The 144,179-nt window shown below is 42.7% G+C and overlaps 3 protein-coding genes and 2 long non-coding RNA genes across 5 annotated transcripts; 1 reads left to right on the plus strand and 4 right to left on the minus strand.

The window, feature by feature from the left end:
• Positions 1-12,724: 12,724 nt before the first annotated feature.
• LOC138961238 (microtubule-associated protein futsch-like) lies at positions 12,725-25,511 on the minus strand. Its single transcript, XM_070332839.1, has 2 exons — positions 25,368-25,511; positions 12,725-16,709 (listed from the first exon to the last, which is right to left on the minus strand). The coding sequence occupies exons 1-2, from the start codon at positions 25,509-25,511 to the stop codon at positions 14,133-14,135; spliced, it is 2,721 nt and encodes a 906-aa protein (XP_070188940.1). The 3' UTR covers positions 12,725-14,132.
• A 5,549-nt stretch (positions 25,512-31,060) lies between these two features.
• Positions 31,061-35,411, plus strand: LOC138962691 (uncharacterized). Its single transcript, XR_011454577.1, has 3 exons — positions 31,061-31,844; positions 32,636-32,726; positions 33,732-35,411. It is a non-coding gene; the product is annotated as an uncharacterized lncRNA (long non-coding RNA).
• A 16,378-nt stretch (positions 35,412-51,789) lies between these two features.
• Positions 51,790-108,256, minus strand: LOC138962694 (uncharacterized). Its single transcript, XR_011454578.1, has 2 exons — positions 107,639-108,256; positions 51,790-53,778 (listed from the first exon to the last, which is right to left on the minus strand). It is a non-coding gene; the product is annotated as an uncharacterized lncRNA (long non-coding RNA).
• On the minus strand, positions 57,527-69,004 carry LOC138962693 (serine/threonine-protein phosphatase 6 regulatory ankyrin repeat subunit B-like). Its single transcript, XM_070334618.1, has 3 exons — positions 68,712-69,004; positions 60,410-61,570; positions 57,527-59,801 (listed from the first exon to the last, which is right to left on the minus strand). The coding sequence occupies exons 2-3, from the start codon at positions 61,559-61,561 to the stop codon at positions 58,653-58,655; spliced, it is 2,301 nt and encodes a 766-aa protein (XP_070190719.1). The 5' UTR covers positions 61,562-61,570; positions 68,712-69,004; the 3' UTR covers positions 57,527-58,652.
• LOC138962692 (glutathione S-transferase P 1-like) lies at positions 75,519-83,600 on the minus strand. Its single transcript, XM_070334617.1, has 7 exons — positions 83,474-83,600; positions 82,272-82,307; positions 80,445-80,639; positions 78,802-78,905; positions 77,823-77,879; positions 77,530-77,583; positions 75,519-76,907 (listed from the first exon to the last, which is right to left on the minus strand). Coding segments are annotated over exons 1-7 (636 nt in total). The 5' UTR covers positions 83,475-83,600; the 3' UTR covers positions 75,519-76,718.
• Positions 108,257-144,179: the final 35,923 nt, after the last annotated feature.

Raw genomic sequence — 144,179 nt, forward strand, 5'->3', positions numbered from 1 at the left:
ATTACAAAATCAGTTTTACCTGAGGCTGTTGACCACTGAGCAGTTGTGAACACAGATAGAGGGATTATGGGTGCAAGGGCCACCGTGGCCGTGCAATTTGGCCGGCCAACAGTTTACTCTGCAAAGTGTCCAGCAATGGTCAGAGGCGTTCACGCTCCGGTGAATATTGCACAGTGAAACCCTGCTTTCAAGACCTTTAAAAAGCCGAGTGAAAATAAGACCTTGAAAAGGAGAGAGTCTAACAAGTCGCGTAAGGCGAAATTACTACATTTAGTCAAGCTGTGGAACTCACAGAATGAAACTGAACGCACTGCATTTTTTCACAATGACCGTAGTCCGCCGCTTGTGCATAACGGAGTGAAACTGAACGCACTGCATTTTTTCACAATGACCGTAGTCCGCCGCTTGTGCAAAACGGAGTGAAACTGACGAGCCTGTTCAGCGCGGTAGTGGTTTCGCTGTGCTGCATAGCACGCTTTTCTGTACCTCTCTTCGTTTTAACTTTCTGAGCGTGTTTTTAATCCAAACATATTATATCTATATGTTTTTGGAATCAGGAACGGACAAGGAATAAGATGAAATTGTCTTTAAATCGATTTCGGAAATTTAATTTTGATCATAATTTTTATATTTTTAATTTTCAGAGCTTGTTTTTAATCCAAATATAAGAATAAGATGAACGTAAATTTGGATCGTTTTATATAAAAAAAATTATTACAATTTTCAGATTTTTAATGACCAAAGTCAGTAATTAACTTTTAAGCCACCAAGCTGAAATGCAATTCCGAAGTCCGGCCTTCGTCGAAGATTTCTTTACAAAAATTTCAATCAATTTAATTGAAAAATGAGGGTGTGACAGTGCCGCCTCAAGTTTTAGAAAAAGCCGGATATGACGTCATCCAAAGTATTTATCTAAAATATCATTCCCATGAACTCTCATGTCAAATTTCATAAAGATCGGTCCAGTAGTTTGGTCTGAATCGCTCTACACACACACACGCACAGACACACACAGACACACAGACACACAGACACACAGACACACACACAGACACACACAGACACACACACACACACACACACACACACACACACACACACACCACGACCCTCGTCTCGATTCCCCCTCTATGTTTAAACATTTTGTCAAAACTTGACTAAATGTAAAAATGGAGGTAATGTTACAAGCTACTGAGGTTAAGAATAAAAAATCTAGAAAACCAAGGTCTTGAAAGGGGGAAGTGTTAAACCGGGGGTCTTAATAATTAAGGGGGTTTCTCTGTATCTGTAGTCAGTCACACGTCTTGGTAATTGTTGTTACCTGGGTTTGGCGGAGAAACATTTCAACCTCAGGCGACAATTAACATAGGTTTGGTTACAAATCAAGCATGCGGAAAAGGTGTATTTTTTGTGTGTGATGTGTGCTTGCTTTAGGATTCATTTAGCCGATTATATTTTTATCTTAATGTTTTCACTTTATGTACATATCACCATACTCTTGTCTATTTTGTGTGTATGTTTAAATGATATTTGGATTTGTCACATTCTTTTTACACAACATCTTGCAAGATTATACACAATCTCTATAAAATGTCCCAATCTGTCACTGTTTAATGGATGCTAGATGTCCAGCATAATAGCAGCTGTGAGTTAAGTATTTTTCGCTGAAAACACACTAGTAAACCCACACACAAAAGTGTGATATTTAATTAGACCATGAATTTATATCAATTTTGTTTATTATTGTTAAGTTGCTAGGAGACTTGTTCTACATAACCACTGCTCACTGTTGTCCTGATTGTGTGTTTGTGTTTGACCAACCCTTGTGCTGAATAATAAATTGTGATTTTCTGATTAATTGGACCCTTTTAATTCAATTTGACAAGCTGTGCTTAGCCAACAAATCTGCGCATCTGATCCATCGATTAATTTTCTTCGACCATTATGTGCAGGTCTGAATCGAGACTGGAACAGAAGGTTTAAGACTCAAAAGCCTATCATGAAATACGGTTTAAAGGCAAAGACCTTTCCGTGAAAACAGTATACTGCACACCATCTCAGGTCTTGCCAGACTTGTACCAAAGTGCTTGTACATTAAATAAGACCATCCCTCTACTTGGACATATAGGGGTTTTCGCACAGAAAGCCGTCAAACGTTATAGAACGACACAGTTCCTAGCATTGTGAAGCACTTGACACCTGTAACCTTGAACCGCACCTGTAAAACAATCCCACTGTCGCGTGTCTCCAAGCGCGCGTTTGCATACATGTATATGTTTATGTACCGCGAAGCGCTTGACACCTGTAACCTTGAACCTTTTTTTATTTGGTGTTTAACGTCGTTTTCAACTATTCAAGGTTATATCGCGACGGAGGGAAGGGGGAAGATGGGATAGAGCCACTTGTTCACAAAAGCACTAATCAAAAAATTGCTCCAGGAGCTTGCAACGTATAGTAGGCCCTACAATATATTACCTTACTGGGAGAATGCAAGTTTCCAGTACAAAGGACTTAACATTTCTTACATACTGCTTGACTAAAATCTTTACAAACATTGACTATATTTTATACAAGAAACACTTAACAAGGGTAAAAGGAGAAACAGAATCCGTTATATTAGTCGCCTCTTACGACATGCTGGGGAGCATCGGGTAAATTCTTCCCCCTAACCCGCGGGGGGTTGTAACCTTGAACCGTTGCTTTGCTTTGTATGTATAATATGTATGTTTTTTTTTCATTGTAAAGCGCTTAGAGAACGTAAAGCGCTCTATAAATCTCCCATATTATTATCATTATTAAACTCATTATTTTTGGGATGTAGCCAAGTGGAAGGATGGCAAAGTAAATGCCTGGCCAGATCTGAGACTGCCGTGAGCAGAATCGTTTACACGGGAAGGACTAGCTGTGCCTTTAAATCAGTTTCCACGTTCTGTGAAGAAACTTGGACAGGGCTGAAAGCTTTCGCGGTACATAAATATATACCTGTATATATACATGTATGCAAACACGCGCTTGGAGACACGCGACAGTGGGATTGTTTTACAGGTGCGGTTCAAGGTTACAGGTGTCAAGTGCTTCACAATGCTAGGAACTGTGTCGTTCTACAAAGCTGTGTACAAGTCAAAACCATGTAACCTGAGCAACACCTTGATTATTTTAACTAGAAACTTGTAATCATATTCGCTCATTTCAGTAATAAATGCCGTTTTGATATATTTACCAAACCCGGAGGGAAAAAATACTGTGAAATACCTATACAATTAAACAAAATTTACATTCGTTACATAGCAATCAATCAATCAAAAGAACATTACTGGCGTAGCATAGAAACCAGAGGATGCGACGTAGAATTAAATACCAATACATGATTTGAAAAGACAGCATACTGTGTATCAAAACTTTTTTTCTGTTGTTCGCATCATTAATTAAATAAAGTATCAACGACAGAAATTCTTACAATTCTTTCTATTCACTATTTATCGTAACTTACATTTCACAAGCATTAAATTAATGATTAAAAACACACGTCTCAACTGGGTACATAGCTTTGTAGAATTACCTCTCTGTAATTTAATACATGCACAATATGTCAATGCAGAAATTCTTAAAATTCGTTCCATTAACTAGTGATTATACCTCACTATGAGTGTGACAAACCGTCGTTGTTTTCACATTTTGGTGGTAAAACGATGACCAAAGGCTTAAAAGACAAGGTGGAATAGAAGAAGAAGGGAAAACAAGAAATTCCTTCGAGGTAGGAAAAACACCCCCGTTGGTCAAAGGGAAATAACCATTCTCACTGCACCCATTCTCACTGCCACCAACTGAGAAGGTTATTTCCCTTTGACCATGAATATGTTTCTCTATAAGTCCTTGTAGAATCTTAATCCACCAATAACTCCCTAACCGTGTGTTTGACTGGTCCCAATTTTTGTAAGGACCGTCTCAGGAATGTATAGAACCTGTTCACCAAGTTTGGTGACGATCGGTCCGTTCATTCTTGAGATCTATATGCGAACACAAACACACAAACACACAAACACACACACAAACAAACAAACAAACACATCGACCGAAACCTATACACACCCCTATACCAGGGGTGTAAAAAAGTCCTTTCAAAGTTGTTATCCTGTTTTGCTATAGCGGGTCTCCTCTGTTTCACCTCTCCTGCGATCTATGAGAGACTGCAGACAGCTCACGTATACCCCACAGAATCAACAGACATCATTGTTCATTGTTGCCTGGGTCGCTTCAGCTGGTCCTCAGACACACAATAATGATACGGTTCACAGACTACAAAACAAGGGGAGTTGCTAAACCGCTTTGTGCTCTGTAATTGCAACACGTCTATGTCCTGATTGTAATCACGGGTATGTGAACACAGAAGACCATTATCGTTGATCTCTTGTTAGTACTGTGGGTTGTAATCAGCACATTGTGCGTGCTAAAACCTTAAAGGGGGTCTTCCACTGCAAAGTATGTCATTTTACAGCGTTTTATTTATGTCGCTTATTTGTGACTGCTGCTATTGAGAACCGGTAACATCTCATATCAATTCCGTCATCTAAATTATGCGATGAAGTTCGAGTTACACATTTCTCTTGGTAGAACGAATTTAGTGAGATGTTACATCTAGCTGAGGTAAGAAACGCACGAAAGTCACAACATTTTGAATGCCAGGGTGCGTATGAACCGATGAAGACTATTGGAAAGAACGTCAAGGTTGCTATTCCTAAATTTCAAACATGATGTTTTTTGTAAAATTACGGTGCCTTAATTAAGGTTATTTCCTTTTCTTTTGAAAATATTTAACTTTGAGTAATCTGTTTTGTCACCATGTGGTGATCATTGCTAGCATTGAACAGAGTATTTGAAAGAGTGTTGCTTGTTTTATTCCCGGACCAATTGCTTATATCATCGTATTTCATGACGATAACATGCTATTTCTGTGCTGTGCTAATTAAGTCTGTTCAGTTTTTATCTTATATGATATTTTTGCTGAACGAAAACGACGAACATGATTCTTGCAAAACATTGACTAAAACGCACGAGTTGTGAGGAAGCAGCATCAAGAATTTCAAGAAATCGTTCTCTGGCACATATATACCTCCAATGATTTAAGGGGCAAAATAACTACGGTATATCAGATCCAAAAACAAAGAGACTGCTAACGTTCCAAAATTCAGAATCAAAAAACAAGAAAGGTAGGTTGTTGGAACGTTTGTTATTGACAAAACAATACATTCACATATATTTCGACCCAACGGTCTTTTAAGTGAACAGACAAACAAATATTCACACAAAACGTATCTTGATAAGTTTTTATATCTTTTTTTTTGTTTTTTTGTGCGTGCTAAAACCTTAAAGGTTTAAAAAAAGTTTTAAAAAAAAGGTGAGAAAAAAAAGTTGATTATCAGTTACGAAAACTGATAGAACTATAAAGATAAGTTTTGTGTGAATATTTGTTTGTCTGTTCACTTAAAAGACCGTTGGGTCGAAATATCTGTGAATGTATTGTTATGTCAATAAAAAACGTTCCAACAACATACCTTTCTTGTTTTTTTATACGGTATATCAGTCCGTACATGTGCGGACAAATCTCTTCAGAATTCATGACAAAATTAACTTCCGGCGTAAAGAAAGAATCTCGTACTTTGTTCAAAACATACACAAATTGCATATAGACAAAAACAAGATGTTTTTGATTACACTTTATTCGACGTCTCAGTAATGGATCTGCTCACACATCATCACAAAGCATAACAGTTTCGATCACACACAGAGTCTCACGCAAACTTGACAATGTTTTTAAAGGCACAGTAAGCCTCCCGTAAACCATCACAGAGCTCCCCGAGCGTCTACATACAGTACAGGCATACTTCCATTTGAACGCTCACCGAACGGGAACATCCTGGCTGCTTTCTCTCGAGCGTGAGAAATTTTCAAAGAATTTATTTTCGTGGACTTGGTCCAACAACAATGGCGCCTCGTTTTGGTGCTGGACGGCTGTTATGATACCGGAAATCACGCCCGGACAGTAAGCCTCCCGTAAACCATCACAGAAACACACTTCCATTTGAACGCTCACCAAACGGGAACATCCTAGGTGCCCTTCGTAAAGAGCGAGCAATTTTTAAAGAATTAATTTTGCAGATATTGTCTCGAACACTTTTTGGACCCATCCTGAACTCAGGTCAAACATGAGTTACTTCCCTTCGGGTCTCATTCTATCGATGTAAACTGGCGATAGCCGTGAATCGATGATCATCAAAATGTTTTTGGACCGTGGTGCGTTTTTGCGCTAGACCTAACTTTTAAAATCTAAATAATAAATTGACAGCTTGTTACACAAACATTCTTTAATCATAAAAGAATTCTTTTTTCATCAAGACAAGATCAGTACAATTCGAAGTTGTGAAAGTTTGAAAAAAGAAAAGCCCGGAAGCAGGGTCACGCAAGGGTCGTAGCAGACGACGGTTTATCAGTGCATATCGCCGTTCCTCTCAACAGTCAAAAGCCATCGCTAGAGTTCTTGTGAACCACAGCCGTTTGTTTCGTGCATAAAAACGTGCTATTGTAAATAAGCTCACATCGAGTCGCATTCAAATGACTAACTGACGACTACATTGTGAAAAAGGGAAACTGGATCACACGGGTTCACGATGGCTCAGGGGTAAGATAAACCACGCAAAAATACATTCTTTGAAAATTGCTCGCTCTTTGCGTAGGCCACCTAGGATGTTCCCGTTTGGTGAGCGTTCAAATGGAAGGGTGTTTGTAATGTGTGTAAAAGCCTGACCGTATCTGTGATGGTTTACGGGAGGCTTACTGTGCCTTTAAGCACGAATGGATTCAACCAATGACTAATAAATAACAGCAATACATTTCAAGAATACACAGCAATCACTGTTGATGTAAATGACTGAAAGGTACGACGGGTGAACAAAAATTCTTGGCCCCCAAAGTAAAGTGTTTAACTACATCTTTTTGTCTGCCCTCAAATTTAGCACAAACGCACACGAAAAAAACTCAAAAATAAGAAAATGAAAAAAACAAAACATTAACCAAAAATAAACAACGAAACAGATAGAGGGCTGTCGTTCCAAAATCAAGAATGAAAACAAGTCGCGTAAGGCGAAAATACAATATTTAGTCAAGTAGCTGTCGAACTCACAGAATGAAGCTGAACGCAATGCCATTTTTCAGCAAGACCGTATACTCGTAGCATCGTCAGTCCACCGCTCATTGCAAAGGCAGTGAAATTGACAAGAAGAGCGGGGTAGTAGTTGCGCTAAGAAGGATAGCACGCTTTTCTGTACCTCTCTTTGTTTTAACTTTCTGAGCGTGTTTTTAATCCAAACATATCATATCTATATGTTTTTGGAATCAGGAACCGACAAGGAATAAGATGAAAGTGTTTTTAAATTGATTTGGACAATTTAATTTTGATAATAATTTTTATATTATTTAATTTTCAGAGCTTGTTTTTAATCCGAATATAACATATTTATATGTTTTTGGAATCAGCAAATGATGGAGAATAAGATAAACGTAAATTTGGATCGTTTTATAAAAAAATTTTTTATTTACAATTTTCAGATTTTTAATGACCAAAGTCATTAATTAATTTTTAAGCCACCAAGCTGAAATGCAATACCGAAGTCCGGGCTTCGTCGAAGATTACTTGACCAAAATTTCAACCAATTTGGTTGAAAAATGAGGGCGTGACAGTGCCGCCTCAACTTTCACGAAAAGCCGGATATGACGTCATCAAAGACATTTATCAAAAAAAGGAAAAAAACGTTCGGGGATTTCATACCCAGGAACTCTCATGTCAAATTTCATAAAGATCGGTCCAGTAGTTTAGTCTGAATCGCTCTACACACACACACACACAGACACACAGACACACAGACACACGCACATACACCACGACCCTCGTTTCGATTCCCCCTCGATGTTAAAATATTTAGTCAAAACTTGACTAAATATAAAAAGGGTTGTTATTGGAACGTGTGATTATTTACATAAGGAAACATTTCTGTCCTTTTTGTTAATAATTACATTTAGTCAAGTTTTGACTAAATGTTTTAACATAGAGGGGGGGATCGAGACGAGGGTCGTGGTGTATGTGTCTGTGTGTGTGTGTGTGTGTGTGTGAATAGAATAGAATAGAATAATGTTTATTGTCATGAACCAGTAAAGTTATTGACACAACAAACAACAAATAATAATAATGCATTATACAATGCTAAAACAATCCGTAACAAATTTGCCAAGACGAACTTGAACTTCGTCTTCTAAAAAGAAGTTATATTCGTCTATTGTTATATTGTGTGTGTGTGTGTGTGTGTGTATGTGTGTCTGTGCGTGTGTGTGTGTAGAGCGATTCAGAGTAAACTACTGGACCGATCTTTATGACATTTGACATGAGAGTTCCTGGGTATGATATCCCCAGATGTGTTTTTCTTTTTTTCGATAAATGTCTTTTATGACGTCATATCCGGCTTTTTGTAAAAGTTGAGGCGGCACTGTCACACCTTCATTTTTCAATCAAATTGATTGAAATTTTGGCCAAACAATTTTCGACGAAGGCCAGACTTCGGTATTGCATTTCAGCATGGAGGCTTAAAAAATAATTAATGACTTTGGTCATTAAAAATCTGTAAATTGTAATTAAAATTATTTTTTTATAAAACGATCCCAAATTACTTTTATTTTATTCTTTATCATGTTCTGATTCAAAAAACATATAAATATGTTATATTCGGATTAAAAACAAGCGCTGAAAATTAAAAAATATAAAACTTATGATTAAAATTAAATTTCCGAAATCGTTTTAAAAACAATTTCATCTTATTTCTTGTCGGTTTCTGATTCCAAAAACATCTAGATATGATATGTTTGGATTAAAAACACGCTCAGAAAGTTAAAACGAAGAGAGGTGCAGGAAAGCGTGCTATGCAGCACAGCGCAACCGCTACCGCGCTAAACAGGCTCGTCACTTTCACTGCCTTTTGCACTAGCGGCGGACTACGTTCAGTTTCATTCAGTGATTCCACAGCTTGACTAAATGTAGTAATTTCGCCTTACGCGACTTGTTAAATGTTCCAATATTGAATCACTAATTTTTGTTAAAGTCATTCTTGCCCACAAATTAGTGACGCCACGAATGCTGACAGTAACTAATCTGACGTTTCCCTCTGGCAGAATGGACAAATACAACTTTTGAATACTGATATATCATCATGTGGGGGAAAGGACAGGAGGTTGGGACCAAATCTTGTGATCATATCCTCACAGGTGGCCCTAGGTTTTTATTACGTCCTGCTTCGCATAATATGTGAATGCATTGTTATCTCCAGATTTCTATTTTCTTGACAAATGACCACTGGTTATTTGCTCTTTGAGCATAAGTGATGTCTAAAAGAGAGAGTAGAGAAGATCGAGGGCATAGGCCTGGATTATATTAAATGTAATTCTCACGAGATACGTGTAACACTATTAATGTGCATAGCATGTTTTGCTTTGTGTGGTTGTGTTGACTGCACCGCCTCTAAATAGCCCGATTAAATTAATACAGTCGAACCTGTCTATACTGACCACCCAAGGGACCAATTTAAAAGTGGTCCTTCAGGACAGGTGGTCGTTGGGGCCCGTGTAGCTCAGGTGGTAGAGCACTGGACTTGTGATCGAAAGGTAGCTGGTTCGAATCCGGGCCGGGACGGACACAGGACAACCTTATGTGCAGACCCAGAGACGGTATCCATCTCCCACCTCGGTCATTCTGCCATAAGTGCAGATGGCTGATACCACCTAAACACGCATACACTTGTGTATCTCATCCAAAGTCGGGTTAAAAATTGAATTTCTCTCAGGTGGTCGTTACGAAAAGGTGAATCATATCTAGGAAAGAACCTCGTCGAGGTTTCTTTGGGTGGTCGTAAAGGGCAGGTGGTCGTTATCAAGAGGTGGTCGCCAAGGCAGGTTCGATTGTACTGTATTTGTTCTACTACTTCGGTTAAATGGCACACACATTTTTAAGGATGTCATCGAGCTCGATCTTTAGGGACCACAGTTTTTGTTTTTACTACGCTTCGTATGTGTGCTTTTAATTTTTGTTTTCTGACACATATTTTGCTCAATTCCTGATCACAGAACATATTATGAACTTATCTTTGACTACAAACAGCATAAGTGTGGATAGCTAAAGGGCACTTGATGACGAGGTGATGAGGGTGAGATCTGGGATAAAAATTTACATTACAGAGGAAACAAGGAAAAAACAACACCAGAGGACAATATAGCTTCTGTAAAGCAAAATAAAATAAAAAGCACACACGATGTTATCACTCAATGTCTCCTAATAAATAAATAAATTTGAAACTTAAAGTGAAAGGTATGTTCTCTCACAGATTTTGATAATGTAGTTTTAGAAAGCCTACGATAAGGAAAAGAAAACATAGTGACAAGCGTCACACCGGAAAACAGTTATAAACGACCATCTTGCAGATCTCAATGATTCTTAACACAAACAACTTGGCACAGTCGACACCGATCGCTGGCTGATAAGAAGTGATTAGTTCCGATCAGAGCAAACATTGAACGCTTGTCAAACGAAGAAGAAGTGACTGCAATTAATATGAGCCGATAAGCAGGAGACTTACTCGCGCTTAGCAACTTTAATACCGAGCAGCCAGATGAAGCTGGATTGCGTCCCGAGGATTACAGACTGCAGGAGAGGATTAATCTGTTCAACCGTTGAATATTGCAGTTCAAGTACAACGTGCAACTCGCTCTTCAGTATATGAACAGGATACTGAGTGTGTGCTTTCCAAAAAGTGAAGAAGACTTGAAGCGAAATATAGACAAGAACAAGAACAGCAGACAAACATAGAAGAGAGAGAGAGAGAGAGAGAGAGAGAGAGAGAGAGAGAGAGAGAGAGAGAGAGAGAGAGAGAGAGAGAGAGAGAGAGAGAGAGAGAGAGCGAGAGAGAGAGAGCGAGAGAGAGAGAGCGAGAGAGAGAGAGCGAGAGAGAGAGCGAGAGAGAGCGAGCGAGAGAGAGCGAGCGAGCGAGAGAGAGCGAGCGAGCGAGAGAGAGAGAGAGAGAGAGAGAGAGCGAGAGAGAGAGAGAGAGAGACCGCCAGGAAATGATTCGTGCTATAAACCTACTCAAAAGAGACATTCACGAAACAAAAGACACTCCTTATTGCTTTGATGAACATGACTTAATAATAATAATAACAACGATTACTTATATAGCGCGTAAACCTCGTGGTGACGAGCCCAGAGCGCTTTACACTTACACAATCATAATACAAACAAGGAAAGAGAACTAAATCCGAATAAATTCAAACATGGTCACACACACCCACACACGCACGCACACACACACGCACACACACACACACACACACACGCGCGCGCGCACACACACACACACACACAATCTTTGTTTCGTCATTGTCAATGTTCAGGTAACCCGCAATGTCATTCCATGTACGCATACGTTATTCTAGTACAACACACACAGGCACATACACATCCTCATGAACGCCACACTTAAGTAGATAATACACGTGGCAGCGCCGATGACTCACCGATCATGGGATCTCCTTCAGAGGTCTAACTTAAACATGTGTGTTTTGAGGGCTGTTCTAAAGGCAGATGGTGACTGGGAATCCCTAATGCTCCGGGGGATTTTCTCCCAGACAAGAGGTCCCTGGTACTTGAAGGATCTCTCAAATCCATAGTTAGTTGATTTTCTGTTTCTTTTTGGTTTACTAAGTACATTGGTATCTGTTGCAGAGCGAAGAGAGGAGAGGTTTGAATATTTTGATAACATCTCAGAGAGATAAGCAGGTCCTGTACCATGAAAGAAAGAGAAACAAATGCATGCAATTTTGTATTGAATACGACTTCTTACAGGCAGCCAGTGAAGGGATCTCAAAACAGGTGTGATGTGGTGTCTTTTAGGGGTCTTTGTGATTAATCTAGCGGAGTTGTTCTGTACTTTCTGCAGTTTTTCAATGAGATAGTAAAATGAACCAGAAAGAAGGGCATTTCCGTAATCTAGCCTTGAAAGAACGAGAGAGCAAATGAGGGTTTTTGTAGCATCGGAAGAAAGGCAGTGGCGGATGGAGCTAATTTTTCTCAGTTCATAGTAGGCATTTCTACAGACAGTGGAGACTTGTTGTTTGAAGCAGAGAGTTTCGTCGAAGATGACACCGAGGTTTCGTACTTGAGAAGCCAACTGAATATCAGTTCCAGCTATAGAGATTTGGGCAGGAAGGGATGGTTCTTTTTTAAGAGAAGGGGGTACAACTAGCATGATCTCGGTCTTGTCGTCATTAAGTTTCAATTTATTTTCGGTCATCCACAATTTCAAGTCAGAGATGCAGTTCTTAGTTGTCTCGATTGTGTTGGGGAGGTCAGTAATAGGGCCAGATTTTTGTAACTGAGTGTCATCAGCAAAGCTTTCATAGGAAACAGAGTGGCGAGAGATGACATTAGATATTGGTTTCGTGTACATGATGAATAGCACCGGGCCAAGTACAGAACCTTGGGGGACACCGAAAGTCAACGGGGATGGAGCAGATTGGAAGCCGTCAATGGAGACTATCTGAGAGCGGTCTGTGAGGTAGGACTTAAACCAAGCTAAGGCAGTGTGGCAAATACCAAAAGAATTGTGAAGTCTTGTCAGGAGAACGGATTGGTCAATAGTGTCAAATGCTGCCGAGAGATCTAATAGAGAAAGGACAGACACATGCTTTTGATCGAGAGCTAAGAGAAGGTCATTTGCAACTTTGATGAGAGCGGTTTCTGTTGAGTGGCCAGCCCTATACGCGGACTGATGGGGGTCGAGGAGCTTGTTCTGGGTGAGGTGCCCAATGATCTGAGAGAGAACTATCTTTTCAAGTAATTTCGAGAAAAAAGGAAGATTTGAGACGGGTCTGAAGTTTTTTACCACAACTTAAACATAAACACACATTTATTATGCACACAAAATATGTCTATTGTTTTCTTGTGTCGAAAGGTAAATAGCATGTCAAACAAAACCGGTGTGTCACTTCTTAGACATGGACATACAGCTTTACGATTCTGGACACTATCAAAAGATCGGGTGTTCCCCTTAAGAGACATTCCCCCTTCATCGTCTCACCTATCCTCATTGAACTCAAACTGTGCATCATCCTACATTGTAGATAATGCACTTGTGTCATAGACTAATGCCGGCTCAGCTTTACTTGCAATCGACCTATATTTAATGTCCCCAGCTTTAGCTGTATATAATTTGACACAATAAGTTAGATAAACTTGGCCTTTGCTTCCTCAGATTAATACTTCGTGTAACCTGAACATTTGTTAGAAAACCTTCCTTTCATATGCAACTAACTGCAGAAGAAACCCCCTTTAATGGGACACACAAAAATAGCGCTTGAAGTTTTCTTTACCTTTATACCAAGAAATTAAATGACAAAGCAACAATAAAGCAGTCAATGCTTTCAGGAATATCACAGATGAGCTCGTAAAACTGATTTTGGAACGATTTATGATGGCGAATGTTTGGCGTTCTAAATGCAAAATCGAGTAGACATGAAGATAAGTTTATGTATTTCTTCACACTGATGGAGAGGAAGATTCTCTTCTTCACATGTTACCAAAGTCGGTACTGTTCTATCTTTTCTATGTCTTTCGAAAACTACATTTATTCAGGTGCACAGCTTTAAAAATCTACACAAAACAGCTTTTTCCGCCACAATCCAAGCATCTTTCAAAACAGAAGTCTTGAATACACCAACATGCTTGTACTTGATCAACAGAATCCTGGTGTTTAAATTGACCTTACGCAGCGGTTTGTTTCTTATGAAGAAAGGAAACCATTTGTGTTTTGTCGAAGAACCAGTCATGTGTATATATATGTTCAGCTTGCATACCACAATCAGTTAATACTATTTCATTTACCAAAGTGTACATTGGTCGACTCTGAAGTAAATGCACATCGCACTGTTAGCGTTCTTAAGTCGCCTTTTGACATTTGCAAATTAGGTACGATAGCAAAGGAAAAAATTGCAAGAGGAGTGATTCTTGATGCTCAAACACACACTATACACACACTAGCTAGATGTCATACTTTGACCATATTATTTTGCCAGTCTTCCGACTCCACGTTGGTTGTTGTTAAGAACGTTTTAGAACCGTCAAAGTTGTCTCCGGTTTGAGCCGGTTCCGTGGTAACCGTGACAATGGCTTCCACCCCAGCCTCCCCTTCAATCTCTGCTGGCACATTGGCCTTGGTAACCGTTTCGATCGCCTGCTCCGACCTAGTCGTTGGAGGATTGACTCCATCGTCTGTAGACAGTGGTTTCACTGTAGTCAGGTCAATGTTATTGTCTTTGCCACTCTTATCCTTTTCAGACAATGTAGCAGGGACTGCTTCATTAGAGCCTTGATCACCCGTAGGAATTGTTTCTGCTCTAGCCTTCTCTTCCTTTCCTACCTCATCTTGTGCTGATTGGCCTTGGTTGGCACTTTCTTCTATCCGTGGGGTAGTTTTTGAGACGTTGCGTTCGCTGTCCAGACAATCGGCCTGAAGTGTGTCTGTGTTCGATTCGCGTGCAGACAAGGGGCTCTGTTCAGGAACTTCTTTCTTGGCATCGCTCAACGGAGGATCTGACTCTTCAGATTTGCCAGTAGCTTCTCCCGCACCTGTGTCAGGCATGTGTGATTGTGATGATAATTCGTCGCTGGTTACTGCACTCTTCGCAGCATCTGATGGTAATTCGTTGTCTGCAATGTTTTGAGTAGCTGGAACCTGCTGATCTTCTTGAGGCTTATTACCTTCACTCTCCTTCGCTAAATCGGTAGGTACATCCACAGAAGGTGTACTGTGCACGCCGGAAACACTTTCATCCGGTTTGATTTCGCCATTAGGTTTAAGGGGCTCATCACTCTTTGGATTGTCTACACTCTGCTCTTTTTCGGATACTACTGCTACCTGATCGACGAAAGGATCCCGCGCACTATTAATATTTCCGTACGATGGAGCGGTGGAGTTGACAGAAACCAGTTCCATGTCTTGTGTATGAGAAGCAGGCCCATCCCCAGTGCTCTCCTGGAATATTTTCCTCAACGAGTCTTTGTTTTCCACCAGCTCGTTGGTTTTACTCTCAGATATGGACGTATCTGGAGCTATGATTGCGGGCTGTGAATCTATCTCGCTTCTCTCGTGCACGGTCTCCGTGGCGGCGCTGTCACTGAGAGTACGGCGGTACTGGTCAGGGGACTGCATCTCCACGTCGTCCAACACAGCCACGCTGTGTGCAGGGGCCCACATGTTGAGTTCCACCGCGTTCAGCTGGCGCACGCCATCCTCGCAGTCCCCAGGATGTTCAGGGATGGGCTCCTCGCCCAGGTCGCGAGGGAAGGCTGCAGGGCCTCCAATTACATCCTCGGCGTCCACAGGCTCCCCTGGAGAACTCATGATGCCCGAGTCTCCCAGCTCCGACTTGATGGAGCGAGGGCTGTTGTCGTACACTCTGCCCAGCATGACATTGGGGTGGCTCTGGCCGAGGGCCGGGATGGAGCCGAAGGGTTTCTGCATCCCGTTCCTCCTGTACACCATTTTGCTGCCGTCACGTGACTTGTTAGCCTCGCGCGCCTTCATCAGGGTGATCTCCCCTCGCGTGGGCTGGCTGTCGTAGACCACGTAGTGAGCCGAGGAGAGGACGTTGGTGTCATTGACAGCGGCGAAGCTCCTCTCCCGTCGGCACCGGTCCAGTCGGACCTCCTGATCGAAGCAGAGGTTCTTCTCCAGCACGGTGGGCGCCCCGGCACGACTGAGCATCATGAGTGAGTCCTGTGCGGCCCCCAGCTTGGGGTTAAAGCGGTGAGCGCTCTGATGGTTCGTCCTCAGTGGCTGGAGCACCACTTTCTCCGGCGTGTGGAAGCAGCTGCCCGACAACACCAGATCACGACGGGGCGGGTGACCGTTGGCCGATGAGACATGCAGCGCGCCACTACCGCCGCGTGGAGACACCGAGAGGCTGACGGCCTGGCGAGGAGACAGCCCCATTGGCGAGTTCTCTCTGCATATCGAGCTCCACGGCTGCTTGGCGCCGTAGGCGGAGAAGGGATTTAGGTAGAGCAGTGGGCGGCGCCCCAGGTTGGCCATGGACAGCTTGCCTCCGGTCAGTACCGCCTGCTGTTGCTGCAGGGGCTTGTCCCGTGTGTAGGCCGCCATCAGGTTGCTAAACTCGCGGCCCAGCGTCGCGCCGGACCTCTCCGTCAACACGCCGCCCATACTCGATATTCCGCCCCCTGCGCTGGTAGTGCCTGTCGTGGTGCCCGCTGCTGATGCTGAAGGGCCGCCCACTACCCCGTTACCCGCCTCATCGCCCAGCGTGGTCTTGGTGCGCTCCTGGCGCGTGGTGAAGCTAGGGATGAGGTCCTGCTGGTGCTCCGACACCGCCCTGCTCTCGAAGTTGAAGTCTGCCTTGGGGTGGAGCTTGGAGCGGTAGCGCTGCGTGGAGTCCGCACTCTGTCGCGTGTCCACCGTCTTGCGCTGCTCGCTCAGCTCGCGGATGTAGCGAACGATGTTGGGTTGCGGGGCGTTGCGAGCGATGCGCGCTGTCTCTACCGCCTGGTCGTCCCTTGGCAAAGGCTTTTCGTAGAAGTTGGGCAGGCTTTTTTCGCGACGCCACACCTGTAACATGGACGTGCAGATTCAGGCAAAGCGTCCGACAATTAACTCAAGCATTCAATTTTGTAATTTTAACATTAATTTGTTAAGCGCGGAGAGCACGATTCTCCGTGGCTCGTGCTAAATAAGGTCTCATTATCAATATGATATCTTTTCTATTATTATTAAGCAACAATTACATCAATGATCGTTGGTTCTCGTCTCGATTATCCGCCCAACCGACAACAGAAGGTTGGCGATGTTCACTTCCTATCCCTCGATTTGTTTTGAGATCTTGCGAACGACATTCTAGTTCAAATTAACATGCGACCATAATCTCGGTGAAAAACAAATAGAAAAGTATATTATTAGAACGTGTAATGTATGACAAAACAAAACGTCACATTAACTGATCTTCGACCCAGCGGTCTTTTAAGCGGACAGACAGACAAACACTTATAATGCAAAAAGTGAAGGCTGTCTCTAAATTCACGATGCCCCCAGCTGATCTTAAATGGGACACGAACACCATCATACTGCGACACACGCCAAACATGTACTGCTTGGCTACTCTCTGCGACACACGCCAAACATTTACTGCTTGGCTACTCTCTGCGACACACGCCAAACATGTACTGCTTGGCTGCTCTCTGCAACACACGCCAAACATGTACTGCTTGGCTGCTCTCTGCGACACACGCCAAACATGTACTGCTTGGCTGCTCTCTGCGACACACGCCAAACATGTACTGCTTGGCTGCTCTCTGCGACACACGCCAAACATGTACTGCTTGGCTGCTCTCTGCGACACACGCCAAACATGTACTGCTTGGCTGCTCTCTGCGACACACGCCAAACATGTACTGTTTGGCTGCTCTCTGCGACACACGCCAAACATGAACTGCTTGGCTGCTCTCTGCGACACACGCCAAACATGTACTGTTTGGCTGCTCTCTACGACACACGCCAAACATGTACTGCTTGGCTGCTCTCTGCGACACACGCCAAACATGTACTGCTTGGCTCCTCTCTGCGACACACGCCAAACATGTACTGCGTGGCTGCTCTCTGCGACACACGCCAAACATGTACTGCTTGGCTGCTCTCTGCGACACACGCCAAACATGTACAGCTTGGCTGCTCTCTGCGACACACGCCAAACATGTACTGCTTGGCTGCTCTCTGCGACACACGCCAAACATGTACTGCTTGGCTGCTCTCTGCGACACACGCCAAACATGTACTGCTTGGCTGCTCTCTGTGCACAGCAGGGAAGTTGTACTGAATTAATTTCGTAATTGACGCCTTTGTTAATCTTCGATTTTATACATAAAAAACATGTCCCACTTTGCACAGAAATCAGGTGGATTCTTCTTCTTCTTCTTCGGCGTTCCAGGATTTTTGGCCTCAGGTCAGACTTCAAGTTTTGTAGCTTGAATAAAGCTAGTGGTCAGGATCAGGGAGTCTTTGGTGCCCCAGAGTTGCTCCTGCAGTGTGGCACCTTGTGGCCAGTGATCTGTTCTGGCTTCCTGGTGGAGCGGGCAGGTCTGCAGGATGTGCTCCGGGGTCTGTGGGCCTGTTTCGCACGGGCAGTTCGGTGTGTGCGACAGACCAAGGCGGTGCATGTGGGCACGCAGTCGACAGTGTCCAGTCCGTAGGCGGAAGAGGATGGTCTGCTGATGGCGCTGTAAGTTGGGCATCTGATCATCAGATGGCAGGCTGTGTTGGGCATTCCAGGTGGTTTGGTATTGTCTTTTCACCAGGGTTTTGGCTTCACTGTAAGAGACTGTTGGTCTTGTCTGCTCAAGATGGCTGCCAGTCTTGGCCAGTCTGTCCGCTTCCTCGTTCCCTGAGAGGCCACAGTGAGCAGGGATCCACTGGACAGCGACGTTTGTGCTCTGGGAGAGAGTACAAAGAAGACGCTGGGTGTCTCGTTCCAGCTGCTCTTTGGGCGACTGCAGGCTTTGGACGGCGGATCTGCAGTCGGTCAGGAAGACGGCGTGAGAGGGTGGGTGTTCGCTGACCAGGCTAGCTGCTTCTCTGAGAGCGGTGAGTTCTGCCCGGTAGTTGGATGACAGCTCTCCGGCAGGCAGGGATCTTGAAAGGGTGTGTCCGTCTGGGTAGCGTACCAGGATCCCGCTTCCTCCGTTTTTGATGGCACCATCTGAGGACCCGTCAGTGTAGATGTGAGTCCATACTGAGGCGTTGTAGTCCTGGTGCATCATCTCCCGCGTGAGGTTCTTGAGGACTGCGTCCTGCTGCTCTCTCTTGCTGGTCACTCCTGGCATGTCAGTAACAAAGAGCACCTTGCTGAGCTGGCTGTTCCACTCTTCAGCGTCTTGGAGGGGCTCTTGTTCTTCAGGGGTGCGTGGTAGGAAGCTGGTTTGGGTTCTCTCTAGCTGCTTGGCCAGATGGTTGAAACTGCTTCTTTTCAGCCTGTTCTTCGTCATCTGTTGGGTGTGCTGGTGTGCTGGGTGAGAGGGGAGTCGTTGCAGCTTCTCGTACTGCACGATGACCTTCTCTTCTCGTCGGTGGTCCAGGGAAGGGAGTCTGGTGGTGGCTTCAAGGGCGTGTATGGGCGTAGTTTTCAGTCCCCCTGTGATGATGCGCATGCTTGCGTTCTGCACTTTGTTGAGCCGGCTGGTGTTGCTCTTCGCAGCTGTGGCCCAGGCTGCAGCTCCATACTCCATCACAGGGCGGACGTGTCCCGTATACACCTGTCTGAGGATGTTGCTGCTGGCTCCCCACTTTGTGCCAGCCAGTTTCTTCATGATGGAGAGTCTTCTCGTAGCCCTCTTCTCCACCTCTTTGATGTGTGGGTTCCAGGTGAGCTTCTTGTCTAGCTTGATACCTAGGTAGGTAGGGGTGTCTTCCTGTGGTATTGCCTGGTTGTTGATGGTCAGTTGGAGGGTCTCTTTGGAATTGGAGAGGGAGAAGCAGGTGGCTACGGTCTTGAGGCTGTTCACGGTGACACACCAGTCTGTCGCCCACTTAGAGGTGATGTTGAGGGCCTCCTGCATCCGGACTTTGGCGGTTGCGGTGGACTCGGCAGCGCTCCACATCGCAAGGTCATCGGCGTGTAGGGCTTTGGAGATGTGTCTGGACAGGCTGTTGGTGATGTCGTTGATGAAGACGACGAAGAGGGTGGGGGATATTACTCCTCCCTGGGGGACTCCTTCCCTGATCTTCACAGCGTAGCTCAGGTTGCCGTCAAGCTTGACTCTCGCGGTTCTGTGGCACAGGAAGCTCTTGATCCAGTTGAACATTCGTCCAGCGATTCCTGCCGTCAATAGCTTCAGGAGGAGGCCTTCCTTCCACACCTTGTCGAAGGCCTTGGAGAGGTCAATGAAGGTGGCAATGACTTTCTTCTTCTCCTGGAAGGCATTCTCTATTGATTGGGTGAGGTAGATCAGCTGGTCTTCAGTACTCCTGTTCTTCCTGAAGGCAGACTGTTCATTGGTGATCAGGTTGTTGGTTTCCAGGTGCCACATCAGCCTCTTGTTGATCATGCGCTCGAGGGTCTTGCCGAGGCAGCTGAGTAGACTGATTGGTCTGTAGCTTGTCTTTTGCTTGCGGTTCTTGTCCTTCTTCAGGATGGGTATGATGATGGCCTCTTTCCATGCTGAGGGGAAGACGCCGGATCTCCACGACTGGTTCAAGAGCTCAAGGAGCTTAGTTCTGGCAGCAGGCCCGAGGTGCTTGATCATCTCGTTGCAGACTCCATCCTTTCCGGGCGCTTTCTTGCACTTGAGTCTTTTGATCGCATCGACGAGCTCTGCCATGGTAAGATCTGAGGTCATTGGTGGGGCTGCGTTTCTCTGCTGTCGGAGTCTGGTTTCAAGTTGTTCTGCAACTTCCTTCTTTCTTTGGGGTGGGACTTTGATGGTGCTCTCGGTCTCAAAGACGTCGGCAAGGAGATTTGCTGCTCTTTTTCCAGTGTGGAAGGTTCCGCTGTCTTCTAGTACTGTAGGTCCTCGCGTGGCCATGCTGTCTTCGTTTAGAATTTTGGTGAGACGCCAGAGTTTCCCTGTGTCTGAATCGAGGCCAATGGTGGAGGTGATTTCCTGCCAGCTTTGTTGCAGTTCTTGTGTCTTGGTCTTGTTGAAATCCTCCTTCAGTTGGTTGTGCATGGTCGTTGTTTCAGCGGATGGGGACTGCTCCATGCTTTCTCTGGCTTCTGAAAGTCGCTGGTGCAGGCAGGCCAGCCTTTGACTCCAGTAAGGTTTGTAGTCCTTCCTGAAGCCACGGGGGATGGACTTCCTGGCAGCCGCTAGGATGGTCTGTGTCAGCTCTTTTACGTTGTGGTTGATGTCCTCCGTGAAGGTGGTGTTGCGAAGGCTTTCTGCGTGGAGCTGGTACTTGGTCCATTTGGCTTTCTTGAAGTTCCAGCTGGCTTTCTTTCTGTGGTACTCCAGGATGGTCTGCATGTCAGCAATGGAGAGGGTGATGGGTAAGTGGTCACTTCCTCACAGTTGGTCGTTGACAGTTCTGGTGGTCCTTTTTTCAACCTCTTCTGTGGCTATGGCAAGGTCAGGGGTTGAGCTTTTCTTCCAAGCTCTGGAGTAGTAGGATGGCTTGTCATCTGGCTGGTTGATAAGGATGAGCTGGTTGTCGGTCATCCAGTCCTGTATGTCTTCTCCTCTTGCGTCAGTACTGTCGTAGCCCCATGCTGGGGAGTGGCCGTTGAAGTCGCCAACGATGAGATGTTTCTCGTTTGGGAGCTGGATGGTGTGGAGGTCCAGCTTGGTGGTAGGTGGGCTATAGACGTTGGTGATGGAGAGTTCTTCTCCCTGCAGGAAGGTCTTGATGGTGATGTACTCAAGGTCGCCGTCTGCCGTCTGTGCCGTCATAGCTGCCGGGATGTTGTGTCGGACTAGGGTGAGGACTCCACCCTTGTGTCCGGTCGGCCGGTCCCGTCGGAAGGTGTCATAACCTCTGACGAAGAATCTGCGGTCTTCTTTCAAGTGGGTCTCCTGGATGCAGATAATGTCAATGTTGTTGTCTCTCAGAAAAGCCTGTAGCTCTGGTTTCTTTCTCTGGACGCCTTCTGCATTCCACTGCACAACCCTGATGGCTGTCGCTGGATGTTGAGTTTGACCCTGGTTCCCGAGTCAACAGAGCCGCCAGCCGCCAGTCGCTGAGGTGGACCCCCTTGAGGCTGAGGGTCCGGCACCGTTCCCGCCTGGCAAAGGTCCACGGGAACGACACCATATCGAAATATCTGTCTGAATCTGAGGCATAATCCATAGTGGTGGCGTGCGAGCTCGTCTCCCAAGAACTTAGTTTAGGTTCCCACACTGTGTCCGGAAACACAGTCAGCATCGCTCCGACTTCGTTGGGGGGTGGTTTGAATTCGGAGTGTCCTTCTCCTAGACTGGTTGCCTGCCATGGCTGATGAGTCCGGTCTGCCCATGGTTTGAATTCAGAGTGTCCCTCTCCTAGACCGGTTGCCTGCCATGGCTGATGAGTCCGGTCTGCCCATGGTTTTATTTACATGAGTATCCTTCTCATGCCCCTTATGACTCGAGGAGAGTTTGCTGATATTAGTCTGACCTCTCTCCGTTGACCTGTCCAGCATGCGAGACGCTACCAGAAGTTTTGACACTCCCGCTGGCCTAGCTCTCGGGGTCATAGAAGTACTCAAGCTCCCACACCTCGTCAAGGAATCAGCCGTGTGTGGAGATCAGGTGGATTGTTTATCGATACAAAAAAAACAACAAAAAAACAAAACAAAAAAAACCGTATTATTACATGTATTATCGACATCTGTTTTTAATTTTTTTTTTTACTCGTATTGATATTTTTTCAAGAATATATGTGCAGCTCCACATAATTTTACCAAGTGACAAATCCAATTGCATACTCAACCAGAAACTGTATATTTTGTGCCTGAGACAGACTGAAGAAAAACAGTGAAAATTCATAATTGTAACAAACTCTTTTTAAAAACTGATACAGGGAAGATCACACTATGCAACTGAGTGTCTAAGAATGGACAAGCATATTGAATGAGGTGACACAACACACATTAATTTTTTTTATCCTATCATCCAATCGCATCGAATTGATTTCTGGGGGAAAATACAAAAGAAAGAATTTTTTTTAATGAAATAAAGGGGAGCATCAATGTACAAGGGGGCCCCAAATGACCAATACTCCGATAGTTTACTCGGGAAGGAAGGAATCTTTAACAGACTCTGACCCTAATGGAAGTGCAACCCACGGTGTCCTTTGTGTTCAGCGGCCTGATCCGCTTTCAGTGGAACTCGTGATCAATGCACACACACAGCATGTCTGTCGTTCCCAGCAAGTATGATCTGAATTTAATTTTGTGGACGGCTCACAAACTGAAAGTTCATCGAGGTGAACTTTCAAACATGTTCATTTGAAAGTTCATCGAGGTGAACTTTCAAATGAACAGGTTTTTAACTGCCGTGGTATGAAATGCGTGATTGTTAACTATCTAAAAGGATCCTTTTAGACTGCTGAACTCTATTAACCTGTTTGCGTCTGATAAGTTCGGCACATAGACACATATTTATAAACACACACACAAACACACGCAGGGGCACAGACAGACTGACTGACGGACAGACAGACGCTAACACACACATACACACACACACACACACACACACACACACACACACACATACACACACACACACACACACACACACACGGACAGACAGACTGACTGACAGACAGACGCGAACACTAACACACACACACACACACACACACACACACACGCACTCACGCACACGCACGAGCGCGCGTGCACACACACACACACACACACACACACACACACACACACACACACACACGCACACACATTTAGACAGACAGAGAGGCATAAACAGACAGACAGACAGACATGAAAATAGACAGACAGGATCAGACCAACACTATAACGCACCGATAGTTGCTAATCTGAACGTATGTGGTTGTAGGCACCCTCTACTCGCAGAGTTGCATTGCGAAACAAATGGCAGAACTTAAAACAATGTTAAAAGCTGAGAGTAATGCAACAAATCAGAGCTAACACTGGACGTGTAAACGGAGTTTAAAGTCATGTTGTTGGCGAAAAGTTAACATTTGTGTTTGAAGAAAATAAACTACTGTTAAAGATATCTTCATTCCCGTGTAAAACATCCTATCGATCACCGTAAACGTATCGAAGCTTTTACATTAGATAACCGGTCGTTCACTTGTAGATACAGATATTAAATATTAAAGGCATTGAGTCCTTCTCGTGAACAAGTTTAGCTCGCCAACCATCTCAGGTCTGGCCATGTCGGCTTTTAAACGACGTAGGAACATTCCTCCTCTTGGACGCATACCCCAAATTAACACCCTGGATCCTTTCTGTGTAGAGTACTGAGTAGGAATTATTTGATGCATTCATTTCTTAAAGGACACCAATAGCAATCTGTGAAATTAGTTCATCACTAAATGTTTCACTCTGCACATAAAGCACACGGGCTGTGAATCTTTGGTTCTCGTCCAAGTGGAGGAATGATCCTACGTCGTTTAAAAGCCGACATGGCCAGACCTGAGATGGTTGGCGAGCTAAACTTGTTCACGAGAAGGACTCAATGCCTTTAATATTTAATATCTGTGTTGTTGCTAACTTGATTTCGTAACTGAAACTATGCCAATCTGCGAAATTATATCAACAAAATGTTTGACTCCAGACAGGAAGTAGTCATAGCGGTGCTTTTCAGCATGTGTCCAAAGAGGAATGATGCTCTGTGGGAGGTTTACATGATGATTTACATACAGAATGATGTTACCTTCCACTTGACTGAAAGGTACATACACAGATTTCCGCAAGTACGGTCTCCTGTGTAGCTGATAAGTAGTTTTGACAAAGGTGAACTTGAACGTGTACAGTAAAAAAAAAAGTTGAGAAAGCCGAGAGTAGACAACCTGGGGTTGATCGAGCGTGACAAATCCAGGGATCAGTCAATCAATCATGGTCGCCCAGTGTTGACCTCACGCGCTTCGCAACCTGGCGGGTGCAGGGAGTGTCCGGGTCAGGGCCTACAGCCGCCACAGTGAATATCCTTTTAGTTTCGAAATTGAACTATACTCATACTATACTCCAAGCAAGTCAAAGCGCCTATGCCCAAGCAACTCAAAGCGCTTATGACCCAGCAACTGAAAGGTTCTATGTCCAGCGGCTCGTGAAGGAACCGCTGTTTGATGTTTTAGACCCCGGAAAGATCTTTTGGAATGCACACACCTCTTAGGAAAGCCAATGCTAATTTTAATATGCATAATAACAATTAAATAGTGGTTAGATTTGTGCCAGGAAACGCATCGTTCAGCGTCTATATGATCTTGATTTACTAACAATGGCGTGTGTAGGCCTACGTTAAAAAAACAAACCCGGGTTCAAAACACTCGATTCTTTTCATGCTGTCTGATACTATTGTTCCAAAACGAACGCCGAATTCATTTACATTTGAAGCCGTTTGATGGAGGAGAGAGTGCTCATCGTTTCAGCTATCAGGCCGTTACAATTCTCCCCAGACGTCATGCAAAGCTGTTTTTGAGTAGAAATGAACGAATTACTCCAAACAAAAAACCTTATAAATATCTTCAAAGAGAGTTGTACAAAATAAAGTAAAAAAACAAAGCCAACTTAGACAGAGTTAAGAGACAAAGCCTCACCTTCTTGGTGAAGGGCTTGAGCTCCACGACAGGCAGGGCGTCCCCGCCATGGGCTGCCTGCTGGATGCTGGTCTTGGTGTTGTTCTGCTCGTAGTGCACGTGCTGTCGTTGCCAGGCAACGCTGCACACCTTAGCCTCGTCCATCCCACCCGAACTTTTAGCCGCATTCGCCCCTCCCCCTCCTCCGCTCCGCCCCCTCGGGGAACCCACCACCACCAATGGAGGTACCAATTGTGTCGTTTTGGTGAATGTTTTAATCCGGAGGTGGCGGCTTCATCTTGGTATCCATTGAAAAGTACACGTGGAACCCTGTCTATTTTCTCAAGTCACCAAGTGTCTGGTTTTCAATTTGTCCAAGGAAGGCACAACGGGGATACTTAAAACCGGATCATTGTCCGGAATAAAAGAATTAAAAATTGATTTTTTTTTATTTTTTTTACCAAAGATTAGCTTAGATTTTTTGACTGAAATTGCCTGTGAAGGCAAGCAGTCATGGGACAAGTTCTCTCGTGTCAGTATGGTTTTTGTCACTTTTACATTTAGAAAAAATGTCTACGTTTAGGTCTGCAGCTATCCATAGAAATGCAAGCACTGCTACTCCACGAAAATTACGGTCAAGTGCCTCCAGCAGCGTTTCCAATCTCCTCAGATCATCCTGAGTTGCAGAGTAATTGGGGTCAGCAGACAGGAGCAACAGATTGTGTGGGTCTCTTGTGGCAGACGACACTTGACGGTCGCCGAGCAACCAAACCGTCTTTGCCCGGATCGGCAGCACTTGAGGTGACAGCTCTTCTTCACGGCTTAGCAGCCAGGGACACGTTGAGTCCACTGCTTGTGAAACTGGTGCTCAGGTAAGAATATCCACACGCTGAAAAATGCAAAGGGATTGTTGTTTGCTTGAGGTTTTGGAGAAAAACAACTACACTGAACACAAACAAACACTAATCACAAAACACACACAAAAACACAAACCAACATACAAACAACAACAACAACAACAACAACAACAGCTCAGCAGCAAAAAAACAAAATAAACAACATCAAAAACAACAACAACAGTAGCAGCTTAGCAGCAAAAACAATTACAACAACAACTAGAAATGTAGCCCAAAAATAGATCAAATCAGACCGCGGCAAACAGACAGACAGACAGACAGGCAGACAGACCGATAGACAGACAGACAGACATACAAACATACATGTATACATAAAGACATACAGACAGAGACAGACAGACAGAAAACCAATACCCCAGAACGAACCACAAACCAAGTACCGTAGGTGTATAACCTGCATATAACCATCACACATTTTAAATCTTTGCCCTGTGTTCCTTTTCAGTTTAACATTTATTTCTTCATAGGTCAAGGCTCCAAAATTAGACAATGTGTTATGTGAAATGCAAAAACAATGAGGTAAAATAAAACTGTTGATGTTTCTGTCATCTTGGCTTTTAATTCTGTAGAGTTAGTTTATGTCTCGCGCCGATTAGGTCTGTTGTAGTACATATTTCGCATGGACATGTAAATAGTGGATCTTACCCGTCTCGTCACTGATTCTGTTTTGTGTGAATATTAAAAAAAAAAAAACTTTCATGCACCTGTATATATATGTTCTTGTGTGTGCACATAATGCTGTACATAATACTGTAAGTGTGAGGTCCATGGATACAATTCAAGGTTCTGTGGTACACGTAGTGCCTTAATCTTTATTATTATCAATTATTTCATGGACAATTTACACTGATCGCCTATGTTCGTCGGTACTAATCAAAGGGAAAAAAGGAAATAAGATGAAAGTCGCTTGTTAATTGCAATGCTTGTTATTCACTCAGGTGCCTGGACGCTGGTTCCGCTTAACTCTCATGTACTGTATTACACATGTCGTACGCATTTAGAGCGTTTACTTCCCTTTGTTGATGAGATAAGGAATAACATGCAATTTTAGTCAAAGAAATGACAAGTGTACAGCAAGATGTAAAGTGCGACTGTGTGATGACACAAAGCACACCTAAGGAGGATAGGTGTAGCAGAGTCTGCCACATGTGACTGTGGAGAGGGAGATCAGACTCCAGAACATGTTCTCCAAGCATGTCCCCTCCTCCACCAACTGCGGATCCAGACATGGCCTGACCAAACAGATCTGAGGACCAAAATGTGGGGAGCACTGGAGGACCTGGAAAGAACGTCCATGTTCATGGCATCCTCCAGATTCCGAGTCTGACACAACCGTCGTACGAAGAAGAAGAAGAAGATGACACAATTTATGTGTCATTGACACTTCCACTTCAAAGTAGTTTTCCGGAGGATTGGTTTAAAGTTCAAGCTTCAGCAACGCAACACTACTTTTATAGGAAAAAATGTATATTGGAATTGTTCCATGAAAGTTATTAAACAGGCACATCTCAGTGTTTGAATGTTGCAGATCTATACAAATGTCGATTATAAGTGGGTTTTTTATCAAGTTTTTCAACCAACAATAACAGACTTAATTAACAGGGCTGTACGAGTCAATGTTATGCAGCAGTGAAGGTAAATTTACTTGAACTTTCGTAAAAACCGAACTGCATATGAGATATCACAAACATATATGTCCAATATCTTACTGAAAACAAGCAAAGATGAGACCGCATTATTGCACAAAAACAAAAGAAAGAAAGAAAGGAAGAAAGAAACGAACAAAGAAAGAAACAAAGAAAAAAACAAAGAAAAAATCAACCGACAAACGAAAACAACGACAAAAGAACCGAACGAATGAATAAAAGAACCAGTAAACTAACAAACGAAAAGCACTTTTCGTATCATAACTCATGGCCTGACAGTTACCGGTGATAAACTGATTCAACCATAGTAGTAATCAAATGCGTGCATGCTAAGATTAAAGCAGTGCATGTCTACATAAATACTCGATAAATACTCGACAAAATCATTGGAATTTGTTTTCCATTGTCGATGCATGTTTATGTCTGTAATATGATCAGCTGTGCTGTATACCCATTTTACACACAACAATGCAAAACTACATTTGAGACATAGTAGTAGGCCTAAAGAAGCAATTTTGGAGAAGTTTACTGGCGAATTTATCCTAAGAGGTCCAAAGGGCATTCGTTGTGCTGTAATGCAAACACACCTGTAATGATACACTCAAAAATGCTATGTAACTGTACAAATTTATTCAACGAAAGTAAAAAGGAGAATGGTTTCTGAGAAAGGGGACGTAAGCGCTCTAATTGCAGACGACACTTTGCAATCGAGTAAATGAGAGTTATGCGGAACCTGTCTCCTGGCACCTGAGAGAATAATGAGCATTAAATGAACAAGCGACTTTCACTCCCATTTTGGAAAAGGTTTTCGTCATCCAATCTCTTCTGCGTTGGATTACCGATCAGTGTCTTCGCTGATTGACTTATGTTTTCAGTGCTGGCAAGTATCCATAAATAATTATAACAGACGCAAACCGTGAGAACTTAGGTCCACAAAGAGGTACTCTGAAGTGGTCTCACTGATCTTATTAATGGGAAGGAACATAGCGCTAAAACGCGGGGAAGGTTTTCACAATCGATACGCTCCCGGTATTTGGACCATATGCACGTGCAGTGTAAGCAGTGGTCCACAGTATTGCGTCACGAATGGTAGCCATGCGACTAACCCAGGCCGTAATGTTACACGTAAACACCAAAGGCTATTTGTTTATATCTAGCCCATCGAGTCTTATGATACATTGACAGAAAAACCAGCCGGACCAGACCTAATGAACCCCTCCTGTGTACCGGGCTTTTCCTTTCTCACAGCTGACCGAAATACACAGTGTTTGAATTACGCGCACTAATTGTTCACTGAATTGCACAGACCTGCAGCACCAACGCTCTGTCTGGTGGTTTCTAACAACACCCCCTAGTTGTACATTGTAGGTGTATTGACGAAACAATACCTACGTGTTATGGGGCGCCGCTCGGGGGGGGGGGGGGGGGGGGGGGAACAAATGCTGATCCCCATACAGCCGTTAGAAACGTGAGCAGGGGGGTGTATTGTGTGATCACTGATTTATTCGGACGGCTTTGTTCGTGATTGAGACTGACAAAAAAGCTGCTGTGCCTTTTTGTGTCTGTCACGTAAAGAGCTCTTTTTGTCTGTGATAAAAATCTTGACTATGTGAACCCGACTGCCATGGTACACTCGTTAAGAACAAATGCAATGTTCTCTTAAAAGCAGTATTGACCGTTAGCCGCAAACAAAAACGACATGTTCGTCTTGGAAAATATATCACAGATTTTTTCTCTCTCTCAAATCCTGAATTCGCCCAACATGCTTTTACGACTAGTGCGTTGAACTAAACCAGAAGTATATTATATATAAACTTGGCCAAAAAAGTATTGCAACAAATTTCAAACCCAAATTAAAGCATTAATCCCCGTGTCATTTCATTAAAACTGTATATTCTAGTTAAGACCGTTCACTTAACCTCCAGGATCACCTTTTGGATTAAATATTTCTTGTACAGGGATCACGTGACCGCCGCTCAAGTAAGGGTACCCTCAAAATCGACCAGACGGTGTAAACATGTACTGCGATTCCGTAAAACATGTTTGCAAACAAAGGCAAATTTTAATGGCAATTTTGACGTTTTTGCAACGCATGAATGGTAATTCAAGCGTAGAATGATTTAAAATTATCAGTTTTTTTTAATCTTTGACAACACTGGTGAAGTGGCCAAGCTGTTAAGACATCGGCCTGGACATTTTGAGGCCCCGAGGCCTTCGAGTTCGAATCCTTGCCAAGTCGTTTATTTTTTTTGCTCGATCCTTCTTGACAAATATGCTCAGCTCTGAACCGTATGTTACCACTGCAAAATTCAAGCGTTGACTGAAGCTCTCAAGGTCATACACGCCGTACAGGTGGGGTTTCGGCTAGCGTTTGCTGTACAGAATTCTGTACATGATTTTATCCCTATTTTTCAACCTCGTAGCCCCGGAAAGTCATAAATAGACCACAGCTTTAAGTGACCACTGACGATCATACGCGTTGAGAGAGGAGCTAGCGTTGTTATGGGGCGATTTGTGACGATTAAGTTTTTATCTCTACAGGTGTTTGTCGGTGATAACAGCCTGTCTTCGTAACCCTCAACTAAGCCTCAAATGCGACTCAGTGACGCTAAGCAAAATCTCTTCAGTCTATTACGAATACCACAACAGGGTCTGGTTTTTAGCGTGTGTTTTTTTTACTTAATTAAGGCGATAGATATAATTTTCTGTATTTTCCACTGAATTGAAATGTGCTTTACAGCGGATCTTGAGCAGGATAAATGTCGGCATACTTTCAGCTTCTTTGAAAACTACATTCTCACAAACGAAGTTAATTAATGATATGTAAAGGAATCTGCATCTGGGGTGCGTTTACAAATAAACACTGAAAAAACAAAAATCCAGTACGGAGCAAAATCCAGTCGTACCAAATAAATAAGATCATTTATTTTTCATTCTATTTAAAAAAAAAATTTAAGAGAGGGAGGCAGACGAGTTACAATGGAAGAGAAAAAAAGACACTAAACAGTAATCTTTCCCCACGCTAATAAGTCTCTGGATATAGAATACATTCTTTTTTTCAAATACCTCAATTACAACGAACCAGAAGTAATGAAATATTTCTACTTACGCCATGTTCTCTTCCTTTTGTTTCAGCGAAGAAAAGAAACTGTGTTCCAGGCCAAACACTGTACAAAAGGAAGACGTGGAACTTGCGAAGAAAATGCGAAAAAGTGTTTGTGGGTTATCGTCCCTAGTCACATGCTGGCGGCGAAAACAAAATGGCGGATCGCGTAGGTACCGATCGTGTGCGAGGTGGTGGTAAATAATTGTGCTCGGCTTTTTGTTGCAAGAACGCCCGTTACAAACAGAGCTGCTTCGGGAAAACTTTCCACAAGTTCCCTACAGAAGAAAAAAGGTGGGTTGTGCAGTGATTATTTCATCAGGTTTACCTTCTTCAGAATGAGAATGCAATGGCTCGAGTCAACTCACTCAGTAGACTACAGCGTCAGCGAGTACTTACGACTGTGAGTGTGAGTCAGCAGTCAGTACAAAACAACAGTTTACACTTGATGACAAACCCGTGGGCATATTTGCCGAAACCTTTATCAAACCTTGCTTACGGGAAAACTACAGTACAAAGGTACATCACTCATCCGTTTTGCGTTCAGGCAGAGCGTTAGATTTAGACTGAAGATCTGATTTAGCTTTCTTTGTCTTTCCTTTTTGCTTAGTTTAACAATAACATTGTTGTTTTTATTGTCAAACTAGGTGCAGAATATGGATGCAATTCACAAGGCGAGAGGACTTTGAAAAGCTGCAGCCAGCTGCTGTTCAAGGTCTCAAGCTTTGTACTGATCACTTTGAGGCCAACCAGTAAAACAATCCTGCAGAGAGGATCACTTGTGTGGAATGCTGTCCCGACATTGTTTGCAGTGCCCAATCCACCACCGAAGGTTATTTATTTATTGGTTTTAGGTTTTTGCAAACCAAAGAAGCACACTATTAAATGCAGGTTGAGTAATGACAAGTTTGAGGCTGATGTAAGAATTGAAAACAACAGCATTGTTCCCATCAAATAATGCCTGTTTGCATTTAGCGCAAAAAAATGATAAGGCCAACAAAAAAAAGTTACTTATTTTGGATCGACGTCCTGATTATGATGATATGATGAACTTATTTTGCAAAAAAACAGCCCCAAATGGCAAAAAAGGTATAGGGTCGGCGTCAACAACAAAAAAGTTGTATGTTTCTGGTCACCTGACCCTACCTATGTTTTCCCGACGACCCTAGACATTTTTTTTTTTTTGCATTTTCAAAAATAAAAGGGGTATTCGAAAATCAATTGTTTTCCTGTTTTTCAACAAAATAGTTTAAAAAATGGTTTCAAAAAAAAAGGTTAGAAAAAAAATCTCCACCTTTAGTCATGTTAGGTCACAAAAAAGTCTGTTTAAGGTAACATAGGCCCCCCAAAAATAGCGTCGGTAGGTCGGCTTTTTAGTTTTGTATTTTAGCCATCTGAATATTTTAATTTTATTTTTTAATGCCCCCAAAAAGTCTAGGGCCGGTGGGAAAAAAATAGGGTCGGTCCGGATACCGTAAACAGATTATTTTTTGTTTTGCCTTACCAGAAACATACACTTTTTGTGTGTGGCCTAAGACCAATGCCATGAAATTGGGAGAAATGTTTCATTGTGACTGGGTGTTGGTTGTGAGTTTGTCAGTTAAAGAGCTGTGCAATTTGCAGGTTGCTAGTGGGAGGAAGCCACCATCGCAAAGGGTAGCTACAAATGAAGCCAGCACCGACCTGTCGCCTGATACACAAATTGTTCAACCAGGTAAGAGATTTTTAACCATGAAGAACACCCTGACATCAAAAAATGTTTAAACCCATCCATTACATAGTTGATAATCGCTGTATAGGGTGACGGGCGCTGGGGCGGGGTGGTAAGACGTCGGTCTATTAACTCGGAAGGTCGAGGGTTCGAATCCCGGTCGCGGTCGCCTGGTGGGTTAAGTGTGGAGATGTTTCCGATCTCCCAGGTCAACTTATGTGCAGACCTGCTAGTGACTTATCCCCCTTCATGTGTACACGCAAGCACAAGACCAAATACGCACGAAAAAGATCCTGTAATCCATGTCAGAGTTCGGTGGGTTTTAGAAACACAAAAATACCCCGCATGCTTCCTCCGAAAGCGGCGTATGGCTGCCTAAATGGCGGGGTAAAAACGGTCATACACATAAAATTCCACTTGTGCAAATAAATGAGTGCACGTGGGAGTTTCAGCCCACGAACGCAGAAGAAGAAGAAGCTGTATAGGGCGGATGCATGGATGGATGAAATTGTACCTGTAGTTCCCACACGTAAAGATGGGAAACATATCCTGTTAGAGGCATGGTTTGACAAGAAACAATTAAGTGGCTCTATTCCCATCTCCCCCCCCCCCCCCCCCCTTTCCCCGTCGCGATATAAGCTTCGTGGTTGAAAACGACGTTAAACACCAAATAAAGAAAGAAAGAAAGAGGCATGGTGTGTGAGGAGTTTACCTGGTACTGTTGTCCTAATCAATCAATCAATCAATCAATATAAAGCTTATATAGCGCGTATTCCGTGGGTACAGTTCTAATGGCCTCACCCATTCAGTACCAAACAAGGTCAATTCCATCATTGTTCCACATCGAATCCATAGTTGCTAATACACTTCATTTCTGGCCTGCCTTCCTACGCTATTGTTTATTTTCATTTTGTGATTGAATTACACATGTTTTAATTTCTTCCAGGTTGTAACTTGTTATGGTTATGTTATTTTATGTGTGTTTTGTGTGTGTGTTTTCTTTTTTAGATGACATTCAGGCGATCCTGGAGGACATAGGATGTAAAGCATCAAAGTCGTCATCCTCCCCATCCCCTCGTGAAGCGGAACTTCGGCAGAAGGTCAACAAACTGAGGAGCAAGGTTTTCCGATTAGAAAAGAAAACGATGGAACCCCGTGTAAAACGAGCGAGTAAATTAGCCAAGCCTCCCAAGAAAGACTTTGTAATAGAACAGTTGTCTCATATATTATCAGGCGAGGCGAGCTATTTTGCCATTTATGCCTGTTACATATTTACCGGTTATCTGCTGCTGTGTCCATTCCTGGCAGAGACGGAACGCATGTTACCAAGGAGCCGAAGGAGAGTCGATGAGATGAGAGAATGTGATTAACAATTGCCAACTCTCTCCGTACAAAGAGGGTCCAAAATTGTATCAAAATATAGATCGTAGGGAATTCAAAATAAAACAAGAGAGACAAAACATGTACTTCGGCTCATAGAGCCTTCTTTAATTTTTGACTCAAAAGTCCATGCTCCGAGAGTCCTTTTTTTAATTTTGAATTGCCTACCATCTATATTTTTATACATTTTCAAAAAGATTCAACAGTCACCTTCCGTTATTCTTGAACTTGGCTATCCCAGCCTTACCTCAACATTCGATATTCCTGTGATACTTTTGACGTAAAATCAATTTTTACTGTAAAACACTTCGGCAAGAGGATTGGTCCAAGCAAACAAATAATAAACTTGTAAGATTTTTCCTGATATTTCCGATCAATTGCCTATGGTTTTATTTAGCTAAAAGATTCAAACGTCACACCTATGACCCATGGCTATTTTTAAGGGGAGAGTAGCATCCCTGGTGTGTTGTTTTTGATGTACCTTTTGGTCTGTTTACAGTAACATAGGCACACAAAAAGAGGGTCGGTAGGTGGGCTTTTCTTAATTTTTTTTTTATAACCATCTTTTTAAATTATTTTGCCAAAAAACAGGAACAAAATTGATTTTTTTTCTTTTTCTTTTTCTCCAAATGCCAAAAAAAAGGTCTAGGGTTGGCGGGGAAAAAATAATAGGGTTGGTCGGGATACCGTAAACAGACTATTTTGCTTTGTTTTGCCTAAGCAATGACTAACAAACTTTCTTTAGGGTCTGACATTGTATATACTATACAACTTTTTGGGGTATTAACTAAATACATGTATACAGTTTTTGATTCCTTTTATACTTTTTCACAAATTACCCCCCCCCCCCCCCCCCTTTTTTGACTCACATGCGAAGCAAAAGTGAGTCTATGTACTCACCCGAGTCGTCCGTCCGTCCGTCCGTCCGTCCGGCCGGCCGGCCGGCCGGCCGTCCGGAAAACTTTAACGTTGGATATTTCTTGGACACTATTCAGTCTATCAGTACCAAATTTGGCAAGATGGTGTATGATGACAAGGCCCCAAAAAACATACATAGCATCTTGACCTTGCTTCAAGGTCAAGGTCGCAGGGGCCATAAATGTTGTCTAAAAAACAGCTATTTTTCCCATTTTTCCCATTTTCTCTGAAGTTTTTGAGATTGAATACCTCACCTATATATGATATATAGGGCAAAGTAAGCCCCATCTTTTGATACCAGTTTGGTTTACCTTGCTTCAAGGTCAAGGTCACAGGAGCTCTTCAAAGTTGGATTGTATACATATTTTGAAGTGACCTTGACCCTGAACTATGGAAGATAACTGTTTCAAACTTAAAAATTATGTGGGGCACATGTTATGCTTTCATCATGAGACACATTTGGTCACATATGATCAAGGTCAAGGTCACTTTGACCCTTATGAAATGTGACCAAAATAAGGTAGTGAACCACTAAAAGTGACCATATCTCATGGTAGAAAGAGCCAATAAGCACCATTGTACTTCCTATGTCTTGAATTAACAGCTTTGTGTTGCATGACCTTGGATGACCTTGACCTTGGGTCAAGGTCACATGTATTTTGGTAGGAAAAATGTGTAAAGCAGTTCTTAGTGTATGATGTCATTGCTAGGTTTAGGTCAAGCATGTGAGTCGTATGGGCTTTGCCCTTCTTGTTTTTTGTAGTCTGCCCTGGGGGCGGGAGGTCTCCTAATTTCGGTTTCTAGGGTCATCTTATGCTTCCCCATGAGCTGAGAACTTAATTTAAAATGGGCCACGATTTTTTTATTTGTATTTTGTAATTGTGCCTTTGTCCAGTCACATGATTTCACTTTGTACTTAAAAACTTGGCACTGTCATCATTTTATTGCTATTTATTGTTCAGTTGTTCAGTATTTATTGCTATTGGGCATCAGTTGTTCAGTTGCCCTCTTTCGAATGAGCCATGCATGCATTATGGATGTGTTTAGCGAATGGGGATACCTCAAGAAATGTAAAAAAAAGAAACAATGTGAAGCAAACATATAGCACCAAATAAAATAACCGAATCAGAATGGAAACTTCTTCAGTGTATGTGTGTGTGTGTGTGTGTGTGTGTGTGTGTGTGTGTGTGTGTGTGTGTGTTTGCTGTTTTAAATACCGAAAATGTGAAAATAAAGCAAGTCACAACATGAGAAAGATCGACTGTACTAGTCATAACAAAGCAGGAGACAGTCTGGTCAGCATGCAGCAAAGGGGAATAACTCATATTTAGCCATTCTCATTTCTAAGCATGCCCAATGAGGAAGTTATCCTTCTTCCCATTGTAGTTTCTTTGTCCAGGCGTAAGCCGCCTACGTCACGCACATAACAACGAACACAGAACTGTATAAGCCTTCAACCCGGTTATTCCACACTCGGTCAGATCATCGTGCACTTATTTCTTCGCATTTCTTGCACTTGTTGGTGCCAAGGATTCCCTGGAGTCCTTTTGTCGTCTGCTTGACCTTACGAGCAGCAGACGACAATTTGTTGAGGACAGGGACTGCCGTAGGGAGGCAGTTCGGTACGGGGAATGGCCGAGACTTGTGAGCCGAGACCAATGCCGAGGCGAGACGCGACACACGACGGGGTGGGTAAATCACAGGCGCATGAACAGTTTGATTGACATTATTATTCAATGAAACTTTCTACCTTTCTTTGGTCAAAGTAAAATGATAAACGTGTTACGGTACATTGTATGATTTAGGAGCTGTACTTGTCATGGTAATTCACACTTCGTCTTTTTTAGGAACCGTCAATTTCCTTTAGGTGAATAGCTAACACGAGTACTTTTCAATAAGCCATGTCACTGATATATAGGTTCTATGATCAATGCCAAATACAGTATGTGGACTAGAAGTCGATTGAACCATACTTCCTACAAACCCAGCTAAGATAAAATATAAATGATGACAAGCACGCTTGCACGCACAAAAGTAAATAAACATACACAAACTCCTCCCTCCCCAACACACACCACACACACACACACACACCACACACACACACACACACAAACACACACACACGCACACACACACACACACACACACACACACACACACACACACACACACACACACACACACACACCTTGACATATTACACCGTAGTCACACAACACACAAACCAATCTTGAAACATCGAACACCAACGGTGAGAACAAGAAGCACGAACATACGACAGTCGATCCTGTCCATAACAACCGTGGTCGTTATAGACAGGTGCTCGATACAGACAGGTGAATTATAAGGAAAAAACCCTTGTGTGGGATCTTTTGGAGTGGTCGTTGAGGGTAGGTGGTCGCTTTTGATAGGTGGTCGCAAGGGCAGGTTCCACTGTAGTTCAGTCTTTCAACTGCACACTTTTTGCTTTAAAAACTTTAATGTTGTCGTCAACCGTGTTGTGCATTTGTGTAATTTTGTATTCATTTTGTATGGGTCACGTAGGATAAGCTTATGCTTGAGTTCGTGCCCCAGTTGTCTGGTACGTAATAAGTTCGTGCCCCAGTTGTCTCCATCCGTCGCTACCTCACCCACGACACCTGTGTCAAGCTGGTTGTCTCCTTCATCTTCAGTCGTCTGGACTACTGCAACTCCCTTCTGGCTGGCCTCCCCGCCTCATCCATTCATGGCCTACAACGAGTCCAGAACGCTGCTGCCAGGCTGACGTTGAGGAAGACGAAGCGAGACCACATCACCCCCCTACTTCGCTCCTTGCACTGGCTCCCTGTCAACACCCGAATCTCATACAAACTGTCCACTCTGGTCTACAAGTGTCTCAACGACTCTGCTTCCGAGTACCTTCAATCCTCCCTGGACCTGTACACCCAGCCCTCCGACCGTCCCCTTCGTTCTGCTGCTGTCCCACTCCGCCTTCACATCCCTCGCTCGAAACTCGCATCTGCTGGTCAGCGTGCATTTCCCTCCGCGGGCCCCTCCGTCTGGAACTCCCTGCCGCTTGAGCTTCGCCAGAGCCCCTCTCTTGACGCGTTCAAGAGTAGGTTGAAGACTCAGTTCTTCCCGTAGCTGACTGCGACTTTCATGTTCGACGTGATGTGTTGTGCCCCAAAAGACATTCTTATGCTGTGCTCTGTGAGAGGTGTTTTCTTTGTGTTTAATATTATTTTGTTTGGACCTAGCTATTGATGTGTACATTGTTGTTAAACAGTTGTTTGTTGTATGTTTATCAGGGTTTGCTAGTGTGTGATAGGGTTCGTGTCCGTCTGTAGATGTTAGTTTCTTTGTTAGTCCTGTGTTGACAACTCTTCGACAAGCGCTTAGAACTGTACCCACGGAATACGCGCTATATAAGCTTCATATTGATTGATTGAATAATTGTTTGATTTTAAATACACTTTTGTTTAGACCAACTTTTGGCGCCAGTGGTTACACCTTGTCCGTAGAGACCAGAGTCGGTTCTGGATTAATCCCCTCTCTCCTCACTCTCCTGCCTCGCTTACCTGCATACGTAATACGACTGGAGTTTACAGTCATGTCGGCACCCCGGATACATTGTTCTAAACAGTGAATCGAAACAATGAATCTGGACACTGTGGTAGAATGGAGAATGAACAAGTCGCGTAAGGCGAAATTACTACATTTAGTCAAGCTGTGGAACTCACAGAATGAAACTGAACGCACTGCATTTTTTCACAATGACCGTAGTCCGCCGCTTGTGCATAACGGAGTGAAACTGACGAGCCTGTTCAGCGCGGTAGTAGTTTCGCTGTGCTGCATAGCACGCTTTTCTGTACCTCTCTTCGTTTTAACTTTCTGAGCGTGTTTTTAATCCAAACATATCATATCTATATGTTTTTGGAATCAGGAACCGACAAGGCATCACAACTCTGGAATTCTTTACCAGACTATATCAAACTTAGTGATTCCCTAAGTCATGAATTTAAGCACTTTTTGTCAAAAAACGATTTAAGTCCGCCGTGTTATTTTTATTCTGGAGATCGCATGTCACAAATAATTCACTGTAAGCTCAGGTTATATATAAGTGATCTTAATAACGATCTAGTTGCTACAGATGCATCTTGTGACTGCGGATTCCCGTCCGAATCCGTACAACACTTCATATTCGATTGTCCAAATTATCGCGAAGCACGTCAAGAAACTATACATACCCTCCCTAATCACATAATTCACCTCCCCCACCTTTTAAACGGAGACAGACAGTATTCTTTAGATTTGAACAGGAAAATGTTTTCCACCGTACACTCGTTCATTGAACGTTCAGGCCGCTTTGGGTAAATCAGAATAAATGCTCTACAAGCCGGACAACAACTTTAACTTCTGCACATCTCCTACCCATCCCTCTTCTTTTATTCATCTTCTTTCCCTCCTTCCTTCCTTTACTGTCTTTCTTTATAATCATTATGCAACGTTCATTACGTTATTAATATATTTGGTTTATTGAGACAAATTTTTCAGCCGTTACTGCCTTATGTTGTACTGTCATGCAGGAACACCACTATAAGCTTCTAGCTTGTTGCTGTTTCTGTGAACTTTGTATACATGTCATGATTGTAACCTTTGTTAAAATAAACTTATGTTTAAACCAGATGAAATTGTTTTTAAATCGATTTCGGAAATTTAATTTTGATCATAATTTTTATATTTTTAATTTTCAGAGCTTGTTTTTAATCCAAATATAACATATTTATATGTTTTTGGAATCAGGAAATGATGTAGAATAAGATGAACGTAAATTGGGATCGTTTTATATAAAAAAAAAAATTATCACCATTTTCAGATTTTTAATGACCAAAGTCATTAATTAATTTTTAAGCCACCAAGCTGAAATGCAATACCGAAGTCCGGCCTTCGTCGATGATTGCTTTACAAAAATTTCAATCAATTTGATTGAAAAATGAGGATGTGACAGTGCCGCCTCAACTTTTACAAAAAGCCGGATATGACGTCATCAAAAGTATTTATCGAAAAAAAGAAAAAAACTTCTAGGGATATCATTCCCAGGAACTCTCATGTCACATTTCATAAAGATCGGTCCAGTAGTTTGATCTGAATCGCTCTACACACACACACGCACAGACACACACAGACACACACAGACACACACACACACACACACGCACACACACACACACACACACACACACACACACACACAAAACTAACATACATCACGACCCTCGTCTCGATTCCCCCTCTATGTTAAACCATTTAGTCAAAACTTGACTAAATGTAAAAATGAAAAATATAACGCACGCACGCACGCACACGTAGGTCCGAAATGCAGTTACGGAGTTGGTTCTAAGAGGCTTCGGGTGTTTTTCTTTTAACTTTTATTGCATTTTAGTGCAACATAATTTAAAACTACTTAGCCTGTTAGTATTTGAGTGGAAATCTGGAGAGGTTAAGAAAAATGTACAGGCAGAAGGAACAAAATGGCTTCAGTGGCATTTTCAAATGTATAGAGTTTTCAAATCAAATTCGATCAGTCCTAGAAAACTTTGTCGTTTGTGCTTTTAATTTATCGGTTGTACGCAATAGGAGTGACGGAAGCCGAACAAAACACCAAATAAAGGTGATCGAGGAAATGTAAAGCCTCGCATTAATTGGGCAAAGCCGACTTCGCGAAGTCTTCTTCAAAAAGCTGGCTGCGCGAAGCTTTGGTACTACACTTCTGTAACAAGACTTCGAGAAGTCTTTGCAAAGTCAACTTCGGGCTCAAATAAGGTAAGGTAAGGTAAGGGAAAGTAGGGTAAGGTCAGGTAAGGCAAGGTATGGTAAGGTAAGGTAAGTTAAGGTATGGTATGGTAAGGTAAGGCAAGGTATGGTAAGGTAAGGTAAGGTAAGGCATGGTATGGTAAGGTAAGGTATGGTAAGGTAAGGTAAGGTAAGGTATGGTAAGGTAAGGTATGGTAAGTTAAGGTAAGGTAAAGTAAGGCAAGTTATGGTATGGTAAGGTAAGGTAAGGTAAGGTAAGGTAAGGTATGGTAAGGTATGGTAAGGTAAGGTAAGGCAAGGTATGGTAAGGTAAGGTAAGGTAAGGCAAGGTATGGTAAGGTAAGGTAAGGTAAGGTAAGGTAAGGTAAGGTAAGGTAAGGTAAGGTAAGGCAAGGCAAGGTACGGTATGGTAAGGTAAGGGAAAGTAGGGTAAGGTAAGGTAAGGTAAGGTAAGGCAAGGTATGGTAAGGTAAGGTAAGGCAAGGTATGGTAAGGTAAGGTAAGGTAAGGTAAGGTAAGGTAAGGTAAGGCAAGGCAAGGTAAGGTAAGGTAAGGTATGGTAAGGTAAGGTAAGGTAATGTAAGGTATGGTAAGGTAAGGCATGGTAAGGTAAGGTAAGGTAAGGTAAGGTAAGGTAAGGTAAGGCAAGGCAAGGTAAGGTAAGGTAAGGTAAGGTATGGTAACCTCGACACATGTGTTTAAATATACGAGAGAGCATGAAAACCCAATTTGCATGTATAAGACTAGAGGGGCGTAACACTTCACAGAAAAACCAACGCTTAGACCGTTAATTGAATAGTACATTCATAGGCCGGTAAGAGGGGTGGTTTTAGGCCATAGCAGACAGCAACACAGGCAGCAGGAAGGCTATAACACCAGAACACACTCGTTAGCCCTGACTATGGCTCACCTCTTGTACTGAACCACTCAAGCGTCACTCCTTCGTGTGCAAACAGTGGAACTCGCTTCTTAAGACCTTCACAGATCTGAAAAACACGTCTTTAATAGTAGAAGGGAGTCTTAAAATGGAGTTCAGTTTACAGACACAATTTGCAGAGAATTTAAAAAAAATCAAGGTCTCAACAGAGGGGAAATTATTAATCGGGTCTGTGGGGGAAGGGGGGTATTTTAAGAGGGGGGGGGGGGGGGTTTCAGTGTATTACTGTTCCTGCAATGGCTGGCACCTGAGCCCTTCACACGCAAAACCACTTTGGGCTGGCACTTTCATAGCACATTCAAACATATTGCCAACACCGTTTTACATTGACGCTGAGGCAATATTGACTACGGCGGGTCAGTTAGTTAGGCCGAGAAACAGCGTTTTTCGTCTTGAAATGACTACAGCATGGCCTTGGTTTTTGCTTATGTGCTTGGATCTTGAGTGGTGTAACACATTAAGTTTAACAAATAATCTTTCACTATTGCCAATTTATATTAAAAAAAAATCTAACATCCCGACTGCTAGCCGTGGTGAGTTGGATTTGTTGATGAATTTATTTCTTAAAAAAAAAATAATAAAAAAAAATAAACAAGAGACTTTTACGTAATTAATTCATTAAAAAAAACTCCAGCTGAGCAGAGAAAGCACCTGGGCTGTTACTCTTTGGTACGTGACAAAGTGAATGGTCTGATTCCATGTAAATGACTAACCAGATCTGATATGGTGACCCTCCACCACGAAATGAGTGGCGTGTCACCTTTGCATGATTTTCATATTTTTACATTTTCCTAAAGAATTTTTTTATGCTCTATCCAGTGGTGAAACCCGTTTTAGAAAAGAGCGAAAACTGTTTGAGTTATAAGCCTGTGACTAAGGTGACCCTCACACTGTTACAAGACACTGCCCGGACTTATATTGAGCCTAGCGCAGAACCGCGCGAGGTGACATGCGACTCATTTCGTGGTGGAGGGTCACAATTATGGTGAGCCGAACTGTTCACACGGGAAGGAGCGTGTCTTTTAAGAATCCATCATATTTTCCATTGACGTGAAAAGATTACCTCTTACTGAGCTAAAACCGATTGGCCGTATATGATTGTATGCTAGTGCGCACGAGCTCCCATCGAGATAAAGGCTGTCCTTAATTTTTTGTTTGTTTGTTTGCTTAACGCCCAGCCGACCACGAAGGGCCATATCAGGGCGGTGCTGCTTTGACATAGATAACGTGCGCCACACACAAGACAGAAGTCGCAGCACAGGCTTCATGTCTCACCCAGTCACATTATTCTGACACCGGACCAACCAGTCCTAGCACTAACCCCATAATGCCAGACGCCAGGCGGAGCAGCCACTAGATTGCCAATTTTAAAGTCTTAGGTACTATGACCCGGCCGGGGTTCGAACCCACGACCTCCCGATCACGGGGCGGACGCCTTACCACTAGGCCAACCGTGCCGGTTGTCCTTAATTGAGCCCGAGGTTCACTTCCCGAAGACTTCGCGAAGTGTTTCTACCATAGTCTTATAGATCAGTGCCGAAGCTTCGTGCAGCAAGCTTCGTGCAGCAAGCATCGTAAAGTAGCTTTCGCGAAGTCGAATTTGCCCAATTGTGGCCATTTCTGCGATTTGGGGCATTGTTGATGACCAACGTTTCTGATTAAATAAACGCGGGGTAAAAGTTGGACCAAAAAGTAAAAAAAAAAAAAAAAATTTGACTGTACTCACTGACTCCCACTTCAAGCAGAATTTCTAAAAGTTCAAGAAAGTATCAGTGATATCACATTGTAAAACAGATGAAAAAAAGGAAAATAGTCTTGGGGTGTACAAAACAATTATTTTGACCATAGTGTCTGTTTTCAGTGTACATGCACTGACAGTGACCGAAATGGCCACAATTAATATCAGACGTATTAACAGTATAACTAGCAGTCCCGCTAACAGGCACGTATCTCCACTAGCTCGCCACTCACTCATATTTCACTATTATCAATATTGTGAATGGGTGATTGTTTCCGTAAACGATTGCAAGGCACGAGCCAGTCGGTAATAAGCGAAACTATTGATTGTCACTATTGATTGAGTTTCTGCGACTGTCGACTCGAGCCCTGTTTTGTGGCTGAGTCGAATGTGACATCGATCGATATGATATCAAAGAAACACCGTCTGTTGCCCCCCCAAAAAACCCGGTCTGTTGACTAACTTAGAATTATAATTCGCTTGATTTTCAACAACCAAAAGGAAGAAGAAACAAGTCGCGTAAGGCGAAATTACTACATTTAGTCAAGCTGTGGAACTCACAGAATGAAACTGAACGTAGTCCGCCGCTAGTGCTAAAGGCAGTGAAAGTGACGAGCCTGTTTGGCGCGGCAGCGGTTGCGCTGTGCTTCATAGCGCACTTTACTGTACCTCTCTTCGTTTTAACTTTCTGAGCGTGTTTTTAATCCAAACATATCATATCTATATGTTTTTGGAATCAGGAACCGACAAGGAATAAGATGAAATAGTTTTTAAAACGATTTCGGAAATTTAATTTTAATCATAATTTTTATATTTTTAATTTGGCAGTGGCTACTTTGCCGGTACCGGCAACGTAGCCTGTAGACCAAAGTCATTAATTAATTTTTAAGCCACCAAGCTGAAATGCAATACCGGAGTCCGGCCTTCGTCGAAGATTGCTTGGCCAAAATTTCAATCAATTTGATTGAAAAATGAGGGTGTGACAGTGCCGCCTCAACTTTTACAAAAAGCCGGATATGACGTCATCAAAGACATTTATCGAAAAAAAGAAAAAAACGTTCGGGGATGTCATACCCAGGAACTCTCATGTCAAATTTCATAAAGATCGGTCCAGTAGTTTAGTCTGAATCGCTCTACACACACACACAGACAGACAGACAGACAGACAGACAGACAGACAGACAGACACACACACACACACACACACACACACACACACACACACACACACACACGCACATACACCACGACCCTCGTCTCGATTCCCCCCTCTACGTTAAAACATTTAGTCTTCTTCTTCTTCTTCAGCGTTCGACGATAAAATATTTAGTCAAAACTTGACTAAATGTAAAAAGTGCTCGTTATACACAACAGTTAAATGGTTCTTCTTCTTCTTCTTTTTCGTACGACGGTTGTGTCAGACTCGGAATCTGGAGGATGCCATGAACATGGACGTTCTTTCCAGGTCCTCCAGTGCTCCCCACATTTTGGTCCTCAGATCTGTTGGGTCAGGATAACATGAAGCATAACTTTATTTCGTGTGTGCACATTTCCTACTGAAGATAAATTCACGGTAAAAAAGAAAAGTGCTCGTTATTCACAACAGTTAAATGGTTCAGATAACGGCTTCACATTTTCACATGAAGGATAACTTTATTTCGTGTGTGCACATTTCCCACTGATAAATTCACGGGAAAAAAGTGATCGTTATATATAAGTTAAATGGTTCAGATAACGGCTTCACATTTTCAGATGAACGATAACTTTATTTTGTGTGTGCACATTTCCTACTGAAGATAAATTCACGCAATACCAAAATTTCAGTTCCTCGTTTTTAGACTGTGAGTGCTCTTGTCAGCAACAGCCATTACACCAGACGAAAAGGGGCGTCCTGAAATGATCTGAAAATCCATTAACACCAGAAACTATACTGATAGGATACCAGTCCGTCAGCGCCCTGTCAACTGCTGACAATGCAATTTAAATCAGCCTGTCCCCCATTAGATTAGGGTGTGCTTGACATAAATCTTGTGTACTGTAAAGATGTTTTACTTCCGTGTAAACGGTCATTGCACACCGCCAAAGATCTGTCCAGGCTTTTACATGGGATAATGGAATCTTAACCCTTGGAAACACACACACACACAAACGCACCTACGCACGCATACACGCATGCACGCACGCACACACCCACGCACGCACGCACGCACGCACAAACACACATTGGCGCGCACCCACACACACACGCACCCACACACACACACACGCACACACACACACACACACACACACACACACACACACACACACACACACACACACACACACACACACACACACACACACACACACTCACACACACATGTGTAATCTGAGTATGGCTTTTTTTCTCTCGCTGAATTGATTTTGAAACTGCCAGGTATATGCCAAATTATTTCAGGAAAAAAAAATCAGCAATCTTCCTGCTTTCTCTTCAAATTGAGTAGGGATTCTTTTGCTTTGATGAATTGATGTTGAAACAACCCGGTGTATTAATGTGCACAATGGGGTGGGGATGTAGCTCAGTCGGTAGCGCGCTGGATTTGTATCCAGTTGGCCGCTGTCAGCGTGAGTTCGTCCCCACGTTCGGCGAGAGATTTATTTCTCAGAGTCAACTTTGTGTGCAGACTCTCCTCGGTGTCCGAACACCCCCCCCCCCCCCCCCCGTGTGTACACGCAAGCACAAGACCAAGTGCGCACGAAAAAGATCCTGTAATCCATGTCAGAGTTCGGTGGGTTATAGAAACACAAAAATACCCAGCATAATTCCTCCGAAAACGGCGTATGGCTGCCTAAATGGCGGGGTAAAAAACGGTCATACACGTAAAATTTCACTCGTGCAAAAAAACACGAGTGTACGTGGGAGTTTCAGCCCACGAACGCAGAAGAAGAAGAAGAAGTAATGTGCAAAATTATTTCAGAAAACAAACAAACAATCATGTTTCTTTCATACGCATATCCTCTTAGTTTTTTCAACACTTTTTTTTCTCCCTCACCTTCACGTCTCAACATTCTATCACGCAGCTAGGGAGTTTTCATTTTTTAAGCCCTGACACTTCACCAGCCGTTCAGTGGCAGTAAATCCACATGACTTTACATGGAGATTTTCCTCGCAAAGCACTGTACACTGTAAACACAGTCTCAGTGGGTTCCTCTGGTGGCGTGAGTGTCGCGACTCCTTTATGATCAGAGATAACGGATCTCTCTCAAGGGCCCTTGTCTAGGGTCCTTATGATTTTATCATAACCGTTCGGTCATGGCACGGTCCTATCTGTTTTCATGGCCAAACAACATACAATCTTCATTTGGCAACGGGATGGGAGAACGATGGCGCGGGGTGGTGTGAATACATGGAACCGGTGTAACAGGCCATTTTAACACATAGTCAGTTTTGACCGGGAGGTCATTCTGGGCTAGCCTATTTTGACCCCCACTAGTCAGTTTTGACCTCCCCTTCAAACTTCAAGAATAAGTACTTTAGGACCTTTTAAAACGAAATATATGTATATGTGCACAATATTTGTTGGCAAAATTATTAAAAAAAAACAAGTCGCGTAAGGCGAAATTACTACATTTAGTCAAGCTGTGGAACTCACAGAATGAAACTGAACGTAGTCCGCCGCTAGTGCAAAAGGCAGTGAAAGTGACGAGCCTGTTTGGCGCGGCAGCGGTTGCGCTGTGCTTCATAGCACGCTTTACTGTACCTCTCTTCGTTTTAACTTTCTGAGCGTGTTTTTAATCCAAACATATCATATCTATATGTTTTTGGAATCAAGAACCGACAAGGAATAAGATGAAATAGTTTTTGAAACGATTTTGGAAATTTAATTTTGATCATAATTTTAATTTTTTTTAATTTTCAGAGCTTTGTTTTTAATCCAAATTAACATATTCATATGTTTTTGGAATCAGAACATGATGAAGAATAAGAGGAACGTAAATTTGGATTGTTTTATAAAAACAATTTTATTTTACAATTTTCAGGTTTTTAATGACCAAAGTCATTAATTAATTTTTAAGCCACCAAACTAAAATGCAATACTGAAGTCCGGCCTTCGTCGAAGATTGCTTGGCCAACTTTTCAATCAATTTGATTGAAAAATGAGGGTGTGACAGTGCCGCCTCAACTTTTACAAAAAGCCGGATATGACGTCATCAAAGACATTTATCGCAAAAAAGAACAAAAACTTCCGGGGATATCATTCCCAGGAACTCTCATGTGAAATTTCAGAAAGATCGGTCCAGTAGTTTAGTCTGAATCGCTCTACACACACACACACACACACGCACATACACCACGACCCTCGTCTAGATTCCCACTCTATGTTAAAACATTTAGTCAAAACTTGACTAAATGTAAAAAGGAGCTAGCTATGCTATGCACAATTCGGGACATTATTTTTTTCTCTGCAAATAATTCGATTTTTTTTTTTATCGAGCTGCTGTCCTTTGGAATCACTCATACTCAACAGTTTCCCATCGAAGTCGATCACGTTCGTAGACTGGAGGTATACTTACAGCCATACATAACAAATACGAGATTAAATTAGACGATTTCGACCCCTTCAACATCGCACATATCAACAGTTCTCCCGGCGTGCTAAAGTAAATGTGACGGTTTGACGGACTAGTAAAGCGCGAACAAACAAAGCAGTGTTATGGTAAGTAATATTAGGGCACACTGAGTGGTGACTCAAACAATGAATGCCGAACAACGCCTGCTATAAATCTTGCAAGGTTATGTGTCTTGTGAAAAGAAGTACATAATATTATCTACATAGAAGCAAACACGTTTTTATATTTAGTCAAGTTTTGACTAAATATTTTAACATCGAGGGGGAATCGAAACGAGGGTCGTGGTGTATGTGCGTATGTGTGTGCGTGCGTGTGTGTGTGTGTGTGTGTGTGTGTGTAGAGCGATTCAGACTAAACTACTGGACCGATCTTTATGAAATTTGACATGAGAGTTCCTGGGTATGAAATCCCCGAACGTTTTTTTCATTTTTTTGATAAATGTCTTTGATGACGTCATATCCGGCTTTTCGTGAAAGTTGAGGCGGCACTGTCACGCCCTCATTTTTCAACCAAATTGGTTGAAATTTTGGTCAAGTAATCTTCGACGAAGCCCGGACTTCGGTATTGCATTTCAGCTTGGTGGCTTAAAAATTAATTAATGACTTTGGTCATTAAAAATCTGAAAATTGTAAAAAAAAATAAAAATTTATAAAACGATCCACATTTACGTTTATCTTATTCTCCATCATTTGCTGATTCCAAAAACATATAAATATGTTATATTCGGATTAAAAACAAGCTCTGAAAATTAAATATATAAAAATTATTATCAAAATTAAATTGTCCAAATCAATTTAAAAACACTTTCATCTTATTCCTTGTCGGTTCCTGATTCCAAAAACATATAGATATGATATGTTTGGATTAAAAACACGCTCAGAAAGTTAAAACAAAGAGAGGTACAGAAAAGCGTGCTATCCTTCTTAGCGCAACTACTACCCCGCTCTTCTTGTCAATTTCACTGCCTTTGCCATGAGCGGTGGCCTGACGATGCTACGAGTAAAATGGCATTGCGTTTCATTCTGTGAGTTCGACAGCTACTTGACTAAATATTGTATTTTCGCCTTACGCGACTTGTTAAGTTTACAAGGGGAAACGAGTGTAAGCGCGCTAAGATCAATAAGCGTGTATTATGCCGCCATAGATCGAAGGCCGAGTGTGTGTGTGTGTGTGTGTGTGTGTGTGTGTGTATGTGTGTGTGTGTTCGCTTGTTCCTCGCCGCTGTTCAGAATTCTGTCCAGAATTTTCTCACCTAAGTGGTGAAGAATCGTTGTCAGCCATAAACTTTTTTTGTCGTTGTGCCCTGGCTGTTGTTAACCAGGTTTTCGTTGCTATGGCAGAACCGAGACATTCACATTTTGTATGGCATAATCCATTTTATTGCTTACCTGATAAGTCAATACAAATTTGCGCAAGCTATTCCAGACTTCTATGGAGTTTTCTTTTTTTTAGAATTCGACCAGGATTGTATGTTTAACATTGAACCAAGATCTTAATTATGTCTAATTTGAGTGAATCAGAATTTAAACCCAAAAAAGAATTTGAACCAGAATAGTATGAATGATACTTAATTTGAGTGAACCAGAATTGTATGGAAGATACTCAATTTGAATGAACCAGGTCAGAATTATAGTTATGAAAAGGCATAATACTCATTTTCCAATTACCCCAAAACACTTCCATTCTTTTTTCGCGAGAGACGGCAGTCGCACACTGCTCGTTGCAGCAACAAAGTGTGGGAAAGTACAAGGAATAACGCAGGTCTACATTGATTCATTCAAATGAAAACGGCTGATATCATCTGATGGGAAATCATTCCATGTAAAGAGAAACTGTCAATACAGGCATGAGACCAAGGGTAGGGCGGATGATGGCGAGAGAGGTGAAGGGACAGGGAATGTTTACAGTGCCGTGTGTCGGGCTGTGAGCAGTGCCCACCAATGTTTAGCTTAGGCACCGTCGCGGCAGACGGGCCTTAGTTCTATGCAGGAAAATGCTGCGCGCTATTCTAGCCATCTGGCCAACTGTCGTCCTCATCTCTAAGGCAGACTGATACCAAGAGGTGTAAGTTACACCCGCCTTCAGGCTCAGGCATTTTCAAACGCTCGACTCAAGACTAAATAGAGGAAGGTAGAACGTCCAAGGGGAAAGGAGCAAGCACACTTTGTATTCTCATTGGGATATTATATACTGCTGGTGAGGGGGGGGGGGGGTGGGGGGGGGGGGGGGGGGGGTTGCAATCGAGATAGAGTTGCGTTATTGATTTTTTTGGGGGGGTGGGGATTGTGAGGAATTCATTGTGCCAGATGTCATACAAGATTGTGCGTGTAAGTTTCCTGCAAAACTCCCAAACAAAATTAAGACTGCGAGAAAATCAAATCCCGATATCAAGACCTCGAAGTGTCACAAGTCAACAGTGATTAACACCGAAAAGAATAGCGTCTCTCTGTATATCCATTTTTCATTTCACTTAATATCTTCTTCATGTGGGTTCGCGTACAAGAGCCTCTTTAGAAAATCCAATCACACAGACGTACCGAGGCCTTTGAATGGAATAAAAGTCAATATTGACCCTGTACTTTGTGCGAGACAATTCAAGTAAGTCACCAACACAAACCTACCCTCATGCTCTGCTCTCGGTAAACAGAGAATGCTGTCTGTTCCAATTTTCAATTAAAGCCTGGGGTTCTGTTTGCCTGCAGGGGTGCTTCTTTTGAATAAAACACTCGTAAGATCTTGCAGAGTTAGAAGGATCATACTGTGATATAATATTATGGGATATTTGTCAGTCTTAGGTGCGTTGGTGATTCATGTACGTTTCTTCATTCGTGAAATGGACAAAGAAGCGGTCCTGAAATTAGAATTATTGTTCTGGAAAAGCGTTTAAATTTGCACGGTATTTTCTCAAATATCTAAACTCTGTTTTTGCAACAAAAACTTGTGCGCGCGCGCGCGTGTGTTTGATTGTGTATGTCGTGTCGTTTGTGTGTGTGTGTGTTTATGTGTGTGTGTGTGTGTATGTGTGTGTGTGTGTGTGTGTGTTCGTGTTCATGCGGGTGGTTAATGACTAATATTAATGTTTCTGTTGGAGATCAAGTTGTTACAAGATAATTAGCATAAACTCTTTATCTACGGTTACAACCTTATCCATCAATAATATTACTTTTCTCTCTATCTTTCACGCGTACACTCTCACGCGCACGCATGCGGCCACCACGCACCACCCATTATACTAAAACCGACGCTCTCACACTGCACACCTCTGATTATTTGTTTTATCAATGCCCTACATCGGTGTAAGGGAGGTAAGCACGTTCACGCTCACTTACACCACCCTGATCAGTTGTTTCCCTTGAAAGACATTCTTCGTATTCCAGCAAGATGCTTCTGCAACATCGCTATTAACAGGAGAGGGCACACAATTTAAGTCTGGAACAGAGTGTAAACAGCTTATCGTAAGTAAGGCCTAGAAAGCTACTAAACAAATGAAAAATGTTCTTCACCAAAAATATTGATCCAACTTATCTTGTGTAACTGCTGTCTCAAAACTGGTGTATATTGACTCTCTCTCTCTCCTCTCTCTCGCACACAAAACACTATTGTAACAAATGCCCATCTCTTTCATATGAGCAACAGAGACACAGACGCCTACACACACAAGCGAGCTGAAAGTCAACTCAATGTTTATCAGTTTTCTACATTTTATTGTTTTAGAACATTTTTATCGAGTGTGAGACAAAAATACATCTTTTCAAACTAACAAGCAATCGCAGATGCAAAATACTGCTGTAATCATCAATATACATATTTCAGAGGTTAGACACAAGCTGTGTATCAGAAAAAAAAAAAAAAAAGAAGAAAAAAAACAACCTAGAAAACAGGCGTGCAGAATCTCAATCCTTCGACAACAAAATTACGAATAACTATGGAAAATTCTGCAAACTGTATGTGTGCTGAAGAGGAGATGTTTGCAACTTGAATCTAGCACTGCTGTGAACCTGTTCAGGTTCTGTACGCTCCTTCACATGCTAGAGGGAAAAAAATACGATAAGAAGAAAATCTATCTTTCTTTCTTTATTTGGTGTTTAACGTCGTTTTTAACCACGAAGGTTATATCGCGACGGGGAAAGGGGGGGAGATGGGATAGAGCCACTTGTTAATTGTTTCTTGTTCACAAAAGCACTAATCAAAAAATTGCTCCAGGGGCTTGCAACGTAGTATAATATATTACCTTACTGGGAGAATGCAATAAAGTTTCCAGTACAAAGGACTTAACATTTCTTACACACAGGGCCTACTGCTTGACTTAAATCTTTACAAACATTGACTATATTCTATACAAGAAACACTTAACAAGGGTAAAAGGAGAAACAGAATCCGTTAGTCGCCTCTTACGACATGCTGGGGAGCATCGGGTAAATTCTTCCCCCTAACCCGTGGGGGGTAGAAAATCTATCATCAAAGTATTTTACCGAATATTGACATGATACAACTTCATTTTAAAAAGTGACGCTTAGAGTGGATTACAAATATATATATATATATACGACTAGTGTCTGTCTGTCTGTCTGTTCGCGATGCACGGCCAAAGTTCTCGGTGGATCTTTTTCAAATTTGGACACCGTATTCAGCTACACCCCGGACACAACCTCATCGATGAGATATTTCAACACGTGCTCTCAGCGCGCAGCGCTGTGCGCGCTGAACCGATTTTTGTTTTTTGTTTTTTGTTGTTGTCGGGATCCACTACCAGTAACTCTTCCTTATCTTCTCCAGTGTTTTCAGCCGCGATTATCTCCCTTCCTCCGTGTGGCGTCAATCCATATTCCCGTTACTACGTTACTATTTTTAGAAGGTCACTGCACGTTACTATTTTTAGAAGGTCTCCAGTGTTTTGCGCGTTTATCTCCTTTCCTTCGTGCGCCGGCGAAGCCGGCGTACACCCGGTCCCAGGCGCAGCCTGGTATTCGGCTCTACTTCTTCCCGGCGAAGCGGGTAATCATCTAGTATATATATATATATAAGAAAAAGAGAAGGATAAATTAAGAAAGAAGTTCTGTCTTTAGAAGTTCCAAGTATTCAATAAGTTACAGTGTCTCTTTTTCAGGGGACACACACATGTGCACACACATGCATGTACAAGAGTGCACAGTATGTCTCACTCACATGCATACATGTACAAGAGTGCACATGTCTCACACACATGCATGTACAAGAGTGCACATGTCTCACACACATGCATGTACAAGAGTGCACATGTCTCTTGTGCTTATCTCACCAATGAAAATGTGCAGCATCAAAAATTAACAGCAAGTTTCAGTCAACACAAAGAATGTACCCAATTTCTGATAGGAGGTAACACCAAACATACCTGAATCAAGAGAATCAATTGAAGAGAAGTTCAGAAAATAGAAACCATTTATCAGGTATCTTTTATTGAATCTGTAATTTGTTTTCTCCACATGCAGGGACAGATACCAGATATTATTATACAAATTTAGCTACAAGTACTATGTAACAATATAAGGCACTTGCAAATCGACAATGTTCAAAAATAGCTTTGTTGGGTTTTCATTGGCTGCGCAAGAGTTGAGCCCCTTGGAAAACAAGAAGGGCAAAGCCCATACGACTCACATGCTTGACCTTTACATGACCTTGACCTTCAGCTAAACCTAGCAATGACATCATACACTAAGAACTGCTTTACACATTTTTCCTACCAAAATACATGACCTTGACCCAAGGTCAAGGTCATCCAACACAAAGCTCTTAATTCAAGACATAGGAATTACAATGGTGCTTATTGGCTCTTTCTACCATGAGATATGGTCACTTTTAGTGGTTCACTACCTTATTTTGGTCACATTTCATAAGGGTCAAAGTGACCTTGACCTTGACCATATGTGACCAAATGTGTCTCATGATGAAAGCATAACATGTGCCCCACATAATTTTTAAGTTTGAAACAGTTATCTTCCATAGTTCAGGGTCAAGGTCACTTCAAAATATGTATACAATCCAACTTTGAAGAGCTCCTGTGACCTTGACCATGAAGCAAGGTAAACCAAACTGGTATCAAAAGATGGGGCTTACTTTGCCCTAATTTTTATATCATATATATAGGTGAGGTATTAAATCTCAAAAACTTCAGAGAAAATGGGAAAAATAGCTGTTTTTTAGGCAACATTTATGGCCCCTGCGACCTTGACCTGGAAGCAAGGTCAAGATGCTATGTATGTTTTTTGGGGCCTTGTCATCATACACCATCTTGCCAAATTTGGTACTGATAGACTGAATAGTGTCCAAGAAATATCCAACGTTAAAGTTTTCCGGACGGACGAACGGACGGACGGACGACTCGGGTGAGTACATAGACTCACTTTTGCTTCGCATGCGAGTCAAAAATGAGGCAAATAATTGCCGATGATATGTGGACTCTTCTATTATGTTCATGGGAGGCATCGCCCATGTACAATCGTGTTTTGCACAAGCATGTTTTTCAATGTATGACCGGTTATTCCAAGCCATTTAGGCAGCCAGACTCCCTTTTCAGGGATGCGTGATGGGTGTGTGTGTGTGTGTGTGTGTGTGTGTGTGTGTGTGTGTGTGTGTGTGTGTGTGTGTGTGTGTGTGTGTGTGTGTGTGAGACAGAGGTAGAGACAGAGACAGAAACACCAACATGCATATTCTTGCTCCTTCTGTGCTAAAATCATCACATGGGGTTTCACAAGGCTAGCTGCTAACATTTGAACATAAGGTCATGTGTAAATGCTTGTTTGTTTAATCTTCTGTGCTCATATTAAGAGACACAGTGCAGGATTAGCCGGAAAAAAACCCACTAAAATATCCATAATACTGAAAATGCTCTACATGTACAATAAACCTTTCTTTCTTTATTTGGTGTTTAACGTCGTTTTCAACCACGAAGGTTATATCGTGACGGGGAAAGGGGGGAGATGGGATAGAGCCACTTGTCAATTGTTTCTTGTTCACAAAAGCACTAATCAAAAATTTGCTCCAGGGGCTTGCAACGTAGTACAATATATTACCTTACTGGGAGAATGCAAGTTTCCAGTACAAAGGACTTTAACATAAACATACTGCTTGACTATCTTTCTTTCTTTCTTTCTTTATTTGGTGTTTAACGTCGTTTTCAACCACGAAGGTTATATCGTGACGGGGAAAGGGGGGAGATGGGATAGAGCCACTTGTCAATTGTTTCTTGTTCACAAAAGCACAAACCAAAAAATTGCTCCAGGGGCTTGCAACGTAGTACAATATATATGACCTTACTGGGAGAATGCAAGTTTCCAGTACAAAGGACTTGACATTTCTTACATACTGCTTGACTAAAATCTTTACAAACATTGACTATATTCTATACAAGAAACACTTAACAAGGGTAAAAGGAGAAACAGAATCCGTTAGTCGCCTCTTACGACATGCTCCCCAGCATGGGGTAAATTCTTCCCCCGAACCCGCGGGGGGATATATAATTATTAACCAAAGCAAGCATCACACCAGTAAACTTAAAGCTCAAAAATAGGATGCAGTGCACATAAATGTTGCACATGTACAGAAATCAGTGAACAAAAGGGGACTTGAGTTCATAACGGACAAATAAACCAATAACAATTTGGTTTAAACTGAGCGAATAAGACATCACAAGCAAGGTCCAAAATACCCATATGACCAGGAAAATGGTACATATATACATGTGCTTTGCTTCATTGATACAATTAATGAACCAACAGAGGTAAAAGCAGCAAAGCTTTTCTCGACATTTGGAAAATGAAAAACATCCAGAAAATAATTAATACCAGCATCTGACAAAATTTGACAACTAACGGAAAAGAAACAACCATTTCCTAATCATATCAATGATTTAAAAAAAAAAAGAGAGAAGAAAACCACCTCCACACACAAACACAGAAAAAACTGCAGTCTGTTCAGGAAAAGAGCCGTGATGCCAACTCTACACCACAGTTCACAACTCACTTCAGTTCATTCCTGAACGAATAACTTTAAAGTAACACAAAAGTAGAACAATTGCTATGGGACATATATATGACATTAATTACAGTCGTGCTGAACAGTTTAAACTTGCACACATTCATGCGTGTGAGTGTGTGTGTGTGTGTGTAAGGGGCTCACATATGTAACTTCAGCAGGACCAACGACGCACTGCAGCTCATCCAAGCCCGCTACACGTTGCATGAAAGGAAAACAGGCCAAGTACTTGTCATAATCCCTATCGCGGCATAAATAATAGGCCGTGCGTCGTCTGTGCCGCTGAAACTGCGCAGGTATATTCTGCCCATAACGAAGCAGCACCGTTCAACTCACAAAATATAGATTCTTTATTTCTTTCTTTCTTTATTTGGTGTTTAACGTTTTCAACCACGAAGGTTATATCGCGACGGGGAAAGGGGGGGAGATGGGATAGAGCCACTTGTCAATTGTTTCTTGTTCACAAAAGCACTAAGGCCAAAAAAAAAAATAGGTCTGTTTACGGTAACCCGACCGACCCTAGTTTTTTCGCGCGACCCTAGACTTTTTTTTGGCATTTGGGAAAAAAAAAAAAAAAGTCTTGTTTTTTTTGGCAAAATAACGTAAAAATATGGTTTTTTGGAAAAAAAAAAAAAAAAAAAAAAAAAAAAAAAATCCCGACCTACCGACCCTATTTTTTTGGCCTATGTTACCGTAAACAGACCTATTTTTTTTTGTGGCCTAATCAAAAATTTGCTCCAGGGGCTTGCAACGTAGTACAATACAGACCTGTTTACCCTAAACCCGAGGCAAGAGTACTTTCCCAAAAAGTTGAGTGTATTTTTCAAACAGTTGGTGTACTTGCAAGCAAAGCCATATGGGCTAGGAAACATGTAGGCGTGGGTGCAAACGTGTTTGTGTAAGAATAGCATGTCTTGTGAACACCTTCAGAATTTAACTCCTTCCAATACAACAGGAATAAAACAATTGTATTTACCTGTCAGTTTATAGCATTATAACCAGTGTCTTCCAAACAGATTGATAATGAAAAGATGAAGTTCGTGAAATAACATCTGCGGTTGACAGTGGCAAGTTCATTTTTACAATCATCTCAGCGCGGACTACAGCCTTTTCTTCTGGCAGGATTTGCTTTGCGGGAATGAACTTCATAATTCCTTGGCAGCTTTCAGCGGATTTCTTTGCAGCAACCTTGTCCAGGTGAGTTTTAGAACTGCAGTGTCGTTCGATGTCATATTTCCCAGCATGGGCAACGGAGAAATCTGATTTACAATACTTGCAGTGTGCATGACTTTTTCCCATAGTAGACTCCACAATTCCTGGCTCTTTCTTATATTTCTCCAAGAAAATCTGCTGCTTCTGCTTTTTAGACTTGGTACAGTCATCCAAAACTGGCACATTTTTCCGCTTCATCAAGTTTTGTCACGATTGTCCAGACGATCGCACGTGCCAACAACTGAACAAGGTTTCCAGAGCTGAAGACTCGCTGTCATGGTTATCTCCCTTCGACCGAAACCGGTATCGGTTGTACCATTCCGTAAACAGCACACCAACACCGGAAAACGTATTCTAGACTTTTTCTTATGCGTATTTTGTGCGTGTGTCGCGTATTTGCGTACTGATAATAATTTGGCGTACAAAATACGCCTAAATCGTACTGGTAAACAGGTCTGACAATATATTACCTTACTGGGAGAATGCAAGTTTCCAGTACAAAGGACTTAACATTTCTTACATACTGCTTGACTAAAATCTTTACAAAAGTTGACTATATTCTATACAAGAAACACTTAACAATGGTAAAAAAAGAAACAGAATCCGTTAGTCGCCTCTTACGACATGCTGGGGAGCATCGGGTAAATTCTTCCCACTAACCCGCGGGGGAGTATATATATAGATTCATTGTTAAGCAAAACATTACTTAGTGAATTACTTAGTTAAGCAAAACATTACTTAGTGAATTACTTAGTTAAGCAAAATATTACTTAGTGAATTACTTAGTTAAGCAAAACATTACTTAGTGAACTACTTGGTTAAGCACAACATTATTTGACGGGGGTCAATATAATTCACCAATTTGACCAACTGACCTTGCACTTTGAAGCTAATGTTTTTATTCAAAATAGTTTCAACAATGTCAAAGCATCAAACTCTAAAGGATTAGTCATCCATCTCTTCAAAGATGTATCTTCGTGATTGGAAAATTCTGTCTCATAAAACAATGGCTGTGTCTGCACTGAGGAAAAAAATCAGGCACAATTAACATTACATGGCTATGTAGTTTTCTGTTTGAAGCCCTGACACTTGACTAGCCCTCAGTGGCAGTAAATTCATGACTTTACAACAAAATCGTAATGAACACTCCAACAACAAGAATCAAGAGCACAGAATCCGCAAACATCAACACTCAAGAACACAAAATCTGCACACAAATACACCTAGGAACACAAACTCCACACAAACTTAAAATCCAAATAAGTTACATAAGAACGAAAAGCAAAAATGGTGGCTCAACCAACCAAACCCTAGCTCACACAAATTAGGAAAAATCCAGCAGATACTGTTTGACTGCCCAAGGCAGTGGCAGGGTGTCCACTCTTTCCGCAACGCGTCTGTTCAATGCTTTGTACACCGACACTCTCGCAATCTGTTTCAACGAGCGCGGTGTTTCAGTCATAGAGTGTACAGTCGAGATAAAACTGTCAGTGTGGGGGTACAGCAAAGAGTGGGCGTCTAGGACGTGGAATCCCGCCATCCCTCGGGCAGATTGCAGGCAGTCATACAGCGCCTTGTGGTCCATCGCGTTGTAGAACAGCTGCAACATCGCGCGAGTTCCTTTGGCAATGTTTTCTGTAGAGGTCGACGGGGAGCTCTGTCGCTCCCTCGCCTTTTGCAGGTACAAGCTGACTGGTTGTGTTCCCTGCTTCTTGAGGAAAATGGAACTCTGGGAATGGCAGATGATGGGCTCAGACTGGTAGGGTTCAAGGTCAGGGTCAGCCCCCCACTGCAGGAGCGTGAGGAGCCAGTTGTAGACCAAGCTGAACTCAGCGCAGGTGGTGGCAAGCTCTGACAGGCGCACAAACTCAATCAAAGCGTTCCCTGTGCCCCCGCGAAGAAAGGGACTGCTGCGCTGCGTTTTGTGGTTAGGATCAAGGCCGTTGGAGAGCAACAACCTCAGCAAGTCATTGGTGAACTGGGCGAAAGAAGCCTGCAAGACCGGGTCTGATCGCACAGTGTGTTCGCTGAAGCAGCGTCGACAAACCATAGCCACCAAGGTTGCTGCCGTGCCCTGGAAGGAGTCTGTGAAGTTGACATTTGCCCCGTAGTGCACCAACGTCTCCACGGCCTTGAGAGCGTCCTTGGCCTGAGCAACAAGCCTGGGGACACTGTCGTACTGAAAGCACTGCACGAGGAGCACGAGCGGCGTGTGACCCACAGCACAAGTGAAGTCCACAGGCGCTTCATGCTCCAGAAGAACCTCCATGGCGTGGGCCAGTGTGGCGTAGTCGTTCTGGTACTCCACGATGAACATGTCTGGCTGCGACGTGCGCACGCAGGGACAGGGCTCCCCCTGGTGGCAGGCCTTGAGTGCGATGTGCAGCATGCGACTCAGCGGCTGCAGGCCCGGACCGTTCAGCATCAAGGGGTCGGCATTGAACTGCAGCAGCTCCTCGATTGCCATCAACACCTGCACATTAAAGCATGCAAACACATATATAGCAAGGTACATCAACACTTGCACAATGCAGGCACATTAGTAGCAATGCACATCAACAACCGTACAAAGCGCACACATGTAGTGATGCCTGTCAGCACAAACATAGCCTTTGATATCTGATCCATGAATCAAACGTAAAAACGATGCCAGCATATCACTCTAAAATGAAAGAAAATATTATGCCTTGAATACTATTTTGATAGAGATAATAGACAAAGGGACAAGAGAAGTTGTCCTTTCAAGGGAGGTAGTCCTCTCAGTCTCATCAAACGGGCTTTACAATTTGCAGGTATGACTGTACAACAGTGACCCCCCCCCCCCCCCCGCCCTTTAAGAACCCCCAATTTAAGATTTACTCCTTTTTAATACCGGCTCCTTTCTCAAATGATTTGTTCATAGCCTCTGTAAATTTACCTCCATTTTAAGACTCTGTGGTCCTTTGTCGCTGCCCTACACGCCACCAGGCGTGAAAGGCAGTAAGTAAGTAAGTTAAGACTCTGTCCTTTTTAAGACCTCACTTTCTTAGATTTTTGAAGGTTGTAAAAAGAAGTTCCACTGTACTACAAACCATCCCTTACCTGTGTCTGATAGTCACCCTGCAGCTCAGCTCTGGTCAGATGGTGCCGACTCGGGTCCACGTAGTTCCCCCCAGCGTACGACACGTGGGACACCAACATGTGCAGGGGCGTCTCGCCCAGGTCAGTCAGGGCGTTAATGTCTTGCTCAATGCCTGTCGACAGCAAGTAGCGTGTCGTGTCGTAGATGGTGAACAGGCCGTCAATGTTCATCCGGTACAGGCGATGCAGAGCCGTCTCACCGATACCCCTCGACAGGAGATGCACGTCTGCTCCGTTGTTGACTAAAATCTTGACGCACTCCTCTCCCCACGGTACAGCTGTCAGCAAAGGGGTGTCACCATCAGGGCCATACTTGTTGATGCATTCTGGGAAGCGGTCGACAAAATGCTGGATGCATGCTGCTGCACCTTCCTTGCAGGCGTACTGGAGGTGCTCCAGGGGGTTGAAAGCGGAAACCGGCCGCTTCTTCGCTTTCTTCTTCAGCAGAGCGTCAGTGAGGGCATGGATGCAGGGGAGGTTGGACCGTTTGATGGCGCACTGCATGGGGGTGAGGGCGTGGGAGGGGCGAGAGCAGTGGTACACCTGCTGCTGGGAGAAGCCAAAGTAGGCCACCTCACTGCCCACAGGAAGGTGAGGGTCAGGAAAACACACCCCCCTCTTGGCCTTCGGGTCAGCCCCCTCCACCAGCAGCATCTTCAGAAGGTTGGTTCTCCCCAGGTACGCGGCCAGGTGCAGAGGGGGGCTGCAGTGGTATCGATTGGGACAGCAGCCGCAGCGCAGCAGACGCATCACCACGTCTTTGCAGTCAGCCATTACAGCGTGCTGCAGGACGTCGAAACCATCCTCGGCGTCAGTGACGGACAAGACGTCTTCGTCGGACGGGATAAGATCCAGCAAGGGCATTATAGCGTCCCCCTTCTCCTCCTTGTCCCAGTCCTGTTTGAGTCTTGTGATCACATCCTCGACGTCTGTCTGCGTGCGGGGCGAGGGGGGTTGCAGGGGTTGGCCGTAGACGAGCGACAGCGGCCACACTGTGCGGAAGTAGAGGAAGAGGGAGTAGGCGTAGGAGTAGGTGACCTCCGCGAAGCTGGACAGCATGGTGAAAGCGATTCTCAGCACGCCCTGCACTGCAAGCTTAGCCCATGATATCATTCACTGCACCTGCAACATGACAAGGGAAGATGAATGAGGTTTAATATCCCATATCTTCACTCACAGTTCAGCATGACAAAAGGAGGGACAAATTAATTATTAATTGCACCTGTAACATGACAGGGAAAGATGAATTCACACATGTGATATCCCATATCATGTAGCGATTCACTGCACCTGCAACATTACAAAACCTTCAACATTTCAACAGGGGGGAAAATGAATGCACACTTAGCTCATAAAGAGTCATATGTGTGCAGTGCACGTGTGTGTTAGTGTGAGTGTGTGTGTGAGTGTGAGTGTGTGTGTGTATGTGAGATAGATAGATGAGACAGACAGAGAGAGAGAGAGAGATACACTGCACCTGCAACAACAAAAAGAGAGAGAGAGGTGCATGAGTTTATACAAATTCAAAGGGCAGAAAAACAGCAACCTAAAACCATTACTAATACTATGCCTTAGCAATCAGCTGTTGACCATGATAAAACAAAACAGAAAGTATATATGGCTGAAAAAATGGGGTGTCCTCATTGAAAAAAAGTGTGATGTCATGCAGCGCAAATGCTAAATGGACAGGCCCGAAAACGTTTGATCTTATAAAAAAAAAGAGGATAGCATCATATGCCCAATCAAAAATATAAAGTTAAGTAAATAAGAACCCAGATTTATGAGAGAGAAAAAAAGAAAAAAGTGCCATGTTTGATTTCGCACTCAGATTTGCAATTGCATTATTCAAAACTGTTATGTCCCTCTAAATGTGCTTATTCCAATAATTTTTGAATGGCAAAATAAAATAAAATAAGTAATGTCGCCTGTTCTGGGTGAATGAGCTAATTAGCCCATTTGACAGGCTAGCTAGCTTAATAATAATAATCCAATACAAGGTCGTGCAAATTAATACTAGCTGTTTGATGTGACTGAATTATAAACTACCAGCATAGAATAGTTACATGTGACTACAGCAGGCATGGGAATTGAAAGAAGCAAAAAAGGCTGAAAATCTGTAAGTAATAGCTAAGTCGACGGTGCGAATCGCCTTGCCTCACTAGGGTTTCTCTCCAAAGAACCCAAATGGTGCAATTTGGTGTCATCTGAGCTCCAGGTTAGCCATTAAATTCAGTTTTTAAAACTATTTTTGCCTCCCCTATTATTTTTTTCGGCGGACACTTCTGCTTTTTCGGCGGAACAAACAAATATTTCGGCGGAAATTTGCCTTTTGGCGGACAATTCCCATGCCTGTACAGTCAGTGTGAATGTACTTCTCTTCAAGTTTCTGTCAACTTACCAGAGGCAAAAAAGTAAAACAAAATCAAACAAACCAAAAAACAACAATAAAAAAACATCAACATATATACACACAAAATATCTACCAACAGTACAATGTTGAGGAAAAACAAAAAAATATAGCACTTTTGTTGGACATGCAGCCTACTATATCATTTCTTGAAAAAAACAAGGCCCTATAAAGTTCTATTAGATCGAAGCAGAACACAAAAATGCAATGCCAACTTACAGAGACGCTTGGTATCTCGCTGAAATCAATGCTTCCAACTGAAAAGCTTGTAAAAATGTATCAAGGATACTTACTACACTTTCTGTCTGACAAAACCAGGCACACACAACATACTCTCACAGGAAACAGAGCACAAAGCCATACTGTGGAGCATTATATCAGTGTCTTTTAATAACCCAGGGCATTTGGTAGGCCTCCCCCTCTCTCTCTCTCTCACCCACACCCCCCCCCCCCACCCCCTCCCATTGTCATTATAATGTCAAGGTTTCACAGAGTCAGCATATGTTCTGTTGTAGTTTCAGGACAATGTCCTAGAGTTGCACTAGCGAGGCAGCTCTCAGGGCAAGGTCAGGGCAGCCTGATGATTGTTTGGGCAATACCCGGCACACCTCGATCAAGGCCTCACAATTATCTACTGTAACATTTAAAGGAACACACTCAGCAACCATCAATACAGTGGAACCCCCTTTTAAGACCCCTCAATTTAAGACCTTGATTTTTCATTGTTTCTCTTCATAACCTCTGTAAATTTACCTCCAATCTAAGACTCCCTCCTATTCAAGGCCCGGTTTTCATAGATTTTTGGAGGTCTTAAAACGTGCGCTTGTTTCATGATCACATTTAATGAATGAAACTTTTTTTTAACAAACGTATTTATTTATTTTTGATCAATCTTGATCAATGCGACAGAGTTAGCCAATGTCAAATGTCTTCAAAATGCAATTGATTCATGACAAAAATACATTTATACTGAAAGGCAATATAAATAAAGGCATATGACAAGAAACACACGGGAATGGGAAAGAATCTTTATACGGAAGTAAATTTACAAGTTTAAATATGAACAGAAAATCAGTGAGCCGCACATCTTAATTCATGAATGCCCAAGATTGTTATACACAGTGTATCAATGAGGGGTATAAAAGCGTGTACACACATTGAGATCTCTATCCAACAAGGCAGCCCTGTTATTGTTAACTTTTGCTTATCTCCTGCAGTCCTGATGTCAAGGCCCCTTTAACTCACAGAGCACGAAAAGGTCAGGGATGATATTGACCCCACAGGCAAAATGTGTGCTGTATACATGCTAGTTCCTTGGTAAAGCTGATAACCCTGACTGTACTATCACAAGATCATCACCCTACCAACCACTTCTCTTCTCAGTCACATTAATGTGGTCGATTTGGGAAAACCCTGAACCAACCCACCTATAAAAGCTATAGTGATCACTGAGCGTCTCTTTTCACAACGTGGGTTAATTGCAGGTCTTGCAACCGCTACAAGCTGCGGCTCGGGTAAGATATCTGTTTTATATTCAATCACATTGAAGATCAGACTTTTGATACTAACAAGGCCCCTTTAACTCACAGAGCACGAAAAGGTCAGGGGTGACTGCCACCGAGGGCATTGGCCCCACAGGCAAAACGTGTGCTGTATACATGCTAGTTCCTTGGTAAAGCTGATAACCCTGACTGTACTATCACAAGATCATCACCCTACCATGCATGCGCATACACACACGTATGTATTCCTTGTTAACACATGCTGTGTACGTCACACCTCTTACTGTGTTCTGCTTGCTAGACACACTTTTAGGACAAGGTCAATTGACTACTGACAGTCATACACCCACCCCCTCACACACTTTCACTGATGCATTCTGCACTACCATTACACCCACTTCTCTTCACCACAAGAGCATGCATCTTCTACATTCAAATCTTCGAATTACATACATGTACATAGTATTCACTTTTCCTCACAACAGTCACTGGACTGTCAACAGTTTCACATTTTCAGAGTTTGTTTTCCTTTTCGAATCTTCTTTGCAAAACAGCTTTTTTTACTCCTCGACCCTTCACCAGTGCAGTGTGCCTCAAGCCTTCAACTTGTTCAAGTTCAAGGTTCTATATATATATTATATAGGTGCATGCACACCAGATCATGCTGGATGCTTACACACCACTAAATCTCATTTTAGGCAACACCGAGATTCAGAATAGCTGTCGAAGTATGTGAACAAACACATTTTGGGGGACTTACCAACCTATCAAAAATTACAAATTGCAAAGATTTATTTATACAACGAGAGAGAGAGAGAGAGTAAGAAAGAGAGAGAGAAAGGGATACAGAGAGAGAGTGAGAGAGAGAGAGAGAGAGAGAGAGAGAGAGAGAGAGAGAGAGATCCCCTGCACTAACAGTAAAGGGTGGGGTGAGAAAAAGGGCCAGCGGTCCCGCTTTTTGCACCACTGCACCAAATGGCTCAAAGAAACTGCATGGTGCACATTGGGTCATGTAGACCTGTTCATTCTGCACTAACAGAGCAAGGATGGGGTGAGAAAAAGGCAAGCGGTCTTGCTTGTCTGCACCAATTAAATGTTAGGTTTGTGACACTGCACGGTGCACACTGGGTCATGCATGCAGACCTGTTCATTTGGTACATATATATATGTCAAGATCCTTTTTATGAGGACAAGAGACTCTGAAAAAGAGAGGATGAGGGAGAGAGGGGAGGGAGAAAAAGATATATAGAATAGAGAGGGAGAGATGGAGGGGGGGGGGGGGGGTAAGATTATTAACTTGACAAGGGTAATATGTGATAAGAAAACAGGTGCTTTTGGGCATCAATTATAACCCCTATAGTTCCTGAGTGGGACTACTCAAACACTGCCACTGCCAGTGTCACGGGAGACAGATCAATTACAATTTACAGTAGGTGCAGGTAAAACGAAAGGACACAGGGGATGGGAAATAAAACAAGTCGCGTAAGGCGAAATTACTAGGCCTACATTTAGTCAAGCTGTGGAACTTACAGAATGAAACTTTCACGAGCCTATTTGGCGCGGTTGCGCTGTGCTTCATAGCACGCTTTACTGTACCTCTCTTCGTTTTAACTTTCTGAGCGTGTTTTTAATCCAAACATATCATATCTATGTTTTTGGAATCAGGAACCAACAAGGAATAAGTTTTTAAAACAATTTCGAAAATTTAATTTTAATCATAATGTTTATTTTTTTAATTTTCAGAGCTTGTTTTTAATCCGAATACATGTATAACATATTTATATGTTTTTGGAATCAGAACACGATAAAGAATAAAATAAAAGTAATTTTGGATCGTTTTATAAAAAAATAATTTTAATTACAATTTTCAGATTTTTAATGACCAAAGTGAATAATTAATTTGTAAGCCTCCATGCTGAAATGCAATACCGAAGTCCGGCCTTCGTCGAAGATTGCTTGACCAAAATTTCAACCAATTTGGTTGAAAAATGAGAGCGTGACAGTGCCGCCTCAACTTTCACGAAAAGCCGGATATGACGTCATCAAAGACATTTATCGAAAAAATGAAAAAAACGTCTGGGGATTTCATACCCAGGAACTCTCATGTCAAATTTCATGAAGATCGGTCTAGTAGTTTTCTCTAAATCGCTCTACACACACACACACCAAACCCTCGTCTCGACTCCCCCCTCTACGTTAAACCATTTAGTCAAAACTTGACTAAATGTAAAAAGGATGAGGCTATGAGTATGAAGGGTGGTGGGGGAAAAAAGGGCCTGCCACCTCCTATACACAGATATCTACATGTATTATGCATCGAAGTCCTCAAACTGTTCAAAGTTTTTCAATGGTGCACACACGGCAACGCACAAAAGCTTTACACATTACAACTGGGAAATCAATCTGAAGAACCGCCTTCCTTTCCCAACATATTAAACAACAAGATCGTTTTACAGTGAGTGCATAAACATGTGTCCGAGTGCATGGCAAGTGGGAAGTGAGTACACAGTACATTACTGTTCTTTCTTTCTTTATTTGGTGTTTAACGTCGTTTTCAACCACGATGGTTATATCGCGACGGGGAAAGGGGGGGAGATGGGACAGAGGCCTGGATAGAGCCACTTGTTAATTGTTTCTTGTTCACAAAAGCACTAATAAAAAAAATTGCTCCAGGGGCTTGCAACGTAGTACAATATAATTTTTATTACCTTACTGGGAGAATGCAAGTTTCCAGTACAAAGGACTTAACATTTCTTATACTGCTTGACTAAAATCTTTACAAAAATTGACTATATTCTATACAAGAAACACTTAACAAGGGTAAAAGGAGAAACAGAATCCGTTAGTCGCCTCTTACAACATGCTGGGGTGTACTGGAGGGGAAAGGGGTAGAGGCAGAGTTGTTGAGGGAGAGGATGAGGTTTAGAATAGATGTATATATCCTCTCAAATTAAATAAACAGACAGGTATGCTTTAACTCACAGGTCTTTACAATATATCATGTCATGATTGTCGGTTAAGAGATCTGTTTGATCATAGCCCTTAACTTTAAGTTTAGTCAGCAAGCGTGCATGTTGTGCTCATGAAATTGTAAAAATAAGAGCTTAAAGTTACCTGAATTAGTGTACATCACCATCCTGAAAATGTTTTGGGAAAAAATGAATGCAAAATTGTGCTCTCTTTTGATCACAAGAATAATTTGTTGAGCCTGAATTTCATAACTCTGCCACCATTGGCAGAAAAAGAACATGTATGCAACATGTATGCACATCCTCCAGAAACAATACAGTATTAACTGTTCTAGATGATCGAACGTGTAGCGAAGACCTGTATGTGTACGTGTAGATATTGCATCACCTTTGACTAACTTTTGTCTCCAATATTCCAAATGCATTTATATGTTGTTTTGCTCCCACCAAGACTGCTGATCTTGGCAAACGCGTGACAATAAAACTAGATTTGATGACGTTACCTGTACATGTTCCTGTGCTCATCTAGATCTGTCTATACTCCCAAAGCTAGGACGTCGTCTTCTTCGCTTATCGGAGAAGCCATGCAGTTCGATCCTCATCTCCTATACCCGAAAGACACACATGCACACACACAAACGGACTGTGATACCACATTAAGTATCAATAAATGCATCTTTGCCTACCCCTTGAAAATGTAACAATGATGACGATGTAAAACTATAGGACCAACAGTCAGGGTTCTCCTAGCTACTCTGAACATAAACACTGTACAGTGTTGTGTACCACAAACGTACCAAGGTACCATATAATATATACTTATCTTGTCTGACTCCACGTACACCACAGTTGTTGTCCACCTTGGTCATGCTGGTATTTTACTTCATGTCCATGTACCAGTTGATAACATTAGTAACCAGAGATATAGGCCTAGTATTAACAATGGCAAAGCATACGTGATATTTGGCACTGTCACTTCAGTGACACCAAGCATGCCTGTGCTCTGTACCATAGACCTATATAGGTCCCTGTCTGTACTGAAAGGCCCCGAAAGGTCCGAACTTAATCATTTCCAAGGTATCTAGTTAGTTTAGGCTCCAAGGTATCTAGTTAGTTTAGGCGGTACACAGTTGTCTTTGCCATGCGCGCGTGTGTGAATGAGTGAGTGAGAGAGAGAGAGAGAGAGAGAGAGAGAGAGAGAGAGAGAGAGAGAGAGAGAGAGAGAGCAAGAGAGAGAGGGGGGGGGGGGGGGTGTTTATTTACAATGAATGTGCCTTGAAACTGAGCATTTTCTTTTAGAAAATGAAACGTTGCGCTTTGAAGTATTGTTCCTGAATATTATTAGACACATTTAAAAAAAAAACTCGGATAAACTGGCACCGTACCTGATAGTGATAATCGTCAGTGAAGGAAAAAGGAGTGTAATGTGTACCACGTTCACGTTGCATCCTGGCAGAGCCTTTTTCCGCAGTATCGTCTGCTACCATTTCTTTGTCAACAGTCGGAGAAGCCGGAAAAACACCACAGAAGAGGCAAGCCTCGCATAATATGTCGAAATAAAAACAAGATCAAACGAAGGCTACACTGCCCATCGAATAGAAATTGTCCTGATGTCTGAAAACACGCGTGGAGACGTCAATATTGCAAAGTAACAGCACAAACATGTACTCCGGAGACAGTTTTCATCACTCTCACAACCTTCACCTTGACCCCCTCACAATGAGTGTTTTGTTTGTAACTCAGGCTCCCGACTTCAACCACCTTTGTAAGTTTAGCGCATTCGATGCTCAGTTCAATGGTTGCATGCACAGAATGCACCCCATCACCCTCGTGTCATAGCAATGATAGACTGCATGAAAAAGCACCACTAAAACTAAGTAAAGGATTGAGCACTTACAAGAGACAGGGAGTAAATCAGGAAGAACTGTGGTGGAGTGATCTACCTTGACAAAATCATGCCACTGCCCACGTGACAGAGAGGTTTCGCGATTTTGAGGGTGTTTTCGAAGTTGGCGCGCGTTCATGCAAAGGGCACGCTTTGTTGCAGTGCGATTGTTTTGTTTACCTCCCACAACCGTCACAGCAGTGCTGCTGCTGATCTAGGTCAGGGTTATACGTCACCTTACGCAGCAGTGTTCAGCTGGTGTTCTGGTGGAACTCGTACAGTCCTGCTCTATCTATCCTTAGCAAATAATGACATTATTCGGTTATTCCACGGAAACATAGAATTGCCGCGGAAAAACATGTTTTTTTTCCCGTGCAATAACCAAATTTTTGTCATCATATTTTCCAAAGAAAAACAGTTTTTCCGCGGAAACACTTAAAGAATGCTGCAGAAAATGAAACTTGCTTTACATTTTTTTCATTTTTTTTTCATTACTTTATTGTCCCATCGCTGGGAAATTCGGGTCGCTTCCTCCCAGTGGAAAGCTAGCAGCAACGGAGTCGCGCTACCCAGGTGTCTGCGTGTTTAGGTGTATTCAGCCACCTGCACTTATGGCAGAATGACCAATTAAGGTCTTTTACGTGCCATTGTGATGACACGGGGGTGGGACATGGCTTCCGTCTCTGGGTCTGCACATAAAGTTGACCCGTGTCCGTCCCGGCCCGAATTCGAACCTGCGACCTTTCGATCACAAGTCCAGTGCTCTACCAACTGAGCTACCGGGCTGAAAACTTAATATTTTTTACTATATATCTTTTACTCGATCACTCATTGCGTGATTGAAGAATTAGAATGTGTGTTCCCCCAATACTCAAGATGGACTCGTCCAAAATTACCCAGAATTAACCCAGTGCCAAAATATATTATTTTACTTCGTTGCCTGAATTAAGTTCTCAGTTTGAAGTCACAACAATGGCGGTTGAGTAGTTGCATGCTGCCTTTAGGGCAGATGCGATAACAAATTACTCAAGAAATAGATTTTGGAGGGTCATCATTTTGTCAGACAGTGCTAGAAGTATACTGCAGTCATGACATATTGATCAAAAGTTGCACTCGATCGCCGGCTCAGCCTCCACAATTACACTAGTCAAGGTGAATCTGCTTTCAGATTGGTCAACACTCCGGTAAACTTGATAAAGCTATTTTCAATTTTGGGCAGGGGGAGGTTACGAACGCTTCCTTTGAGCATTGCATGGTTTTTAACAAATTATTCCGAAGAAAAACTCCACGCAAAAATTGCTGCAGAAAAAGCTCCAAACACTATTCCATTTCCAGCAAATGCAAATGCAATATTTGCTTAAAACAAGAAGAGCAAACGCTCGATCGAGTCACTTTCGCAGTTCTGAATATTATATGAGGCATCAGATGGACAGGAAGAAATTGCTATTCACAACACAATGAGTCACGTTCACATAAAATTTGAGCCCGGTCACTTTTATAGTTTCCGAGAAAAGCCCAACGTTAAGTTGTGTGTTGCCGAACAGAAAAGGCTAGTTATCTCCCTTGTTTTTCTGATAACGTTCGTAAAAGGCTACAGATGTAAATACTTTGATGTAAAGAATAATCCTACAAAGTTTCAATCACATCCGATGAACTTTGTCAAAGATATAAAATGTCTAATTTTTCCTTTGACGCTGACCTGTGACCTTGAAAAAGGTCAAAGGTCAACGAAACCATCGTTAAAGTGTAGAGGTCATTGGAGGTCACGACTAAACAAAATATGAGCCCGATCGCTTTGATAGTTTCCGAGAAAAGATATAAAATGTCTAATTTTTCCTTTGACGCTGACCTGTGACCTTGAAAAAGGTCAAAGGTCAACGAAACCATCGTTAAAGTGTAGAGGTCATTGGAGGTCACGACTAAACAAAATATGAGCCCGATCGCTTTGATAGTTTCCGAGAAAAGTCCAACGTTAAGGTGGTGTCTACGGACGGCCGGCCGGACGGCCGGCCGGACGGCCGGCCGGCCGGCCGGCCGGACGGCCGGACAGACTAACACTGACCGATTACATAGAGTCACTTTTTCTCAAGTGACTCAAAAACCCAACCCAGATGCTGTGGCGGATGATGACATCATTAAGTTATTCCATGGAAAAAACTTTTGCTGCAGCATTTTTGTTTATCCGTACATATAATAATTATAATGTCATTAGGCCAAAAAAAAAAAGTCTGTTTACGGTATCCCGACCGACCCTCTTTTTTTTACGCGACCCTAGACTTTTTTTTTGGCATTTGGGGAGGAAAAAAAATGAATAAAAAAAAGTCTTTTCTTGCAAAATAACTTAAAACTGTTTTTAAAAAAAAAAAAAATAAATTCCCGACCTACCGACCCTATTTTTTTGCCTATGTTACCTAAGGCCAAAAAAAAAAATAGGTCTGTTTACGGTATCCCGACCGACCCTATTTTTTCGCGCGACCCTAGTTTTTTTTGGCATTTGGAAAAAAAATATAAAAAAAGAAGTCTTTTTTGGCAAAATAGCTTAAAAAATGTTTTTTTGGAAAAAAAATAAAGAAAAAAAAATCCCGACCTACCGACCCTATTTTTTTGGCCTATGTTACCGTAAACAGACCTATTTTTTTTTTTGCCTAAACAGACTTTTTTTGTTTTTACCTTATCAGCTAAGATATTCCTAGGCATGCAGCATCATGAGCATAAAAGAGCGCTTACTGCGGCAAAGAAAGTCATAGGCTACAGAGATCATAATTATGTATGCAGAACTAGAAATCAACATAATTATCTTTTCTCGTCACGTTATATGTCAAAGCAGCACCGCCCTGATATGGCCCTTCGGCTGGGCGTTAAGCAAAAAAAAAAAAAATCTTTTCTCGTTTACTCCAAATCATGAAGTAGTTACCAGTAGGATAAAGAATTCAGAGAAAGAAACAGTTTTTTTATCAACTAATTACATGTATACTAATTAATCATCATGCATGCAACCTGCCGATGTCACCTGGGATTCCTATGAAATATGAAAATGATGCATTGCCGAAGAAGTGGCCAACGTGTGAAGTTCATGACTTTGCTGGAGAAACTAAGGATTTGCACAGATTTGTCTTTGTAATAGTAAAAAGTTGCAGATCGATCCCAAGTGCCGGCTACATGTCAACATGTGACTGTCCATTTACTTTAATTTTAGCTTGTACTTTGATCTGGAAGCTAGTGCACATACAGATATTCTTCTTTCGAGATGTGCTTGAAGTGTCAATGTAGTCATGCATGCTCCTGTCCATGTGATGCAAAAAAAAAGAAAGTGGACCCATCAACACAAATGGTCACTCGATCACACCAATATTTGGGCACAAATTGACTTTTGGACATATCTCATCTCAGACAGTGATGCGGTTTGACTAGGTCACGTGAATTTTCATTTTCTTGGGTGCAGGTAGAAGATGCACAGTTTCAAGCATGTAAAAGCTACTTCAAACGACCTGTCACAAATACATGGGTGGGATTCTTCCGGTTTATTCCGGAAATCTTGATCGTAATGTCTGTGGTGACGTTTTTATGGTTGTTAATTATACAAATCCTTCAGCGTCTGGGCCCCCCCCCCCCTTAAAATTCTTCAGGATTCATAACATTGTTCAGTCCCACCCATGCAAATAAATTGTTAACAAATTTCTGTACTCTCACACAAAAATGCTAGTTTAGCAAAAACAGTTACACTGATTGCCATGCTATATCTAAACAATCACCACAAAAATAACAGAACAAAACAAACACATGAACCCATAAGTGGCATAACATCCAGGCAATAAACAAAAACGGTCACATTTATTTTCAAATGCTTTAATGACGTGTTTAAATTTACTGTTTAAAAAATCATCCATTCATTGCAAAAAGGGTACATGACATTGACAGTGAAATCACTGACTTAAAGCAATCAAAAATCAATTAAAATGAATTAATCTGCCTCCTCTATTCTCAGCTTCCCCAACCCCTTGGAAGAAAAAGAAAAAATCACAGGTGATCAAAATTGAGCTGTTTTTATAAAGATGTCTTTCAGAAACAATTTATAAATGCACAAAAAAGACTGAAATATAGGCAAACCATGTCTTGCCATGCAAAAACAGCTGTACTGTAGCAATGAAGAATGTCTGGGGGGAGGAGTAAGATTTCACTTACAGACTTGAATGCATGGATTGTGATAATTACCATAAACAAATAAAATGTAAAGCAGTACAAAAGTACACACACAAAAACAAGTGCGGTATACTTTTAAGTTAAAAATGCTTCTCATTAAAACAGAGCTTTTGTTTCTCACAGCTGTAAATCCTGTGTACATGTACTATATATATATGAAAGGTGTTTCAAATAATTCCTTCTCCTTTCCCATTAAAAAAGAAACAAAAAACTAGCTTTTCCCAGTAAGATGAACAAATCTAAAATAAAAATAAAACCATCCCTGTTCACACAAGCACCTGCACATAATACTTTACATAGCGGCACAAATGTTAGTTAGTAGTACATGTACATGTATAAAATACAAATAAAATGCATCAGAAAACAAATCCCAAACCAGGTGTACAGAAAGAAAATGTACAGTTTCACAATAGTTAAATCATTTTTCACTGGTGAGTGTAGATGGTCCATAAAATTGACAAATAAATCAAGTAATGACATGTTTTTAGCAACTCCTGTAAATGCTAATTAAGTACACGTAGAAAACAACTCCTCGTCTCTTTCTTTTTTTTTCTCAATAATGTTCAACCCAATAAAACAAACTGTGGGACTAGCAAAACAATAACAAATTATGTGTACTTTATGACATTTCTTGTTCTTTCTTTCTTTATTTGGTGTTTAACGTCGTTTTCAACCACAAAGGTTATATCGCGACGGGGAAAGGGGGGAGATGGGATAGAGCCACTTGTCAATTGTTTCTTGTTCACAAAAGCACCAATCAAAAATTTGCTCCAGGGGCCTGCAACGCAGTACAATACATTACCTTACTGGGAGAATGCAAGTTTCCAGTACAAAGGACTTAACATTTCTTACATACTGCTTGACCAAAATCTTTACAAACATATGACCATATTCTATACAAGAAACACTTAACAAGGGTAAAAGGAGAAACAGAATCCTAAGACATGCTGGGGAGCATCGGGTAAATATAACATGTAGCTGGCACCTTTGACATTTTTAACTACCTGAATAAGACACAGCTATACTACTGCTGACTGTCATAAATGGCATGCAGTCAAATACAGCAGTTTCCCTCATTTACTCTTCACAACTACAAGGCACAATTGAATAAATGCTGACATTTTTTTTACACCTGGTGTTTTTGTTGTGTGTTAAAGCTGCTGTACGTGCCTGAGGGGAGGACATATGGTTTAAGCACCAAGCATGAAACATTAGAAAACATCAATTTTTAAGAATTGAACACCTCATGTCCGCCCAAAACACACAGAAACATGCCCACAGTAAAATATAAATGCAATAAAACTGCAGGTGCCTGGATTTCCATTTGGCTTTGTCTTTATAGAATAACTCTCTTCCCCTGTGTAACGGTAACAAAATCACAATGATTCAACAAGAAAAAGTAAAAATATAACAACTACAAAAGCTAAACACAACACCCAACCATCTGGAAATGATCAGAGAAGATATTTAGACAGCTCAGACATGGGACTGGTCCGATTTTTATCGGAATTCCGATATGTATTTTCCTTAGCTCACAGACCATTCTTGAGATCGATGCAAATTCGTTGAGAAAAAAGGGGGGAGGGGGGTGGTGGTATGAACCGTTCAGCTGAAGCTGTCTGCGTCTAAAGTCAGTGCATTCGCACCCCAGCACTTGCGTGAACCCATAGGTGGTGGTATGAACCGTTCAGCTGAAGCTGTCTGCGTCTGAAGTCAGTGCATTCGCACCCCAGCACTCGCGTGAACCCATAGCAGTATCATGGGTCGCGTTTGATTGGCTGTCGATCTCCGACGATTATCGCCGGGGCTTAATTATTCACCGATGGCGGTTTGTGGGTTGTTTTGATTGGCTGCCGATCTCCAAACGCCGAAGGTGAAAAAGGTAGCATCATGGCGTCTGGATTCCGTATTGTTTTGTCGGCTGTGGAAGATCTTACGATCGACGACCAAAGTGTGAAAAACAAGTGGAAAGCCAACTGGCTGTCAGAAGAAGTGACTGTCACTATCAACAAGAAAGAAAGGCGCCAGCTCATTGGCGACAGTATCGCCAAGATATCCATTCCCGGTCAGGCCGTGTCCACGTGGTGCGACAACGGCCTCTGCTTGGTGTAGCATCTATGCATGGGGCAAGCTAGGAAAAGATAACTCTCGCTGCAAACCACGCCCACTCAAAAATCCGGTCGGCGATTTGGCTCCGGACCCCAGGGTCAGGTTACGGCAAAGTACGTCGTTTTGAGTGGTTGGTTGTGGACGATACTGACCGGTACCACTAGCAGATACATAGGGCTAGAGGTGCATCGACATTTTTTTCGCCAGGTCGCGAGAATTCTATAAAATAAATGCAAGCGAACTTTTGTCATTTTTTTCTTTTTGCGATAGGGCGAGTGCACCACCGAAATTAGTTGATGAGAACGTAGTCGGGTGTTTCATCTTTCATTAGCAACTGAAAAAATAAGGGGAAAGTTTTGTGTGTGTGTGATTGTTATAAATCACACTTTTGTTTAAAATGCTAAAACATATTATTCTTGTGTGTTTTATAGCTTTTTAAAAAGGCATGATCTCATTTTTTGCTATCAGGAGAGGCCCCAAAATGGCCTTTATAATTCTAACATTCATTTTCCCTGGACCCCGGCTCACTTTCCTACTTTTTGAACATTTGCTGGTCTCATGTCTGACAGCTAACATTTTCTCAGACAAAGATTCTTACTGATGTGCCTTCCCCAACCATGCAAGGAAAAAAGTTTAGCATTTTCAAAACGGCAACAGGATTCTAATTAAAGGGAGACAATGCATCATGGACTTCAACAAGAAAGAGAGTGTTACAATTATCTCCTTGCCATGCATCGGTCCTGATGTCTGCTGGGACATGTTGATACAAAAACAAAACAATGAACACCCCCAAAATGCTGTTTGTAACATTTTCAACACAGGCATAGGATGCATTCTTGCACTATACTAATACCACACTTGATGGTAAAAGAAACCTTCACTGTTCCCAGGAGACTGACATTTTTACACAGAACGCGGGTATAATTCTTAACAGAAATCATGTGCAGTTCACTTGCTGGTTACATGATCGTAACATGTAATGAGGTTAAAATGAAAAACAAGATTAATTGGTGCAGTGATTCACAATATTTGAATAACATAAAAATAGTCATTAAACGTATGATGCAAATCAGAATGACAGCGCCCTGAAAACTGCTTCAGCGAACAAAGCGAGTATTTGTCTGCAACATGTATTTCCAAAGAAGCCACACCCATAGCAACATTTTTCAAATCTTGACATTACATGCAAGCGGCACATTTACTGCTTTCCATTTCCATTAATGGCACGACTCTTGAAGCCCTCGGTCTGATGATAAGCAACAATCTTAGGGCGGGCAGCAATTTTAGCATGCCAGGACTTCAGTGTGGGAAATGCATCCAGGCATCCAGGGGAGAGAATCTGGTGGTTCTCCAGGAGGTCAAACAGATTGTAGTCCACAAACGACATCTGTAACACAACACAGGTCATGAAGATTTCCAAGGCATCTGTCAGCTTTATGGTGTTCATAAATAAAGTAAACAGATAAATAAATAAAAAAGACACATAAATAAAGGAAAAAAAACCACACTTCTTCTTCTGCTGCGTTCGTGGGCTGAAACTCCCATGTACACTCATGTTTTTTGCACGAGTGAAATTTTACATGTATGACCGTTTTTTACCCCGCCATTTAGGCAGCCATACGCCGTTTTCGGAGGAAGCATGCTGGGTATTTTCGTGTTTCTATAACCCACCGAACTCTGACATGGATTACATGATCTTTTTCGTGCGCACTTGGTCTTGTGCTTGCATGTACACACGGGGGTGTTCGGACACAGAGGAGAGGCTGCACACAAAGTTGACTCTGAGAAATAAATCTCTCGCCGAACGTGGGGACGAACTCACGCTGACAGCGGCCAACTGGATACAAATCCAGCGCGCTACCGACTGAGCTACATCCCCGCCCGGCACACACTACATCCACGAACAATTAAACAAACAAACAACAAATAACTCCACCCATTATACCATGAAAAGATACACTCAGATACAGACACATATAGTCACAAACATTCAGACACACATCACTTACTTTTCCACCCACAGCCGCTCCGGTGTCGCTGGCCTTGGAAGCTGACAGCAATTTCTGGAAAAAAATCAACAACAAAAATGTACTCAGCTATGACAATAGAGAGAGTGAGCAAGAGAGAAAGGGGGGGGGGGGGGGGAGAGAAAGAGAGAGCTAACTTGAAAACTGTTCACCCAAGGATGGTAGTGTTAGGTCCAAATGAACTTATTTTACTGCAAGACCATGCTAATCTGTACACAAAAAACAGACATTCATGTGCAAAGAAGACAGAGGTCAAGAGAGAAAGAAATTCTTACTTCAAATGGTTTCAGGTTGTTGGGCAGCTTCTCGATGTATTCAGCCTTTCCGTTCTCCTGCAAAGAAACACAGGTTATTACACTTTCTTACTTACATTTCCCTCACTCCTTATTTTATTCCACAGATTTTTTTTCGGTTTTACGAATACAAACACCCCCCCCCCCCCCCCCACCACCCATTAAAGTTAAAGAATTCCCATCTTGCTTTTCCAGATGTCTTGTTTATAACCTCAGTAAAATAACCTTAGTGTGCCAACATGTAGTCCAATCAGTGCAGCCTATTATTGTTCTATTTCTTGTTATTCTGTGACCTGCTGTGACATGAGCATTGATGCTCCTTTTTATGAGCATACAAAATCAAATTGAGAATTCCTTCCTTCTTTTGATCTCTCTGACCGAATCCCTGGTTGCTCTTATAGTCTTGGTATTAAATCATCATTTACTTTTACATGAAATAACAAGAGGCGAAGCCTTCAAGGCTCACGTAAGAAATAGACAAACAGTAACACAAACTCAATCACTCCGTCACACATACACACCCACACACACAGTAAGCTTAGGTGACACTGTGCAAGAAAGAGAGACACTAGATCTAGATCTGTCTGTCTGCATGTAGCCTACTTACAGGGACACGACTGCCAAATAGTCTCGGCCCGCTCAAAATAACAATGACCGAGACCACACACACCACGCGAGAGAGAAAGACTACAGGGAGGCATGCCGTCATGATGCATTAATTGACGTCAAACACTTTTGACCGTGACGTAATCTTATGCGAGCTTTATCCATAGTCTTGGATAACCACTCACACATAGACTCGGAAATGTTAAAGTTTCTACCACAGACATACACACACACGCACGCACACACACACACACACACACACACACGCACAAACGCACAGACAGACAAAGTTACGATCGCATAGGCTACACTTCGTGAGCCAAAAACTAATTTCCAGCAGAATAATGGTACTTACATAGTTTGTGTAAATGAGTTTTACATAAGCACCCCTCAGGTCTTCAACCCCATCGTTCAGCTCGTCAATTCTGGCAGCGGTCTTATCGTCGCTGCCATACAAGCCTATCGCAAAGGAGAAGACAATTAATACACACATGCAGACTCTTACTTTCATGCTTAATATACACAGCACTGGAAGGCTGCGGCATTAACCCTTACACTGGTGCAATTCTGTAACACATGTTACATAGCCACTGGTGAATTAACAGAGAAAAATAAATAAAAACGGTTATATGTGACCCTCCACCACGAAATGAGTCGCATGTCACCTTTTCATGATTTTCATATTTTTACATTTTCTTACAGAGTTTTTTTATTCTCTATCCAGTGGTGAAAACCGTTTTAGAAAAGAGAGAAAACTTTTGGAGTTATAAGCCTGCGACTATGGGGACACTCACACTGTTACTAGACACCTCCCGGACTTATATTAGGCCTAGCGCAGAACCGCGTGAGGTGACATGCGACTCATTTCGTGGTGGAGGGTCACATATAGGGTTTTTGCATCCATGGGAGGTAATCGGAACTGACCCAACAGTCTGAGCCAGTAGCGCGACATGTCGTGACAACCAGGTGACAGTACATGTAAAGTAGCGCGACATATATCGCGACAACCAGCCTAAGGGTTAGCATATGCCTTATGGTCAAGAATCTGTCAAGGTGTCTAATTTTTTTTAAAAACATTTTTAGACTTTTCAAAACCTGATTAGCAGAAGGTGAATCGTCAAGCAGGCAAGGGTGGTCCTGAAATTTTGTTGCCCAAAGAAACAGAATGGTGCACTCTGTGAATGTAACGGAGTGCTCAAATCACAAGAATCGTGCACCTTTGGAGGCAAAGCCAGTCAAACAGGATCAAGATTTCAGAGCCACGCTCAAGCAATCGCTAACCACGCGTGTCAATTTCACACGGCTGTCGTGACCTCGACCTCAAGAAAAAGGCACATGACCTAAGGCAAAACTGATTGTCACTAACACCTGTGCAAAGCGATCCAGCATTGCAACCACAGATCCTTAACTGCAATGTGTATATTTTCAAAAGGGATGGGGTCATAACTGCATAACATACTCATCGGAGTCAGTCATTTGCTACGATAGTTGTTTTAACTGGTCTACCATGTGCTTCCTGTTAGACCACCAACATTACATTACACTAGCTACCCCTCATCATTTTTCTGCGGAAGGTAATAAAGGATATGACATTGGATTGTAACAACATTGCACTATCCCTCACCATGTTTGCCAGCAAGGTAACATAGGATAACGTTGGCAGATTCCACTAACATTACATGTACATAATTACACTTTCCATCTCTGTGTTTGCGAGTAGGTAACAGAAAATAGGGTTGGATTGCACCAACATTGCATTACACTACCCCTCACCATGTTTGTAAGCAAGGTAACGACTTACGAGGGATAGCGTTTGACAATTGCACCAGCATTACATAATTACACTTTCCCTCACAGTGTTTGCAAGCAAGATAAGAGGATAGCGTTGCATGTTGGATTACACCAACATTATATTACACTATCCCTCCCCATGTATGCGAGCAAGGTAATGAAGGATGGCATTGGATTGCACCAACATTGCATTACACTATCCCTCACCATGTTTGCGAGCGAGGTAACGAAGGATGGCGTTGGACTGCACCAACATGAAGTCCCCGTCATACAGGGCGGGCACTTGACCGAAGGCCATCTTGGGTTTCCACTCAGCCAGGAACTTGTCAAAGGGCGCGCAGTTGGTCTCCTCATAGTCTTGGTCGTTGTCCACCAGCAAAATTCTGATAGCCTCCCCACGCCCTGAAAGATTATTGATTCATTTTTGTAATACATGTATGTATACATTATCATCCCACTGTTCTGTAATAAGTATCCCTCTTGATTATTTGTGTTCTCTGTCTCTCTTTCTCTCTCTCGTTTGCTCGCTGAAACTGTTGAATCTGTAGATGCTGAGAGTACAAGGATCGTTCCAGGAGAGTACATGAACAACTGAATGTTTTCATGTCAAAATTGCATACAATGGACTTTGTAGAGAAAGGAAAGCTTGCTGATTCAGTGAAAAATATTGGAAAGACAGCATGTCTGCTTGACTGCAGCTCCTTGAGTTTTGCAAGAATGGGATTTTACCCGGAATGTATTTCATGTACGGTAAGAAGACAATTGTTGCAAATTATATTGCCTGTCGACCATGCATGTATCAGTCACAGAACAAAATTTAACCTGACCAGGCATGCGTGTACTTCATCCACGGCCATGAAACTGGAACTGCGTGTTAGTTTAATGTTGCTGCAAATATTTACAATGTTGAACAACTTCCGTAGCGATAGAATATAAAATGATCGCCGAAATAGCTAGGGCTGTGTTAGAGTGAGACTATTCAATCCCAATCATCAGAATAGCAATATCAAAATTATGAATACACTTGGATTTAGTTAGGCAGAGGTCTTTGTATGTGACATTATACTTTTATGGCATACTTTTATGGCATACTTTTATGGCATACTTTTATAGGACGTGATTGTGTTTACGGGTTGCAGATATATAATTAAGTCCTTGAAATTGTATTCGAAATCTAAGTCTAACTCATAACTGATGGGGTTCGTACGCCTCGATCTATTCCTCCTTCTTCGACATTGACGGATAAATGTGGATATCTGGCCAGCCACATCTAACGATAACTACAGGGGTGTACCTTAACTTTTTTTGCTACCGGCCAGGGGGGCCGGTAAGTCGGAATCGAGAGGTTGCGTGTTCGACCCTGGGTCGGGCCGCTATTTTCTCCCCCCTTTCCTAACCTAGATGGTGGGTTCAAGTGCTAGTCTTTCGGATGAGACGAAAAACCGAGGTCCCTTCGTGTACACTATATTGGGGTGTGCACGTTAAAGATCCCACGATTGACAAAAGGGTCTTTCCTGGCAAAATTGTATAGGCATAGATAAAAATGTCCATCAAATACCCGTGTGACTTGGAATAAAGGCCGCGAAAGGTGAACATTCGCCTAACAGGCTTGAGGTTTGCTGGTCGATGTGAATGCGTGATATATTGTGTAAAAAATTCCATCTCACACGGCATAAAGCGCTTTGAACTTTGGATAAGGCGCTATATAAATAAAGAGAATAAATAGATAAAGAGAATAAATAAAAAATTGAACCGGCCCCCCAAAATCCCAACCGGCCCCCAACCGGCCGGGATTTCTTACAACCGCCCCAGTGGCTCGTCGCGTGCTAACCACATACACAAAAGACGTACATTCATACTTATTTAGTTATTATGCACACATGTGGATTTGCACTGCTAATAACTACCACAAACACACACAAAACTTGATGACTAAAATGCTATATATATATATATATTTTAATATAATGATAATTAACCTTGTTTTAATACAGAATTTAAAATACTATAAGTTACTATAATATTTGTGTTTACCTCTGACAGGAAAGTAGACTAGGTTGTACTTCGTCACTGCAACAAAGAGGAGAAGACTTTTCTGGTAATCTTGAACTTTAGCGTGTTAAATTCATAGCTCATAATTCAGAGGCATTTAAGTCTCCAAATTGGTAGAACCTGCACTTGTAATCATAACAAGTCATTTTAGATCCCTTTGAAGTTACGGAATGAACTCCGATGAACTGTACAAATGCATTTCGTTTACATGGGTCAAAGAAGGAAGGTATGCGAAGAAGGAATTATCCGTGTGACCGGACAAGGGAGACAACTCTTTCGTGTAAATGATGTCCCATGGTTGACAACGTACGCCATTTTCGGTGCATTTTCGTCGATTGAACCACAAAATTAATGCTTAAGTTTGGAGCTTAATCCGTCAATTAATTTCACGACAAAAGTTCTTTGGCTTGCTTACATGGACTTGCATCAAAAAGAAATAAAGAATGTCACTGGATTCTGAGCTATGAATTTAACACGCTAAAGTAAGATTACCACATTTCTTTTAAAACATTCATACAGTCATTGTGTACAAGGGCGGATCAATTCACTTTGGAGGGGGGGGTTACAAAATGACTGCGAAGATACAAGTTGACGGCGCCGAAGGCGCCTAAGCCTCCAGGGGGGTCCGGGGGCATGCCCCCCCGGAAATTTTTTTTATCCAAAGAAGCAAAATAGAGCTATCTGGTGCATCCTGAGCCAATAAATTACCTCTTTTTTGGGGGGGTGGGGGGGGTTACGTAACCCGTGTAACCCCCCCCAGATCCGCCCTTGGTGTAGCAGTTATAAGTACCACACACACATCCTCCCTCTGTAGTACAACACTCTTGAAACCTTTCTTAACTATGCCAAGTCTACTGATAGTGTTTATAACAGCACTCATTTCTTTGGCCCCCTTAATTCCCCCCAACCCCACCCAATAAAAACACATACAACATATATATATATATATCACGGTATATATCACTCTCTCGTGCGTGTGTGTGTATGTGTCTCTCTCAATCTGTCACTCTGCCCCCCCCCTCCCCCCCCACACACACTCAGGTAAATTGGCTAGCCATACGTATACGGTCCACAAAATGACCCCTTTCAAGTTTAGTTTTGCAGAGGTGCACTTCTAAAACTGGCAATACCTCCACATCACATCTAATGTCGACAGACTCTTTAAATGTGACATCTGCACTTACTGTCAGTTTGTTGGTATGTTCACACTGCAAAGAAAGACTTGTGCATCCAACAACAGAACAACGACAAAACTGAAGCGCCGACAAAAACAAGCCACGTTCAAAAGCCGGTCTCAGGTGCAATGCCGCAGCCTTGAACTTGGCCGTGATATTTGCATGCTTCTGGGCGCATGCGTCGAGGGGCGTGCGCTGGCCACTTTCGATTGCGAGTCATTTTCCATTCGACAAATCTGTATTAGTACAACCTTGCGGAGCAGGCTAAAATCCAACATAACCGTTAACGGTTTGGTGCAAGCAAACTCACCGTACTTTCTGGTGTGTGCTTCTTTTTTTTCCTCCTCGTTCTCCTCTCCTCATAAATTAAGTTATGATCCGGATGCCAAGCACGGTACAACGGCAGTCTCTTCAGTTTCATGCCGAAGGGAATTGTCCCCCGCAGCCTCGGGTACGCGGGTGCCGTACAATTTAGTCTGCATATAGGGTGTGGTTAGCCAGAAATCTTCCCGAATCGCAGCATCAGTTGAGTACCGCTGGAGCATGTCAACCTTCTTTTGCAAACTGCAACAGAGGAGTGACTCAGTCTCAGTATCTCAGTGTTAAGCTTAGTTTTATTTCTTGGACCAGGGGATTTCTGGTCGTTCTATTTCTGTCTCGCCTGTTTCAGCAACCGCTGGCACTGCAACATAGAATCAGTCTTTCAACAGCTAAATATGATGTTTTGTAATCGCCAAACCGGCTGTCGTTGCTCACTGGTTAAAATGACTCGACTTACGAGTGAGCCGGGCCGTTGGCCGTACACCCACCCCCCAAAAAACCACCCAACCACACACACACACACACACACACACACGCAGACAAACACACACACACACACATACACAACAATAACAACAACAAACAAATAAACAAACAAACAAACCCAACAAAACCCCAAAACAACAACTTGACCGTGACCAACAACACCACCACCACTCAGAACAACAACAACGCGGCCGAAACAACACTGACACCGGCGCTGAACTTGACACACACACACACACACACACCCGCACACACACACACATTCACACACAAACTGCAAACACACACACACACACACACACACACACACACACACCAGTGCACGCACGCACTGACGCACGCGCAACAACTGAACACTGACTGACATACACAAACACACACGAAACTGAACTAAAACAAACAAAGAAACAAACAAACACTGCACAATCCAAAAATCAATAACTGGTGAAAGTATTTCAATCAAGGGAAAATACAGAACTAACATGTGCTGACCTAAGAGGGGTCAGGACACCCACGTAAAGGAAATAAATCAAAACTGAAATGAGAAATTGGGCCCCATGTTAAGTCATTGTTGTGTGGTCTATCATTTCGATCATACTCTTTCTGGGACCAGGCTACCTCCAAATCAGTAGTGGGACGACCATCCCCAACCCAGCGGGTCACAGGTGGTGGATAGTGAACGGCCCTTAGAAATAGGGGTTAGCTGCGAATAAGCTAACTTTAGCAAATAAGCAGCCCCGAACCAACTGGCGATGTTCCTACCATGACGAGGTAGAGGGTGGCTCCACTACTTCTACAAAATGCCTTACATGTTTGTTTGTTTGTTTGTTTGTTTGTTTATATCAGGGCGGTGCTGCTTTGACATATAACGTGCGCCACACATAAGACAGAAGTCGCAGCACATGCTTCATGTCTCACCCAGTCACATTATTCTGACACAGGACCCTAGCACTAACCCCATAATGCCAGAAGCCAGGCGGAGCAGCCACTAGATTGCCAATTTTAAAGTCTTAGGTATGACCCGGCCGGGGTTCGAACCCACGACCTCCCGATCACGGGGCGGACGCCTTACCACTAGGCCAACCGTGCCGGTTGCCTTACATGTTCAATGACAGGTTCATAATGGCGATTAAGCCGCCATAAAAGCTCTAGCTACGGGGAAGGACACCCCGGAGAAACAAACCCGGGCAGACGATGCTCGTCAGCTTTGGTCGGCAAATTGTCTTCCAGAAGGAAACTGGAATAATTAGAAAACCAGGAGAGCTGAAGACGGAGGTACTAGGCCATTGGCGCTCTCTAAACAACCATGGTACCACGCATATACACACAAAATGATATTGTCAGACCAAAGCGACACCTATGGCGCTCGCCCATTGAGGTCCCTCCAGGGTGGAGCAGCGCCGGGCTCTGCGCCTCAACAGAGCCCACCCCCAGCGACTGGAGGTCCCTCCCGCCGAAGTTCTAAACCGCCTCGACACGCCAGGGGGCGGGGGAGGACTACGACTGGCAGCATGCACATCAGGACCCTCCAAGAAGCATCAGCCTCTTATGGTGATGCATTGGAATGCAGAAAGAGTTCTGAACAAGAAAGTGAAACTAGAACACATCCTGCACGAGAAAAACATCAGCGTCTGCTGCATTCAGGAGACTCATCTACAGAGCAGCAAGTCCTTCAAGATCCGAGGCTACTAGTGCTTCAGGTCAGACAGAATTGACAGACACAAAGGCGGAATCCTGACTCTTGTTAGGAACAACATTCCTGCATGGAAGTCAGAGTAGAGGTGAAAGACAAAAATCCGTTCCTTATCTCCTCCCCCGACGGATCGGATAGAGAGGTACCAGCAACAAAGGTGGTTATTGGAAATGTACCTCTGTCCTTTTCGGACAAGGAGATCATACAATGCATGAGATCTCTGAAGATCAACATAAGATCAAAGCTCATTGCAGAGAGAGACAGAGACGCAAATGGCAAGCTCACAAGGTGGAAAACCGGTAGACGTTTTCTTTACATCGACGTCCCTACCACTCCTTTGGAGAAAGTCTTGCAGATAGGTCCTTTCAAGGCAACCCTATTCCACCGGGAACAAAAAGTACAAAAACAATTTGTGGACTGTGGACAGTGCCTTCAGAAAGGTCACAGATCTGAAGAGTGCACAAATGAGGTCAAGTGTCGTCAGTGCTACAACGATGGACACAAAGCAGGAGACCCCACATGCAACTTGACACCAGAGGTGCAAACAGTGGACGAAACAAGCAGAACAGACAACAAACAAGTAGAAGCATCGGGAGAAGATTCCAGGAAGCCCAGGAACAGATCTGAAAGCAGAGGCCGCCAGCCTCAAAGAGCCCAGAGCCGCTCGAAAGGTGGAGGAATGAGCCAGTCGAGGTTGAACTTCAGACCAGATGGAGCCGCACGCTCGGGATCCAGGAAACGACGGCGCTCTGTTGGAGCGACACCCCCAACACAGCCAGAAAAGCAAGTACGTCAGCCGGACCAGGAAGAGGACGGAAGAGGACCGGCATCCGAAGACGAAAACGAGGAGTTCAGTGACGTCTTGGGATGACAGAGCGTCAACTTGAGTAGATCCTTTTTGGTGTTCGGTCTTGGCTTTGTTTCTACGATTTTGAGTTAGGATTTGTGAATTTGGTCGAAGACTGAGTTGGTAAATCTCTTTTGTCGGGATGGAGCGTTTACGTATGATCTCGTTAAATACCAGAGGTTTAAAAAATAAATTAAAAAGAAACGCAATGTTTACCTTTTTAAAGCAGCAGAAGGTTGATATAGCCTGCCTGCAGGAAACACACATAACAGAACAAGACGTGTCTATTTGGGAAAAACAATGGGATGGAAAGATGTTTTATAGTGAAGGAACGCATAATAGCAGGGGAGAACTTATCCTTGTTTCAAAGCATTTTGTAGGGGAAGTGAGTTTATTGAAGAGTTATGATAGAATATTAGTAATTTCTGTTATAAAAGAAGATAAAGAGTATATTGTAGTTAATATGTATGCTCCAAATGTAAGCCAAGAAAAAGTAAGATTTTATAATAAGTTGAACTCAGTGTTGCTAAAGTATACGGAAGAAAAAGTGTTGTTAATGGGAGACTTTAATTTAGTTATGTCAAATGAGTTGGATATCATTGCTGGTGAAAATCATAAACAAAATGAAGTTGAGTTGTTGAAAGATATAATATTTAGACTGAATATGAGTGATGTTTGGAGAATGTTGCATGGCGAGGAAAAAGAGTATACATGGTGCAGACGTAACCCTTTTATCGCACGGCGACTGGATTATTGCTTTGTAACAGAGGACATTATTCCAAACTGTGTAAGTTGTGAAATTGTGTCGGTTGCAAATACCGATCACAGAGGGGTTTTGGTGGAAATGTGTGATTCCCAATTTGTACGGGGCCCAGGCTACTGGCGCTTTAATAATTCCTATTTGAAAGATCAAGCATTTGTTGAAAAAATGAATGCGTTAATAGAGGAGATGTGTAATAATGTGCCTAGGGGTGCTAATGCTCAGGATCAATGGGAAACATGTAAATCAAACATTAAATCGGTTTGTATAGAATTTGGTAAATCAAGGTCAAGAAGCCAGAAGAATGAATTTGTAGATTTACAAGCAAAGTTGCAACAGTTGGAAAAACATTGTGCAGAACAACCTAATAATGAGAAATTGCAGGCAGAAATGTTTAATGTTAAATCGAAATTGGAAATAATGACCATGGATAAAGCAAGAGGAGCTCATGTACGATCAAGAGCTAAGTGGGTAGAAGAAGGAGAAAGAAATACGAAATATTTTTTGAATTTGGAAAAAGTACAAGCCCAAAATAATGTGATGACACATGTGAGGGCAAGTAATGGTGATATTGTTGATGATCAATTTCTTGTGTTGAATGAACAAGTGCAGTATTATAAATGTTTGTATGGTAAAAGTCCAGAAAGTCAGGAACGCATCAGGGCAGAAGCAAAGGAATTTTGTGATGAAGAAGAATTGGTTAAATTAACGAACGAAGATAGTAATGTATGTGAAGGGATGTTGACGGAAGCAGAGGTGGCAGCAGCATTAAAGATGATGAAAAATGGTTCATCACCTGGAAGTGACGGACTCACTACAGAGTTTATTAAAATGTTTTGGAATAGATTAAAGAGCATGATTACAGACTCGTTTAATGAAGCCTTTCGTAATAATAATTTGTCTTTTACGCAAAAACAAGGAATAATTAAGTTATTACAAAAAAGTACAGAATTACCCAGGGAAGACCTTAATAATTGGCGTCCAATTACCCTACTTAATACAGATTATAAGATCTTGGCAAAGGTTTTAAATCAGAGATTGAGTTCGGTTATTTGTAAGTTAGTAAATGAAGATCAAGTTGGTTACATAAAAGGAAGGAATATTGGAACCGTGATTCGTACAATAGATGACGTAATAGAGTATTTAAATCGAACGAATAAGTCTGGGTTTATATTGGCCCTTGACTATCGTAAAGCGTTTGATTCCATTTATAAGGAATTTATGATAGAAGCATTTAGATCATATGGTTTTGGTGAAGATTTTCAAAAATGGGTTAAGCTTTTAATGACAGACACTTTTAGTAGTATTAATCACGGAGGGTGGATTTCAGAACCGTTTCCCTTGAAGTGTGGTATAAGACAAGGTTGTCCATTTTCACCCCTGGCCTTTATATTGGCGGTGGAAATACTTGCCATTAAAATTAGGAAAAGTGATATAACGGGTGTTGAATTACCCTCAAAGGTGGGCGAGGAGAGTGCCCTAAAAATTAAACAGTTAGCAGACGATACAACAATATTTTTACAGAACAGTGGTGATGTCTTTAAAGTTAAAGATATAATAATACAGTTTGCAAAGTTTTCAGGACTGACCCTGAATGTTAATAAAACCAAATAATGAAAATTGGACAGCATTGTGGTCAGCAAAAGTTGCCCTTTGAGTGCACAGAGAAGATTAAGATTTTAGGTATATATTTCGTAAATAATGATAGAGCAATAACTGTTGAACAGAATTGGGTATTAAGAGTTCAGAAGATTAAGAAGTTGATTAAGATATGGAGTCGACGAGATTTAAGGATTCACGGTAAAATTGTAATAATCAAATGTTTTTTTATTTCACAGCTAGTATTTGTGATGCAGACGATTGGATTGCCAGAGCGGGTTTTGACAGAGTTAAATAGATTGTTTTATAAGTTTATTTGGCAGAGAAAGTGTTCGAATAAAAAAGCATTTGAAAAAGTGAAAAGAAAAGTAATGGAGAAAGAAATAAGTGAAGGTGGGTTGAAAATGCTAAATGTGCACAGGATGCAAGAGTCTTTTTATTTACAATGGGTCGGACGTTTGTATGAAGAGAAGGGAGCAAATTGGACGTTTATACCACTATGGTTTCTGGGACATGTTGTTTCAGGGTATGGTTGTTTTGATTTGAATGTTAAACCGAGTAAGGAATTGAATTTGACAATGATTGGAAGCCCATTTTGGCAGAGGGTAGTGTGGACACACTTGAGTTACAAGCGTAGGATGGAACATGATAAGATTGATGTAAACAATTTTTATAAACAGATTTTGTGGAGTAATGATTTGATTCGGTATAAAGGGAAAATGTTGTTTTATTTGTATTGGAAAAATGCTGGGATTGAACGAGTAAGTGATTTGTTTATAGTGGAAGAAAAGAGATTGAAGTCAGCAGCAGAGGTATATACACAAATTGGAAAGAATAATGCAAATATTTTATTGGATTATTGGGCATTAATAAACGCATTACCCAAAGTATGGATTAATTGGATTGAAAATAAACATATTATTGTCCAGATGGATAAGCAATTGTTTGATGGTAGCCTGTATATGATAAAAATAAGCCAAATACGAAAAATGATAGAAAAGAAAAGTGTAGATACTGCTGTAGAAAAACCTTGTGTATATAATTTTTGGTTGAGGAAGTTTGGTGTACAAGTAGATAAGGAAATTTGGACACTTGCCCATGTTTCCAAAGAAGTGAGGTTAAGAGAATTGCAATGGAAAATCTTACATAACATATATCCAACAAATATTTTGTTATGTAAAATGCAAGTCAGGGAGAATAACAGATGTTGTATTTGTTGGACGGAAGTTGATTTTGTTGAACATTTCTTTTATGAGTGCATACCGGTAAAGTTGTTTTGGACGAAGATAGAAAACTGGATAGAGGAAAAGGCTGGATTGAGGGTTAATTTTAAGATGCAGGATATAATATTTGGCTATCAAGACACAAGTTGTTGTAAAAAGATGAGAAATTTTGTAAATCACGTAATATTAATTGGGAAAATGTGTATTAGTATTTTTAGAAAGACAACTTGTCAGGGATCAGTGTTCGTAATTTTCGAGTTTCAAATATTAAGTAGAAAATTTGATTTGTAAATATAAGGAATATTTCAAAAAAAAAAAAAAAAAAAAAAAAACCATTCCTGCATGCGAGACAGCAGTTCACATGGAGGGAGCTGAATATCAGATGATGAGAATCAAGCTGAAGACAGCGGAGTTACACATCCTCAACTTTTACTGTCCCAACAACCGCCCGCTCAGCCTTGACACCATTCAAGTTCCAGACTCAAGCTTTCTTGCAGCCGGTGATTTCAACAGTCACTCCCAGTGTTGGGGCTATGACCACATGGACCATCGAGGTGAGGAGATCGAAAACTGGCAGGACGACAACAAACTCATCCTCATCAACAAACCTCATGACCCCCCCCCCCCACCTTCTACTCCAGAAGTTGGCGCACCACGTCAACCCCAGCCCCGGCTCTCTGCACTGAAGATGTCGACAGGGGCATCCATCCAGAAGTAGGAGAGCCTGAGCAGCTCGGAGGCAGTGACCACAGACAGGTGTTCTTATCCATTGACAAGAGCAGTCCCACCAGTCCTATGTTCACACGCTGGAACTACAAGAAGGTAAAGTGGGGTCTCTTCAAACACCGAACCAACTATCTCACCACAGACATCCAAGTTGAAGGAAGAGATATCAACCGTGTAGTCAGAGATTTTAACGCTGCCAAGGAATCCATTCCAAGAGGATCCCGAAAGGACTACACCCCGTACTGGAGCAACCAACTACAACAACTACTAGACGAAATGACGGAAGCCCGTGAAGAAGCAGAACATAACCCGTCAGATAAGGCCACTCTCCGACTCCAGCAAACCAAGGCCCACTTTCTCAAGGCAAAACTCCAAGCCAGGCGCAAGAGCTGGAGAGAGAAAACAGCAGCCCTGAACCTTGAGAAGGACGGAAAGAAACTCTGGAGGATCATGGGCCAAATCAATGACGAGCAGCAAAGAAACCAGAAAATCACGCTAGAGGAGAATGGTGAAATGCTGACGGGGAGGAAAGCCACAAACCGCCTTGCAGACCAATATGCAAAGGAGAGCAATGTCCCCATCCGCAAGGAACAACAGCGTGAAACCAGAAAAGAGCAGAGAGAGCGGCCGAGTCACACCACGCCTGTTGGCCCCATGAAGCAGCCCCTAACACCCCACGAGCTAAATCAGTCCTTGAAGAAGCTCAAAACAAAGAAATCGCCAGGGCCAGATGGAATCACCAATGAGATGCTAAAACACCTGGGAAACACTGCTGTCATCAAACTCCTTGATGTTTTCAACCACAGCTGGGCAACAAGCACCCTTCCACAGATCTGGAGAGAAGCCTGCATGATTCCGGTTCTGAAGAAAGGGAAAGACAAAAGGAAGGCTGCAAGCTACCGCCCAATCAGCCTCACCAGCTGTGTTGTAAAATCTATGGAGAGGATAATAAACCAGCGTCTTTTCTGGTATCTCGAAACAAACTCCATTCTTGCACCAGAACAGGCAGGCTTCAGAACTTTCCGCAGCCCCGAAGAACAAGCAACTTATCTCGCCCAAGAAGTAGAGGACGCTTTTCAGAGACAAGAGCTTGTCTTCACCGCGTGGATAGACCTCCAAAAGGCATTTGACAAAGTCTGGACAGATGGACTCCTGGTGAAACTGCAAAGAAGTGGCGTGGCAAGCAACATGCTACGTTGGATAAAGTCCTACCTCCACAACCCCCGAGCCAGAGTCACCGTTGACGGCAGAAAAGGCAAGAAAGTTCTGCTGCGACATGGAGTCCCCCAAGGAGGCGTGCTCTCGCCGACTCTATTCCTAGTCTTTATCAATGACATGGTCGAAACACTCCCAAACAGAATCCATGCTGCCCTCTATGCTGACGACTTGGTGATGTGGTGTACAGAAGAACATGCCACCACAGCCACATGCAGAATGCAACTAGCGATCGACAACCTGGTTGCATGGGCAGAGGACTGGAATGTCAGCATCAACAGAGAAAAGTCCTCCACCACACTCTTCACCCTGTCTCCAAAACAGAAAGCAGGCACCATCAAGCTGGATGGAACATCCCTGAAAACAGAAGAGGAAGTTACATACCTCAGCGTCACTTATGACAAGAAGCAAACATGGAGACCCCGCATACAGAAAGCTGAAGGCAAAGCGAGACGGAAAATATCTATCTTGCGCAAGTTGGCAGGAACCACTTGGGGTGCCAACGAAAACATACTTAAGCGGGTATACGAAGTCCGACCCCACCTTGAGTACGGATCCCCAGCATGGTCGACAGCAGCAAAGTCTCATCTACAAGGCCTGGATAAGGTGCAAAACCCGGCTCTTCGAGTCATCGCTGGAGCCATGAGGTCCACACCCATCAAGACCATGGAAGAGACTGTTGGGCTGAAGCCGCTCAGCGACAGAAGAGACGCCAAGATCATGGTGCAGGCTGAGAAGTACAAAGGCCTACCCAACCACCCCATGCACCACAAGCTGGAAGGTCTCACAAAGAACCGGCTGAAGCGCAGCAGTTTTGTTCATGAGAGCAAAAGACTGTCCAGAGGGTACACAGATCAGTTACCATCCACAACACTGCCCTTGAACACCTCTGACACACCCCAATGGAAAGACAGTCAAACAAAACTCCAAATCAAGATGACCGTCCCACAGATTGCCCCAAAAGATTGCCAGAGCGACCATGCCAGACGCAGTCTCACCCTGGCCATGATTGCAGATCAGTACCCCTGTGAATCCTGGATCCACGTCTACACTGATGGCTCTGCAACTGACGCCGTGGCCAACGGAGGAGCTGGCGTGTATGCATCCTTTCCTGAGGGGCACACCACTACCGCTAACATTCCCACTGGAAAGCACTGCTCCAACTACAGTGCAGAAATCCAAGCCCTCGTGCAGGCTGCATCCATTATTCAGGACTCCTCTAGCGAATGTCTTCAGGCGGTCTTCCTCACAGATGCACTCTCAGTTCTGGAGGCCCTCGCAGGGGGAAAACGTCCACACCTCATGGAGAAACTCCACAACGTCGAACAACAAAGGCGAGTGGTACTGCAGTGGTTACCTGCCCACTGCGGGATCCCCGGAAATGAGAGGGCAGACAAGCTCGCCAAACTCGGAGCACAGGGAGACCAAACAGACAACCCTGTCAGCTTCATGGAGAAGAAAACCCTCATCAAGGCAGTATTTAGGCCCCCAAAACGGAAGGATGATTATCATCTCCTCACGCGACATGAACAAGTCGTGCTGATGCGACTCCGCACTGGGCATAACCGCCTAAATGCCCACATGTCCCAAAAGATGAAGCTGGTCCCCTCCCCTACGTGCAGCTGTGGACTAGAGGACCAGACCACTGAACACATCCTCCAGCGATGCACCATCCTTGAGAGTCTGAGAAAAACCGTGTGGCCAACTGCAGTCTCCCTCCACTGCAAGCTGTACGGAGGAAAGGAAGACCTGGAGAAGACGGCATCATTCGTCTCGCTGTCCGGGCTGACAAAATAACTAGTGTGATCGACAAGAAGAAGAAGAAGATCATACTCTTTGGGCCCATTGGCAATACTGGGACGTTCGGGTCGCTACCGCCAAAGATACATGGTACGTGTCTAAGTGCAACCTGCTATCTGCATTTTGGGTTAGGGTTAGGGTTAGAATACCCGAGGTCTTTGAAGTGCCAAAGTGGTTTCATCGGGGTGGGACATGTATACCATTTCTGAATCAACACATACAGTTTGCCCGTGTCCATCCCAGCCTAGATTCGAACCTGATTTGAGGATAATAAGTCCAGTGCTGGCGCTCTGCCGAACAAACCGCGGTAGATATGTGTTTTCCGCCCTTTCACGAGAAATAAGACTTGTTCAGTTGGCAGGGACCCCCACAGATGGTCTACTTAGAGGATCCCGGGACCCCCAAATTTAATTTTCAGGGTGTACAAGGATCCCTCCGCGGAACTTTCGAGGGTCCTAGGACCAAGGCTGAATACTTTTGGAAGTTTGCGAGACCTTCACAAAAAATATTATCTGTCATGTTGGTTGGATTTACACATATCGCATTGGTACAGATGTGGTAGAAGCCTTTCTCGTCTTCGGTATCCAGCCAGATGTATACGTTCTTGTTAATTCTGCATGGAATCTAGAAGACAATTACGGTCTGAAAATCAGTACCGACCGTTCGCAAATTAAAGTGGTACCAGCTATTTTCAGGTTTAGTCTGTTTTTTTGTTTTTTTTGGCTTCTAGCGCGAATAGGATGCAGGGACGCACAGTTTAGGGAGAAGGGTCTCATACCAGCTTTGGATTGAGAAGCAAGCGTTTTATCCCCGAGTACGCTAGTACTTGGGCTCAGCAGACTTTAATTGTGTGTCTGTGTGTCTGTCTTTCTCCACTTAACAGCTTATTGCTGGGAAACTACTGGGCGCAGTTCGTTCAAAAGTTGATACACTAACTTGATAATAGGTCCGATTGATCGTATTAAAACTTCATAATGTTACCTGGGACCTAAATGCCAAATAAACCACAAAAACGACTTGGTCGTAGGAGGAGTTCACACCGGTTGAGCTGATAGAACAGCCGAACGCGTCACACAAAAATACGTCATGACAAAGTTACACGCAAAGCGAAAGAGACTTTGACGTCATTTACTTTTGTTCGGAATTTTCCGTCTGTTCCTAGCTTGTCAGTGAAGACCTGACGTGAGTAAGCTTACCCAAAACGTCTTTGTTCTCTATTCACATTGCAGCTGTGAAATAATCAGTCTTGTGTCTCGGTCGTGTAGGTACAGAGTTTGCTTCTGCAATCATTGTGTTCGTGTTGATGACGGCTTCATAAGACAAAATAATAAGCGAATCTATCGCGAGGAAGACGTTTATGTACAAATCACCGAACCCAACCCATTTTTTGTGTGCATTTTTCTGAAGAATAAACTGCATGTGGTTAATTTCATCCGTTTAATGCTTGTCGAAACGAGCCATAAGGCTTTAGAATAAAAGATTTCACGCATTGCTTGGCCATCTGATCACAGATGAGGTCGCAGTTTGTAGGTTGAATCTAATTTTTTATCTATGAATCGGCCAGAGATAGATCTGCATTTCTGGTCAGAAACCAACATTCACACCACAGGCATTCCAAACATTTATATTTATTGAGCGAGCCAGTCTGAAGAGTACTCGGGTGCAGCGCGAGCGTTTTTTTTTTCATTTCTCATGAGTTTTCTGTTTATTTCTGTTTTTGAAGATCGCAGATTTCACAATCCGATGTTTTTATGTTTCAGATATTACGCCCGCCGGAGTGTACAATAACTGTGTAAAGGACTAGCTGTTGAAAAATGATGTGTATTTTCAGGCTGCGGAGATTGATGAAAAGGAGGCAGTGCTGTTGCGTGATGTTAACGAAGATGACTATCCCTTCAAATATATTTTCATGACAAGCTGGCCTCACAGTAAGTCACAAGAATGCGGTTGAAAAGAAAACAGAGAATAGGGTGCATCACTTTCTGTACACGGAGTCAACAGCACTATTCATGAACAGTCTTTGTGTACAGATTGACAAGGAATCCACATATATAAATGTGGTGTTCACATTTTAACTCTCAGAGTTGTTGTTAAACCTGCAGCTATATTTGGTTATTGTTTTGATTTTGAACTTGCTTTCTTTCAGCGCATGGAAATAAAATGCGAAGAACACTATTTTTTTCGGGTTTTGATGCTGAACGAGTTTCTGTGTCTTTTTACATTTAGTCAAGTTTTGACTAAATGTTTTACCATAGAGGGGGGGAATCGAGACGAGGGTCGTGGTGTTTGTGTGTGTGTCTGTGTGTGTGTGTGTGTGTGTAGAGCGATTCAGACTAAACTACTGGACCGATCTTTATGAACTTTTTCATGAGAGTTCCTGGGTATGATATCCCCAGACGTTTTTTTCAGTTTGTTGATAAATGTCTTTGATGACGTCATATCCGGCTTTTTGTAAAAGTTGAGGCGGCACTGTCACACCCTCATTTTTCAATCAAATTGATTGAAATTTTTGTAAAGCAATCTTCGACGAAGGCCGGACTTCGGTATTGCATTTCAGCTTGGTGGCTTAAAAATTAATGAATGACTTTGGTCATTAAAAATCTGAAAATTGTAATGAATTGTTTTTTTATATAAAACGATCCAATTTTACGTTCATCTTATTCTTTATCATGTTCTGATTCCAAAAACATATAAATATGTTATATTTGGATTAAAAACAAGCTCTGAAAATTAAAAATATAAAAATTATGATCAAAATTAAATTTCCGAAATCGATTTAAAAACAATTTCATCTTATTCCTTGTCGGTTCCTGATTCCAAAAACATATAGATATGATATGTTTGGATTAAAAACACGCTCAGAAAGTTAAAACGAAGAGAGGTACAAAAAATCGATCTATGCAGCACAGCGAAACCACTACCGCGCTGAACAGGCTCGTCAGTTTCACTCCGTTATGCACAAGCGGCGGACTACGGTCATTGTGAAAAATTACAGTGCGTTCAGTTTCATTCTGTGAGTTCCACAGCTTGACTAAATGTAGTAATTTCGCCTTAGTGACTTGTTTTTTCTTAAAACTGAGTCCTAAACCTGAACGTATCCATTTGGGATCCATTTTCTAAAGTGTATTGAGAAGTTCAGTCACTTTAAAAGAGCTTCACAGACTGAGGGCGCGACCCAAAAGACGACATGTCTTCCTTTAGACGAGTAAACAACAACAACAACAACAACAACAACAACAACAACAACAACAACAACAACAACACAAAGACCATTCGGCAAAGAAGTAAACCCTGGACAGAAACAAAGACACGCATACTGTTTTGGAGCTAACGCAGTGAACGAGTCATAGTCAGAAAGTATAAACTAATACTGATACAGCGGAGTGACACTCTAGTTGGCTCGTTAAGAACGACTACTCTAGACTAGATCAAAGGGGGATAACTGGGCCCTCGTCTATGACTAGATTACGAAAAAAAGGTCGCAACTGCACTAACAGTAACAAACGAGAGGAATACTGACCCTAGCTTGGTATACATTGCACTGGAATCCACAGGTACGTAGTTTCTTTTTTAACGGTTCGTTTTCGGATTATAATACCCATTGTAATTTCGGTTGTTTTAGTCAGTTTTGAACTATAATGAAGTGCTTCTGAGTAGTTTTATGGAGTAACTTTTGTTTTGAAATGCAATGGAGGATATGTCGGGGAATTTATAGCTCATATGGCAGTATGGCTGTGGTATGGCGAAAACTTGAATTAGGAGGAAATCGAAACTATAGAACTTGTGGGTGTGTTCGTTCTGCGAACTGTCCTATGTAATTATAAACACACAAGTGTGACAAAAACGTTCTACCTCTTCTGAATGAACAAATTAATCGCATCGTCTTTCCCAGATCGTCTTCAGTTCGTTTCGCAAAGGAATATAAGGGAGGGAAAGGAAAGGGAGCGGTGGAGTAGTGTAGGGTGTACGTACATATAACCACAGTCTCGAGTCACTGCACAGTTTAGATCAGAAACTAACCTCTGAGGAGAGAGAGAGAGAGAGAGAGAGAGAGAGAGAGAGAGAGAGAGAGAGAGAGAGACAGAGAGAGAGAGACAGACAGAGAGAGAGAGACAGAGAGAGACAGAGAGAGACAGAGACAGAGAGAGACAGACAGACAGACAGACAGACAGACAGACAGAAAGAGACAGAGAACAAGAACAAGAACAAATCTTTAATTGTCTAAGGCCACAGCCCCTTACAAATAGTGGTTAAAATAACAGCAATAGTATCTGCACAGTTATAAATTATAGTCACGCATAAAATTCAACAAATACATTAAGACCCTGATGACATGTCACTGAACCTGATTTTTAAGGGTTCGTCTCTTCTGTAACATGAAGAACACAAATCTGCTGAAGCTGTTCATCACATTATCCTCATTACTGCCACAGAAATACACAAGTTGTTGTTGCAGCGTCTTAAAGTTCGAGATTTTCAAATACTTTGCTCGAAGGTCTTGATAAAAATGACATAACAATACAACACGGTGTTCATCTTCTTTATCAGCTGTACAGAGAGGACAGTTTCTTGTCGTTTGGTGCGTACCGAAACTTGTGAGCGTTGATTTCGGATACTCCTGCGCGGAAACGAGTAAGAGCCACTCTGTACTTAATATCTTCGATTAATTCAATGTATTTCTCTTTTTCCAAGCATGTTTTGTAACAATTATAAATGTCGAAACGTTCACTGCATTCTAAAAAAGAGAACCATTCTTGACAAAAACAATCTTGTAATCGTCTTTTAAACTCTTGTAAGAAACACTTCTCATTCCCAACCATTCCGTACATCCACACAGCAGCAAAACCATTACAACATAAAAGACTCTGCACATGTGAGACCCATTTTGTGTGGCCCTTCGATGCCAAATTACATAAAGCTTTATATGCAATCTTGGAATATCTTGAATCAGGTTGCTTCAGCAGTGTAAACCAGTATTTCACACATCTGACTGCAGAGTTAATATACAGCGGATGTCTTCCCAATTCACCATACACAATGTTGTTTGGAGTTCGAATTGTCACTTTCAGAAACTTTTTACACGCAAACAGGTGGACCCTTTCCACAGAGTCATACTTTCCATATCCCCATAGCTCTGAACCATGTACAAGAGCATAGGGGCGATCCGTGCGTCAAACACCTTTGTCGAATGGCAGCCAAGTCTGTTCAATAATCTAACGATTTCGATCACTCCCGTTTTCGCCATGGTTGTCTTTGTTTCTACTGCAATGTTTTAGCTTAGTTGGGTGGAAAGGGTTACACCGAGATATTTAAACGAGTTCACAATCTCAAGACGATCCATTCCGTAGAGAAAGAGACAGAGAGAAACAGAGAGAGAGAGACAGAGAGAGAGTTTGAACTTAAAAAATAGTCTGAGGATTTTTGGATGCATACTTACCCACTAATAACGGGTGTAGGCTAAAAGGTTTTATTGATCCATAATTGCTTGCTATTTTTGTGTGGATATATCACAATTTATCCACACTGCTTCAAAGATCTTTACATGTCACACCTGATACAAAATGACTAGTGATGAATGTATGCATCAGTTCATTTAGTTTGCATGTATGTAAAAAAAAAAATGTAATAACATGCAAACATTAATTCCTGGTATGTCTGCATGTGTCAGTGGATTGGTATACGCGTGTTGTCACTTCTCAGGACACGTATACGTACGTGCTCATTGTTCACGTGTTTTGGACACATCTCTAGCTCGCCAGTGACTGGCCTAGCTATTATATCACGTGGGAAAGTTTGACTCAATAAAAGCAAGCGTATTCACTCTTTCACAACCCACACAAACCCGACAGCGTTCTATCCGAGCATCGTCAATGGTTTTTTTGTACAGTCGAGCCTGTCTATAACGACCAACGTATGGACCGTTTGTTTGTTTGTTTGTTTGTTTGTTTGCTTAACGCCCAGCCGACCACGAAGGGCCATATCAGGGCGGTGCTGCTTTGACATATAACGTGCGCCACACACAAGACAGAAGTCGCAGCACAGGCTTCATGTCTCACCCAGTCACATTATTCTGACACCGGACCAACCAGTCCTAGCACTAACCCCATAATGCCAGACGCCAGGCGGAGCAGCCACTAGATTGCCAATTTTAAAGTCTTAGGTATGACCCGGCCGGGGTTCGAACCCACGACCTCCCGATCACGGGGCGGACGCCTTACCATTAGGCCAACCGTGCCAGTCTTCCGTATGGACCGACCAAGAGTGCTCGTAATACTGAGACAAAAGGTCGTTATGGAAAGTTGCATCTAAACTCGTGTGAGATCCTCAGTTTTGGGTGCTCGTAATGGGCAGATGGTCGTTATCAAGAGAGGGTCGCTTTTAAGAGCACGTTTATAAGCTTTGTTTGTTGTGCTCCATTTATTATTTGATTGTATGCGGCTTTCTTATATGTAATTTTGCTGAACAAAATGATTTAAACCAAGAGAGGGTCGTTTGGGCAGGTCTGACAGTAGTTTCCTAACTACAGTTTTAATTTCTTTTCAGTTTTGCCATTGCATGAACACCACGACTGATCCGGGTTATTGTCCCTTTTAAACAGCACTACAAAAAGAGCAGGGTGTAAGAAATGTACAGGTGTGATAGTATTTATTATTGTGAATTACGTCAGGTTCCCGTATAATACAAAAGGCAAACAAATGACACGAAGTTTCAGTTCAGTGACTCAGAAGTCGATGAATCGGCGTTTCAAGGGCGGCGACAAATCAAAATGTCACTGATCTTGGGTTACAAAGTGCGCGCCATGCACATCTCCAATTCCATTGGTAAGCTTATATTTTCTCATGCACCTTCACGGCACAGGAATGGTATTAAAGGTCAATAATGCTAAACAAAAAGTCATTTACAGAATAGGCCTACCTAGTCCGCCCAAAGGGAACGAGGCGAAGTCAAATTGACGAGAAAGAGAGAGAGGGGGAGGGGATAGAGAGAGACAGACAGAGAGAGAGAGAGAGGGGGGGGGGGGCACCGGGGGTTGAGGGGAGAGGAGAGGGGTACCGGTTGTTAGCTTGCTCTGTCTGTCTGTCTGTCTTATCTGTTTCTTTTAGGGTGTCACCGATTCTAGCCCTTGACAGAACTATAATAGCAGGGGTCGACACTAACTTATTTGGCCTGGGGCCACACTGGCCCCAGAGATGGAAATTGCTGGGGCGGAAAACAAAAATCTGGGGCCCACTCTTATTAAAAAAAATTAATAATAAAAAACACAAGAAAAGTGAAAAAGAGTGTACAGTACTGTACCCCATGATCGGCATCAACGTATCTAGTTGTTCTTTTACTTCATATTGATGAAAAAGGTATATAACATTACCTTCAGAATCCCCACTTTTTCCAAGTGGTTCTCCGCCATAAGATCTACACGGGCGGCAATGCATTGTCTGTTTTTCTTTCCACCATTTGACATTGAAATTACGACAGCGCTTCGCGCTTTTGGCTGCATCGGTCTCCTTTTTTCGTTTCTCTCCACCCTGTTCTTCATCTTCATTTCCATGTCTTTTTACACCAGGGATGTGTCGCCACATTTTGCGTTTGGCATTTGAAGGCGATACTTATCTCTCACGCTAAAGAGCACAATCTGGGAGTTATTTCCCTTGCGGCATTGTCCTTCGACGATTTCAATGTTTTTTCTTCTTGACTGTGGCATTAATCGTAACGCAAATTTCAGTGACGACTTTGACTGGCGATTTTTCGTGATTGGCTCTGGCATTAGAATTTTCGGTTTTTCATTGTTGGAATTTATCCTGGGGCGGAGTGGGCCCCAGGCTTCGGCAATGTTTGGGGCGGAACACAAAACTCTGGGGCGTTCCGCCCCCCGCCCCCGCGGCTAGTGTCGAACCCTGAATAGGATACATCATAATAGACAATCATCAAGGGGCATTTTGACTCGTCTCCCCAGCTGAATCATGCACGCACCACACACACATCATTAGAACAAGAATATTTACAAACAGACAGACAGAGCAAGCAAAAACCGGTACCCCTCTCTAAATTGGCAATCTAGTGGCTGCTCCGCCTGGCGTCTGGCATTATGGGGTTAGTGCTAGGACTGGTTGGTCCGGTGTCAGAATAATGTGACTGGGTGAGACATGAATTGAAGCCTGTGCTGCGACTTCTGTCTTGTGTGTGGCGCACGTTATATGTCAAAGCAGCACCGCCCTGATATGGCCCTTCGTGGTCGGCTGGGCGTTAAGCAAACAAACAAACAAACAAACAAACTAGCTGTAAGAAAGGACCATATGGACCTAATGCTATCATCCCTCGGTAATCTCACTATCTTCCTGCCTCCTTCCCTGTGTGTGTGTGTGTGTGTGTGTGTGTGTGTGTGTGTGTGTGTGTGTGTGTGTGTGTGTGAGTGTGTGTGTATGTGTGTGTTTGCGTGTGTGTAACAGAGAGAGAGAGAGAGAGAGAGAGAGAGAGAGAGAGAGAGAGAGAGAGAGAGAGAGAGAGAGAGAGAGAGAGAGAGAGAGAGAGAGAGAGAGAGAGAGAGAGAGAGAGAGAGAGAGAGAGAGAGAGAGAGAGAGAGAGAGAGAGACAATGACAATGACAATTCTTTATTTAACGAGGGTAGTAGTGGTCTGCTTTTTTACATCCAGCCCTCGCCCTAAAGAGGGACAAACAAAAATGAAATAAAAATACAAGATAAAAAATAGAAAATAGACATAAAGATAAACTTGCAAATCATACCAAATAAAAAACACTCGCGCTGGACCCGAGTACTCTTCAGACTGGCTCGCTCCCCCAGTATGAACGTTTTTGTCTTGTGCACGTTTAAGACCAAGTGATTGATCTGTGTGAATTACAGGCATTCCCTTTGCTATATAAATACATTGCATGCGAGCCGAGGATGTGCGTGGTGACTGGCCTTTCTCTTTTATTTGATCACAGTGAAAATGCACACAGACATTCACACACACACACACACACACACACACACACACACACACACATTCACACACACACACACTCTCTCTCCCTCACTCCCTCTCTCTCTCCCTCTCTCTCTCTTTCTTACACACACATGTGCACAAAATGAACACACACACACACCGCGCGAGAGAAAAAGACGTCAAAGACTTTTGACCGTGACGTAATCTTTTTATGACGCTATATTTCTCGTCAATGTGTGACGAGTTCGGCTGTTCTATCAGACTGCCTGGCTGGCTGTGGCTCCGCGAATTCCTCCCACCGCCAAGTCGGTTTTTTGTGGTTTATTTCGCATTTAGGTCCCAGGTAACATTATGAAGTTTTAATACGATCAATCGGACCTATTATCAAGAGAGAAAATGTAAGTTTTACGCCCTCACGGCAAAGCCATTAGGGGCATGTTACACGGGAAAACCCGGCTTTGTATGAAAATAAAAAATAAAAATGCAGGGAGGGGGGGGGGGGGGGGGGGGGGATGTAGACAGCTAGGGACCGGGTTGGGTCGTCTTGGGTCAGTGCTGAAATGGTTACTTTATCCCAGCGAAGCTGGAGGTATCCCACGAACGCATTTTCATACCGATAATACATGATAAAGAAGGATTCTTTGTGCCCGGCTACGTGCTACAGTTGGAGATGGAAGTTCACCAAAAATTGGGACCATACTAACAAAAATACGGTGGGTGCAATAGTCGCCCCCATTTTTTCAGCAAACGCCACCCAAGGCCGCTTTGGACGGGTAGAAATTCTGTACTTTCCAAGTCTATTTGTGTGTGGTTGTTCAAGACTATGGATAAAGCTCGCGTGAGAAGATTACGTCACGGTCAAAAGTTTTTGACGTCAATTAATGCATCATGACGTCATGCCTCTTTTTCTCTCGCGCGGTGTGTGTGTGTGTGTTCATTTTGTGCACGTGTTAGTGTTAGTGTGGGTGTGTGTGTGTGTGCGCGCGTGCATGAGTCTGTACTCGTGTGTGTGTGTGTGTGTGTGTGTGTAAGAAAGACTGAGAGAGAGGGAGAAAGAGTGTGTGTGTGTGTGTGAATGTGTGTGTGTGCATGAGTTTGTGTGTATGTTTGTGTGTGTATGAGTGTGTGTGTGTGTGTGTGTGTGTGTGTGTCCGTCTGTCTATGTGCGTATTTGTTTGTTTGTTTGCTTAACGCCCAGCCGACCACGAAGGGCCATAATTATCAGAGCGGTGCTGCTTTGAGATATAACGTTACGTGCGCCACACACAAGGCAGAAGTCACAGCACAGGTTTCATGTCTCACGGCACCCAGTCACATTATTCTGACACCGGCCGCCAACCAGTCCTGGCATGCACTAACCCCATAATGCCAGACGCCAGGCGGAGCAGCCACTAGATTGCCAATTTTAAAGTCTTAGGTATGACCCGGCCTGGGTTCTAACCCACGACCTCCCGATCACGGGGCGGACGCCTTACCACTAGGCCAACCCAATGTGCGTATAAGTGTGTGTTTTGTGTGTATGAGATTTGTGTGAGTCAATGTGTGTGTGTGTGTGTGTGTGTGTGTGTGTGTGTGTGTGTGTGAGTGTCTGTTTGTATTTATAAGAGAGAGAGAAAGAGAGAGAGAGAAAGAGAGAGAGAGAGTGGGTGGGTGGGAGTGTGTTTGTGCGTGTGCGTAAGTCAGTGTATGTGTGTGTGTATGTGTGTTTGTTTGTAAAGTGTGTATGTCCGTCTGTCTATATGTGCGTATGGGTGTGTGTATGAAGTGTGTGTGAGAGAGTGAGTGAGTGTGTATTTTTGTACGTGTGTAACTTGAGGTATGTGTGTGTGTGAGTGTGTGTATGTGTGTGTTCGTGTGTGTGTGTGTGTTTGAGAGAGAGAGAGAGAGAGAGAGAGAGAGAGAGAGAGAGAGAGAGAGAGAGAGAGAGAGAGAGAGAGAGAGAGAGAGAGAGAGAGAGAGAGAGAGAGAGATAGAGAGAGGTTTGTCTTTCGCTGGGGTATGCAGTGCCTTGGCGTTGCACATCTACTTAATTGGCTGTTGGCCGAACGGACACCCGGGCTTCATATTTTTGCATGCATGTGTTCGTGTTTCCAAGGCTTTCGCTGTGACCCTGGGATCTTTATCGTGCGCATGCGTGCCCACGGGGGTGTTCGGACACCGAGAAGTTGACTCTGGGACACACATCCCGCGCCGAACTTGGGGGTTGAACCCACGCTGATAGTAACAGCCTCGGCCGTCTAAGGGATCTGTGTGTCTGGAGGCACATTTGGTTTCTGAGGTTCAAGCGGAGCTGTTGCCTCTGCTCCCAAGTTCCCGTGTCTGGAGGCGTTTTTGGTATGGAAGCAAACCTGTAGGTTGGGGCCTCTGCCTTTCAGGATGCCAGGACTACAAAATGTGTGTCTTGGGACACATTTAGCTTAAAGATTCCAGAAGTGGATCTGTGCTGTGCTGGGTCTGCTGCAAGCACACTAGAACCAGCTCGCAACAGTTGAGGTGAACAGATTGGTGACCAAGACCATCATCGGTTTCTCTCCGAGTGATGGGTGTGGGCGGAGAAAGTCTCCCAGACTGAGAGCATTCTCCCTTCTGTAGCGGATGAGACTAGACATCTCTTCCTTGAGAGTATCACAACCTTCAAACACGTGTGTGAGGTGTCCAGTCTTGCCACACTGACAGACTACCTTGTCCCAGTAGATGCGGCTGCTGACCGTGCGCAAGCGACGCAACAGGCTCATGGGTCTCGGGGGGAGTGGGAGGTGGTGCCCTTTCCTATTGTAGGGAAGGTGTATCCATCTTCTCTCTTCACATGTTTGTGACAGTGTCTGCTCTCTTTCCTCTCTTTTTAGCTTGGATAGCAGCAGTTTGGCTTCCTGGCAGGAGAGCCGAATGTCTGTCACTGGCATGGTTGACATAGCCGCTGCTTTTGCTGCTCTGTCCGCCATTTCATTTTCCGACCTATTATCAAGTTAGTGTATCAACTTTTGAACGAACTGCGCCCAGTAGTTTCCCAGCAATAAGCTGTTAAGTGGAGAAAGACAGACAGGCACACAGACACACAATTAAAGCCTGTTGAGCCCACGTACTAGCGTACTCGGAGATAATATTCACTTTGTTTGTCCGTCCGTCTGTCTGTCTATCTATCTAGCTGTCTGTCTGTCGCTCTGTCTGTCTGTCTGCCTCTCTCTTGTAACACACACATACATACACACACTCACACATAATTATACACACACACACACACACACACACACACACGGAAGGAGGCAGGAAGATAGTGAGATTACCGAAGGATGATAGCATTAGGTCCATATGGTCCTTTCTTACAAGAGAGAGAGAGAGAGAGAGAGAGAGAGAGAGAGAGAGAGAGAGAGGCAGACAGAGCGACAGACAGACAGACAGACAGCTAGATAGATAGACAGACAGACGGACGGACAAACAAAGTGAATATTATTTGGTATGATTTGCAAGTTTATCTTTATGTGTATTGAATGAAGTACCTGTGAATCATGTTTCTGTCGTTCTTGCCATTTTTCTTGCTAGTTTTGTACTCCCCATAAAATGGGTCGACGACCTTTGTTAAAATCGTCAAATCTTCAAATCTCTCCCTCGGTTTGTAGCGTGTAGAATGTGTCACAAAAATAGCTTCCCGTCACATCATGGCCTACCGAGTACTCGGCTTTTTTGAGAATCGAGTCCGACAGAGAGAAAGTTGTTTTCTGTTGTCTGCTCGTAAGGTGAGCTCCTTGAATCTTGCTTTTAAAGTCTGACACATGAGAGACGGGAGACGGGGACGGTGCATGATGTATAACCTTAGCTTCGAGAAAAGGTGTGAATGGTGTTTCTTTTATTTTGTCAGACTCAAGACAACAAATAGATGCGTGTTGTGTTCAGTTATCTGACACGAAGCTTCAGTGACCAGAAGGTCGATCGGTGTCACATTTCTCAAAATGCTTACATGCAAGCTAGGCTTCCGATGATCGGAAATATTAGCTCTTAGGTCTTTATTTATCACTTTCTTTCTTTCTTTCTATGAATGTATGTATGTATGTATGTATGTATGTATGTATGTATGTATGTATGTATGTATGCATGTATGTATGTATGTATCTATTTATTTTCATTTCTAATTTCTTATTTATTTATCTATCTATTTATTTGTTTACTTATTTATTTTACTTTTGACAAGAACAAGAAGTCATATAGACTTAGAGGTTGTGGTTGTGGACCTATTTGGTAGCAGTGTTTTGTTTTGTTACTCTATTTAATATGATTTTTATATTTTTGTTTCTGCTTAGTCTCACTCAACACTCTCACAACAAATCGGATTATTTCAGTGTAACCGTAATTTGCTTTGATTTTTGTTTGGCTCCTGTAAAAGACAAACCGCTGACACCAAAGCGGCCAGGAATGATCTAACAGATCTGGTAGTGTTTCACATGCGTATCGATCTTTTTTGTTTTCACAGAATCATAAACAAGAAGGGCAAAGCCCATACGACTCACATGCTTGACCTTGACCTTTACATGACCTTGACCTTCAGGGTCAAGGTCAAATAACTAAACCTAGCAATGACATCATACACTAAGAACTGCTTTACACATTTTTCCTACCAAAATACATGTGACCTTGACCCAAGGTCAAGGTCATCCAAGGTCATGCAACACAAAGCTGTTAATTCAAGACATAGGAAGTACAATGGTGCTTATTGGCTCTTTCTACCATGAGATATGGTCACTTTTAGTGGTTCACTACCTTATTTTGGTCACATTTCATAAGGGTCAAAGTGACCTTGACCTTGATCATATGTGACCAAATGTGTCTCATGATGAAAGCATAACATGTGCCCCACATAATTTTTAAGTTTGAAACAGTTATCTTCCATAGTTCAGGGTCAAGGTCACTTCAAAATATGTATACAATCCAACTTTAAAGGACCCTTGCGACCTTGACCTTGAAGCAAGGTCAACCAAACTGGTGTCCAAAGATAGGGCTTACATTGCCCTGTATAGCATACATAGCTAAGGTTGCCATTCTCGATAACTTCAGAAAAAAATGCGAAAATGTGAAAAATGGTCGTTTTTAAGACAACAATTACGGCCCCTGTGACCTTGAACTTGAAGTGAGGTCAAGTTGCCGCACATGTTTTTTGAGATCTTGTAACCATACACCATCAGGCCACATCAGGTGTAATTGATAGACTTAATAGTGTCCAAGAAATATCCAACGTTAAAGTTTTCCGGACGGACGGACGGACGGACGGACGACTCGGGTGAGTACATAGACTCACTTTTGCTTCGCATGTGAGTCAAAAAGCACTGATGCTTGCTTTGGCAAATATTGATGTCTCTGAATGCATCGTTAAACAGAGACTAAATATAAGAAGCTAAATTCAGCAATATAAAGACCACGTCAATACTGATCTGTAAATTGCACTGGTGTGATAATAAACTAGCATTAAACCATCTGAAATGAAATTTATGCTTTAGTGAACGGTTTTTAGATTAAACTATTCAAACAAAGTAGTCAACTCTGTTGAGTAAATGTTGTAAAAGGATTGAAACAAATTAATCAAATCTGTTGAGTAAATGTTACAAATTAATCAAATCTGTTGAGTAAAATATAAACTTTGCAAATTTTCTCCACATGGTCCTAAAGACGTCTTCCTTCCCGTGAAAACCAAATCATAAACCGTCACAAATCCGTCCAGGCTTGTACATTGTGTTAAAGTGTCGTTCAACTTGAGCACATTCCAAACAACGTTAGCCTGGTTGACTCCTGTGTAGAGTGGGATTTCTTTGATGAATCAAATATAGGTGACACACTCCGAGTTCTAAATATCGTGCTTCGGCCAACTCATCATCTTCACTCAGCTCTTTTCACCCCTGCAGAGTATGCGTATTCTTTGTTGTTTTCTGTATTTCTTCAATGTTAAAATGTATGAAGATCGTTAGCTAAACGTGAGTTCGACTTTTATACCGCAGAATATATCAATCGTTTTGCTAAAGAAAGTAGTCTGCGAGTTAAAGGCAGAGTAAGCCTCCCGTAAACCATCACAGATACGGTCAGGCTTTTACACACAGTACAAACACCCTTTCATTTAAACACTCACCAATTGAGAACATCCTAGGTGCCCTCCGTAAAGAGCGAACAATTTTCAAAGAATTTATTTTTGCGTGGTTTATCTTACCCCTGAGCCATCGTGAACCCGTGTGATCCAGTTTTCCCTGTTCACAATGCAGTCGTCATAGTTAGTCATTTGAATGCGACTCGACGTGAGCTTATCTACAATAGCACGTTTTTTTATGCACGAAACAACGGCTGTGGTTCACAAGAACTCTAGCGATGGCTTTTGACTGTTGAGAGGAACGGCGATTTGCACTGATAAACCGGCCGTCGTCTGCTACGACCCTTGCGTGACCCTGCTTCCGGGCTTTTCTTTTTTTAAACTTTCACAACTTCGAATTGTTCTGATCTTGTCTTGATGAAAAACGAATTCTTTTATGATTAAAGAATGTTTGTGTAACAAGCTGTCAATTTATTATTTAGATTTTAAAAGTTAGGTCTAGCGCAAAAACGAGGCGCCGTTGTTGTTAACGGAACAAGTCTACGAAAATAAATTCTTGGAAAATGTCTCACGCTCGACAGAAAGCAGCCAGGATGTTCCCGTTCGGTGAGCGTTCAAATGGAAGTATGCTTGTACTGTATTTAGACGCTCGGGGAGCTCTGTGATGGTTTACGGGAGGCTTACTGTGCCTTTAACGATAAATATGCAGATGACCTCTATAAATTATTCAAGTGTACTCTGAGATCAAAGACAATGACAGGTAAGTTCGAGACTCGGTTGTGATGGATTATCCATATGGTTGTGATGGATTATCCAGAATAATCTCCTCCTCAGCTAACAGAGACAAAGAGGCAGGTCATGGGATAATGTTGCAGATTAACGTGGAAGTCAGTTGCAACAGTAATTCGGCAAAATTGTCACACTCTGCATGTCCAAGTGGAAGATCTACTTACGCTCGGGCAGATCAGTGAAGGTTTATATGATCGTTTACACGGGAAGGAAGTGCCTCTACACGGGAGATATTGGCGTCATTTTTCTAGTTTCCATCTGGACAGTAGCTTGTAGCCTACCTGATGTTTTAAAGCTTTACACTTAAACGCCAAACGAAAAAAAAAGGATAAGAAATGTGCTGATATTTTACACAGAGAGCACTCATTGGAAATTATCTTATGATTTGATTTTAGGCTGTGCATATAATCAGTTTCATATTCGTATGTGTTCACACTATCCTCCATTCGCAGTTGCGATGCACGATGCTTGTAAGAAAAGGAATCACGCAATGGTGCAAACAGTATTATACACTCACCAAGATAGCTGCACACGATAACAATCTTGCACTGACACAAAAGACTCCACTGTACAAACACACAGATAGCAGCCGACGACTATTCAGCAAAGGCGCGCACAGTTTTCTGACACACGCCCTAATTTTGTAAGCTTATATCATGTTACCTGAAACGTGGGACTCTCCGCGAACGTCTTGACACAAGCAACCAACCGTTTGCACACCACCTGTCTGACCCCGCCACTCCTCTCAATGTCTAAAGTAATCAATAGAAGACATGAATAAGCTCTGTAAACCGTGTCAGCTCTTCTGAGGTAGCGACAGGCGCTTTACAAAGTAATGTAACTGTTGAAACTCTTGCTCACCATTCGTATGGTTGGCCTAAAGGGGAAAAAACCCACACAAAACAAAACAAAAACAAAACCACAACAGCAACAACAGCAATAACAGCATCAACAACAACAACAACACCAGCAACACCACCTCCACCACCACCACAAACAACATCAGGAAAACAAGGCTTTAAAAAAAGCGTTATTTCCAAATTAGGACCTTATTTCACGAATGGGCACTGTCACGTTTCAATAGATCACGGAAGGTGGTTATGAACGGTTAGTTACTGCTAACTAACTAACCACACCACGATCCACTCTCGCAGTCATACAAATAGATAGAATCAACCAGAGATCTGCCAGCATAGATACAGCTCCGCGAAGATAAGTCGGTGGATTTAAGTACCGCTGAATCCCGCGAAGATAAGTCGATATATACGATGAGTAGGCTGCAACAAAAAGCATTGGTGCACTAAACTTATGCCACTCAACCTTTCACCCTCCACCTTCAAACATGTCACCTTTACATATTTCATCGAGCACGTGGCCTGCACAAACGAACTTTAAAACAACAAATCAGCTATTTTCCTTCCTTCTCTCCATATCTGCAAAAACCATATACAGATTATTATTTTAGCGTCACAAAGAGCAAATTATGCGTTAACCCGGAAAGAACAACAGAGAGTATTTCATTCCACAAACATAGACTCGTCAACAGCGTTAAATAATGATTTATTACCTCAACAGCCTAGTGTAAGTAGCTCTCCTTTAAGCGAATCCGCTTTCTTTGTATGGCTTCCGTCCGTCGACGAATCTCCTGCCACACCCCCTCTTGTGCTGAATTTACTTCATGCGTGGGAATTTTTTCCCCGCTCAGCCAAGAAACAACCTGACAACCTCGTCGTCAGCAACATGTAAACAGCGAAAAGTGGTCTCTTCTTGACGTTCCTAACAGCCCTACTGTACAAGCAGAACGGCACGTTGACATAAAATAATACATCACCCCGCGTTGAAAACCATCAAACTGTTAGGAAGAAGAACCAACGACCTTTCTCTCTTGCTGCTATGTTTCGAGTGTCGTTTCAAGTCATCCCGGCTCAAAACACCTTGAAAAACATCACGTGACTCCAGCGACCAATCACTATCGTCACACGTACAGCTCAGTTCCCAGTTGATTTTGTCCAGACAGCAAAATCATCCACGTGGAACCCCTGTACACAATGTCGTCCCTGGCATGCCAGCCAGGCGTGCAGAAAACGAAATCCCCGTGCCAAGCTCGGTCAGCAGAAACCAGCCCGTCGCCAAAAGCACAGGCGCTTTTCGTTGCAATTTGAGAAAGGCACCCTACAGAGTGTTCGTTTCTCAATCCATGTCACTAAATCGTGACAGGCACACACACAAACAAAACAAGTCGCGTAAGGCGAAATTACTACATTTAGTCAAGCTGTGGAACTCACAGAATGAAACTGAACGTAGTCCGCCGCTAGTGCAAAAGGCAGTGAAAGTGACGAGCCTGTTTGGCGCGGCAGCGGTTGCGCTGTGCTTCATAGCACGCTTTACTGTACCTCTCTTCGTTTTAACTTTCTGAGCGTGTTTTTAATCCAAACATATCATATCTATATGTTTTTGGAATCAGGAACCGACAAGGAATAAGATGAAATAGTTTTTGAAACGATTTCGGAAATTTAATTTTAATCATAATTTTTATATTTTTAATTTTCAGAGCTTGTTTTTAATCCAAATATAACATATTTATATATAGCTATTCTGATGAACACGTGGGGGAATTCGGGGGCTGTGATTGGATGGTCTCTTCCGATCATCAAAGCATAATGCGGCGGAAGTCGGCCATTTTACTCAATATCCAAAAGCATATTGTCGATAACAAAGACGCATGGTTCCGGTTTCTTCCACGTGTATAAAGTACACGCATACCTCGCCAGGTTTGTTTCTGTGACTAGTCGACAGACGATGCCATTTGCTTTGTGTGTGTTTTTGTTGTTGCTTACTGTACATGACATACATTACGTGTAAAATCCAGTTCTTTAACAGGCAACAAACCTTGCAAATTTCCAGAAGCTGCAATCTGAAGCGACCTATCTCTGATTCTAGCAGACGATCTCTCCAATGTTTAACACAAAATCAGCAAACTCTCCTGTCACATAGAACGTCCATTGTATAGTGCAATGTTGAAATGAAGTTACCGGCCTGAAACATTTAGTCGTTTCTTCTGAGACAATCCTTGTTCTCTTATCATCTACAGATTTACCGCAGTCTTCACCACGCGAATTCCCAACAGAAGTCAGACTTTCGAACATACAATATACGTAGGCAAGCATGATACGTCATGACGTCATATGATTCCTAGCATATTGACGTAATGCTAAACATCCGGTTATCTCGAGTTTTCTCGTAATACTTGTCCCTGGGTTTTTCAATGTTCGGTTATTTCCGTGGCTTCATGCGGAGAGGGAACTGTCGTCTGAAATCAACGACATGGACCATTCTGGTACTTGTTGCTGACAAAAACATGATTTTAACACAGAATTTAATGTCAGAATAGCTATATAAACGCTATTGTGTTTTCATCGTAGCAATAGGGTCCGATATTTAGACTCGAACAAGTATAATGCGACTCGTCTTCGACTCGTCGGCATTATACTTGTCTCGTCTAAATATCGGGCCCTATTGCTACGCTGAAAACACAATAGCTGTTAATGTTTTTGGAATCAGCAAATAATGGAGAATAAGATGAACGTAAATGTGGATCGTTTTATAATATATATATTAGTTTTTACAATTTTCAGATTTTTAATGACCAAAGTCATTAATTAATTTGTAAGCCACCAAATTGAAATGCAATACCGAAGTCCGGCTTTTGTCGAAGATTGCTTGGCCAAAATTTTAATCAATTTGATTGAAAAATGAGGGTGTGACAGTGCCGCCTCAACTTTTACAAAAAGCCGGATATGACGTCATCAAAGACATTTATCGAAAAAAATCAAAACAAATCAGGGGATATCATTCCCAGGAACTCTCATGTAAAATTTCATAAAGATTGGTCCAGTAGTTTAGTCTGAATCGCTCTACACACACACACAGACGCACACACGCACACACACACACACACACACACACACACACACACACACACACACACACACACCACGACCCTCGTCTCGACTCCCCCTCTATGTTAAAACATTTAGTCAAAACTTGACTAAATGTAATGAAAGGGAAAGAAACGAAAAGGCTAATGTTTTTTAGACATAAACTTAAAACCGTGCTCCTAAATTAAAGTCATCAATCTGTACGGTCGTAAGAAAAAATAAGGGCATGAAAACATAGGGCCTTAATAGTGGGGCTCCTATGTTGCAAAATCATTCAAATCATGCAACAAACACCAAATTAAGCAAATATGAAGAGTTTTATGTGCTTAACAAAACCTGATACAGAGCCACCGCGAAAAATTAAAAAATTGGTAGTTTTTAAACAATTTTTCAAAATGGCCGCCAGTGTAAACGGTTGGGTATGTTAGGCATATTTCACTTCATGTGATTAACAGCAAATTTGGCGTAAATGGACATTTGCTTTTGCTTAACAAAACCTGATACAGAGCCACCGTGAAAAAATTAAGAAATCAGTAGTTTTTTTACAATTTTCAAAATGGCCGCCAATAAAAGGGTATTTAGGTATTTTTGATGCTACAAGACATTCTCTTGCAATAGAAACTAACACAAACACATTTTTAAACAAAACAATACATGTATTGTTGGTGCAGAGAATGATTGGACGGTGTGGGTGGCAGGGTTGAAGAATTTGTGGATTACCTAAACTGTGCAAAAATAAATATATTGCACCAATTTTCATACCAAAACGAAAACATTCATTCCTGTGCTGTTATATTCAATGTATGCTATTGAGGGCACTCAACTTGGCTAACTGGAACACTTTTAAGATAAAAGGTGGCCTTTACATGGGTTATTTGACCGCCGCCCAAATAAGGGTACCCCCAAAATAAAACTGATAAAAATGTAATGTATCAACTCAAAAGTCGACTAAAATTCATAATCGCTGTATTTCGAAAACGTTGTTTGTTCTCATGTGTTTACACAACTAGCACATTCCGGCAAGTGTCTATACTCAAAAGAAACTTTGGCAGTACTTGAAACAACCATCTGTCATATATACATGCGAAGTCAAAAATATGTGGGATGTAAGTCAACAAACCTGTGGCAGTTTTTAAAATATTATTTCGTGAAGATTTGAAAGTGTACTCAAACGGTTGAACTACGCCTCGTGCGTAGACACACATTCCTGAAAGTTTCAACGCAACCCACTTGGTCATTGCTAAAATACATGGATTTTAGTTGACTTGGGTATCCCTCAAATTTGACACATAAACATCTCATCCGTGAGATCGACACATACATCAGTAGGTACAATGGCACAACACTAGAAATATGCAAGATGGCGAAATGAAACAACCTGTTCTGGATGGATAATCAAGTTGACTTTCTCTTCGTATACAACAGTGACCCAGTTGTGCCTCAGGAATCATTTTGTCGTCGGCTTTTTAAAAGGTACTCGAAGTTTTTGTCACATCTCTTTGTCACATCAAGGGTATCCCTATTTTGACGGCGTAAATGATGATGTTAAAAAAAAAATGTGCCAGATAGCGAAGATGCGAGCCTTTAATGGCATAGACAGTTTGAATAAAATGACACAGGAATAAAAGTTTGAGTTGGGGTATGAAAATGGGTGCAATAATATTTTTGCACAGTTTAGATGCTGACAGTTTTCACAGGCATGCAAGCACATTTGCAGAGAGCTGTGCTCTGCAGTCCTTCTTAGCAGCATTTGCAGCGTTTTGTTGTACAGCTCTTCTTGCAGGCACACCTCATGAGTTCTCGGCACACGCTGGATACCTCTTGAAAGCTCGTCCAGAATGACTCCCACTTTCCAGCCTTGAACTGCCAGCCCACAGAGTTTGGAAGTCTAATAGGTAGATGGCTCTTCTCAATCTCATGTCCTGCAGCAGCACCTCACTTGTAAGGGGATTATGGTCAATTTGGCAGCTCTTTTTACTGAAGAGGTACCGTCTAGCACTGTTTACACCCAGTACGTTGCTGGTTTTGTCCTACAAATGTACACCAAAAAGCTCTTGTGCTGCCCTGTCAGTGGTACTCAGCTTACAAAGAGGAGCAGACAACCTGAAGAAAGTTTGAGTGACGTCTTCAAATGCTTGCCATACTTCCCAAGCCTTCTGATTCCCCAATACCATTGAAGAACGACATAGTGTCACAGCCTGTAAGGCTATGCAAAATGGGCAGACAGGGTGACTTCTCTTGGCCAATGGCTTTGGCAATGTGGCGATACACTTCACGAGCAGAAAAAAACGCAACACAGCTGGAATGAGAAGCAGACTGTCTGGCCTCCTATCCATGGTGCAGGAAATCAGCCTGGGGTACCCTTCACACAAAAGATGAAAAGTGACATTTTTATTTGAATGTATTTGAATAATGTTTACTATCTCAGAGAGTCGGTCAAAGCCGGGTTAGCAAGTCTTCACACAACAGACCAAAATGAAAGAAAATTGTATTTCATGAATTCGTATAATTCTTACTGTTTCAGGTTAAAAAACAAACAAACACAGTTTCCAGTGACCCAACTGATTCTGGAATCTTTCTGACCTCTACATTTATTCGCTTCAAACAGTCGCTAACAGAATGTTGACCATAGTGAGGGTTCGTACGTTAAACCCATCAAATTCACAGAGGTCGCTTATAAATGATGTGCAAACATGTTCCAATTAATGCAAATAAAAAAATCTTACTGTTAAGATGTATTAGGTAACAAACCTTGATACAGTAGTACTAGTGAAATCGGCTCCCTTCTGTGGCACCGGAATAAATGCAGAACGCTTGTTCCCAGGAACCGGCATGTGGTGTAACTCTTGTATATATCCTGTAAAAATAAAATTCACACCAATGCACGGTCAACTTAAAATAAGCAAAAGGATGAGAAACAAGCAACAAACCAAAATTGTAAAACTCAAAGAGCGGTACCTCTTCATTTTTCAAAACCACTTATCTCATTTGATTAGCATACACTGTATGCTTTTGTCTGTTACCTACCGTCTTTGAAAGTTTGATCACAACACTGTAAAGACATGGGGAGTGGAGTGTTTTTATCTCCAGCTGGTCATCCTACTACTGTATCTGGCCTACCCTCACTCAGTTTTTGACTCATACCCCTCCCCACCTTATGGAAGTCCTTAACATAGGTAGGACTAATCATTTATCATACCATGAACAATCTCTTTCTCCTCGCCTTTTATTCAAAGTTCGTTTAATCTGTTTAAAATCACCAGCGTGGCGATCATGATTTCCTTACTTGTAATCAACAGATAGATCTAGATCTATCAGCATCACAATCCAGCTGATGAGCTATTGCAAGATTAAACAAAGTCTCTGCATTTCAGCGCTTCACCCGATGAATAACAGACCCCAGGGGAGAATTAAACAGTAAAATGATGTGACATTGGTGAATGGATGCGTATTCTTGAAAACTTACCTTCAGAAACGTTGTTTTCGCTCAAATCAAAACACACAATGTTGCGGGGGCCGCCATCTTGAATTTTCATGCTGCGGATATATAAAATTCTAAAAACGATCAAATTAAATACCAGAACACAAAAATACCCATAAGAGTATTTATGTCATGCATGTGTTATCAGCAGACAACTTCTGGTGCATGGTAAACCATTGAATTTTACATTTGCTGAGTTGGGAATATTTACTGCTGAGCGCTTTTGGTACGAATTTCGTCTGCTGTAAATGCAGCCTTTTATTCCCTATCAAAAACAAAAAAACCGATTTCTGAAGTGGCTCTGTATCTGAAATCCCTTAAATAATTATAAGGAACAATATCACAAAGTATGATGTTTGTTGCAAGATGTGAATGATTTATGAGTGCGTCTGCAACATACGAGCCCCACTATAATTACTTATCATCTACATAAAGCCTGCATAAAGTAAGATTTGATTCAATTTACGGTCGTTTTTTTCTTCGCATACTTACGTTAGACTTACTTCCAGCGTGCATATTCCAGATCCCAAACATTCTGTCAGTTGGACATTTTGGTACACATTTTTAAGGCCTTTTTTTGCGTAAAGCTTTTATTCTAAAATAATACTTTATATGTAATGGCCTTATATAGCTATTCTGATGAACACGTGGGGGAATTCGGGGGCTGTGATTGGATGGTCTCTTCCGATCATCAAAGCATAATGCGGCGGAAGTCGGCCATTTTACTCAATATCCAAAAGCATATTGTCGATAACAAAGACGCATGGTTCCGGTTTCTTCCACGTGTATAAAGTACACGCATACCTCGCCAGGTTTGTTTCTGTGACTAGTCGACAGACGATGCCATTTGCTTTGTGTGTGTTTTTGTTGTTGCTTACTGTACATGACATACATTACGTGTAAAATCCAGTTCTTTAACAGGCAACAAACCTTGCAAATTTCCAGAAGCTGCAATCTGAAGCGACCTATCTCTGATTCTAGCAGACGATCTCTCCAATGTTTAACACAAAATCAGCAAACTCTCCTGTCACATAGAACGTCCATTGTATAGTGCAATGTTGAAATGAAGTTACCGGTCTGAAACATTTAGTCGTTTCTTCTGAGACAATCCTTGTTCTCTTATCATCTACAGATTTACCGCAGTCTTCACCACGCGAATTCCCAACAGAAGTCAGACTTTCGAACATACAATATACGTAGGCAAGCATGATACGTCATGACGTCATATGATTCCTAGCATATTGACGTAATGCTAAACATCCGGTTATCTCGAGTTTTCTCCGTAATACATGTCCGTGGGTTTTTCAATGTTCGGTTATTTCTGTGGCTTCATGCGGAAAGGGAACTGTCGTCTGCAATCAACGACATGGACCATTCATGGGTTGCTGACAAAAACATGATTTTAACACAGAATTTAATGTCAGAATAGCTATATAAACGCTATTGTGTTTTCATCGTAGCAATAGGGTCCGATATTTAGACTCGAACAAGTATAATGCGACTCGTCTTCGACTCGTCGGCATTATACTTGTCTCGTCTAAATATCGGGCCCTATTGCTACGCTGAAAACACAATAGCTGTTAATATAGCTATTCTGATGAACACGTGGGGGAATTCGGGGGCTGTGATTGGATGGTCTCTTCCGATCATCAAAGCATAATGCTACGGAAGTCGGCCATTTTTCTCAATATCCAAAAGCATATTGTCGATAACAAAGACGCATGGTTCCGGTTTCTTCCACGTGTATAAAGTACACGCATACCTCGCCAGGTTTGTTTCTGTGACTAGTCGACAGACGATGCCATTTGCTTTGTGTGTGTTTTTGTTGTTGCTTACTGTACATGACATACATTACGTGTAAAATCCAGTTCTTTAACAGGCAACAAACCTTGCAAATTTCCAGAAGCTGCAATCTGAAGCGACCTATCTCTGATTCTAGCAGACGATCTTTCCAATGTTTAACACAATCAGCAAACTCTCCTGTCACATAGAACGTCCATTGAATAGTGCAATGTTGAAATGAAGTTACCGGTCTGAAACATTTAGTCGTTTCTTCTGAAACAATCCTTGTTCTCTTATCATCTACAGCATTACCGCGGTCTTCACCACGCGAATTCCCAACAGAAGTCAGACTTTCGAACATACAATCTACGTTAGCAAGCATGATACGTCATGACGTCATATGATTCCTAGCATATTGACGTAATGCTAAACATCCGGTTATTTCGAGTTTTCTCCGTAATACATGTCCGTGGGTTTTTCAATGTTCGGTTATTTCCGTGGCTTCATGCGGAAAGGGAACCGTCGTCTGCAATCAACGACATGGACCATTCTGGTACTTGTTGCTGACAAAAACATGATTTTAACACAGAATTTAATGTCAGAATAGCTATATAAACGCTATTGTGTTTTCATCGTAGCAATAGGGTCCGATATTTAGACTCGAACAAGTATAATGCGACTCACTTGTATTCTTGAACCTTAATGCCAATAATATGTCTTCTACTCTGGTTCTTTCTAGTTGACGATCCTAATAGATTTGCCGAGATATGGAGAGAGAGAGAGAGAGAGAGAGAGAGAGAGAGAGAGAGAGAGAGAGAGAGAGAGAGAGAAAGAGAGAGAGAGAAAGAGACTGAGACAGAGACAGAGACAGAGAGAGACATAGATGATACGATATTGGCTTGGTTTTGGCTAATAAGACGTTGTGTGACCGTCATGCATAGGGGGCGCATGCGAGGAGCATGGCGACGCTGTGTCATGGAATAAACCAGAGTCAAGAGAAACTCCAATACCGTCTTTGTTGACATTATCCAGTGTGAGAGGTTTGTTACAGACATGCACTAACGTTACATGGTGTCAGCTTCTTCATTAGTGTTTAAAACTGTATTCAAACTTGCGAAAGATGGTAGAAAACGCCGAGCAAGCTCAAAGGGAGCTTACTCGTGATAAACGGTTTTCGGGAGCGGGACTGAAACCGCCGGGGAGTTTAGATTTCCACACGGCGAAAGACAATTTGGAGTCCCAGTGGAAGAAGTGGAAAAGGCAGTGGGTGAACTATTCGATTGCGTCACGGTTGAGTGAAGAAAAGTCCGAGTTTCAAACGGCAGTGTTTCTCACTGTCGCAGGTGAGGATGCGGCAGAGTTGGTAGAGACATGGAAGTTTGACGATCCCACGCACAGGCATAACATTGAGAAAGTGTTGGAGAAGTTTGAGCAGTTCTGTGTAGTGCAGACGAATGAAACCTATGAGACTTACAAATTTAACCAGAGAGCTCAAAAGGAAGATGAGAGTGTCAACACGTATGTGACTGTGCTTCGTACTTTGGCAAAGAATTGTCGGTTTGGGCAGATGGAGGACCGTCTCATCAGGGACAGACTGGTGGCAGGCATCTGCAGTGATGAAATCAGAAGGAAACTTCTGGAGGAGAAGGATCTTGACCTGCAGAAGGCCATTGACATTGTGCGTTTGTATGATATCACATCAACACGAGCCAAGGACATGTCATCCACTGGGGAGGAAGTTCATAAAGTGTGTGATTTTTCAGGAAGAAAAGGTGTGACGACCAGAAAGGCACCAAAGGCAGGTGCAACACAGGTGGACTGTAAGTTTTGTGGGCGCAAGCATGCGCAGGTGAAAGAACAATGCCCGGCGTACAAGAAGACCTGTCGACGGTGTGGGGGTCCGAACCATTTTGCGAATGTCTGTTTGAAGACAGAAAAGAAACAAATGAACACTTGTCAGTGTCATGATTGTGATGATGTGTTGTGTGATGATGATGATGATAATGTTGACCTTGATGTGTTGCATGTGGGTGGAAGTGAGAATGCAGTGCATGCCAAAATGATGATCAACAAGGTTGAAGTTTCATTCCAACTCGACAGTGGTGCAAGCACAAACTGCATGTCAACAAGCACATACACTAAGGTCACAGGGGACAAAACACTCAAGTCGCTTGACAGGTCAAACAAAAAGCTGCGCATGTATGATGAGCGGGAGGTAAGGCCACTGGGGGAAAAGATCATGAAGGTAACAAATCCCAAAAACAAACAAGTGTACAAGGTCAGATTCCAAGTAGTGCAAGGGGAATCCAAACCAATTTTGGGATTCAGAGCAGTGCAGGCAATGGAGCTGATTAAAGTGGTCACAGAAAACATTGCAGTGGTTGATCAGTCAGTTTTGGGGCAGTTTGATGACGTTTTTGAAGGGGAGCTAGGTGATCTTCAAGGTGTGTTACACATACAGACAGACAGCACAGTTCCACCTGTCAAACTACCATGCAGAAAATGGCCACTCGCAATTCGCGACAAAGTCAAAAAAGAGCTGGACAGGCTGCAAGCACTAGGGGTCATAACCCCAGTACACAGTCCAACAGACTGGGTTAGTAGCGTTGTGGTTACCATGAAACCCAATGGGTCAGTACGTCTCTGCCTTGACCCAAAACCATTGAACAAAGCGCTCAAACGCAATGACTACCCCATGAAAACGATAGACGACGTACTTGGTGAGCTTCAGGGTGCGCGTTATTTCAGTCATTTTGACGCACGGAATGGGTTTTGGCATGTTCACCTGGATGAAGAGAGCAGTTTGCTCACTACGTTTGAGACACCTGAAGGAAAATTTCGTTGGCTGCGCATGCCTTTCGGAATTTCAGTGGCGCCAGAAGAATTCCAACGTCGAATGGACGAGGCAGTTCAGGGTTTGCCCGGAGTTTTTGCCGTACATGATGACATCATTGTCTGGGGCAAGGGTGATACAGATGAAGAGGCCTCAGTTGATCATGATCGAAACGTCCAAAGTCTGTTGCAGCGTTGTCGTGAGAAGAACGTCAAGCTGAACAAGCAGAAGGTTGAATTGAAGAAGACAGAGATATCGTACCTGGGTCACGTGATCTCGAAAGAGGGGTTGAAAGTTGATCCGAAGAAAGTTGATGCAATCAACTCATTTCGACAACCCGAGGACAAGGCTGATGTTCAGCGTCTGTTGGGTATGGTTGGCTATCTGCAAAAGTTTGCGCCGCAGTTGTCTGAGAAAGCCGCGCCATTGCGAGAACTAGTCAAAAAGAACGTCCTGTTCAGATGGAATGAGGACCACACCAAAGCACTTGACGAGATCAAAGCAATGCTGTCTGAACCACCAGTTCTCAGATATTTCAGTTCTGAGGGGAAGACGACTCTTCAGTGTGATGCTTCAGAGTTTGGTCTTGGTGCTTGCCTGATGACCGATGGTCAACCGGTACATTTTGCGTCACGAGCGTTGACTGAAACAGAACGACACTATGCGCAGATTGAAAAGGAGATGTTGGCGATAGTGTTTGGTTTGGAGCGTTTCGAACGCTATTGTTTTGGACGACAGGTGGAGGTCGAGTCAGACCACAAACCATTGATTCCGATACACCAGAAAAGTCTGCTGAGCGCGCCGAAGCGGCTGCAACGCATGCTGATGAGAACTCAAAGGTTTGACTACACGGTAGTCTACAAGAAGGGCTCAGAGATGTGGTTAGCTGATGCTCTCAGTAGGGCGGTTCACAAGTCCAGTGGGGGCAAAGGCAAGGTGGAAAAGGAGGCAATTTTTCAAACAGACCTTGAAAAAGAGGTGGAAGACATTCAGATGGCTTCATACATTTCAGTGTGTGAGTCAACATTGCAGGAACTTCAGAAGATGACAACAGAAGATGAAAATCTGTGTCATCTCAAGAGAGTGATACAAGGGGGATGGCCAGAGGACAAAAGGAGTGTTCCATTGAGGCTACAGGTGTATTTTCCCTTCCGAGAGGAGTTGTCAGTTCAGAACGGCCTCGTATTCAAAGCTGAAAGGATTGTTGTTCCTGAGGGCATGAAGCAGAGAATCATGCAGTTGCTTCATAAGAGTCATACAGGCCTACAAGGTTGTTTGAGGAGAGCTCGAGAGGTGGTGTATTGGGTCAACATGGCGAAGGACATGGAACGGTTTCTCTCACAGTGTGAACCGTGTCAAACGTTCCAAAAGGCGCAGCCCAAGGAACCAAGCATCAGTCATCCCATTCCAGAACGCCCATGGCAATATGTGGCTACTGATCTCATGGAATGCAGGGGAAATGACTATCTTGTGGTAGTAGACTACTACTCTGACTTCTTTGAAGTTGATCGTCTTGACAAGAAGACGGGCAAGGAGGTGATTTACAAGCTGAAAGCACACTTTGCCAGGCATGGCATACCAGAGCGGCTTGTTTCTGACAATGGACCGCCTTTCCAGGGTTCAGAGTTCAGGACATTTGCTAATCAGTGGGGATTTGAACATGTCACGAGTTCTCCAGGTTACCCACAGTCAAACGGTAAAGCTGAAAACACTGTCAAAACAGTCAAAGATCTCATGAAAAAGTGTGCTGAAGATCAGTCAGATGCATACTTAGCACTGCTGGAACTTAGAAACATACCATCAGAGAAAATGCAAACATCTCCATCACAGAGACTATTTGGCCGCAGAACGAGAACGCTGTTGCCGACAGCTAAAACACTGCTGAAGCCAAAAACATGCACAGGGGTGAAACAAAAACTAGAACAGAAAAAGTTCACACAACAACAGTACTACAACAGAAGCTCCACAGAGCTGAGTGATCTAAAGCCAGGCCAGGAAGTTAGGTTCAAAGCTCCAAGAACAAATCGGTGGATAAAAGCAACAGTAGACAGTCAAGTTGATGTCAGATCATACAAAATCAGGACGGCTGATGGCAAAGAATACAGGAGAAACAGAAAAGATCTGAGACAGGCATCACACAAGTTCACAGTACATGTACAACCAAGATGTGTACACACTGATGCTGAATACAGCACAATGGACAGAGACCAAATGGACAGACAATCACAATCTCTGTGCAACAGACATAGACAGTACAGAGAGCAGGAAAAACAAACAGGAAAAACACATGAGTTCAACATTCCTGAAGAAAATACAGACACTCAGGTGCCAACCCATGATATAAACACAAGAGTAGACACTCGGAATACAGAAACTCATGTTCAGTCACCGAAGAAGTCCACATGTATCAAACTTAATATACAGAACAAAGCAGCCACATGTACAAAGACACAAACACCACAGACTGACTGTGCAGCCACCCAAACATGCACATCCAGAGGTAGGGTGATCAAGAAACCAAGCTACCTGCAAGAGTACACCACTTAAAACAGACAAACCATCATAGTCGAGTTTAAGTTTTTATGTTTGAATGTTACTTATTGAAGGATGTATGAAGTAAAAAAAGGATTGAGTGTGAGAATTGTGTTAGTTGAACAATTAAAACAGGAAGTATTAAAGTTAAGCACAGGGAGGTGAACTTTGCTTGTTACATTCTGAAACTTGAACAATTGAAGAGATGGAGGGGGTTGTGCCTATGTGAAGAGATGGAGGGGGTTGTGCCTCTGTGAAGAGATGGAGGGGGTTGTGCCTCTGTGAAGAGACAATGAAGGACAATCGGCACCGAAAGTCTGAATGTAATCAAATGGAGTAAATGTTTATTTCGTAACTGTTCATACTTAAGTAAGAGGTGGATGCCTACTGTTTTAGTCATTTCTTATTCAATTCAGTGTTCAATGTTCTTTCATTTTGTTTATTCAAATTCGTTGTTTAAGGAAAGGGAGATGATACGATATTGGCTTGGTTTTGGCTAATAAGACGTTGTGTGACCGTCATGCATAGGGGGCGCATGCGAGGAGCATGGCGACGCTGTGTCATGGAATAAACCAGAGTCAAGAGAAACTCCAATACCGTCTTTGTTGACATTATCCAGTGTGAGAGGTTTGTTACAGACATGCACTAACGTTACAATGACAGAGACAGAGAGAGACAGAGACAGACAAGAGAGTTGATGGGTTCTGACAACTTTGTGGAAACGACAGACAATTAAAGTGCCCTTAAATCAATCCACATACAGCACCAATTTAGGAGTCTTCATTCTAAAAAAAATAGTTATTGTCAATTCACAATAGCACATAGAAAAAAAAAAGGTATTGTATTTCAAGGAGCATTAATTATCCCGGCTGTGGGAAACCAAATCACACAGACACAGACACACACACCCGACACACACACACAGACACAGACACACACACACACACACACACACACACACAAACACACATATATACACACACACGCACACACACACACACACACAAACGCACACACACACACACAAACGCACCCACGCACACACACACACACACACATACACACCTATGAGAGTGTGGTTGAAGTAATGACCTCCTACTTATGACTTACTAACTTATTCCAAGTTGATTCGAAATCATTGATACCTTAGAATTATTATATAGAGTAGTACTTCCTTCGAGCAACTTTATATTTATGAGAAGTTAACAACAGTATCTCTATGCAGTGAATGTCCTAGTCAATACGAATTGTCTGCGTCTTTTCTGTTCCTTTACGTGGCAATTTTACCGTGTTACATTTCAGGTGCAGATCCTCTTTATCAGAAACACGTACAAGACGGAACTATTTCACTGACAGAGTCAAGAGGTCATCTGGTTCAGTATTGTGAAGATTGAAAGAGTGAGCTTGAGTTCTTGGTGGTACGGGCTGGCTAGCCTATTAAACTAAACATGTCAACCACAGAAATGGACTGGTTTGGCTGGATTTCATGCCTGCTACGCAACATTACTGCTTGGATCAGGAATCCCTTTAAGGGCAAACAAAAACAAATTCCTGCCGAGATGGGGACGAATGAGCAACTGTTCACTCGTTCCGATACAGGGACGATGGATAATACAAGAAAAATTCTGGGGATGGATGAGTCCAACTGTTTAAAGGAGAGAAAGAAGCCAAGAACAGCGACAAGCCCAGTAGTCGACACCACTGATACTACACAATCCCACACACATCAGGGGAAACAAACGGAGAAAAAAGCAGGTGTATGCCTCATACTTATGGTCAACCTCCCCCCAAAAGAAGACCGTCCTTGTTCAGAATGTCAACCTGAAACTGCTTCTGTCTCGGGAGCCGATCCTAAATCAGAGTGCATGGCTAATTGGTATATGACTGAAAGTGACAACATAGTCAGAAAAGCACAAGACAAACTCGACAGTGACGTAAAAGTTAGCCCTGCTAACGAAAAGAGAGATAATATAGTGACTGACGACCAAAACAATCTTAACAACCTGGCTGCTGACGGCCAAGAAATCGTGACCAGCAAAGACAAAATAAACATGACAATCGAAAGACGAGGCGACATGACAAAAAAAGGAAAACACAACATAACCAGCAAGGTACAAGACGACATGACCAGCAAGGGACAAGACGCCGTGACCAGCAAGGGATCAGACGACGTGACCAGCAAGGTACAAGACGACGTGACCAGCAAGGGATCAGACGACGTGACCAGCAAGGTACAAGACGACGTGACCAACAAGGGACAAGACGACGTGACCAACAAGGTACAAGCCGACATGACCAGCAAGGGACAAGACGCCGTGACCAGCAAGGGACAAGACGACGTGACCAGTAAAGTACAAGACGACGTGACCAACAAGGGACAAGACGACGTGATCACCAAGGTACAAGACGACGTGACCAGCAGGGTACAAGACGACGTGACCAGCAAGGGACAAGACGACGTGATCAACAAGGTACAAGACGACGTGACCAACAAGGGACAAGACGACGTGACCAGCACGGTACAAAACGACGTGACCAGCAAGGGACAGGACGACGTGACCAACAAGGGACAAGACAACGTGACCAGCAAGGTACAAGGCGACGTGACCAGCAAGGTACAAGACGACGTGACTCGTAAAGAACAAGACGACGTAACCTGTAAAGTACAAGACGACGTGACCAGCAAGGGACAAGACGGCGTGGCCAGCAAGGGACAAGACGGCGTGACCAACAAGGTACTAGACGACGTGACCAGCAAAGGACAAGACGACGTGACCAACAAAAGACTAGACGACGAGACCAACAAAGGACAAGACGACGTGACCAGCAAGGGACAAGACGACGTGACCAGTAAAGAACAAGACGACGGTACTAGCAAGGGACAAGACGACGTGACCAGCAAGGGACAAGACGACGTGACCAGTAAAATACAAGACGACGTGACCAGCAAGGGACAAGACGACGTGACCAGTAAAGTACAAAACGACGTGACAAGCAAGGAACAAGACGACGTGACCAGTAAAGTACAAGACGACGTAACGAGCAAGGTACAAGACGACGTGACCAGTAAAGTACAAGACGACGTGACCAGCAAGGGACAAGACGACGTGACCAGTAAAGTACAAAACGACGTGACCAGCAAGGGACAAGACGACGTGACCAGTAAAGTACAAGACGACGTGACAAGCAAGGAACAAGACGACGTGACCAGTAAAGTACAAGACGACGTGACGAGCAAGGGACAAGACGACGTGACCAGTAAAGTACAAGACGACGTGACCAGCAAGGGACAAGACGACGTGACCAGTAAAGTACAAGACGACGTGACCAGCAAGGAACAAGACGACGTGACCAGTAAAGTACAAGACGACGTGACCAGCAAGGGACAAGACGACGTGACCAGTAAAGTACAAGACGACGTGACCAGCAAGGGACAAGACGACGTGACCAGTAATGTACAAGACGACGTGACCAGCAAGGGACAAGACGACGTGACCAGCAAGGTACAAGACGACGTGACCAACAGGGTACAAGACGGCGTGACTAGTAAAGTACAAGACGACGTGACCAGCAAGGGACAAGACGACGTGACTAGTAAAGTACAAGACGACGTGACTAGTAAAGTACAAAACGATGTGACCAGTAATGCACAAGACGACGTGACCAGCAAGGTACAAGACGACGTGGCCAACAAGGGACAAGACGGCGTGACTAGTAAAGTACAAGACGACGTGATCAGCAAAGAACAAGACGACGTGACCAACAAGGGACAAGACGACGTGACCAACAAGGGACAAGACTACGTGACCAACAAGGTACAAGACGACGTGACCAACAAGGGACAAGACGACGTGACCAACAAGGTACAAGACGACGTGACCAACAAGGTACAAGACGACGTGACCAGCAAGGGACAAGACGACGTGACCAGCAAGAGACAAGACGACGTGACCAACAAGGGACAAGACGACGTGACCAGCAAGGTACAAGACGACATGACCAGCAAGGTACAAAACGACGTGACCAGCAAGGGACAGGACGACATGGCCAGCAAGGGACAAAACGACGTGACCAGCAAGGTACAAGACGAAGTGACCAACAGAGGACAAGACGACGTGACCAACAAAGGACAAGACGACGTGACCAGTAAAGTAGAAGACGACGTGATCAGCAAGGGACAAGACGACGTGACCAGTAAAGTACAAGACGACGTGACGAGCAAGGGACAAGACGACGTGACCAGCAAGGTACAAGATGACGTGACCAAGAGGGTACAAGACGGCGTGACTAGTAAAGTACAAGACGACGTGACGAGCAAGGGACAAGACGACGTGACTAGTAACATACAAGACGACGTGACCAGTAAAGTACAAAATGATGTGACCAGTTATGCACAAGACGACGTGACCAGCGAGGTACAAGACGACGTGACCAGCAAGGAACAAGACGACGTGACCAGCAAGGGACAAGACGACGTGACCAGTAAAGTACAAGACGACGTGACCAGCAAGGGACAAGACGACGTGACCAGTAATGTACAAGACGACGTGACCAGCAAGGGACAAGACGACGTGACCAGCAAGGTACAAGACGACGTGACCAACAGGGTACAAGACGGCGTGACTAGTAAAGTACAAGATGACGTGACCAGCAAGGGACAAGACGACGTGACTAGTAAAGTACAAGACGACGTGACTAGTAAAGTACAAAACGATGTGACCAGTAATGCACAAGACGACGTGACCAGCAAGGTACAAAACGACGTGGCCAACAAGGGACAAGACGGCGTGACTAATAAAGTACAAGACGACGTGATCAGCAAGGAACAAGACGACGTGACCAACAAGGGACAAGACTACGTGACCAACAAGGGACAAGACGACGTGACCAACAAGGGACAAGACTACGTGACCAACCAGGTACAAGACGACGTGACCAACAAGGGACAAGACGACGTGACCAACAAGGGACAAGACTACGTGACCAACCAGGTACAAGACGACGTGACCAGCAAGGGACAAGACGACGTGACCAGCAAGGGACAAGACGACGTGACCAACAAGGGACAAGACGACATGACCAACAAGGTACAAGACGACATGACCAGCAAGGTACAAAACGACGTGACCAACAAGGGACAAGACGACGTGACCAGCAAAGGACAAGACAACGTGACCAACAAGGGACAAGACGACGTGACCAGCAAGGTACACGACGACATGACCAGCAAGGTACAAACTAACGTGACCAGCAAGGGACAGGACGACGTGGCCAGCAAGGGACAAGACGACGTGACCAGCAAGGCACAAGACGAAGTGACCAACAGAGGACAAGACGACGTGACCAACAAAGGACAAGACGACGTGACCAGTAAAGTAGAAGACGACGTGATCAGCAAGGGACAAGACGACGTGACCAGTAAAGTACAAGACGACGGTACCAGCAAGGGACAAGACGACGTCACCAGTAAAGTACAAGACGACGTGACCAGCAAGGAACAAGACGACGTGACCAGCAAGGTACAAGACGACGTGACCAGCAAGGGACAAGACGGCGTGACTAGTAAAGTACAAGACGACGTGACCAGCAATGTACAAGACGACGTGACTAGTAAAGTACAAGACGACGTGACCAGTAAAGTACAAGACGACCGTACCAGCAAGGGACAAGACGACGTGACCAGTAAAGTACAAAAGAAGAAGACAAGTGACGGACACATCAAGGAGACACGTGACGGACAGAACAAGGATACAAGTGACGGACAGAACAAGGATACGAGGGACGGACAGAACAAGGAGACACGTGACGGACAGAACAAGGAGACACGTGACGGACAGAACAAGAAGACAAGTGACGGACACAACAAGGAGACAAGTGACGGATATAACAAGAAGATACGTGACGGACACAACAAGGAGACAAGTGACGGACACAACAAGGATACAAGTGACGGACAGAACAAGGATACAAGTGACGGACATAACAAGGAGACACGTGACGGACAGAACAAGAAGACAAGTGACGGACAGAAGAAGGAGACAAGTGACGGACAGAAGAAGGAGACAAGTGACGGACAGAAGAAGGAGACAAGTGACGGACAGAACAAGGAGACAAGTGGCGGACAGAAGAAGGAGACAAGTGACGGACACAGCAAGGAGACACGTGACGGACAGAAGAAGGAGACAATTGACGGACAGAACAAGGAGACAAGTGGCGGACAGAAGAAGGAGACAAGTGACGGACACAACAAGGAGACTACTGACGGACACAACAAGGAGACTAGTGACGGACACAACAAGGAGACAAGTGACGGACACAACAAGAAGACAAGTGACGGACAGAAGAAGGAGACACGTGACGGACAGAACAAGGAGACAAGTGACAGACACAACAAGGAGACACGTGACGAACCCAGCAAGGAGACAAGTGACGGACACAACAAGGAGACAAGTGACGGACACAACAAGGAGACAAGTGACGGACACAACAAGGAGACAAGTGACGGACACAACAAGGAGACAAGTGTCGGACAGAACAAGGAGACAAGTGACGGACACAACAAGGAGACACGTGACGAACACAACAAGGAGACAAGTGACGGACACAACAAGGAGACAAGTGTCGGACAGAAGAAGGAGACACGTGACGGACACAACAAGGAGACAAGTGTCGGACAGAACAAGGAGACACGTGACGAACCCAGCAAGGAGACAAGTGACGGACACAACAAGGAGACAAGTGACGGACACAACAAGAAGACACGTGACGGACAGAACAAGGAGACAAGTGACGGACACAACAAGGAGACAAGTGACGGACACAACAAGCAGACAAGTGACGGACAGAACAAGAAGACAAGTGACGGACACAACAAGGAGACAAGTGACGGACACAACAAGGAGACAAGTGACGGACACAACAAGGAGACAAGTGACAGACCCAACAAGGAGACAAGTGACGGACACAACAAGGAGACAAGTGACGGACACAACAAGGAGACAAGTGACGGACAGAAGAAGGAGACAAGTGACGGACAGAAGAAGGAGACAAGTGACGGACACAACAAGGAAACAAGTGACCGACACAACAAGGAGACAAGTGACGGACAGAAGAAGGAGACAAGTGACGGACAGAAGAAGGAGACAAGTGACGGACACAACAAGGAGACAAGTGACGGACACAACAAGGAGACAAGTGACGGACACAACAAGAAGACAAGTGACGGACACAACAAGGAGACAAGTGACGGACACAACAAGGAGACACGTGACGGACAGAAGAAGGAGACAAGTGACGGACAGAACAAGGAGACACGTGACGGACACAACAAGGAGACACGTGACGGACAGAAGAAGGAGACAAATGACGGACAGAACAAGGAGACACGTGACGGACACAACAAGGAGACACGTGACGGACAGAACAAGGAGACAAGTGACGGACACAACAAGGAGACACGTGACGGACACAACAAGGAGACACGTGACGGACAGAACAAGGAGACAAGTGACGGACACAACAAGGAGACAAGTGACGGACACAACAAGGAGACAAGTGACGGACAGAAGAAGGAGACACGTGACGGACAGAACAAGGAGACAAGTGACGGACAGAAGAAGGAGACACGTGACGGACAGAAGAAGGAGACAAGTGACGGACAGAAGAAGGAGACAAGTGACGGACAGAAGAAGGAGACAAGTGACGGACAGAAGAAGGAGACAAGTGACGGACACAACAAGGAGACAAGTGACGGACAGAATAAGGAGACAAGTGACGGACACAACAAGGAGACAAGTGACGGACACAACAAGGAGACAAGTGACGGACAGAATAAGGAGACAAGTGACGGACAGAACAAGGAGACAAGTGACGGACACAACAAGGAGACAAGTGACGGACAGAACAAGGAGACAAGTGACGGACACAACAAGGAAACAAGTGACGGACACAACAAGGAGACAAGTGACGGACACAACAAGGAGACAAGTGACGGACACAACAAGGAGACAAGTGACGGACACAACAAGGAGACAAGTGACGGACCGAAGAAGGAGACAAGTGACGGACACAACAAGGAAACAAGTGACGGACATAAGAAGGAGACAAATGACGGACACAACCAGGAGACACGTGACGGACAGAACAAGGAGACAAGTGACAGACCCAACAAGGAGACAAGTGACAGACACAATAAGGAGACAAGTGACGAACATAACAAGGAGACAAGCGACGAACATAACAAGGGGACAAGTGACGAACATAATAAGAAGACAACTGACGGACATATCAAGGAGACAGGAGTCAGTGACTTACAGAACAACAGAGCCAGTGACGGGCAGAACAACAGGGCCAGTGACGAGCAGAACAACAGAGCCAGTGACGGACAGAAGAACAAGGCCGGTGACAGACAGAACAACAAGGCCAGTGACGGACAGAAGAACAAGGCCGGTGACAGACAGAAGAACAAGGCCAGTGACGGACAGAACAACAGGGCCAGTGACGGACAGAGCAACAGGGCCAGTGACGGACAGAACAACAGGGCCAGTGACGGACAGAACAACAGAGCCAGTGACGGACAGAACAACAGAACCAGTGACGGACAGAACAACAGAGCCAGTGACGGACAGAACAACAGAGCCAGTGACGGACAGAACAACAAGGCCAGTGACGGACAGAACAACAAGGCCAGTAACGGACAGAACAACAAGGCCAGTGACGGACAGAGCAACAAGGCCAGTGGCGGACAGAACAACAAGGCCAGTGACGGACAGAGCAACAAGGCCAGTGGCGGACAGAACAACAAGGCCGGTGACGGACAGAACAACAGGGCCAGTGACGGACAGAGCAACAGGGCCAGTGACGGACAGAACAACAGAGCCGGTGACGGACAGAACAACAAGGCCAGTGACGGACAGAACAACAAGGCCAGCGATGAATTCATGCCATCAGCTAACAGCGATGAACTTCAGCCAACCACGTATTCAAACCAAACGCAACAGAGAGAGGTACGTTGTCATGCATGAGGGTATGAGCTTTCTTTGCTGCAGATAGTGTTTCGCAGCACCACAGTAGTAGCCTTCGAATGACATTTAATATCATTTTTTTGGTAAACATATACATGTTTAAATTTTTTTTTTACACGGTTGTTGTATAAGTATTGTATTTGGGAAGGCGTACATTTAGAGCGGTATATTTGTAAAGCTCATATGAACAAATCCAAAAACAAAGAGACTGCCAACGTTCCAAAATTCAGAATAATAAAACAAGAAAGGTAGGTTGTTGGAACGTTTGTTATTAACAAAACAATACATTCACAGATATTTCGACACAACGGTCTTTTAAGTGAACAGACAAACAAATATTCACACAAAACTTATCTTGATAGAATCAGTTTTCGCCCACTCGTCAGGAAGCCGAGCGAATGAATGATTCATATGAACAATTAATCTCAGGCTTTTGAACTTTTATTATTTTGTTTTGTGTCCTTTGCTCCTCATAGCTGCAGACTATAGTCTGTGAGAAATTAGTGCGTACACAATTAGGAAGAAGAAGATTTGCAAGGCATACCAAGTAACGACTAACACCTAGTACCTACGTTTAGATCTCCTTTTGACTAATTAGTGTTGGAAATACGGTGCAGGCAAATTTGAAGATAAAACTAAACATGTTTAATGATATTACGATGCAGGGATTGGGATGGTCAAGAAATACTCTTCATCTATTCACCTGTCTTCTTGTTACGACTATCTTGATGCACATGGTAGTGAGCACAGCGGCTTTGAAAAAAAGGTAGTCTACCTCGACAAACGGAAATTGACGCTCTCACTGTGGCTTTCTGCATCGGGGATTGTTCCGCACTCTTTCTCGCAACCCAAACATTTGGATACTCACGAAATATTTCCTTGGTTTCCCCTACACACTGTTGCTTTCCATGATTGAGATTATCTGGATTTTCTTATTAGTAAATGAAGTTGTTTTCACCTAACTGTCAGCTTTTTACATTTCCTAGCCATTTTCATAACACGACAAGTACGCAGCGAAAAACAAACAGACTGGGACAACAAGATCACATCAAGCACTGTCAGCATATGGAATTAAATCATGCTCCCTTTTTAGTTCCGACGAGGTTAAGTTTTATTTGACGTTCCAAATTTGACTTTGCATTTCGTCGCCCTCAAATATGTAATACTTATGGCACCCCTCTGTGTAGCTTTCATCATAAGTACCTACATAAATCATTAGACATGGCATATGACTTCATTAAAGCACACAGCATATTCAATATTTTTTCAAGGTCTCGATTAATGACAAATTGTGGTTCAAAAAGTTTAATCTGAACATAGAAGCGATACATAATAATAATAATAATTGTCAGTAAGTACTGGTGTCACATGACTGATGTGAACCAGTTGATTGGATAATCGTGCGATGCGCTTAAATCTGTTTCCACAGATCAGAGCGTATTCTTACGCCCTTTGCCAAAGCGAGACTGTATTCTCATCCTCAGAATTAATTAATGACATGTAGCTTATATTCTTCACTTTACCAAAAAATAACCATACATTTCCTGCGGCCGCAAAGCAGAAGTTTTTTTTCCTGACAGATCGCAGGCGCCTGTGCCACAGTTAAGCCCACTGATCTAAAAATAGAAGCGGCTGTATTTCTTCCACAAATGGTCTCTTCTCGTTATTTTGACTTGCAAAGATTCTTCTCATATGCCGTGTTAGTGGCATGTAGCTTATTAACCACATTACTAAATGATGAGTTAGTGTAAAATTCCCAGCGGCAAACAGAAAACAACCGGCACGGTTGGCCTAGTGGTAAGGCGTCCGCCCCGTGATCGGGAGGTCGTGGGTTCGAACCCCGGCCGGGTCATACCTAAGACTTTAAAATTGGCAATCTAGTGGCTGCTCCGCCTGGCGTCTGGCATTATGGGGTTAGTGCTAGGACTGGTTGGTCCGGTGTCAGAATAATGTGACTGGGTGAGACACGAAGCCTGTGCTGCGACTTCTGTCTTGTGTGTGGCGCACGTTATATGTCAAAGCAGCACCGCCCTGATATGGCCCTTCGTGGGCGTTAACTAAGCAAACAAACCAACAAACAAACAAGCAGAAAACACAAGTGTTATTCCGATAACGTATCAGCTAGACCAGCATTTGGAAGTCGACTCTGTTATAGTAGACTATACTGAAATACGACTGCATCAGTTCAGTGAATGAATGGTTTCCGAATAATTATTTCAAGGCAACAACAATCGGAATCGAAAACGTGTAGGGTTAAGAACGTTCGTACCATGTATAAAACTTATTACCATCCTGCCTCATGCATGCAGACGAGCAATTGTTGTTTTTGAAATGAGACTGCAGTGCAGTGCCGTGGTTCGATTGCCCTAGCCGCCTAGCAGACGACATAAACCCCGCAGCAAATTAACATGTTGAACAAACAAAAACGATGGGGACATAATAATACGTGTATATGAGGGTTCACAGCATTCTTACGGTTCATATATAGTACCAGTCTCCCCGATGAGTGAAGATACAACACAAGAAACATACCACATTTACTTTGAAAATGTGCTAACTGTGGCCTTCAGGGGCGGACGAGGGGGGGGGGGGGGGTGCACAGCTCCAGCAAAAAAAAATAAAAAATTTGGAAAGCTGATTCTATGGACATTTATAAGTTCAAATGGCACCAGACGGCACCATTTTGCTTCTTTGGGCCAACATTTTTTCCGGGGGGGCATGCCCCCGGACCCCACTAGCAAATTCGGGCGCTTCGCGCCCATCACATTCACTTTCGATTCAAAGTGCAACCCCCCGTACAAAGCAACTGATCCGCCCCTGGCCTTGGCCGGAGTCAATTCAAGGGGCAACACTCTGCACAGTCAATCTGTCGAAGCTCGATGAAGGTTTCGAATCGCAAATAACTAAGAGCACAGTCCTTTCTCCGAGTTTAAATGAGGTCTCTATGAAAGATCATCACTTTTTAGCTTAACGCTACACTGGAATTTACCAACAGAAATTAAAACAAGAGTTTGCGTGTGACGAAAGCACGACACACTTGAGACAGCCCACACAAAAGTAGATCTGACACAAACCTGACCACACAGTTACGCCTATCCAAATGCGCGTTGCAAAATGTGCGTTTTCAATCTTCTTTTTTCTCTGGCGGTACTGACAATATCGTTATTGAAATAATAATAAAACATTCTTTTATAGCGCTGTTCACCGCCGAATGGCAATGTCATGGCGCTTTACATAAAGGTGAACTATTTATTTTTCCATCGTTGCTTTACACTAACGATATTATGTTTTAATAGTCTGGTATTTCAGTTCACTGTCCGTGATGACTGATTATAAATGAAACTGTTATGTTCTCAGATATTACAATTAATTTTAACGAACTCACAATTGCTCCTGTCGGTTACAGGGTACCGAACTTCGGTTTCCAGTTCCATGTTCAGGTAAGTATATTTCCCTCAGCTTACATTCGATCTCCATGTTTGTTTTGTTTTTGTTTCCAAGCACCATGTCTCTGGCAGTAAACACTGCATAATAAACCTGCATGCGCTTGGAGTGTCACGTGTAAAGAAAGGCAAAGAAAGGAAACGCTCTACACGAACTATTAAGTTGCAAAGTAAACAAAGAACCTGTACGGACGAATTTAAGAATAAAATGAAAAAGTAGGGGTTTGGTTGGAAATAAAAGGAATAAAAGAAGTTATGATTACACAGAAGCTAAAAACTCCGGAAGGGAATGAGAAAAAAGAAAAGGAAGAAAGCGACGTGTGTCATTTAAAGAGGTTTGTGTGTGTATGTGTATGTCAGTGTGTGTGTGTGTGTGTGTGTGTGTGTGTGTGTGTGTGTGTGAGTGCGTGTGTGTTTGTGTGTGAGTGCGTGTGTGTGTGTGTGTGTGTGTGTGTGTGTGTGTGTGTGTGTGTGTGTGTGTGTGTGTGTGTGAGAGAGTGCGTGTACGCACGTGTTGGTGTTACATTTTCGTTTCCAACTGGTCGTTTGGTGTCTTCAAAATATATATGTTGTCTTAGTAACTCATCTACGTCCTAACAGCCTGGACTCAGGGTTCTTGTCAGCCTGACGGCAACAACAACACCGACATTGACATCAGAAGTGAGCGACGTCAGAACAGAGGTCCTCAGTTGCCAACACGCGTAAGTTCCTTGCAAGACACAGACGTGCACCGTCACCGCCGTTCCTATTGCAATTTACCTTTGCTGATAAATAGACAATGTAATGTTATTTAAGCACAAATACTGGGACAGATATTTGTTTGGTGTACCAACTAAGTCTTCAATGCGGAAGTTAAACATACCGCACACAGGTACTCACGTTGGTTCCCTTCCAATTTATGGTGAAAGTTATATAGTGTTACATGTATTGGAAAGAATGAATATAAGCGCAAAGCAGAACGTTGTCATTTCTCTAAGCTGTTACTAGATACCTCAATAATTTTGATTTTCAGTCGTTGAATTGAAGAAAAAGCCACATACTATTTTCAGGGCCGGACTACCGAGGGGGTTATGGGGATTGCGCAACCCCCCCCCTTAGCCTAAACATGTACCTCACTTATTTAAAACATTTTTTATTATTGTTTATTTTATGCCGTTTCATGCAAGGAGCGACCATTTTGCTATCTCAGAATATGGCACCCCCCCCTCCTCTTCGCCTAGTCCGGCCCTGATTTTGATTCATTGGTGTTGTCAGAGGAAGGTTAAGGAGACTTCGGAAAACAGAATACTAAATCTACACTCTCAATAATGAAAACAAAAACAAACAACACACGCAATAATGTTCAAGATGTGATTTACCAGCAAAAGTTCTTAGCTTTGGTGATAGTTTGAGAAGAGGCGAAGCTCGTGTTAACTGTCGTTTACACGAGGAATTCTTGCTCAACCATTGAGCTTTATCTAAACTTTAAGTCAGCACACACATCATTTCAACCAAGAAGTCAATCGGCTCAATCTTTTATGATGTGATACGAGTCAATGTGACGTAACACGTACGCACGCGCGCGTGCGCGTGTGTATAGTTTGTGTGTGTGTGTGTATGTGTGTGTGTATGTGTGTGTGTATATGTATAGGTTACAACACGAGTGGTTTTTTATTCTAGGCGTCCGGAGACGCCTAGTAATTGGGATCAAGTAAGCGCTTGCCTATGGACAGGATAACTCTGCGGTTGCCTATGGGACACTGCCACATAGTGTTACTGCCCTTACTTTTTTTTTTTTTTTTTACAAAATTGTTCAACAAAAACATCGTAGGTCGAACTGTGCAGGGTCGACCGCAACAAACTCTAACCATTCATACTTAGAAGTATTTGAGTGACTTATATACCGACATTTTTACTTCTTAGTTTTAGCACAGGTGTATGAAAAAATCATGAACCAAAATGTTATTTATTTTTTAATTTAACATTTGTTTTACAAATGTGACCATGGTCTTTCAAACATACAGTAACATTAAACATTTAGTCCAGGCATATTAGAGAACAACGTTGAAGTGACAATGACTAGGTTTAAAATGTCCCTTATCAGAAAGTTCAACCTCAGTCCTTTGATGTTTATTAAACACATTTTCATATAAAGTTGGCGCTTCATACGGAAAAATGGCTTTGAAATTGACCCAAATCCTTCTTTGGGCTCTGTAAATGTCGTTTGGGGGTATGGTTGTAAAATGGTATCTACTGGTCACCCCAATGTATAAACTGAAAACTCTTTCTGCACCAGAACACGCAGAAAGGATTGTATCTGCCTGATGTCTGATGCTTTTCAAAATCCCCAACCACTAACACCTTCAAAACGGACTTTAACTGACACTGTTGTTTTTCCCTATATAATCCTTACTATTTTTCCGAGACGTCGTCGTGTTGTGTATTTAGCTTGCCACAACCTCATACATGGTCCTAAAAGTTAAAGTTGAAGAAAATACTAAAGATAAATGAAAAAGCTGACGCAGTGTCATTCGCACCGTGAATCCCCCCATGGGAACATACTAAAGTCTGGTTCCAAATAGGCTCAATTTCCTTCTATTTCTTTGTATTTCTGCCTCGTAGGGGTAGGGGTGTTCAAACCAAAGGCACCTTTAAACCAAAATTCAAATCACACATCTTACAATACTAAGACACTCAGCAGTAAAAGGGTGTCTGCTGGTAAAAAATTCCAAACAATCCTAAAAGTACTTCACTACTAAAAGTGCTTTTAAAAAGAGCCGTTATTTTTCCCTCTATATTCAGTATTGTGTTTTCTGCGAACATGTAGTCTATTTAGATGGTTGTCGTGTGCACTTGAGTTGCTAAAGCGTTTTCAGTTGGGCATATGTCGAAAAGCAAAGAATTAGCCCTTTGAAAACCATCAGAACTGTCACACAAAAATAACATTTACCTATCTCACCAACTGACCAAACATAGGGCTTTTCCTTATGTATTATGTATTGTCGTGTTTTTTGTAGCATACTTGTGAAAACAGCCACCACTGTTGTAAATGATACTTTAAAGAGCATTATTTCATTTTTACAGTTGAAGGACAACCTGGACTGCCGTATATTACAGCTGTTTTACAATCAGCCAAAATTTTCTTAACAAACGTATGTTAAGAACAACTCCCATAGTGAAATTGAAGGAAAACAAATTGAAAATCCCCCTGCCATAGAGGAGCTAAAGAATCAACAATAAACGACTGCATGGATAGCTTGATGCACGAATGCATTGCGGACATGTTTGTCTCCAACCAAGAGAAAGTTCCAAAAAATCCCTTTTGTGCTTCTTATTATACAGTGACGTCAAAGACAGCCTTTTCTGCTGTTCATACATTCAGGGGTTATGGTTACACTAAACGACGTAGTTGTAGCCATACTGCCATCCAGATTTATTTTTTCCTTGCGAGCAGTCACAGGGTGTTTGTGCTGTCTGCCAACCGTTAGATGACCCCGCCCAAGTCTGTTAAGGGACCGTTTGACCGTTATAGAACGCGTCTTTTTGATTTTTTGGCACAGTTGGAAACGGTTGATTTTTATCCCTACCATTGTTTCCAAACATTATATAGGAATGTTTTGTGAACAACGGATAATAGCCGCTACTCGCATGTGTAGCAAAAGTGAGCGTACATACTCACCCTGGTCGTCCAGCCGTTGTCCGTTGCCCGTCTTTATCTGTCTGTACTGAACATTACCTTTGGATATTTCTCCAACGCTATGAAGTGAAGAAACACCAAATGTTGCAAAATGTTGTATGACCCCAAGAGCTCAAAAAAGATACTTGAGAACCTTGACCTTACCTTAAGGTCAAGGTCACAGGGAGAATGAATGTGGTCTAAAAACTGCAAAATTTCACATTGTGCCAGTTTTCTGGAAAACAAATTAAAAACAGCGGGCTTAGTTTTGTATGGTATACAAGAAAAAGAAAGCCTTATCTTCTGATACCATTTTGGTTGACCTCGCTTCAATGTCAAGGTCACAGGAGTCCTTCAAAGTTGAATTGTATACATGTTTTGAAGTGACCTTGACCCTGAACTATGAAAAAAATCTTTCAAACTTCATAATTGTGTGGGGCACATGTTATATACTGATATTGAGCCACATTTAGTCACATATCATCAAGGTCAAGGTCACTTTGCCCCTTATGAAATGTGACTGAAACGGGCAATTGAATCACTAAAAGTGACAATGTCTCTTTGTAGAAAGTTCCAATAAGTATGTTTATGCTTCCTATGTCTTGAATTGATAGCCTTGTGATGTGTGACCTTTGATGATCTTGACCTTGGCCAAAGGTCATGTGTAATTTGGTAGGAAAAATCTGTAAAACAGTTCTAATAGTGTACAATGTCCTTGCCAGCTTCAGTTGTTAGACCTTCACCTTCAAGGTCACCTGAAGGTCAAGGTCACTTTAAGACAAAGGTCAAGCATGAGAGTCGCATGGGCTTTGCTTTGTTAAGATTTTTTACCAAGACACATGGATTTCTTTACCCGGCTTGGTCACATTTTTCATAGGGGTCAATGTGACCTTGACCCTAACGATATGTGACCAGATGTGGCTCACTATGAAATTCTAACAAACGCCCCACTCAGTGTTTAAGTTTGTAAGAGATATCGTCCATAGTAAAGTTAAAGGGGCAAGCTCACATCAAAATATGTCTACAATTCAACTTTGAAGGGCTCCTCTGACCTTGACATTGAAGCGAGGTCAACCAAAATGGTATCAGAAGATAAGGCTTTCTTTTTCTTGTATACCATACAAAACTAAGCCCGCTGTTTTTAATTTGTTTTCCAGAAAACTGGCACAATGTGAAATTTTGCAGTTTTTAGACCACATTAATTCTCCCTGTGACCTTGACCTTATGGTAAGGTCAAGGTTCTCAAGTATCTTTTTTGAGCTCTTGGGGTCATACAACATTTTGCAACATTTGGTGTTTCTTCACTTCATAGCGTTGGAGAAATATCCAAAGGTAATGTTCAGTACAGACAGATAAAGACGGGCAACGGACAACGGCTGTACGACCAGGGTGAGTATGTACGCTCACTTTTGCTACACATGCGAGTAGCGGCTATTATCCGTTGTTCACAAAAAATTCCTATATAATGTTTGGAAACAATGGTAGGGATAAAAATCAACCGTTTCCAACTGTGCCAAAAAATCAAAAAGACGCGTTCTATAACGGTCAAACGGTCCCTTAACAGACTTGGGCGGGGTCATCTAACGGTTGGCAGACAGCACAAACACCCTGTGACTGCTCGCAAGGAAAAAATAAATCTGGATGGCAGTATGGCTACAACTACGTCGTTTAGTGTAACCATAACCCCTGAATGTATGAACAGCAGAAAAGGCTGTCTTTGACGTCACTGTATAATAAGAAGCACAAAAGGGATTTTTTGGAACTTTCTCTTGGTTGGAGACAAACATGTCCGCAATGCATTCGTGCATCAAGCTATCCATGCAGTCGTTTATTGTTGATTCTTTAGCTCCTCTATGGCAGGCGGATTTTCACTTTGTTTTCCTTCAATTTCACTGTGGGAGTTGTTCTTAACATACGTTTGTTAAGAAAATTTTGGCTGATTGTAAAACAGCTGTAATATACGGCAGTCCAGGTTGTCCTTCAACTGTAAAAATGAAATAATGCTCTTTAAAGTATCATTTACAACAGTGGTGGCTGTTTTCACAAGTATGCTACAAAAAACACGACAATACATAATACATAAGGAAAAGCCCTATGTTTGGTCAGTTGGTGAGATAGGTAAATGTTATTTTTGTGTGACAGTTCTGATGGTTTTCAAAGGGCTAATTCTTTGCTTTTCGACATATGCCCAACTGAAAACGCTTTAGCAACTTAAGTGCACACGACAACCATCTAAATAGACTACATGTTCGCAGAAAACACAATACTGAATATAGAGGGAAAAATAACGGCTCTTTTTAAAAGCACTTTTAGTAGTGAAGTACTTTTAGGATTGTTTGGAATTTTTTACCAGCAGACACCCTTTTACTGCTGAGTGTCTTAGTATTGTAAGATGTGTGATTTGAATTTTGGTTTAAAGGTGCCTTTGGTTTGAACACCCCTACCCCTACGAGGCAGAAATACAAAGAAATAGAAGGAAATTGAGCCTATTTGGAACCAGACTTTAGTATGTTCCCATGGGGGGATTCACGGTGCGAATGACACTGCGTCAGCTTTTTCATTTATCTTTAGTATTTTCTTCAACTTTAACTTTTAGGACCATGTATGAGGTTGTGGCAAGCTAAATACACAACACGACGACGTCTCGGAAAAATAGTAAGGATTATATAGGGAAAAACAACAGTGTCAGTTAAAGTCCGTTTTGAAGGTGTTAGTGGTTGGGGATTTTGAAAAGCATCAGACATCAGGCAGATACAATCCTTTCTGCGTGTTCTGGTGCAGAAAGAGTTTTCAGTTTATACATTGGGGTGACCAGTAGATACCATTTTACAACCATACCCCCAAACGACATTTACAGAGCCCAAAGAAGGATTTGGGTCAATTTCAAAGCCATTTTTCCGTATGAAGCGCCAACTTTATATGAAAATGTGTTTAATAAACATCAAAGGACTGAGGTTGAACTTTCTGATAAGGGACATTTTAAACCTAGTCATTGTCACTTCAACGTTCCCTTCACTAAAGTGGCTAAGATGCCTGGACTAATTGTTATGTTAAAAAAAAGAAAAAAAGAAAAAAAGCTTTTGTGCACAAATCAGAAAATACATTGTACATTTTACCTACAGGCCAAACAGTGTCCGTGGCGGCAAAGGACCTATATTTTTAGATCAGTCACTGTGGCAATTTGTCAAGAACAGGCGCTTGCATTTGGATGTGTCCACTGATAGTAGGTTTGGTTGTGATCAATCAGAATGATGAGGAATAAAAATGTATGACAGTTTGTTATGATGACATGTAATTCACATATGCTGAAATGTAATATTATACATGATATAATATTATTATGGCTGTTGCGATGACCATGAACCCCAAAGAAAGGTTTAATGTTATGTAAAATCAAAATACCAAAATCAAGCACCTATTTATCTGGTCTACGGCGTGTGTGTTCTGCTCTCTCTTGGCACACAGCCACAGGTCAAAGCAGAGGTTAACTTGAGTGCGCGTGTACCTAGCGGGTGATTTCTATTAGGGCCTTTTACACCAGACCGCGCGCTGAGTTATTTCGA

This window comes from Littorina saxatilis, linkage group LG3 (genome assembly GCF_037325665.1).
Source record: "Littorina saxatilis isolate snail1 linkage group LG3, US_GU_Lsax_2.0, whole genome shotgun sequence".
Lineage (NCBI taxonomy): Eukaryota > Metazoa > Mollusca > Gastropoda > Littorinimorpha > Littorinidae > Littorina > Littorina saxatilis.

Coding starts and splice junctions, on each gene's coding strand:
- LOC138962693 (XM_070334618.1), bottom strand. CDS start 61,561: ATGATATCATGGGCTAAGCTTGCAGTGCAGGGCGTGCTGAGAATCGCT. Junction 59,802..60,409: donor AGGGTGACTATCAGACACAG/GTAAGGGATGGT, acceptor TTTAATGTGCAG/GTGTTGATGGCAATCGAGGA.
- LOC138961238 (XM_070332839.1), bottom strand. CDS start 25,511: ATGGACGAGGCTAAGGTGTGCAGCGTTGCCTGGCAACGACAGCACGTG. Junction 16,710..25,367: donor TCAAGCCCTTCACCAAGAAG/GTGAGGCTTTGT, acceptor TCCATGTTACAG/GTGTGGCGTCGCGAAAAAAG.
- LOC138962692 (XM_070334617.1), bottom strand. Junction 78,906..80,444: donor TTACCTCGCTCGCAAACATG/GTGAGGGATAGT, acceptor CCTTTGCGATAG/GCTTGTATGGCAGCGACGAT. Junction 76,908..77,529: donor GAGCGGCTGTGGGTGGAAAA/GTAAGTGATGTG, acceptor GTTGTGTTACAG/ATGTCGTTTGTGGACTACAA.